The 140,596-nt window shown below is 44.7% G+C and overlaps 1 protein-coding gene across 6 annotated transcripts; it reads right to left on the reverse strand.

Annotated features, from left to right (window-relative positions):
- Positions 1-4,971: 4,971 nt before the first annotated feature.
- LOC114872458 (nuclear hormone receptor E75) lies at positions 4,972-115,492 on the reverse strand. Of its 6 annotated transcripts, none has more exons than XM_029179667.2 (5): positions 113,862-115,492; positions 21,784-21,872; positions 14,008-14,152; positions 10,594-10,835; positions 4,972-10,193 (listed from the first exon to the last, which is right to left on the reverse strand). In XM_029179667.2, the coding sequence occupies exons 1-5, from the start codon at positions 114,049-114,051 to the stop codon at positions 8,193-8,195; spliced, it is 2,667 nt and encodes an 888-aa protein (XP_029035500.1). In that variant the 5' UTR covers positions 114,052-115,492; the 3' UTR covers positions 4,972-8,192. The 6 variants fall into 6 exon arrangements, with proteins under 6 accessions (XP_029035500.1, XP_029035501.1, XP_029035502.2 ...); XM_029179668.2 differs by lacking the exon at positions 113,862-115,492 and adding an exon at positions 66,471-66,808; XM_029179669.2 differs by lacking the exon at positions 113,862-115,492 and adding an exon at positions 51,960-52,146.
- Between the last annotated feature and the right edge of the window lie 25,104 nt (positions 115,493-140,596).

The following is a 140,596-nucleotide window of genomic DNA, read 5'->3' on the forward strand; positions in this document are numbered from 1 at the left end:
TTTTCAAGCAATCGCGGCGAGGAAAAAAGGATAAAGGGGAAGAAGAAAGGTCTGTTGTTAACCCCGCAGATAAAGATTTATCTTAGCTGGCTGATCGCACGATATGCAGGATGACAAATGATCCACGTCGACGAGATCAGCCAACGAAAGTATCTATCAGTCTTATGGTTGATTTCCCGGGAAAATGACGGAAGCCAGGTGTCATTAATCGACTTAAGAACCCGGAAGAAGCGTCGAATCATCGCCACTGCTTCGTAAGATCCATCGAACGAAAGGGAAAATAAACAACGTCCGATAAGGGTGTTTATAGGACTTGTAAAAGTATCTGGCACCCTTCAACCGGCTGAATTTTTGAGACTCGGTTCGGAAATTGAGGGGATTTCGCGAACCACACGAGCCGTGAAAAATTGTACCAGAGAAATTGGTGATTAAGGACGAGTTGTATTAATGGGGGATCCTGTTAGATTGATGGGCTGCGTTGGAGCGAGTGTGTTAGGGTGGAAAACTTCCGACGTTACGTTTTCCTCCCGGATTGATTAAACTTTAATTCATTGATTGTAATTTGTAATTTGGAAAAGGAATAAATAGAAGAAATAAGAAAAGTTTCGTCTTATCATTTCCTGCGTATGCGTTCGTCACGATTTCCAAGCATCCTCCTAAGTTAAAGACGAAAAGATTTTCTCTTATCGTGGTAAAATACGAGGAAAACGGGATGATATCGAACGATAAGAAGACGCGGAAGTTCCTCTTTGAGATTTCATCCCCTTTCGACGAAGTGGATGGCGACGAAAAAATATAGAGGGTGGGGAACGACGCTATTGAAAGCGAACAAGGAGGGTGGAAAAGCTTTCTGGGGTGAATGCCACGTTTTCCTGCTCCCTATTGCGTCGAATAAACTTCAGCTTTCGAATGAAACGCGAAATCTTTTGCCTCGAATTTACCTCTCGGAAACGTGGGATAAATTTGAAATTTTTAGTAACACACTTTACCTAGCAAATTTAGCGTCCGCCGATGGTATAACTTGATCCTACCAGGTTGACTGAAATTTCCTAGAGCAGAAGGATAGTCGATACCTGTAAATGATCTACAATTTAATGTAACAATATAAAGTAATCCATTATCGAGCAGCTGTTTCGTGACGAAACGGTTCGAATATCAAAGTCAATGACGCACGAGCACCCCTTCGAGCTTTCGACGCGCGTGCCTCCACTAGTACGCGTATATACATGTATTATACTCTCGTAAATCCTCCCTTCGACGAGGGGTAGAAAGATCCGAGCAAGGTTGCTTCTCAGAGGGGTCGCGACCTTGCCACGTGGAATTCTGGTCGATGGTGGGTGGCTTCGAAGGACGAGGGAACGTTAACCCGGAAGAACGGCACGGGTCCAATAAAGGGGAAGCGTCTTGGCACCCTTCGATCGACACGTTCCAACCTAAAAGAATAACAAAAAATCAGTCTAAAAACTCCGATCAACCAACCTCGTATCGATCGTGCCAGATCTGAAAGGTTTCGCAGAGAAAAAGGGATAAGGGTGAATTTATTGCTTTCAACATGGAAGCTGGGATGATTTTGTTTCCCTTTTCCAAGATTTTTCTTTTTATATGTTGATAAGATGTATTAATGAGGATTTGCAATTAGTGATAGATGTCTCAAATCTTTGTACACATTTTTGCACCCTTCGATTCTATTATTAATTGATATTTCAAGAGTTCGAATATTTTCAACACTCTTAGAGTTGAAATAAAATTCGAAGCAATTCAGTGACGTCTTATCCACGTGCGTAGGTATTCCGTATGTCGTCAGCTATAGTGATGCAAATGAAGGACCTTGGTCGAAGCACTTTCGTCCAATAACGTGTCCCGCTTAATGTTTGCTCACTGATCCCTTTTGTCACCCTTTTCCTTCCGATCTTCTCCCCTTTACACTCGTGTTCTGTCAATATCGTTGTCACAATTCTTAAAAGTATCTCTTAGCAACCGGACGCTAATGTTTAATCGTTAAACGAGAAACGACTGTAATTATATTCTTCCTAATTTCCATCTTCTTGTGTTTTTAAAATTCTTTTGAAACCCTGGCTGGTAAGAATAATGGAATGAGAATAAGGATAAAAGAATCATCGATTCAAGATAGAATACTGCTGATTCTTGGTAGATCGTGACAGACGTAATCCAGCTTCCAGTAATTTGGCGTTCGTTTTAAGTCCATCGGAACTTTGTTCGTCGTTATCTGGGAATTATCAGGGATTAATGAAGCATCGCGAGGTGTCGTGTTGTCACTTACTGACGTTTGTTTGTTCGAACAGATTATTGGATTTTCGAGGAACATCTCATTAGCGATTCGATTGCACATCATCTGTCGAATCTTTGTTTTCAGCTATCCTGAAGGAACAAACAATCGTGGACGTATTTCAAATAGTGTTCCAATGACTTTAATTACTTTTATCAAAATTAATCGTTGATCCTTGGCGAAATTCATTGAACGGATCCTTTCTGCTCTCGTTTCTCTTCTTGCGCCCGCCGACAGACACAGAAAGGGGAGGAAGGTGAAAAAAAGGAAAAAGCAGAGAGGACAAAGTGCGAGAACCGCGCCACTCGAAGCGGAAAGAGCGAAGAGGCCGATGCGAAGTCTCATTGAGCTCCACATCCGCCGCCTCGTTGTCTCGCGCATTGATAAGGGGGAAGGGTTTCTCTTCACCAAGGGGGGATGCTGTTCGTTCTCGAACTCGTGTCTGCGACCTCGTCCACGGACCTTGAACGAGCTCCTCGGCCAAGCGGTTGCCAGCGAACCGGCTGCTTTAAGGTCGATTCACACATCGATCCTGTGTTTGCTCGATTCGAGAATGGGACTGGTTGAACCCTTGTGTACTTTTCGACGAAGGAATCTATAGTGGTTGCGAGTAGCGATGGGATCAAGTTCGAAACGAAGGAAAGATTAGGGTAAAATCTCAATGGGGTAGACCTTTAATTTCTTCAATTTCTAAGGCATTCGTAGAAGGATTGAATATCTTTTTTTTAATTTTGAGTTTACTTGAAAACATCGTTTCTTTTATTCGAAATATTTGTAGGGAATTCGAATGTAGAAGGTCAATCCTCGAACCTATTTGTACTTGAACCCATCAGTAGTTGCGAGGTGCAAATGAACGCGAGGTCGCCCCGTTTCTTCTTCGTTCCTTTTTTCGGAAAGATGATTCTGTTTCTCGACAGGGATTCCGGGGATTTTCTGAACGAGAACATAGGTTTTCAGTTTATTTCGTGAATCATGGCGATGACATGGTGATAATTATTTTGTCCTTGTGTTTCAGAATTTGGAACACGTTATTCTGAAATTCAGCTCTAAAATGAACTCAATAAATTGTTATACATTTCTAAGAAAATAATTTAAACGAATTCATGAAACACCCGGTATATAAAAAATTGCACTATTTTTTCTCCTAATTCAGTAGAAATTTAAGTCTACCACTTTAAATAAGAAAAGTGATAAAAATTGTGAGATAAAAATGTATTACACGAGAAACCTATCCTACATGTAGCCTGTAGTGGTATTCAAGGGTAGCCTCGAGTCCAGAGCATCCGCTGGAACGAATCCTTTGAGAAGACAATGGCCGACATCGGCCAGCCGATAATTGAATTCCGAGTATGAACGAGGTTCGCGTGCCGCTTTATGCCATTCGTGGCTATCGATCTTTGTTCCAGCTGCTAGGTCGACCCGATCTCTCGATCCTGGATCTAGAAACCGAGAGATTGCACAGGCTCCTTTGAGATACAACACTTGGAATGTGATTTGATCGCTAATTGGTACTTACTCCTGATACGATCTAGTTGTTGGGTGTTGAGTGATATTTCTGGGCTGTGGTTTCGAATGGGAAGGGATATTGGTATCTGCGCTAATTGTGGTTAATACGTTGACTATCGTCGAGTCATCAGTAATCTATAACATTAATTTAAATATCATGAAATAACTAAGAAAAAAAGAAAAAGAGTTAAAAATAATTTCATTTAACTCGTAGTTGGTTTCTTGATTTCAATAAAAAGAAATTAACGAAAAGATCCTCTAATTGCAAATTACTCGTAATAGCGTAAAATAAAATGAGAAAAATGTAGGAAAAGGAAAGGAGAGAAAAAGAAGAAATCCCAGTGAAAACAACCTGACGCGGCAGGATAATTCCATCATTACGAGTCCTGACGTTCTTTCCGCCTACGTTTCAATTTGCAACGAGCGTAAGGTGGGCGCGCGTGCCTTAATACCGAGGGGATGCACCGTATATTGCAACGCTGGCAAAGGGGTATGGTGCAGATGCAAGGGGAAAGTTCAGAATAGGACACAGAGAGAGGTGAGACTGGTTGCGTGGCAACCGACGCCCACGGGGTGCCACGCGCCTCTGTCCGCTACGAGAATTTCCTGTTGTTGCTAACATTGCCCGTTCCTGGAACACGAAGAAGAACAAATCCCCCTTTACCCCTTCCTCGCTTTCTTCCCCCGGCTCAATTATGCAACGTTCGTGCGCTCGTGCAGCAATTAATTAACGTAATTTATCCTCCTAACGCTGGAACATTGATTTTCGACTTCCTGTTTCTTTTTTTTACGGGATGATGGATCGTTTTCTCGTGGATGAGTATAATAAATCGAGAGGAGAAAATCAAAATTGACAGATTGTTCTTTGATAGCGAGGAAAACTTGACTTTGATATCGTAAGGTTGATCGGACGCAGTAGAAATAGTCCTCTTTGGTCAGACAGGTTTCTAATATGAATTGTTAAAGATATTCCAAATCGGTTGTTCAATGTAATTCTTCAATTTTCTATTTCAAATCGTTAATGCTGTCTTGCATGTTTCAAATTGCTCTGCTGTTATTATCTCTCAATTATTTAACGAGCGTTGTAACGTGTCTTGAAACAAACCAACGATCCGTTGAAAAAGTTTGATGAATGATGAGGATTGTAAGAAGGTGACGTTTTAATAAGAGACGAGAAGTTCTGTATAATTCACCAGACAATGTTTATTCAGACGACCTCACAACTCCCAAGCGTACAAAACGACGTGCTCACTGGGCAATATGCGGGGCTGCGTTTGTATTCTTCCATGTAATACAGTACACTTTCGGTATTTCGTTACTTTGTCGCGTACATTATATGTTTTTTACTTTTTTACCACCATTTTTTTTTTTTAATTATTATTATTTATTTTGTTTGCGTTGCATGTTTCTCATCGTTCCACCAGAAACAACAGCTGCTTGCATCCTCCTTCTTAATGGATAGAGAAATATATCATACTTTATGTATCGTTTACTATAATAATCATTATGTGTAGTTTATGTATAACAAGTATTACGAATATCAACGCTAGTTCGCTTGCAGGGACGTGTTAGGGATACGGGAATGTCGGGGGGATTGTGTTGTATAGGAAAGATGGCTGGGATAGGGGGAGAAATTTTTCGGATACGGATCGGTCGGTGTTTTTCGGGGGAGACAATTAGACGGACAATAAGGGTGACAAGAGACTTCGATCTGTAACAGCTGATGCGAAATTGACCCCGATATACGTGACACGTGTGCACTTGCTACAACGTAAACAACGGTTCAAGCTGATCATCTCTAGCTGGGTTATGACTAACTGGCGAAGGAAAAAAAATAGGGGGGTAAGTGAGATTGTATCGAAGGGGTGTGACAGCAACAAGGATCAAACGAGTCGAGGGTGTTCGGAAGGGGTTGTACGGTGATACACAGCGTAAAGGGAATGACTTTTTCTTCATTATCTTCCTCGAGTACAATAAATACACAGAGTGTTTCACTACGAAGCTTTGTTCGGGATGTGTTCGAGGTGATTTGACGGTGCTGCGCTCAAAAAAGTTATAGCGAGACAACGGTTTTTCTGCGTGCCCATCGAGCAGTTTCTCTTTGCCCTACGATTTTTCGCGTTTCTTCCTGTTCTTTTCTTTTCTTTCTCCTGTTACCTATCTTACGGATTCTCGGCTGGTTGGTTTCGTATGATGCTAGCTACGCGTTTCTCTCTCTCTCTCTCTCTCTCTCTCTCTTTCGCTGTTCTTTCCTGTTTTTTATCGTTGACCTATCTGTCTGTCTTTGTTTCTGTGATGTTCCGCGCGTATTTCTCGCAGGCGGGTGTGTATGTTCCTCGTGTGTGTTTCTGTTGTACGTGTATGGTTGCTTTCTTTTTCGCCACTGTTCACGGTTGTTTTCTCTTACTCTCTCTCTCTCTCTCTCTCACTCTCTCCTGCACCGATATTCTCGGCGTCGACTGTACTACGGGGGCAAAAGGGGGGCGGGGCGGGCGTCTCAACAACACGTCGGCGGCGGCCCGCCGCGTATCTTCGCACTTTTCTTTCTTTTTTTCTCGCTCGCTTTTCTTTCTTATCTGTCTTCTCTCGTTCTCACACCGAGCGTTTTGTTCGCGAAAAGCAAAAAACTCGTCCACTCGCGCCTTCTAGGACCTTAGCCATACGAATCTACTATTTACAACTGCGCCGTTTAAATGCCGATTCCACCGGACTTCCATGCGACAACTCCGCTCTTCTCGTCTTCTATCCTCGTCTCTTTATCACTCTCTGTGCTCGCTTTTTATCTTTCTCTCTCTCTCTCTCTCACGCACACAAGCTCTCCCATCGCACGCGTTGACTCTTGTCTCTCGTACCTTCCCACGTTCAACGTCGTCCTTGTCTCCTACAGTCTCTCTCTTTCTCTCTCTCTGTGATACAATACGCGACAACGTCTTTTTATCGCAAGTTCCGTGAACAACCGTTCCTTCAAGATATCGAACGCAACTGAACGTTAAACGAACCGGAGATCAAATTACTGTTGATTTTTTCGCTTCGTTTAATTCAGATACAAGAGAGAGCGAGAGAGAGAGAGAGACGACACGCGTGTTCCGTTCGAAGGTACGGTTGACTGCAAACTCTGGAGGCCGCGGCGGGCCGGGTCAGTCTCATATGTTTAAACGAAACATCTTAAAACGTTTATTCTTTATATATATTTATATATATATATATATATATATATTTTTTTTTTCATTAAAATGCGCGCTTTCCCGACTGCACAGTTGTCACAGTCGACCGAACGAAAAGCAGTTATCCCTCCTTCGATTTTGTTCGTTTCAGTTTCTACTTTTAGTTGCTTTTTTGTTGCGATTTTGCCCCGACTCACTTGCACAAGCACGCTCACGTTCCATTCGTTCGTTTGTCTTCTGGTCGATCTCATACACACGCTTAATCTTCCCTTTCTCTCACTCTCTCTCTCTCTCGCACAATCTCTTGCACTCTAGCTCTCATCTTCTTTTCCCTACGCGTTCATACACAAGATGATAACGTTTTTTTACGATTATTATACCTTAGACATGTTACAATAATATTAATTACTTTTATAATATTCAATAATTATAGTAGAGTAGATGATCGATGAATGAGGTGGAGTACTGTACAGGATGCGCGATTTCCATGATTATCACATGTAGATAGATTATTCATTTCTGTAACATTCAACCTTCTTCTTTCTATTCTTCTTTGCTCCCCACGTCTCGTATGGGAGCACGACGCTATCTTCTAGATTATCTAGACCAGATAGCTTTCCCTATGTTGTTCTTGTTGTTTTTATTATTTTTATCGATAGGTGGTAGGTAGGTAGATGGGTAAGGTAGCTTTCTTTAGGTAGATATAGGGTAAAGTCCTATACACGGCACTGATTGTTGCTCTACGGATCGGCACTTTCGTAAAAAGCGTCCGATACCGTGTACGATCTGTCCGTTTCGTATCACACGACACGTCTTTCTGGGAAATAAAACCGATACTCTGCTCGTCTTCGCACTCGCGCAACTCCCTGTTTGCCTACGTTCCGTCAAGGTACCCGTGCAAAATAGGGTGGTTACGCGTTACGAGTTCCGGATCTTCGAGTTCCATCACCTTCCCACCATTTTTTCCCCCCTTCGTGTCTCGCGCAATTTATCGATATTAATAGTTTAAATTAATAAATTATTTGGTTTATCACGCGCTTCGAGCGTCCTGGCACTTTCATACAACTCGATTTTCGGGATGGGGAGCGACCGACGCGACGTGGCGTATGGACCGCGACACCAACAACTAAATCACTCGTACCGTTCTTTATAGGTGGGCTGCAACACGCGCGTTCCACGTCCCAGAGGAACAATCACGAACAACGACGACACGCTCATACAACGTCGCGAGAGCACTACGCTTCGAGGGACAGAGCTTTGCAAGGTCCTACCAGCGGTCTTGGCGACGGGGACGGCGACTTCTTCGACAGGTTCAACGGTTGCTGGCTGTCCGCGATATCCACCTGTAGTTCCATCATGTTGCTGGGACAACCGGACAGCACTAGCGTCGCCGCCGTACTCGAGGTTGGCCGTGGACTCGTGCTCGTACTACTCGTTGCCGCCGCGGATAAATACCTAGGCGACGAGGCCGGCGAGTTGCCGACCATGAGGTAGTCCGAGGAAGACTGCTGTTGTTGCTGCTGTTGCTGCTGCTGCTGCTGCTGTTGCTGCTGTTGCTGCTGCTGCCGGGCACCCGTGGTCGTCGTGATCACCGACGTGGTGGGCCATCTCGTCGTCGAGTAGCTGCTGGTGGCGCATTGCAACAAACCTTGAGATCCTTGAGGCGAACGCGCGGTGATCGTGGTTGTGGAAGCGCACTGTTCCGCTGGTGATGGCGAGGCCGCCGGTGACCTGGGACTCGCCTCTCCGCGCATTATGTAATTATGAATGATGTCCGTGCGCTTCAGCTGCTCGGCCGTCATTCGTGGTCCTTCCATCAAACTCCTGGCTAAGGTGGAGTGGGTGCTACTCAAGAGGCTCGCGGTTTGCGGACACTGTGCTTGCATTTGGTTCGAGGGACTACGAGCCGGTGGCGAGGTCAAGTGAAGATGCAGCTGAGATTGAGTGTGCTGCACGATCACAGCAGGCTCTGCCTCCGCGCTGTCCTTCTGGCGGAGTGCGCGGAATTTCTTGTGAGGCTTGTACGCCTCGTCCATCAGGGAATTGGTGTCGTAGAGCGGAGGAGCCTGGAGGACCCGCTTCAACACCGGCATGTCTTCCACTTCTTTGTCTTCCGAGCGTGGACTGGAGCAGACAGATGTTGGCGCACTGCTCGCGCTGCTACTCGCAGGTTTATCCGGCTTCTCGGTTCCCGACTCGATTCCGCTATCGCTCGGAGAATCCAGCTTGCGGAACCGCGGGCATTGAGGTGGTTGAGGAGTTTTCGACAAGGATGCACGATGCAACTCGTCGTCTCCCGAGCTGGTGCTACCAGAATTCGCCCGTCTACGATGAGGACAGAGACCTCCGGCGAGAGTAGCGGCCAGAAGAGGTGCACTGGATGCGTGATGACCACTTGCGGGTGCGACGTGGTGGTATTCCGTTAAAGAGGCAACTTCTCCGCTACAAGTGCTTTCCGTACTCGAAACGCTACCCAACGGACTCTTTACGGCTTCGTCGAGGGTTACGTCCGAAGCCGAACCCCAGGACGCGGGTGGTTCCTCCTCCATCGGCCAATGTTGCTGTTGCGGTTGTTGAGCACTGATCACATGTTGCGTCTGCTGCTGTTGTTGTTGCTGGTGTTGTTGAGCCTGCATCTGTTGCTGTTGTTCGGTCATCTTGAAGGCCAGTAGTTTCTCCGAATGAAGAGTGTTCAACGTTCTCAGGTCCGGGATCTTCTTCAACAACTCCCTAAGAATGTCTGGATGTTGAGGATGGTTCTGGGCCAATACGGTCTGAAGAGCGTTTCGCAGTTTATTGTGCATACGCTCGACCAGTTCGGTGTTGCGCAGCCCAGGCCTGTCTGCGGCGATCACTACCACCGAACAGAAGAGTCCCAACTCCGCGTCGGATAGTCGCAGAGAGTTGACCCTTTCGGCAAAGTCGAACATCGAGTCCATGAGGAATCGTGCGTTACTACTATTATGGATGGACTCTCGCTTGAGCACTTGTCCGTTCAGGCAAATCATGCTATTCGTTTGAGCATCGAACATGCATGCCAGTCGCACTAGCAACACCTCGAACACGCCTGCTTTCAGTAGCGTCACCTGGTCGTCCTGAGCGAGCAGGCTAAACCCAGGTATACGTTTCGCGAACTCCACCACGCCGCGTATCGCCGGCGAGAACCTCTTGGAAAAGTCTTGCAGCAACTCTTGCTGGCCCGTCAACGGTTGCGGGTTAGGGTTCAGAGGGCATGCCTGTAACACAAGGAAGATACGATCCAGATGAGTACCGGCAGGATCCTGGAAGGTCGTAAACGTAGTCTAGGAAGAGCGCACCAGACGTCCCTGTTCGCACAACTTTGAACCGTGCGAGGAACGACTGGCTGGCTTCCTCGTTCGCAGTCAGTCGAGGACGACTGGTTCGATTTCCGCGTAGAACGGACATGGATGATCCAAGGCCCGCCACGAGTTGACGTAAGCGACCATAAAAACGAACCGTCGAAAATCTCGCTCGTTTTCTCGAGAGTTGTGTAACATCGAGGCACCGCGTACAAGAAAAAAAGAAGGCGACGAAAGAGAGGAAACGAAAAAGAAATAGAACCGAAGGTAAATGTCAAAAGGAAGGCATATAATATGTTAATTGAAGTATACTCACCAAGGTTGGCGGACACGCGGTGTAGTTGGGAGTCTCTCGTGCCCTGACCAGAATCGGAGCCACTTTGTCCCTGGTGAAGTCGCATGTGTCGAGATGAGCTTGAACGACGGTGGCTAGGAGACGTTGCTCGTCCTCCAGCTCGGCCGCTACTGCCTTCTCTTGAGAACGGCTGTGGGAGCTTTGCTGCATAGCAGCCAGAATCCTGGCCTTCTCGCGTTTGGGCACACGGCCGAATCGCACCGCTATAAGCAAAAACACGGATGGCCAACGGTTAGACGAGAGACGTCAAGTTCGGTCAGTGGTAAAGCAGAGGGAAGGACGCGTCGATGAATAGTTAATGCGATCAATGGATGAATCATGCAACGGACACGGCGTGTCGGTCGGGACGCGACCTTCGAACGCGTCAGTTACTCGCGTGTATCGTTTTCGATCCGCGGGATAAGAGGTGCAAACGACGACGCATCCATCGTCCGAGCATGGTACACCTGAGTTGCGAGATTTATCAGCCCGCACCAGATACACGTTTTTAGTGGTCTAATATTTGTCGGATCTAACTGGCGGTGAGGGTGGGGGGGAAAAAAAAATCGAGAGGGGAAAGCGCACGACTTTCTCGCGCGAGAAATGAAAGTGGCGGCGACTCGCCTCGTGCTACGAATCCTCCTCCGTTAGAAAGTCCTCGGCGAACAAGTGGCGGAGGGCGAGAAGCGAACGCGTCGTACGGGGTATATACACAAAACCGATGCGACAGGCACGCGTTGCCTCTCCACTGGACACCTACGTGCATTGTGATAGTCAACAACTCCGTTGAGGATTCCCTTCAGTATGGGTAACTCGTCACCCATGACGGTCAAGAAAAACGCTTGGTCCTTAATCGTGTCCCCGTGTGCGGCGTTTAGCTTCAGAACGAACTGCACCACGCACAACAATTAGTCTCCCATCGGGCACAATCACTACCGGTCGGTGTTTGGCAAATGATACTATATTCCGTAAGGGACACCATGTACACGCGACAGTCGATGATGTATTTAATATTTAATATCCCGGTCTGATCGAGCCGCTTCGCGGCAAACTTTTTTTTATCCTGGCGATGATGATGATTATTCGCTGGCTGACTATCGGTCGACTCGTTGTCCACGCAAGTCACTCCAACGTGTATATTCGTAACGTAACGCGGCGTGCACGGCGCGCCGCCAAACACATACGGCTGCTTCGTGAATAGAGTTCAAGAATGGAGCGGTACAGTGGAACGCGTGTAAACGCGAGACAGCATCACCGCCGACTGAGTGATGTTCCGCGGGTTGCGTTCAACAGCCCCTCCACTTATTCAGCCATCAACGACTCCCACCACCGGCCACGATTGTGGCCTTTGCCGAGCCTTTGGCCTTGAACTTGGTTTCAGCGACAGCCGCACGAGGCGTACCGCCGACCTATATATACTATATAGCGAGCGAATGTACGCGGGGAACGTAGCCGGTGAGAGAGGGTGTACGTGACTGTGTTGGTCTGTCTGCCTGCGCGTATACCTTCCACTCCTATATATGTATGTGTTTGTGCCTGAATATGACAAAGAATGAAGGAAGAGAGAGCGAGAGAGACATGAGAGAAGGAAAAAGAGAAAGAGCTTTCCGTTGTCAGAGGTGACTCTCACTCGTGTGCGCAGATGCGAACTTCCTTTACCGGGGGTAAGCTACCCTCGGCGACCTTGGCCAACCCCTCGCTCTGGCTATTTGCCCTGTTACCGGCTGCCGTCGTACGACTTATCTGTTCACGGACGATCGATTCCTCTGTCATTCGATGTCATATTCTCTCTTTTTTCCCCTGTTGACAAGATTAACTCCCTTGTCGATTGCTCGGAATTGGATTCTTTCAGTCTGTTTGCGTGTAACCTCGAACGTTTGTCTGGCTGGTTTAACGTAAGGTCGTATATTCGCCAATTACCAAGACTACTACGAGACTTCGTCGCGATCGCGATTCATAACGCGTACGACTTTGGTCACGTACAAGTTCCACCGCTATACCGCGAGGCGTGCTTACCACCCTACTACACGCAGCCTCGACGATCATGACGGTATTCTCGACGGAGATGATCGCGCGAACGTCTAACTGTATTTTTTCCCCTGTTAACGTAGTCGGTTAACTTTCATTTATATCATATTCTCTCATAAAGCAACTCGATCGAATCTCGTTCTAAACGCGTCTGTTAACGCAGATTTCGAACGGTCGACTAGCGAAACGAACGAGTGCAGACGCGGGCAGAACGTTCCACGCGAGTGTCCAGCCGCAAATTGCGAGACGGTTCAGTCGGTTACATCGGTTTGGCGGGACTACTGGAGACGAGCATGCGCCCGACTACCAGGTGGCTCTACTACTTACTGGAGGGGCGGCTTCGACTGGACGTAGAGTGGGGCGTACACACACGATCACGCGAAGGGGACGAAGTTCGCGAGGTCTCCGCATGGAGCGTAGTGCCACGCGACGGCGCGTTGTCGCTACGGTTCGCCTGGGGTAGGGAGAACTTCGAACGAGCGATAGCACAAAGTGGGAGAAGGCGGGAGATGGTCGCGATAATGTAAGTTTACTGTAGGTGGGGAATGGAAGCGTGGAAGGAGGTGGAAGGGTCACCGGGTACGTAGCGGCGAGTAGCGGTACTCTTTCTACGGACGTGGAGCAGCATGCAAGCCGAGCAATGCCCGACTATTGACCCCACAGCGCAGTCCACGTTGCTATCAAACAAACTTGCTTCTCAAACTTCCGTTCTTATTACATGCAAATAGAACATTTTTAATTTTTCGAATATTTTCAATACAAATAAATCGCTATTGTTGATAAACAAAGGTAATACTTTGTACGATGAAAATAACGTATGAAAAATTTGAATAGGAAATCGTAAAGGCAACGCTTGCAGGCGCCGCGTATCGTAGTCGGTTTAGATGCGCCAGTAGTTAGGGTCGCGTATAGATCAGACCGCAGTAGATGCATCGGCGGTAAGTCAGGCAACGATCCCCGGTCGTTGACCTCGGTAAGTCTGCGCGTCGCGTCGCGTCGCCTCGGTCGAATCTACTGGCAAGTAGTTTCGCGCGAAAAGAGGTCAACGGGTGGCGGAATCGGGCGATGTTTCGAAAAGAAAGCAACCTGATCGTGAGAGCTCGATATCGAGGAGTATAATCGCGGTTGCTGCTTTCTCAAACAGCGAACTGGCCACTTTCGCCCATTGCGACACTCTTGCTGTGTCGTGAGGTACGGCGTTACGCAAACGGTCAACGACCCCTTAGTTCGGATTTTAGACGCTACGTTTTCAGAGAAATCCGATGCTGACGAGTTTCGCTCGTTTTTCAATGCTCGCGCGTAGGGTGTAACAAGTGCTAACGGGTAGGGAGTAGCATAAACGTTGCAATAGTAAAGAAAATGACTCACCATCACGGCTCATCCCTACAGCGATGCACTTCTTGAGGCGGCAATACTGGCAGCGATTCCTGTTGATCCGCAGGATACTGCACTGTTGATTCTTCGTACAGGGTCGATACTGAATCTTCTGCTGAATGCTGCGCCGGAAGAATCCCTGCGAATCACCAACGAAACCCTCGTCAGTCTGACCGTCACTGTCCGAGGAGGACCCTGACGAGCAGTTGGTCCCCGTTCGCGGGGTGGCCAGGTCACATTCGCACAAGCACCCCATTAAATTCACCTAGCTGTCAGTGGGTGTGTGTGTCTGTGTCCTTTCTTTTTATCACACGTACCAATCGAAACGACAATCAGTGCCGTTCGCACGCGCACTGATTTCCTCTATCGGCCAACTTCTCTCCTACTGTCACGTATGGCAACGAACGAACCCGTTGGCAACTCGACGAAACCTACGAACCAACGAACTCGCGAGTACCGTGCCGGATGAAAGGGTAAAAACCTTGTCACAGTCTAGGTCCAATTCACTTTAGGACTATAATAAGAGATGGATGATGATGCACGCGGGTCGTCGAACCACCAAACTCACCAACGAATCGAGCGTAACTGTTCGACGGTGCGATATCATGCGAGTCGAGACGCAAGTTTTCGGTAGGGGGAGGAGGGGGTAAAAAGAAGCGACCGTTTGTATCGGAGCTTGGCTGTGGACTGGCTCTTTCTAGCACAGAGAGCATAGAGCCTCGGCACATTGCCTCTGACTCGTTGAGGTGGGGGACACTCTGACCCAATTCCCGGACGTTCACCCGCAGTTCACCGCGTGAAAGTGAGAGTCCCCCTTGCGCGCACTGGCGCTCCTCGTCTCCTCTCTCTCTTTCTATCTCACGCTCCCTTATTCTATCTCTCTCTTTCCTTCTCATCCAGCTTAACCCTCTCTCTCTTCGTCACGATTCCCTGTCCCGTTCGCGCATACTGGCAAACCCTCGGATATCGCGCGGTCTTCGTCGACCGAACAGAACGCGTGACCATAGTGGCTCGCGCGCTTCGAGCGCTCTACTAACGGGTTCCTTCCCTCCTCTCCGTGCCGCGTTCTGCAAGGAACCACCCTCTCGAGCTGTCCCGCCCTACCCTCGCCTCTCTCTCTTTCTCGATACTAGACGACCCTTCCTCTCGACCGACACGAATAAACGCGGGAACCGACAGCCTCCCTCCCCATTTTTCGAGGGTTGCACCTCTATGCACCTATGCTTTTTTCGAGGCTCGTTTGCCGTTTTCCAACTGCCGGCTGACAATTCCTTTTCAAACGTCTCGGGTGAATAACCCCTGCCCCCAGTTGACCAACACTACGTCGATACGAACTCGAATCTAACCGAAGTCCACGATTACGAATGCGTATGATAAACAGCGTAAGAAGACCGAGACAAAAGAGACAGAAGCTTGGCTCGGTGCGAGTTTTTCTTTTTCTTTTCTTTTTTTTCATCGTAGCAGTAAGTAATTGAGAATAGGAAAAGAGGTAGGTCAGGGCGGAGGAAGTTCCCGGCCGCGTATCGGTCAACGACCCCACGGCTCGCAGTTACGTAACGAACGACGCGTGGAACGTCGTCGTCGTCGTCGTCGTCGTCGTCGCCGTCGTGGTGATCGTCGTTGCGTATCTTCTTCAGCACGATGCGAAGCGAGCGCAGGCGCGTTTGTACGCGTATGCACGTACGCGTACGGAATTGGCGACACTCGTCGTCAAGTGATTCTGCCGTGACGTCAGACACGCGACCTCGCCTACCTCAACTTCGTGCACAGGCCGAGAGAACGAGAGAACGATGTACCGTTGCACCTCCTCGCCCGGCCTGTCAATCGGTGCACGCGCGTTCGATGCAAGTCAATGAACTGTCAGCGTTGCCAATGTTAAGCTTCCCAGTTGCCCCCGTACCGGACAGCTTTCCGTTCGAAATCCTTCGCTTACCGCCTAGCCGGGCCAATGAACCCTGCCTCGCCGTTTGTTTTCCACGAAACCCGTTCCATTTCGTCCCCGTTCTGGAAATTCTCCAACGTATCGTTCGCGACGAACATTCGAGAAACGAACGAGGCGACGGAATCTTTTCGCATGCCGCGAGAAAACCGATTACCATTCGATCGCAGACCGGCCGACAAAGCGTTATCGGTCGCGAGCTCGACTCGCGGATCCCCGGACGAGGCCAGCAACCCCTGTTGAACCCTATGCTTGGCGGGAATCCGGCAGAGGTGGGGTTGTGCGAGAATGCGGTGCATCGATCTCTGAAACTGTGCATTCCCCCTGACACGGGTCAGGGAGCGACCACCTTTGCGTACCGCCTTAACTTACGTTCGTTCGCGCACGCGCCTCTATTGTGTTGGCAAAATGCAAACAGATACTACTTGTCGAAAGTCCCGATCTTTCTCGAGCATCTCTATTTTTTAGATATACAAAAGGTAAAAATTCTTAGAAACGATACCAAACCAACCATCCCAAAAATCATCGCCTACTCTGAATTTCAATCACGACCCAATTAACCCTTTACGGTTTTAACCACTTTTATTAGTTTTTCGTTTTAGCTAATTCATATTTATTTGATTAATTTCGAAGAATAGCACGGTGACATCTACGATCGGTTCTAACAATGGTATCTCTTCAAATTGCAAATTGCTCTTAATTAACCTTGGATTACATAAATTCTATAAAAATCTCTGAATCTACGAAAGTGCAATAATTGCGTAGCCTGCATTCCTATGGACCGTCCGAAAACGAGGCTGCCTCGTCTCCAAAACTTTCGCCCCGCTCGTGAAAGTTAATCGTCATTTCCTCGGTTCCTCTGCTGTTGACCGATCATCGACGAAAACGTCGCAAGCGTGTCAGAAATTCCCGAGTCACGTTCACCGGTTCGCTTTTATTTTCCGCGAAAGGAGCGAGCTCGGGTGGATGTGTATCGGTGCACTGGCGCGTATAGATGTAGGTAAGGAGAGTGTGGGATATACACACGACGTGGTCGCGGGTGCAACGACCGGAGCGCGCGACTGCATCGTTCACGAAGGGGGGGCGGAGGAGGGAGGTGGTAGAGTGTTCCTGAGGGTGGTAGGGGAAGGTGAGTGTATCTGCTCCCGCGGGCGAACCGCGGAGAGGATGGAGGAGGGCAAAGATGGAAAAGCAGGAACAAAGAGAGAGGAGAGGAGAGGCGTCAAGAATAAAGAAAGAGAGAGAGAGAGAGAGATGGACGTGCAACCAGTGATACCGAGGTTACGAGGGGAGAAGAGGACAGGACACGAAACGGAGTAACGGTGACGTACATAATGCGCGCGCCCGTGCAAGCGCATGCGCTACGCTCCGCTCGAAACGCCGCGACACTCTCCGTTCGGGCTCGGGGGCATTAACCGCTCATGTGCGCGCGCGCGCTTGCTCCGACGCGCACCTACGACCCCAAGAATTCGCAACGAGCGAGCTGTCCTCTCTCTCGCTCTATCGGAGCGTCGATGGATCGGTGAGGTCAGAGACGTATGCCGATCGGTAGGCCACGTAATCCGAACGAGTCATGGGGAATCGCGAGGAAAATCGACCATTTCTTGAACCTACGGCAGATTTCTTGGAAACTTGAGAACCACGAAGGCGGAGAGATTAATTGTTTCAAATCTGGGATAAGTTTCTCGAAGTTACAGGTCCGGGGGAGTTGGGGTAATTCTTAAATCTGCACCCTATCACCGGAGGATCTTACCGAGCTTTCAAAATTGCATAAACGATAAATCGTTTCGATGATGTTACTTTAGACTTAGAGAACTGGTTGCATTGGCCGAGCAGCTTTTATACTCACGTTTGACCTCGAACAGTTCACTGCTCTATTCCCCGGGCATCGATACCGGGCAAGTCGATCGCCTAGGTCACCACACCAACTATTTTCCGTTTCCACGTAGCTCGAGATAGCTTCATAGATCCTTAATCGAATCCATTAGCACCGTGTCAAATGAACAATAGCAACGCTTCTATATTGTCATCGCGGTATTTCATGAAGTGTACCAATTTTAGCAATCTGATAACTAATAAATTTTTGTCACTACCAACCTATTTAAAGCGTATTCATTTTCATATTCCTTTCGTTTCTGAAGAGACAACCCCTTCCAAGCCTCATACAAATATCTACCACTTTCCCTCTAAGGAAAGCCACTCGCATTATTTTCTAATCAAAATCTAATAAAGCTCCTCCGCCCACCTCGATTCTCGTTACGATCATCGCAATTGCTAGAATTATGACGCCCCATGATTTCACCCCTAAAGTAGCAGTTAGCCCGTACATGCCTGTAGGTGCGCGTGCTGGTCGTGCAAGCGAACGATTTCGAAGAGAATCGAGCTCGGGGTGTCGTGTTTCACGGGGTGGCTTTATCGGGCATAGAAGCGTGACGTTCGATTCCGCACGGCGGGGCAACGTTATCTTGAAGCACTCCCGCTCTGTCCGGCCGGAGATACCGCGTCGAGCGAACACCTACCACGATAATAAGCGGCTGACCCGATTCTAAAGTAGATGCACCGGGGTCAGTAACCCCAACCGAGCACCGAAATACCCGCGCAATCAAATGAAAATGAGATCACGACTCGTTACGACATCAAAAATGACGGTTAGGTAGAGGAGAGGAAGAAGAAGGAGGAGGAGGAGGTGGTGGAGGTGGAGAACGATAGAGGAGAAGAGAAGAGGGGCAGTAAAGAGGAGAAGGAGGTGAAGGAGGAGAGTGGGGAAAACGTCGAGAGGGGAACGCAGGGAAGAGGGAGGAGGGAACCACCGTGTGACGTAACTGGCTCGGGGGTCGACGACCGGAGGGTTAATGCACCGGTCGCCTGGTTTCAACCCTCCGGAAAAAGAGTCAACGCGCACCTCCACCGTTGATTGTCCCGGTACAGAGATTTAAAGAGGAACGTCGACGTAGAAAAAAAAAAAGAAAACGAAAAATCTCTATTTTATCGTGTCGTTCAACGTGACCTGGCTACCCTCTGACACCCTGTGGCTTTCGAGGAGACTGCGACTTCAACGTTCCAGGTCTAACGAGAGCTTTGCGAACGAAATTCGAGGTACCGGAAATGTTGAGGAACAAAAATCTGGGCTGATCTAAATGGCAGTCCAAGTTGAGGGTTTGTAAATCTCTTTGTTCCAGACCGATTACCTTAAACACCGCTTATCAAGACAGATTTGTCTCCCTAATTAGTTGATATAATCGACGTTGAACCGTAGCGTGCAATCGGGATCAGATTCGGATGATCAGTTTCGTGGATTGAACCGCTTATTCGAGTGCCGTGCCTTTTATCGCGTCTCGCGAATCTCTCGTGCGGCAAAACTGAGCCCAGGTCAGTGACGCGTGCACGTAAAAGTGTCATGGAGGGCAACGTCCTGGCGAGATCTGGGCCAGCGCAACCTACCGAACAACGCGGTCCGCCATCTTTCCATCGCTTTTTTTCCCCCATCGTCCCGAAAACACGAGGTTCGCGTGAACTAACCGATTTACTCCAAGATACTTATTTCGCGTGGTTATCGTACGGACGAAGGGGATCCAGGTAATACACGTGTTCCCACGACCCTAACTCCGCGAAATTTCGTTCAATTTGCCGCGATGCCAGGCGAAGGGAGCCGGGGAAAAGTAGCTTGTGGCCAGAGCCACGACGTGCTATGGCGAAATAGTCCAACAGCAGTGCGACCGAGCGACCTAGTCTTAAAGATATCCAACACTCTTCCGCGTTCTCTTCCCTTTCCACGGGTCCCTTTCTGTTCCAGTACCATAAGACGGGTCTCTACCGCTAGCGGCTAGGTCATTCGACGTCGACACATTCGACGTAACGCTCGTTACACGCTGCTGTAATCATAAGTTAGGTGACGGCCACACGAACGATCCTGAATAACGTTACACTCGAGGGCAATGTAGCCTTCCAAAGTGTATCTAATGCAAACCCTCGCACGTAAAGAATAAGCCTAGTTAAGAAAAATGATTAGGTTCTATTTCACACCCGACTGTATATCATTTACCTCCAGCCTCATTCGAGGCGGTCAACTAACCCCAAGGTTCATCTTGGAATTAGAAAATCGACTTAGACGGAAAAAGAAATCTTTGCAGAAGAATGCTGGTCGATCTAGTTTTCGGGATCACCATGGGGATCAGCAGCGAACAGTGTCGTAAACGGAGGACACTTTCTCTTTCCCGTGGTCGGCCGCCATCATCTCTTTGGCTTTTCGGGGATCCCGCAGGGTCCACTCTCTCTTTCTTTTCGTTTGACCAACGACCGCCTCGGAAGAACCACCCCGGGGTGTCTACTGCTTCTACCATTCTTTGGTTCGAGTAAGTTAGGTGAGAAAGTCGTCGTCATGCTGCGTTTGCAAAGTCAACAGGGCTACCCTCGAATTATTGCACAATGGCGCTTGGTTCAGAAATAACCAATTAGTCTGAACAAGATTGGCTCGGAGTGACGATCAGAGGAGTTGTAGCATGCAAAAATAGACCAGAGAGAAGAGAGCGAAGCAAGTCATCGGGTCGACGTACGAAGAAGATCTGAGAGCAGCGAAGCACCGATTTACTACACCTGGCCGAGTAACAGCCCCCCCACCCGGTGTTACCTGGCCAAAGTGGAGGTGGCTGAAGCGACGTTGGTGGTGGTAACGTTCTACCACTTCCTAAAACGAATTCGCGGCCTGTGCTGCCCCCGCCAAACCGCCTCCTTCGAGTCGCACAATGACGAGCATGAGGACGTTGGCCTTCGCGGCACGTAATTATCAGTCTCGAGGAGAATGATTTACATTTGATTTGAAGTTTCACGCGGATTAAAGACTCTTCGAGCCTTTTACCAACTGACAGCTCGCTCTTCTAGCTGAATTTCAACGAAACTTTCTAACAGTTTCTCTTTCGAGAAACGAACCTATCTGTCATGTTATAAAAAATAATTGGATCTGAACACAGGATGCGTGCATCATTGTACGCGTCTATCGGTAAAACTCGACCACGCGAAAAACCACCGACCGAAAATTGTGTTTAAAGAAGACAGGGGTGGTGTCCTACCTGTCTGGACCCTTCTCACGCGTTTCCTTCAATGCTCGACGGTTATCGTTTCCCCAAAGAATTTCGCCACGTTTTCCGCTCCTTTTTGCGTAACCGCCCGCGAAGCTATTGTCCAACTTTTCGACCTTTCTTTAACTCCCCTATTCCGGGAAAATCTGATCGTGAACTGACCGAGTATCCTCTTCCGGCAGACGTTTCGCATCGGCCTCTTTTCCCGGTAGTTTCGTGTGCCAAGAATAAAATTCAAGAGGAACGTTGGTAAACGAAAGTGGAAAATATTTGGAACGTCTTTTCAACGTTTATGGAGAGTAGTACGCGTGTCGAAACCGGCTTCGAAGGAAAAGAGACCTTGGCAAGATTTTTCGTCTACGAGCAAAAGGCTGGCTACGTGGTGTCGAGGAGGAAACTTCAAGGACCAGCTCGAACCGTCTCGCGATTTCCGCGTGCACAAGGTCGAGCCGTGTTCGGTCGATAGCTTCTCCGTAGCCTTGGTCGCATCGTACATTCACATTCAAGATCCGTTCACTTCCTGGCCACATCGCGTCACGGTTCAATATTTTCGATACCTTTTATCCCGCACAAACAGCTAGTTTTTCGTATTCGGAAAATTCAAATTCAAATTCCACAAGTTTCAGGATAAAAGTATCGAAAACACGAGGATAATGTTTCGTAACCTTTCTGGATGAGAATATTTATAAAAATTGAATTGAAAAACAGATCCAAAAAGATTGAACGAATTTAAATGATATTTGTACGTCGACTCACCTTGCATCCCTCGCAGGAGTGTACCCCATAATGAAAACCGGACGCCTTGTCGCCGCAGACACGGCACAATACTGTGGTTCCGTCGAATTCTGTAACGAAAGAGAGAAAAGAATGTCAGAAATTACACTCGACATCACTGTTAAACTTTGTAACAAGCGTTCGTTGCTCTCCACGTGGCGGAGAGCGCGCGTCTGCGAGAGAAAGGTGGGAGAGAAAGAAGAACACTTTCTCCTCTCTCGCGGCGGGTTACAGCATCGCGGTGTTACAACTTTCTGTTTTCACTCGACTGTCACGGCACACGATCGTTTTCCAATTACCCATCGATTCAATGATTACCATTAAAATCATTGAATCGGTGATTTAAATAGATTCCCTAACGCGTTGTTCGGAAAGGAACGATAACGATTTGGCTGGTCTCGATTATTATTTTGGATGACGAAAATACGAATCCCGAATCGTACCTATGTTCAATTCGGGTTCAGGTTTAGCCGATGAAACGGTCGAGTCCATTGTAGGCATGTTCGGGCTGAGATGATGGGGTAGCTGAGCCACGTGATAAGGACTGGACATGCCCTGAGAGACGCAAGACATGCGCGATACGCTGGACGCGCGGGATCCATGGGACACGTTCGAGATCGGTGATTCTGGTGCCGGTGATGTAGCCATCGTGGCGGCTTGTGCGCTGCTGTCCGGCGTTAGAATCATGTTTAACAGGATCGAATCCAAGAATGTCGAAATACAGAAATCCAATCTCTAGGTTCTTCGATGTATCATCCACTTGGCACGGCACTGCACTGAGCCGAGGATCGACATCAGTTCTCACTGTGTTCCCTCGATCACTGGCTAATCACAAACTCACTGATTGGCATCACCGAAAGTAATATGAAATCCTTCTACCTATATGTATATATATATATATCTCTCTCTTTCTCTCTGTTGATCGTTCAGTTCCTCTAGGTAACTCGATAAATGACACAATTGTACGATCACGTGACAATGTAGGAACTCGAACTTGAGATCACTCGGAGGTAAGGACGAGATCCTACCGAAAGGAAGGGCAGGTGCGTTCTGTGGCAATCGATGGACACCTCGTCCGTGTTATACCGAGGGTTGCACACGAGGCGCGAGAGAGGAAGGAACGATCGAAACGAGCGAAAGAGCGCGGATGGAAGGTAGAAGAGAGAGTGAAAGTAAGTGTTCGCTCGAGGGAGGTTCGCGTTGGTCTGACTGGAGTTCGGCGCTGCCGAGTGTTGGTTACCTGGGGGCCGTGCAGCCCTTACTCGGAGCGTAGCCGGTGGAGGGGAGGGATTGATGTGGCTGCCTGCTTGCCAGGCTGCCTCGACCATCTACAATGTCTACGCCCTGGCTACCTAGTATGTAGTAGAGGACACACAGCGCACCGCGTGCGCTCTTACAGAGAGCCCCCCGAGAGAGTTCATCGTATTTTCAATGCTGGAGGTCACTGACAAGCGGCTGCGGGCCCGGGCACCGGCGTCACGGGCCCAACCAATCGGAGAGCCGCACGCTGGGCCGCGTGCCACACCGATTGGTCGCTGGTTATCCCCACCAAAGGTACGGACCTCTACCGGCCGGCTCTCCTTCCTCCCATCGGAGGAAGTTCATCGGCCGAAACCTTGACTGAATTACCCCGCAGCAGCGGCCAAGGCCATGCGCCCTCTCGCTCGAGCCAACCGCGAGACCGTAGCTGTCGTTTCGCCTTCTGCTTTTCATCCTCTCCTTCCAACCTTGCCGGCTTCCTCTCCTTCTCTCTTCTTTCCGCTTCTCGCTCGTCCGTCTTTATCCGTCCCGTTGCCTTCTCTTCATCTTTTCCTTCGATCGCATTTAATCGACACCCGTTCGACGTGTTTTTTTCTTTCTTTCTCATTTAACAGAGTTTTCAACATTTACGATCACGATCGACGCGATCTGGACTGATCGAAGTAGAGGAGGTCAAGTGTAGCCTCGTATCGATAGAGGACGAAAAGGTATCCCGACTCAGGTAGCTTTTTTCCCTATTCTGCTACCGCGTCTAATGGCTTTTCCGTACTTGGACGCGTTCAGGTAGATATACGGTTCTACTGGTTCTCTTATTGACATAATGGCCTTTCAGTTTTTAAATAGGAACGATACCATTTCATTATCGCACTTTGGACATATATTACACAAGTAAAATTTAGTTCCATTTCTTTTTTCAAATTCTTCAAGTATCTATCGATCTATGGATTTATGGTTCTCTAACTGACACAAAATTCAAGAGTACCATCGTTGCGATAAGACGAGCCCAGTTTCGATACGAAGGACAATGGGACACGTGCATGGTTGCAAGCAGAAAACGTGATGGAGGTTCGATGAACTTGCTGGCACGGCTGTTCTTGTTACGCGAAACCATCTCCAGATTTTGGTTGGTATTTGCTGTTCATTTAACACCTTCATGACTAGGCCACCGTTCGCGGAATGCACTTGCATCGATTTACCGCTGATGGAGTAGTAGCAGTGTCGATCGTTTGCCCTACTCGATTTTCTGCACGCGTGCATCGCGAATCAAATTAACGAACGCCTCATCGATTCTTCGATAAATGTTCAGGATTTCTCAAACACAAAAAATTAGATTCCTTTTTTTTTTTGAATCATCCTTATAAGAAGAAAGGGATGAACGAGTATCTTCCGAAGGGACCGGAAGCGTCCTCTCTCTATTGTGTAGTCTAAATATCCCCGCAGGATAGATTAAATTCAGAAACTCGATATTCCCCTGAAAAACGGATCCCCGGACGCGAAAGGGTCGGCCACAATAAACTGGAAACCCAAACACGAGTCCCTTCAACCCTTGCCAGTCGCAACCCTTTGACCATGCCAGGCAGTCGGTCGACCTCCTAAACGTCGCCCAACTTTTTTCTTTTTCTTCTCTTTCTCTTTCTCTCTCTTTCCTTCTTTCACTCTATACCAGGCATCCCATTTATTGCTGCTTCATAAACGCATAAACGTTAACTTTCTCTGTGTGCATAAGTCTCGACTTAACGGTCGTCGCAACGACAAGGTGTCACAAGACCAAGGTTCCAAGTTAACGTCCACCATCATCTACGCAATAATTTATTTTCATGATTTTATGGCAGCGTTATTACGAGCACTGACCCTGTCCCTTGCCTGCAGCGCGTCGACCTTCTTCGCAGAAAGCCGATTGCTTTTTACCTCTCTGTCCTCGCTCGTTTATTCCTTTGTCCTCGTATCGTGTGCCTGTCCGGCCCGTTTTCAATTAGAATACACCGAGGATAGAGGATGCATCGATTTTTCGACCGTACTGCCCGAAGAAATTCAACGATCTCTGCCTTTTACGGGTTGAAACGATGTTTCCATTATTTTTCTATAATTTTTTATTGATCTTTGACACGATTCATCGTACGTTACATAAAACTTGCCAGCGAAGAACGGCAAGGTATCGGACGACAAAACTTGGACAGACCTCGAACGTAATGGCCGGCACGACGGTGACGGAGGTCAGACGAAGCGGTTTCCTTGAAATCGGCTAGCGACCTGCAGCGATACGCATTTATATGCAACGAACACACCACGGCCCTCGTGTGCCGTTTATTTTCAATCGACCAGCGCTAAAGCGATCGCACGTGTCGGTATTGTTGGACATCAACCACGAAGGGTAATCTAGAAGACCAATTAAAAAAAAAAACAAGAAAAAAAACAATTTTATTGTATTTACATCGAGTCTATTACATCGCTGCATTGAATGGTAATCGATTGGTTATGTCGAAGGGGAAAAAGAAAAGATCGATGTCCCAGGACGAACCAGTCGATTAAACGGCAGTTAAAAGAATTAATTACGAAGGATTCACGGTCGAGCACGTTTATGGGAAGGCGGCCGCGTTAGTTTACTCTAACAGAATGTGATATGCATCGAGGAAATTAATTTACCAGGATGATTGATGCGTTTCTTCGAGAAGTTTATGCGTTCCTGTATGAAAACAGAGGATTCAGTCATTATCAGCCGACTTGGAATGAACAAAGCAATGCGATCAACAATGAGCAGTGAACGTCGGCAAGGAATTCGTTTCGCTGGTAGCTAGGCTAGAAGCGTGAAAGCTGTAACAATCGTGCAAAACTCTTTTTCCCGTAGTGTCTGCATTCGCGGGGGCAACGACGCGTGTACCGGCGAAGATAAAAATGTAACGAGCTAGAAGATAATTAGAAGTCGTTTCCACGCGGCAATACGAGGCTTCTATTGTCTACCTTGCCGTGTCCTTGGCACTGAACGACCGGTCGCCGACCGACGTTCTGCCCTCGTCAGCAGCTTCCTAGATCATCGACACCTGGTAACTGGAATGCTCCAGTCATTATACCGATGACTTTGTAAAAATTTATCGAAACTCTACGTCTTGAGTAAATAAATTATATGACTATATCTTTTGTTGAATTTATTTTTCAAAATCCCCTTATCGTATCGAAATGAAATAGGATCAGCTTCTTCAAGGTCGCAAAGAATCATCGAAATTCAAGGTGATCGATGGAAAATGTGAAAAACGATCCGTTAATAGGATAAATCACGGCAGGTCTGGTAATTACAGCAAGGTCCTTCGTGCGAGTCCCTAGCGGGTCTCCATTGTCCCGTGGCCCGTTCTTTCGTGAGAAACAGCCGCGAGAGATTACATATTGCGATAATAAGGTGGTAATCTCGGGAAGGTGCACCGGCCGTGCAGAAAAGAGAACGGTGCCGCGATGTTCTTGCGGTCTGCGAGCTGCACCCGCTGCGTTGCTGCAACGCGCGTATTGCTGCTGTTGCTGCTGCTGCTGCTGTTGCTGCTGCAGGTTCAGTGACATCAACACACGCATGTGCGTGACGCGGCGTGCGCACCGTTATGCCCATAGCCTGCCCTATAGCGCCCACCGCGGAAGTATAACCATATACTTGCCAGCATGCCGTATGCTCGACGATCGACGACGACGATCTACTTGGACAACCACTTCCCCTTCGCTAGTTAACATCCTTTAAACCTAATTTACTTTGTTGCTACATACCAGAATAAATACCCGGTACTATTCTATTTTTCTTCCCTTTTTTTTGTATTAGCTTTATATAAGATTAAAATGATTCATCTCGAGCATAAAAATATTTTCGCAAGTTCTTTGAACGCAAACGAGTCGGTTGCTAAAATGGAGAGAAAAAGAATGAGAAGATAGGGGTAGGAAGAGGGAAGGTTTCAATGGGCGTGGAGGAGCAGCTGCATCGCGACGTGCATGCACCCGCTCCACGTCCATTAGGATTCACGCTGCACACCGTTGGCGTAATTCTTTTCTTGCGACGCGTGTCCCCGATCATATCTCGTCCGAGAACCACAGTGGCCCGGGATCTGTGTCAACGGCACCGAACGGGTTCGGTAAGCTCGTTGCTTGACCTGGACGTGGAATTAAATCATCGAGAGATCCGAAATCAAGAGCTATCGTCTCGCTTTCGCGTTAGCAGCGAAACAGACGGAAGGAACGTTCGTTCGATCGGACATTTTAATGATCCCGTAACTTGGTTGCTCTAGATTTTTCTCGTTTAATATAAGGATCTTTCGATATAGAAAGTGAACGTTGAATCTGTAGCATGGTATCGTTGCTACTGAAATTTTTTTATCTGTTTGGCGAGAGACGTTTTCACGATTCTGGATTGCCAAACGAAACCGTAATGGAGAAACTAGCGGACGAATAGGCGCGAGGTGCAACAAGGTGATCGAACGGCCTCGTTTGCCCGCCTCCACCTCGGTTTGCAGGTCGCGAAGCAAGTCGTTCATCGGACGACCTGCAATCACAGGCGCCAGCAGAGAAATTACTTTTTCCATTTTTCTTTCGCCGTGCTACAGAATTACTTGGGCGATTCGGAAGCCCGATAATGTTAAAAAAACATATTCGATTCATTTTGTTATTGTAAATTTCAAAGATTTGTACAGAATCGCAGCTAAGGACGCAACAGGTGGTGAAAGAATCGATTGCTGGTTAATAAAAGTAGCGAATATCGTTTCTTGGAATAATATCGATAGCAATTATGTTTTCAATCAAGTGGTGCCCGATTGTTAACCTCAATTTGTTTTCATATGAAATACCTTATATAAATCAATTACTCCAACGTAATGAGGTTTCTCAACGAAAGCGTCATTGCTCGAATATCCGAGCGGCAAAAAGAGATTCGAGTTCGAGGCACGGTCAATAGAAAAGGAGAGCACGAGAAAAACTAAGCAGAAATGAAGAAGAAGAGGAAAGAAAGGAACGTGTGTGCCAGTAGCCGCGGCCTCAAAGTGGCCTGTTTCGCGTCGTCGCCAGTTCGAGCGGATTACGGCGAGTACGCTTCGTTTCTTCTTTTCATCGTCTCGCGGACGTCCGCGGTAAACCGCTTTTTCCTGCGTCGATTAAACCCGACGATCGGCCACTCGTTGAAACGCAAACATCCGAAGCTCTAATTACAAAATCATCGCGTTAAGGAAGACTTACAGAATGATTAATTAAAATATCCCTCGACTCAGCGGTCATAAATCTACTCCTTTTCTTACCCGTTCGACCGATTCCTCGACCGACAAATTTACCAACGAGTCCTCCGTGACCGATTGACTTCTTAACCCCTTCCCGACAGTTCCACCACGCCCACGAGGATTCCCGCAATGTAACGAGCCGTTCATTGTCTCCCAATTACGCTGAAATCTCCGTAGAGAGTCCCGCAGGGACTCTACCGGCAGGACAATGCGCCGGTATCCTCGATTCGATCGAAACGATTCCCTTTTCCTCCAGGCTGACCAACACGGACACGTTTGTTTTGGATAATCCCTGCCTCGGAGGCAAACAGACGACGGCTAATCACGTTGGCCCGCTGACAAACAACCTTTTCTAATCGCATTACCGCACCTCCGCAGGTACTACCTGCAACGGACACAATCAAATTTCCCCATTTCCCGAATTCCACGATTCTTCACGCTTTTCTTCTATTATTTTCCAATACGCACCGATGCTTCATAGACGCGGTAAATTGTAATAAACCGTTAAGTGATCTCTTCGCTGAATGGTCTAGGACGTTGGGTTCAGGGCTGATATATGACCGATATAAAAGCAAGGTATATTAATTTTGCCATTGGTTCGACGATTCATTGAAAGAGACAGGCGAGCGGAGAAAAAATGAAGGCTAACGACAACGCGTAGGTAAAGTTCCGAAAGTACATTTGCATTTTAATACCTCGATTGAACGCTGTTAAGCCGCGTAATCGTAGTAATAAAAATTGCAAATCAAGTAAAGGGGTAAACGTCACCTTTAGGTTTCGAAACGATTCAATGGGAGGCCGATTTGTTCTCGTTGAAAGTTACGTCTCACGATTGATTTCAATCGGATGGAAAAAGAATAGCAGATTTCCTGGATATTTTAAGTCGCAACGGGTATTTATAGAGAATCAGTAGGTCCAGCTTGAGGATCAAAAGATTCACGGTGGTCATTAATCTTTTGACAAGGTTGAATCGTTAGGTAATCCAACGAGGGACGATTATACGCGGAAATTGTGGGCGACCTTGTATTTCGGCAACGATCATTCTTAAGGCCGTCTAGACGTACGTGATGAATCGTTATAGCTTCCTCTTCTCTGTCTTTCCTTTTCGAACTAATCGAGTTATCGATAAATATTTGAGAAGAAACATTTTCGTTAACCTTCGTTATTTTTTATGAACATCATCATCGAAGTACGGTACCGTTTGGATTAAAAAAAGAATCTCTTTCTCGCGCGAACGTTTTCGCAAATCGAGCAATCTATTCGAGAAGACATTTCGCATTCATGGTATGCGCATATTTCTGTCCCTGGTTAACATAAAAATGCCTAATTGAAGGCAGAATCTTTCGAGAGCAAGAGGGAGGACAGTGTCGGCTCGATTTCCGCGTTACTTTGATCCGATCCCGAAGAACGAGCATCTCCTTCCGCGGCGCAGGAGAGGGAGCAAAAAAGAGGAAGGAAGAAGAGAGGCGATCCTCTCCGACGGTCATCGATCCCAGAACCGCGAGAAACCCTGAACGAGCCTCGGTCCTTGAGCCAACGACGGAGACAATGAGCGGCAACCGAGTCGCCGTCCTCGGAGCGTTGACCCAGAGAAACGATTAACCAGGCCTTTGCATAACCGGCCTCGAACGATCGATCTTCGATCCACGAGAAATCGTGATACCCCTTTCTCATTCGAAACGTTTCTCAAACAAGTGTCTCCGATCTACTCGCGGTTGGAATTCGGAAACGAGGAAACAGAAGACTTGTAATAATGAAAATCGCTCTATTCGTACGAATTTTCAAGAATAAAGAATGGAAGATTGAATAATAAATCGCGTTAACGCTGCAACGTTAATAGCTCGCTCTTTGTATCTAAGGGCCATTATTCTCGGAGCAGTGGAAACGTGAAATTTGCGTTCAATAGCGGAACACGTTATTTCCACGCGTCTTGTGTTCTGTCAGAGAATGAAGTACGGCGTTAGCATCGAAGTGAAAAAAAAGAGATGAGTTCATTAAGAAAATTTAAAATAAAAATTCATCAAGGATTCTACGAAAAATTCTCAAACGAATGAAAACCGATCAAACTCGAAAGCAACCTCTTCTCAAACCTCCCCTAAAATTCTAAGAGTTTCTAGAAGCTTTCGTATCCCAAAGTTCTGAACGATGGGGTTGACAAAAAGAAAAAAAAAGAACGAGAAGATCTCTCGGCTTGTCGAGGGTGACGAGGAGGGGTAAGGTCGGTCACGGGTGCATCAAAAGCCAGGCAAAACACAAAGCGGGCTGTATGGAACGCGTAAACGAGGGAACGAGTAGAAGCATCGGCGAGAAGGAGTCCTGGGGAGGGATGGAAATAAAGCCAGAGGATCCAAGAGAGAGAGAGAAGAGAGCGAGGCGGAAGGAGGGTAAGAGACACGGCTTCCGCGAATGTTACGGGACTGCATAGCGACGTGGGAGTGTAACGACTGCACCGGCGCGCGTCTTGCACCGACATGCACGCACGTGCACACGCGCCGATCTTGGGAGTGCGCCGACCCCTACCAGCATGGAAAACGGTCACTGACCTGCCCTCCTCCACCTCCCGCCCCTGCTGCACCTTACCCTTTCCGGTGCCACCTGTACCGTCCAAGAGGGTTGCTAGGCTGTGTATGGAAAAATCGCGAACCCTTTCGCGACCACCTCTAACAGTACTTTTTCACGTCACTTCGAATGCTGTCACAATAAGAGGTCATTATGAAAATTACAAAATTCCAAAATTCTAATTACCTTGACAATTATGGAAATTTATTTATTACTCGGATGAAAATGGTTATTATCTGAATAAATACAAATAAATCGCAATGGATTGTCAGTAATATCTTCATCGTGGAAACGTAGAAGAAAGTCACGACGGGTGATTTTTGCTCCTCGATGAAACGTGACGACCGATAGGAGGCTCGGTGACGCGTGAAAGCGTCATTTCCATACGCTTCCCCGAGACGATTCACCGAACGGAGATAAAATATCGCGGGGTTGTCAACCCGTGAAGGGGTCTCTCATCGAAAATAAAACACAGAGTTTATCCACCGTTGCGTTTCTTATCCGAGCGTATGCCTTCCGAGATACTCGAATGAAAGGAAATAATATCGCTAATTAAAGTGCCATATCCTCGTCAAATATTTCTTAATTATATAAACATCTGAGTGTGTTCTAACTAGGGAAGATCGCGTAACTCGAGGTCAATCGCATTTCACGTATCTCTGACAAAAGAACAATCGTCTAGCCGGCGACAGCGGTGGTAGATGGTGCTCTAGGTGCATCCATCGTACCTCGGTCTGTCTCATTAGGTGGACACACGTTTCGCTTCCAGGTGCATAGGAACGTTCGAGACGCGTCGTGGAAGACTCGAAGAAAGAGCCGCGGTGGAAGAAACATCGTGCAACGGGTGGAAGAAAAGGAACGAAAGAAGGCGACAGAAGAGCAGAGAAGAAGAAGAAGAAGAAGAAGAAGAAGAAGAAGAAGAAGAAGAAGAAGAAGAAGAAGTAGAAGAGGGGAACGCATCCTCGGGGCCGTCCTAACGGTAGGGCGGGTCACTGCACGCGGCTACGCGAATGCAACTCTTTGCAGTTGCACCGCGAACGTCGGCCAAAGACTTCGACTGCACCGTCGCACCGGTGCAATGCCCTACCTAGGTGTAACGCTCTCGGCTTACCCTTGCACATCCTCGCGTCCTGCCTCCGCTTGATTCTTCCTCGGCCTCCTCTTCCTCCTTTTCTCGCCCTCTACCCCACCCCAGGCCACCGTGTAACCGAGTCCTTGAACTCGCAGGGAGGCTGACGCCTCGCAGAAGGAGCAGACCTCTTCTCCTTCAGGGTTACTCTCTTTCGCACCTGGTTGTCGCGTGGAGAATCCTTCCAGGCCTTTCATCTCGCCCTCTTCTTTTCTTTTTCAACGTTTTACCAATATCTCGATACCGTATTTTCTTATGGAAATGATGGTACTAGAGAAATTCAGCTGTATCCAAACTTTTATCTCCTGATGCATATGAAAATTGCACTTGCATTGTTTAGGTGCATCGATGCATTGATAAAATTTAAAAAATGTTCTGACCTATGCGCTTCAGCCGCGACGCTATGCTATTGGAAATTCTTCCTGGTAACAAAGTTTCCCAGAAGAAATTCCTCGGGAAATCGCGTACAGAGTCCGACCTACAATCCCGAAGGTGCAAAATTCGTCGTATTCGCGGCGATGCACGGCGCGTAACAGTACTCCTACGTTTCTACGCTTAGAACGCGTGCACACGTTCACACGCTTGCGTAGCGAGAGGTTACGTGCGTGCGTAAGAGCATGAATGACATAACGATCGTAGAGACGTCGGGCGTCGACCCTGGGCCAGTGCACTACCAGTGCACCACGTTCCCGCCACAAGAGCCTTTCTTACCAAAGAGACGCCGTTTCCTACCTCGACAACCTATCTTTCCGCTAAAAGCACGGCTTACGCTCTTGTAAAAGCTGAACAATTCGGCGACCATTTCATTTTTTTCTCCCTTTTCCCTTTTTACCTTTGATTATTTTTATTTATAGTAATAAATAATTGTATTTTTGTGGAATCGATAATTAATAAAACATTTTCAAAAATTTTCTGACTGTTTTTCTTTCTGTATTTTTCCTTTCTTTAGTCAGAAATTTTGAAGAGCTCGAAAAATAGATATTTGATTTCGTAATTTTTTTGAATATTCTTTGATCACTTTTTAATCAGAGCAGAGTTCACGGTGTTTGCATCGACATCGAAGTTTCTCGTTCATAGCTGAAAGAGTCTCTTATAAAATTCCGACGATGAGCGTGCATAACAGTACTCTCGCGTTTCTACGCTTACGCACGCTTGCGTAAGAGTATGAATGACAAAGTCGTCGACCTGGCCCACTACGTCATCGATACGTCGTTCTTTTGAAAACAGCTCATTTGCAATCGTTGTTTTGACTCATGCCTCTCTGTATTCATCCTTTCAACGCCGCTTACCTCGTAATTTAAACAAAAATGCTCCGTTACCCATTTAATCATAAATGTAAAGTATTAGAAACATTTTTGGTCAAAATGCTTCTTCTCTTTCTCGGTTGAAATAACTGTAGACTGACCGAATAATAAATTACCATTTCATACGACAAAAATTTTCATTCCCAACTTGATGCTTGCGTAAATTAAATATTTGTTATTTTACCAAACCACCCCCTGGATCGAAATCGATCAGACTCCGTAGTCATTCTTTCCTTTTAACGTAATTTCCAATTAATCGCAAGTGAATGGCTCGAAAATCTTCGCAGACAATCAGACACGTTTTTCGAGCGTCGGAGTTGCTTTTGTTTTTCTGACCCACATCGTCTAAAGTTCGTTGCCACGGGCCGTATACCTGCGCAGTTTTGCTAGGTGAACGATCTTCGGCTACGCTGACCATATCCTGGCACGTCTAGTTGATGTAATCCTTTTCGAGGACGCTTCCACGTTGACACGTGTACTTTGGAACGTGTCGCGTTACCCGACTTAACTCGGTGTCAATAACACCGACGCGATGACGATTTCAATTAAAATATGCTAACAACCGGCCATTCGATCGCTAATGTTTGGGAAAGTATTAGGTAGTCGAACACGATTATGTATTCTTGTCTTTCGTCGTCTAATGATGTTATTTAACAGGTCGACTGTCGTGGGGGTGATCGGTGACGAGCGTCAGATATTAAGTATAATTAAGAATAATTAAGAAAAGAAACGCGTTGCTATTATAAATAATTTAAGCACCAATAGGTAATTAGTAGACAAGTAGATAAGATCGTTAGTGATCAGACAAGTTTCTTCGATATTTCAAATTGAGATTATTTTTAGTAATTAGGTAGAAAACAAATTTGTGCGTATATTTTAAGATATAATTGATACCGTCTGTATCCTGATTCTTTTAATTCACTTTTGATTCGAGTGGCTGCCTGTTGCTTGATAAGTAGATGATACCCTTCAGTGCTCAGACAATTCTCCTCGAAAGAGAAACATTTTCTTTTTTATTTGTTTACTTATTCGTTAAAATTTCGCTCGGTAACTGGACGAAAATATTCTTATTCGCGTTTTAAGATACTATTAATCCATTTATCGGTATTGAGTTTTTATCGATGAGTAGCTTCAGTAAAGCACTGTCAGTTCGTACTAAAAATATCCTTTCGTTTGAATGAAAGAACGTTAGAAAATATCTGACCAAAACGTGATCTGGTAATTCCATCTGACACATCCGTTCGTCGTGGAAACGACGAGATGGCTGGGTGTCGCGGACGTCGCAGAAATAAATCCTGATACAGAAATAGGCGTTAAAGCGGATCTATCGGCGACGTCGAGCAGGTTACTGAACCGCGATCCCGGGAATCCACTTGTTTTCTATTCGATAAATCTCGAGGGGAAGGCTTTGCACACCTACCACGTGCGTGCGAGCCGATTGCGAGAGCGTGAACCACCAGTCAACGTATCATCCTCTGCGTCACTCGGCCAATCGGACGAGCTAGATTGAGTCAGGCTCGTTACGGGCCTGTGTTCTGAATCATCGGTCATCTTTCGAACTTAACGCAATGCCACGTCGATTCCTTCGATATTTTCTCGACGACCTCTCGATTCTCTATGAAATTCGTAAACAAGACTGGATCCCTTTGAAAAATGAGCGAAGTCATATTTTACAACCCCTTCCTCCGAGGGTCTATGAAATATCGTAAGAAAAATAAGCGAATCGTGAACTTGGAATGCATCGGGCGTCCAGGTTCGCACGCGAAAATTTAAGACTCTCGCAGCATCGTATCCCACAGTCGAAGAATCCCGCAGGAAGCCAATTAAATAGTCGAGGGAGGATTCTCGAGGCGCGAGAAATTCTCATCGCTCGAACGGACGGGAAGAGGCATCGGCGGCAACGATTCCCTGTGTTCTCATGCTCGTTAATCTATTAATAAAACGTGTCCTTAACTGTTCCAGCGGGCGACGAGCGGACGAGCGAGCGAGTCGACCAAGGGAATCTCCTGCGCTGCACCGCTTCGAAATACGAGCAAAACGTGCGAAGAGGAAGAAGAGCGCGATGGCGAGGGCGGGAACGAGCGGGGAGCGGGCGTTCTCCGTTCGTCGCGAGATTAGCCAACCTGGAAGAGGGCCGATGCCAGTGAACTCGGTTGGCCGGTCACTAACCAGGTAACCCACACTAGCAACAACGTCAACGTGCTATGCAGCGCACCACCACCATCCTCAGCAACGGTTACGCTGTACGCAAGCTTTTTCACCGTTCTCGCGATGCTCCCTTGGCACATCGGATAGATGGAACCGCGCGGGTAAATGCTCCTGAGAGAGCATTATTCTTCTTCTTTCTCTTCCCGAAGTATCCACTTTGCCTTTGCTTCGACATCGCCCTTTCTTCCGGCAACGATCGCAACTTATTAGTTTCCCCTCTTCTTATCTACCTACGGTTGAAATCAACCATCTCCGAGACATCCTCTCTGTCAGGATAAGTGAATGTACGAGGTGACCCAATTTCTTCTTATTCGATGAAAAATTGCTTTCGTTAAACCGTGTTGCAATGCGAAATTTCCTCCGCTATTGGAAAATAAATGTACTTCTTTCTGTAATGCTTTTCTAATATCTACGCCTATGGTGTTTGTGTGCGTTGGGAGTACGAGGTGAATTTATAGGCCTGTTCAGATTTTACTTAGAACGCGTACACGTGAGGTCGTTGTACTCCGGGGGTTAAAGGAATTCATCGGTTAATTAGAAACTGTAGCTTCAGTTTTACAATGGTGTGGGTGTCCTTTCATACATAGGCCCATAACTCGACTGATTCATCGGGAATCGGTGCTCGAAGCGAAAAAGCTGGATAATGAAACGGTATCGATTCTCCAGCGTGATCCGTGATAAAACGAAAAGTTCGCCGCGGACACACACTCTTAACCCTGTTTCCCTCCACGCGTATCGGTCAGGATTCTAGCTCACGACGCGGAACGTAATATTAACGGCCTGTTGGAATATGTTGATAACGGTCGCCAAGAGAAACAAGAAGAAGATTCGTCTCCGGTGCGTGTTGCCTTTATCCGGAACTTTCGATCGCGACACCGAATGGGCATCGATGTTTGCTGACCCATTTCATGAGAACTCTTTTTCTTTTTTCTTTCTTTCTTTTCTCGACTGTTCGATCGACGATCGCTTACCGGCTGAAAATCACTCGCGATGACGAGGAAGCTTCGTGTGGTCGTTACAGAACGCAAGAGGAACCGCTATTCCATACGGGCGGTGTTCACGTACGACCTAACACGTGACGAGGATGGTTCGTGTGCCTAAGTAAGAGGAAGAAGACACCAAGGTGGGAGCAATGCTCCAACGAGAAGTCACGTTTCGTCACCGAATTACCTAATCCCGCTTCCCGAATCGTGTCGTTGGGTCAACGTAACCTTGCTGACAGTCAACGAATGCTCGACGCCCATGGAACATCCTTCGATACAATTTTTCGGCTATTCGTAATTAGATTTGGATCGCGAATGAATTTATTTGATTAGGGGGGGGATTATTAAGAAGAATCATGCCAAGTTATTCTAAATAAAATTCCAATCGCCCGAGAGAAAATTAAGAGAATACTGATTATTCTAAAAAGAAAGGTTCCAATTGCATCCCCTTTATGCACCGAAGGCGAAATGCATCGAGGACGATCCCGGGGGAACCTCCTCCGAATTCTTTAACCGAGCTCAACGTCCTCTCTCCAGCAATTCTCCCCGATTGTTCGCCGGCGGGAACGTGTTCAGAAGTTCACGGTCACCTTGAAAAGCATCATGAAGGTGTATTACGAAACGGTGGCGTGGCTCGCGTGTGCACAGACCTTCTCTTCCAGTACAGAGAGCGAGAGAGGGAGAGAGAGAAAATGAGAGAGAGAGAGAGAGAGAGAAGAAAAGGCAGCGGAGAGAAGAGGAAAGACAAAGATGGAACGGCGTTGGTGGGGTCTGCAGTTTGTTGCCCGGTGACCGAGTTCATCGCCTCCTCGTTGTCGATGCCCCGAAATCGAGAATCTTCGAGAAACAACTTACCAGCTCGACGAGACTCGCTTTTTCATCGAAAGCTATCGCCGAGGGAAATGAAGAAAGAGATGAAAAAAAAAAAGTCGAAGAAAGAATTCCTCGTGTACTCTTACAGAATTGTTCGAATTTTAGTCGAACACGGCTGAGCTTGCAGCAGACATTTTGTAACGGTACAGAGTGTTGCACTTTGTGGACACCGTTTTATAAAGGGAATACCTTGCATCGTGGAATTTCAAGCTTCGATTTTAAGAATCTATCAGACTGCTGATATAAAAACTTTGATTAAAGCGAGAATCAATTGAAATCGTTCCTTTTCATTTGACGATTTAAACGATCTCGAGATCGTGATCGAAATCGAGAACCTTCCGAGCTGAATAATTCCACTTAATCGAAACGCCTCGATTTAATGATTCGTAAGCCAATTCAACTAGTCCCATTAAAAAATGATACGGTCGATATTCGATCACCATGAGCCTCCTTTTATTTTTTGCAAGCCTTTATAATTTTTGTCGATCATTTGTTGGACACCTTCGTTTTATAATAGAATAGTCACCGCGAAAATTGGCCTCAAAAATTTTGGTATTCATGCATTGTTCGTTTCAAACGTTTTTAAATTTCTAATTAATAATATGATTTCCTATTAAATTTGTAATGTGGACTATTGGTGATTAGTTGGAAACATAAACGATAGAATAAAGAAATATTGAAACAGATATTCGATATCGGATCGGTAGGCGCGTAGAACAATACTCGGTGAACTGGTTGCGAAAAGTGCATAGAACTCGGCTGCATCTTTCGTTATCGAGATTCCCCGCTAGTTTCATGGGTTCACTGCACCCCGCGCAATGGGCAAGATAACTGAATCTGCATCCCACTTTTCAAACGGCGCAGCACCACGATACTCGAGTAACCGCATTTGGACGGTTGTGCATCCCAGGAAACTTTCTGCTGATGCTATTTTACTGCTCGACCAGTCTTGCCGGTCAACGAGAAATATGAACTGTATCGGTTCTATAGTTCAGTGAACCGAGTCGAACATTAACTTCGAGCCATGGCCGGTTGTTATTGCTGGTAAATCGGGATCTCAGTGTTAAAACGATTTACGTCGATCATAATTAATCGAGTTACTTTTACGATTATCTTTCGTAACAACGGTGCATCGATTTCAATTAAACGTGGAGTTAGAAAAAGATTACAAAGATTTCCAATTAATCATAATCATAATCTCCACATTTCCAACCTCTCCCAAAGACTAAAAACAACATCCCTTAAAGTATGATGAATCAATCAGAAATGAAAATCTCCGGGCACTTGCCCTTAATCTGATTACTCAAGCACGGGTGTACGAACTGCTGCGTTCTGTTGCAAGCAGAAGGCGTCGCGTCGCTTAGCGTCTGTTCGCGTCGCGCTGCGGTTCGCTGCTGCGAGGACAATGCACGGGTTGAGTCGGTACAGCGTCGGTCAGTGGCCGTGTGCCTTGGACGGTTACGTATCACGTATTCACAACGCGAACTTCTCTTTGATCGGTCATCGGCACGACCCTCGGCTACCACGTACACACGTATTTCTACGTGTACGTACGTGCACACATTGCCGTGGCAAGTAGTTAGAGGGGAACGCGTGCGCACGTTTGCGATGCCACGTTGTTCCTTGTGCATTGAACGAGCCTCATTGTGGCAAAGTAGCGTAAACCTGGCCAGGATCGTCGCCTTACGAAACGAGGAAGAGATTGAGCAGGGTTGTTCGAGGAGTTGCTCTTCCGGTTGCAGTTCTATCCCACGGGACAATTTATATGTAGGCCAGAAGAAGACGGAAAAGAAATCAGCCTCGAGGTATTCCCAAGGAGGAAGCATTATATAAACGACTGGAAATGGTGCGGAAAGGAATCCAGCAACAGGTAAGAGAAACGGAAGTCCTTCGCGAGAGATACTACTTGCCTGGCCTAAAAGCGACGCGTCGAATCGAGGTACAGGCATCATCGAGCGAACGTAAATAATGCGAGGCGAGCACCCGGCTGGCCAAGTGGAATGGCCACTGCCGAAAGTAAGTTTCGGCCGAAACTAAAAGTGAAGCGATAAATGCACGGGCCGAACGATCGAGCTGAATCGCGTCGATGTTGGAACAGAAACGGACCTCCCTCATCGGCATTCTTCCGCGAGCGTAATCGTTCGTCCCATTACGTTTAACTGTGAAACGCTAGGCCCCAATTGGGCCAATCGTACGGGCCAACGATCAGAACGGCTGATGGTCCCGATAAGATCGAACATCTCCACGAAACCTGAGGATCCTTCTGACTACTTTCGTTCTTAAGTCAAAGATTGCGCCGATCCTAAAATTTTCAAAAATATTCGATTTCTAAGTGAAACTCTAAGTCAAACTAAGTTAATCTGGAGGAGATTCCTCGAGGTAACTAAAGCAACAGCCTGTAAGTGGCAAAAGCAACGCGTCCACAGCTAGGTGGATCGCTGTCGAGGCTCGACCGCTCCAGATCCGTCGTTCTAAATTCATAAGTACCGATAGTGCAATCGAGTCCAAGCGGTGGATCGAACGAGGCTTGCTGTTAGGCTTGCTCGCGTGCCTCGAGTTCTGCAACGAGCGTGAAAGGGGGAAGAAGAGGAATCGAGCGGTTCGAACGATACGGTGCAACAGGGACGAACGGACAAACTTGGCCGAGGGGAATACAACAACGTTTGCTCAGAGTGGGGCCACGTCAGATACCCTCCTCTGGAAGGAGAGGGAGGTTAGTGAACGCAACTGGACGCCGGTCACTCACCTCTCCGACCATATTGCTCCACATCCACGGAAGATAAAGAGGGGGCGACGGGTGGGCTTGCAGGCAGGCGTGCACCAACTTATGCACCGACTGCGAATCACACGGCTTATGTAATTGCGTGAAATTTCACTGTTCGATCAGCCCTCCTTCCTCGACGCACGTTAAATAATCTCCAGCTGGAGATTGATTAATCGAGCGAACAATCGTGGTCAGATTAATTTAGGCTGACGTTTTGGGGAAGTTTCAAAGAAATATCGTGAATCTTTCTCAACCTCCGTGTCTCTTAATTTGAACGATCTTCCGAACCATGTGGCGATATTGCGCCATTCCTTTTCCCCTTTCGTGATATACTCGTAAAGGTAGCCGTGAGATGTAATACATAGAGCGGCCCGAGGGCAGACAAGAGGGGTCCTCATGCTGCGCCGCTGACCGAATAACCAAATTCACGCTCGCCTACTTTCCTCGTTATGTAACGAGCCGTTTTATTCGACCGTAAGAGACCCATTTTTTTCCGTATACCCTAGTCCAGCCAGTTGGGAAAGAAAGTTGCGAGCTGCCGTTTCTCAATTCTTACGAAATCGATTGCATTACGATTCGAGATCAAAGCGACGCCAATCCTCGACGTATTCGACTTAGGAACAAAGGATCCTTGGTGAAAAAATAAATAAAAGGAATGGAAAATGAACGCAAGAGTATTGAGTAAACACAAGTTGGTCGTCACGCAACGACGATTGACTTTTCCAGATACACACGCACTCGCGGATACTTTCTCCGACATGGTATTGTGTATTGTTTTCGTGACACTCTCACCGGTAGTTAACCGGTGGTATGCAACAATAACCGCGGTGTGTTAGTGGAAACTTGGTCGTCTGACGAAATTTTGGCGGGAACCGTAGCGACCTAGATCCACTTGCGCCGTGTGGGAACACGGTGTGGATCGAGGTGAGAATGCAAACAGCAGGAAATCGCGTTTCGTTTAATTGCGAACGTTAAAATTCTTGCTAGACCAGCGTCTACGTTTGCCATGCTTCTCGAAATCTAGGTCAATACTCTGCGTGAAAACGTTGGAGTATCTCTGTTATAAAAAAAGTTGTTGAAATATAGGAAGTCTGACACTATTTGAAAAGAAAACTCATAAGTTTAAATGTTGTTCCTCGAGGTCTGGTGTACGGTGTTTCGCGTTAGATAAAACTCATTCTACGGAGTGTGGGTTAGGTCAGGTTAGATTAGATTATCTCGAAACACCTTATGCAAAGAAAAGAAAAAAGGAAAACCGCGTAATGGAAGGCAAGGAGGTCGTGATCGGAAACAACGATCGCCGATGTTCTAACGCCCGTAGCGGACGGGCAAGCCACTTTTCATTCTTCGCTCGTTCCCCGCGGCGATGCACCGGGTTCACTGAACCCGACCTGACCCTCGCTATATCGATGCTAATGCGGGACCACGCCAACGCATCGGGGACCAACCGGTGGACTGTTGCTCGTTACCCGCAAACCGGGCCGCGTGCTGAGCATGCTTCCATCAGCGTGTTCACCGGCCTAACTGCCCCGGAAGGAACGCATCCTTTCGTTGGAACGGGAATATATAGCCAGACTGTAAATCTGCGCTTGCTCGCTCGGCCAACCGCTTTTCATCGCGGTTAGAAGCTGTACATACACTCCCGTCCATAAGTCATGGAAATTTGGATGACGTTGAAAATTCAATAATCCATTCATTTCACATAATAATTTAGCGTTTATATGTGATAATAATTTCGAGTACCTTACTAGAATATATAAAAAGAAATGAAAAGTTGAAATTGAGGTGATGGTAATTCTAGTCACTGGACATCTACCCCATTGGAAAAATTCTATGTCACAGGAAGATTTATGAAGAGAAATTTTAAAATTATTTTTAATTGCTATCCTAAAATGGGAGTGCACTGCTAAGTCTTTCATGACTTATGAACGGGGGTGTACATGGGCGCGCACCAAGCTCGCGATTACGCCTCGTTCCGTGGCCGTGCGGGATCTAGACACGGTTTGACTACCACGTTTGACAGTTTGACTGCCACGATGCTCGTGAGAAACTCGCCGCTCGACCCCCAACAGGATCGATATTTTTTTTTTTTTCGCTGGCAACGTGCACGGGTGTTCCGAGCTAACGGAATCTCGATCGGTGAAACATTTCGACCCTCCACACCCTTTTCTCCTCCTCGTCGTCATGGTGTTCCATGGTGAGGATGATTTTTCTAAATCAAGTACGAGGGGAATTTTTCTTCGGATCGTTCAACTGTTAATATTTACTCGGGCCGAGTTCTATTTCCAGATCTAAGTCCTATTGATTTATTTCGGGATAGAATTCTATAAAAATGGTATCCCCGATTGATATAAATTTATAGATATCGAAGAATCTATAACATCCGATTATTAATAATTCCCTGATTATAAAAATTTCGGGAAAATGTTTGCGCTGTTTGTAAATGTTGAAACGAACGAAGGAATTCGTATCGCGACTTGCAACGGTCCTGTGCCGTTTTGCTCGCCTCTAACGATACATCGACCTCTCTCCTTCTCTCTCTCTTTCTCTCGGTTGGTGGTGGCATGTGCATCGGCTAGTGCCCCGACGGATCTACAGTTAGGCGAACCGAATTCGCGACAATGAACGAGGAAGTCAGCCGCGGACTCACCGTCCGACCTATTTTTAGGATGCCCGCGTAAATTTAAACGACCTAGCTTCAACGCTTCTTCCGCGCCCCGGCCAATGATTCATCGACTTTTTGGAACCGGAAATCGACCCTCTATTTTAGCCACTGCCGGGTGAACGCCCTTCTTCGTGTCGCGTGCCAGCATCTCCCGAGCATTCCGATCGAATAGATACATTTTCATTCTATCTCAAGACCCAATAGATTTTTCAAACGCTTCTCGAACGATCTTTCAATTAACTTTTTTTTTAATGAACAAATATTTTCATTCGATTAATTAGTTTAACGATGCGGACACCGTGGAATCTCTGTTCTCACGTTTCCAAAGCGATTTCGTTCAATTCTCATCGATTTATCCCGGTCGAGTGGCCACGAGCGTATTCGATCGGCTTCGTTACGTGCTCTCGATTCCGATTAACCCGCTTCGATCGATCCAGCACGAGCGTTCGATCTCGCCGATCCCACCCACGCGATTTGCTCGACTTCTCCTTTAAAGGGCACCTGCCACCACGATGAAAGCGAATTTACACAGATAACGCGAACGATATCGAACTTGTCCACCGACGACCAATCATTGTATGCAAATCGTGCTCTTTTTTTTTAGAATTGCTCCTCTTACATCGGTGTAAAATCCTTAATTGACACGCGATTAAACGACAAAGTGGACGACTTTGTTAATAAAAAAATTGTCCGACGAAGTGACAGAAATTAATGCTAGCGATGTGGGAGGAACAATGCCACCTTCGTTTGTTTGCGCAAAGTCAAAGGCGTTCATTTTCATGGCGAACTCTAAAGGAAACTTGAACATAACTATTCCATTGGTACACAACTACCGCAACGTCGTTAACTAAGGCCAGGAACGAGGCAAAGTACAGGGGCGCCGTATTGGTCGACCTTCTTCGGTCATCGGCTCGAGTGGTCCCCGTTCTTTCGAAATTTTATGGTGCCAGGCGGAAGCTGTTACAATGTCAGCTACTTCAATAAGATGTCCATCGTCGAATTAATATGAACGGGTAATGAATATTACCTACGGAAGGCTATTCTAAGTCGATTCTGAAGGAGGATCGGTTAACCTTTTAGAACGACGGATCAGCCTTGATTTATTTAGCAATAAATTACTAAATGATTTGGCTCTTTTTAGATAGACAGAAAAACATCATCCACCTTGAAGTTTAATTATTTTTTTTCTGTCATGGAACTACTTTTTCAGAGTTTCAATTATTTCAGCGAAATAATGGCCCCAGAAAATTATTTCTTGATTTTTAATCGTTTTATCGGATCCTTTCGAAGGATGGATCCCAAAAGATGACGCGAATAAGAAGGAAACCGTTTGGCTCTTCCGGTTCACGGCAAGACCTTGAACATCGTCGGCGTTCACAGACACTGGCCCGGTATTTTCGACGCGATACTCATTCCTGAGACACGCGGGGGAACAACAAGCGGGGCCGTTGACCTGAACATGGCCGTCACGGCGTCGTGGACTCGTGCAAAATAATTCGCAAAGGATTCTGCGGAGAGGACAAGTGACGTGGACACGGTGGCACCGTTCCGGCCAACTTTACGATACCACAGCGTCCCGGAAAAAGGGGTCGAAGACCCCGAAGCCACGCTCCTCTACGATTGTAGATCCCGTTTGAGGAAGTTTCAGTGACTTCGAAACGTTCCAAACGAATCCTCTACGATTATTCGAGATACCTTTTCGAGAAGAGCAGCTTACAACTGGACCTCGGACGATTTGCAAATGATTAATCTTAATTCATCCATTTCGTATTCTTTTAAAAAATGAAACTCGAGTAATAATCACTTGCAGTTGATAACTTGGCAGAGTGAAAATGACACAGATAAATGAAAAAAATTTTAACCCTTCGATGACCTGGGCCATGATAGTTGAGGGATGAAGTTGGATCTTGAACTTTGATCAGTTATTTAGATCATCACAGAAATAAATAGGCTTTTTCATCTGGAAAAATGAGTCGAAAACCTATTTATCTAAAAATTCGATCATTCGAATCGGACATGGGGGTCCAGACACACCCAAACAGTCTAGCGGTCAGCCACGACATCCGCTATCGGCGTTGGCGAGCTTTTCGGCGATCCGCGTGGCGATGACAAGCGTAAAGGAGCCCACAAACGGAAGGAAAAAAAGAGCGTCCTCGGTTGAAGGTGTCACTGACTCCCGTACGTAGGTGATCGACCTCCATAGTCCCCACCTTGCACGCTTCGCTGAGAACCTCCGTCCCTTACCTTCTTCTCTTCCTCTTTCTCTGGTTGCCACTGTTGCCCCTCTTTCCTCCAGCCGTCTGCGAACGCGTACACGGCAGTGACGTAACGCCGGTTATTCAACCTGGTTGCTTGGCCAGTGACGAAATGCCAATGCCCACGCTCGCCTCCGAGAAAGTTCCTTTTTTGCTTCCATTAACTGCCACGAAAACGTTCGAACTTCGTTTATCAGGGAAATCGACGGGATTTACGATGTAGATTTGGGGGGGGACCAGGTGCTAGGGAATTTGGGGATGTTTCTAAAATGATGAGAAACCGATGGAAATTTATGTTAATCGAGAGATATGATGATATTTTGTTTAGAAGATGTTGTTAGAAAATTTCGTAATTAGATAATATGACCTGTAGACTTGAGAAAATCTAGGGATCCCTAGATAAATTGATAGATATCCAAGATTAGAGACGAAATCGAGCGTGTTTAGAAATATCTCTGGAAGACTTCAACAACATCGTTTGACGCGTGTATTCTAAGTGTGAGTTAGAAACGGAACTAGTAGGAAACCTTGAACCTCTTCGGGTACAACAACTCCAAATGTCTGTCACGAAGCGCCAGATTTGGGGGGATTTCGTTACGTAAGCTGGTAAGCGAAGGAACGAATCTGCCTCGGGCTTGGTCGGAGAAAGAGAAAAAGTTATGTAGTAGCGGTCGCCGTCTAACGCGAATCTAACGCGTCAGAAATAGAGGGGGCCAGAAGGTAAGGGGGTCAGCCTAAATTCATAGGTCCTAGACCGTGCTGCGAACGAAAGTGTTTACTGTTTACAGTCGTTACTTTCGGGCTTCGCCACCACGTCATCGTGGCCCCGTTAGCAGCCGTTAGAAACTGTTGACCAAAAGTCAGTGGATTAGAAAGAGTTAGAGCCAGTGTATCGTTTCGTAGCCCAAACAATCTCGGCGCCAAATTCTTTCAACTTTCTCTTTTCAGATATCGTATCCTATGCTTTTCTAATTATCTAACGATCAAGGTAATATCAAAGTATTTGCCCGACCGATCAAACGTTCGCGATACTTAACAAAATGGCCGGACGCCTGTCGGAAGTGGAGTGGTAAGCGCTACTGATCCGTCAGCTCATCAAGATTCGGCGAATGACGCAAAGTGACCGCGGAAAGTTCGATCGTTTGCTCGAAGGTCCTGGCACGTGCGTGCCGAGCTGCGATTCCGTTAGCCGACAGGATCCTGGCGTCAAGGATACACGCGCCGGCAAGCGTACGGTTGCACACGCTGAGCGGTGAGTGACCTATGGCTCCTCCGCTGGCTGCCCTCAGCGGACATTCCGTGTCAACGCACTTGGCTTTACACGAGTACCGGTGTCCTCGTGTCGGACCACGTGCACGAGCAACGTATCCGCGAAAATGGGACCGGTTTTTCGAAAATGGCGACCACCGTCAGCGACTTCTTCCGAATCCATCGAGAGAGGGAGTCCCAGTTCGACCGCGTTTCGCACTTTCGACGCGCCGCTCCTAAACGTAATCGTGACGTAACTTTGCCAAATTTCGAGCCGACCCGAAATCGTTCACGGACCTCCGGTTGCCCTTACCGATGGTGAGAAACACCTCGAAGAAGGGGCAACGTAACAGCCGCTAGAGCCGAAGCTCTTTTTTGTTGGCGATTAGCGTAACGGTGAATCCTTAGGCGAGATCGCGGAACGCTGGTGTCCACTATCGAGAAACTATCCGACTGCTGTTTAGGCTGATCCTCAGCTCAGCTTTCCTATATTTCCATCCCTTTTAGACTTTATAGAGCAACAAAGATGAGCATTAGGGATTTGTTCAAAACGACGAAAGGGTTGAAAGCATATCAACTGATGTTGGATAACGTTATTAATTGGATAACGTACGTAAATGAAACGTAACTTGCCAAATAAAACACATTTCTAATCCTCGGATCTTTATGGGTCAACCGTATCAATCAGAAGCACCGGTTGCCAAAACAAGCAGGAAACGGAGACTGTAAAGTGGAACATAAACAAGTTGGGTTCAATGACCCGAGTGCCTCGTCATTAGCCGCCAGAAATTTCATTAAGGGCGCCCAGCTATTGCGCAAGAGATTAGGATCATCAGGGTGTTGTTCACCAGCGTACTCTAGACTGGTGAACAGGACAAGTGTCTACCAGAGTCTATGGAAATTTTTTAACCTGTCTAACCACAGTGCAGAGTCGAACAGCTTCCTTTCTATTCGACTGTGGTTCCGTTTTCGCCTAACGGAACGTTATAGAAGTTTCGAGCAATCTTTAGAAAAAAGAAGAATACCGAAACAAATTTCGAGATAATTAATTATAATTATCTAGGAAAATTCGCAAACCTTTCGAAAAGTGGTCCATATGATTTCAAAGCTTTCTTCGTTCATCTGAATTGTTTACGAAGTCATTAACACTTCGAAACAGAAACTCGAAGAGCGGAAGCGATCAATCAATCCGAGTTGCAGCAATATTCTGCACGTCAGACGATGACCGTAGGACGTTACCATTTGCAGGGAATGGACGATCGCTTATAAAAGTAGAAACTAGGCAGATTCGACCCAAGTGGATAGGTGGACGATCGAAAATAATCCAGGTTTCGCAAGACGTTTCGGTCCAGTGCGGAAAGCAAGGCCATCAGGGTCGTAGGCATCGCTAGATGGCCTATTTGCTGACAGAGAAATAATGCACCGTTTATCATAGGCGCATTATCGTTAATTAAGAAGTAAAAAATAAAGTAGAGGAAAAAAGTTGAGTCACTTGGAACCTTCGGTGAATTTCAATTACTTTGTCGTCGCATTAATACCTACCTCAAGAAAGAATTTGATCTTGATACATTACAAAATATCGGTGGCTTCAAACGGTTTATTAATTTTTTGCTACGAAAGTAGATCGTAAGCATAATTTTATCTTTGAATGAAACTTGAATATTCTGAATTTTGTAATTTATTCCGTTAGACGTGACAGTCACTGCTTCGATGCAGAACGGCCTTCGAGTAGAAACCATTTATCTTGATTTTACTTGACTTACATCGCGTTTTCCACCGCGTCATCGTTTTACAACGATCAGATGTTGCATTTTTTTTTCTCCTTTTCTCTTTTTTTTAAGGAAACCTCGCGTGTACACGGCGAAAGTAACGACGCGCTCGCGAGCAAGACGTTTTACTTTCAATCGAAAGCCTTTCTTCGATGTTCCTGGTGAAACGATCGAGCACTTCTTCCGACTCGCTTTCTTTCTCGACTAGTTTACTCGCAAGTGGTCATTGATTCTCGATTCCCATTAAGGGAGCATTGATGGCAAATGGTAAATTGATGATAGTGCACGATCCAAATGACTTGAAATTTGGATATTATCATAATGAAGGATCTTTAATAAAAGAAATATGCCAAATCTTTCAGGATAACGCAAAACAAATCTGAGATCATCAGCTCGCGATATTTGCTAAAGGAGGACTATGTAGGCTTCAGGATCTCTCTTCGGCAACTTTCAAATGAAATATCTCGAGCGACACCATGATCAAATGGTCCACGTAAAACGTATAGTTTCTGATATGAGCGAGCATACGTGGCGTCTCTAACGCGTGAAAGTAAGAGCCGTCTCCATGTACACCGGCCTTGATTCGACCGGGGTTACCGTCCGACATCCAGGACGGCCGAGGCCCGTTTGACGTTGCTCAACAACAAGGTGGATATCGTTAATGCGGCCACCTCGCGAGCCGTCGTGACGAAATTCCTGTTACCGACTCTTTAACGCCAGCCTTTAGAAGGGGACTCCTCTCTATATTACAGATTCTCTGATATAATAAACTTTATATCCTTCTGATTTTTCATTCGCGATTTCATTGACAATATTGGCTCATTATCTTTTATAACATGATTATAAAAGAATATTACAAATTATTTCTATAACCTTTTGCACAAAGATACAAATTTTTATTTTCCCTGCCGCGAGAAGCTCGATTTCATTATGCGTTTTAAATAAAACGTTGATCGAGCGCGTAATTTGTGGTTACAGAACTTTTTCCAGAAGATTTAATTGACTTCATAAGCGAACACGTAACGCGATCGAGGGAGCATCGTGGATGAAAGAGAAAGAAAAAGCAAAATGTTTAAAGGATATTGTAGTTATTCAGGAATTTATTCCACCTGCGACCGCAAATCGCCTGACCGCAATCCCCGCTGGCTATACCGATCTGTGTATTGATTAAGAAATTGCGAACAAGTTATTCAATCGTTATGGTATGTGAATCACCCGTATGACACACAGATCTATAACAAAGAAGTCAATCTGTTAACAGTGTCTATGGATAAAAAAATCGGGTTAATTAAGGCTGCGTGTGCGTCACAACTTCGAACTAATTTTCCTATGCATAATTAATATCTACAGCCTTCCCCCGCTCGATTTCTCAAAGTTCTGCATAATATATCCATAGAAAAAAACAGTTTCTACATATTCTATTCAAGCGAGGTGCAAATAAGGGCTGTCTGTATTAAGTAATTTAATAATTACATAATACAGAACCTTTCTCCGCTGACCGAAACGTCTGAAGAATCAAGTTCTCAAAGCGACCCACTGAACGATCCCATCCAACCGCGTTGATATGACATAACTCACGGAGGATGAATCAGCAGCGTGGCGAAGAGAATTTCGTGGCGGGAAAAGAAATGTCGCCGTGAAGACGACCAGGTCAGAGCTGCTTTCTCCTCCAGAGGAACGAGCAGCAGAGGAGCAGCAACAGCTAGCAGCTGGTAGCAGTGATCGAGAGTAAAAGCGGAGAAAGAAGAAAGAGAGAGAGAGAGTCGTATCGGTTGGAGAGAGAGAGAACAACGTCAGGGAGAAAGGTGAAAGCACTCTCACCTCGACTCGTAGCCACGAACGATCTTTTCGGTTTTTATGCTGTGCTCCACCGAGAATACGATTCGTCTGTTGCCTCCGGGACACCTCGTCCCAGTTAACTCGTCCACCCGATTTGTCTCTACTTCCTGACGTGATTTATTTAGCCATTTTCTATCAAAATTCCTCGGAATACAATGGAGGATAAATTATAAGGAAATTTTTATTAATTTCCATTGAAGGTTTATCAAGCTTAATACCTTCTGACCCGATATCAGTTTAGAGAAGAGGCTAATTTTTCAGACGAACACTTTTCATACGACGTGATCCCGGAAGTCGGGGTCCAATTTTGGCCAACGTTGAAAGTGATGAAAGGGATAAAGAGACCTCGATAGCGGGCGTAGACCTAGCGAGCGGTTCTGTTGTGCTCGTAGAACAGAACAACGGCCCTGAGAAGCCTTTGTGAAGCGTTGCGAAACGCAACGGGCAGGCAGCCGCTAGTGCACGCTCGTATCTATTATTACGTGAATTTTTCTTTTTCTCTTTCCCGGGACTCAGGGCCGTGGCGAGTGTAGCCTTCCATCGGGATCAGGTGTCCGGCTCGCGCCTACTCACCTGAGCGGCTCGATTAAAATGAGATTAAACGGTGATCGACGTAACGATTTCGATCCGTGTCGCGGGCGTGAACGGGACAAGGAAAGCCTGTGCGAGGCATCCTTGAATCGAGAAAGCATTGATTTTAGTATAGAAGAAAAAATTTCCTATTGCCCTCCGCCAATCAACTGATCAGAATAGCATGGATTTGATGCTTTATGCATCTACCTTTCGTTTCGTTCAAACTAAAGTCCTTCGATTGTAACGAACGTAATTGAAACAGGATGAAGAACCGTTTAACAGGACACAACGCTTGGCTCCTGACAGATAAATGCCTTTATGTAATGCTGCCAGACTTCTAGTCTGGATAAAGAGACGTAAACCGTTGCGCAATGACCCCGTTGCACGTTTCGGCCAGGCCGTGTTGGGAAATCCATCGTGTCGTTAAAAATGTGGGCCATCGGCACATTCTCGATCCACGAAAACAAGCTGCGGTTCGAGAACGAGCACAGCGACTACGTTCTATCCGCTTTTTGATCTGCCCTTTCACGTACAAGAAAGAAATATCAAAATTTAGCCTAAATTGCAGGTAATTACGCTTAATTTCCCGGTGAATCTGATGGTTACTATCGAAATTTCCTTAAATAACTTCAACCCTGAGCTATTTGCATGACGATAGTAGCGCTAAGCATACCATAACTCTATGTAAATTAACATTCAACTCGTTTGTTAAATAAGTACTTAACACATCCCCCTAAGGCTGAACGTACAGGATAGGTTTCATTCTGTACCGAGGATAAACCGCTAACTACAAAACTGTCCATAATCTGACAATACGAAGCTTTCTACGAAAAGCCAGGTAGTTATGTATTCATGAGGTAAGGTGTTAGCAATGAAGCCAGGTCATTTTCCTGAGAAAAGGTGAGGAACTTGGGAAGACCAAGGCAGCCACGCGGACGATCGTAGCGCCATCGAGCAGCGCATCGTGGAAACTCTTTAACAGGTATATATCGGTTCGTGGACGCTAGGTGGCCAGGTAGGCTGACCCTGGTAGCGAGCAATCCCAATGTCAATGAGCACGTGAGCCCCGCTCGAGGAAAAATCGATACGCCTCAGTGTCAAAGCTTTTCCCGGCAAAAGGGAGGTAGCTGCATATGTGAGAACCAGTCCGCGAATACATCAATTGTCAAATGTTTACCTAATACCCCATAGGATACAAATAAGGTCCCAAACCTCTGATAGGCCCGGTACTTTCCCATTATCCTTCATCAGCCACGAAAAGCACCGAAGATTATCAATAAAAAATTAATGGATCATCGAACCTAATGAAAATAACCTACTCCTACATTGTCACACCCTAATTATTCTTCACACTTGCAATGGCCCGCTAAGGAAGCACCCGGAAGCGATAAGCTCTAACCCTAAGAGACACCATATCAAAAGTTCCACCAATTTCATCTCCATATGTCCCAGTGACAGAAAGAAATGATTGGAATGAAAGAATAAAGCAACGAACCTCTGATGCGTTGACGACGCCTCTCAGGATTCTGTGTCTGGTTGGTGTCCTTGCATGCCACTGTTCCGGTACTGTTCCACGAAGTTGATTCCTGACCGATAGGGTTCTCCGTTCTTCCCTTCGCATGCGTGTGCATACGTGCACGCATAATTGGCGAGCAAAGATTAGCCATGCGTTTGTTTATGGAAGACATAGAGGATAGAAGTAACCGCGTATGGGGTTACTCTTTTTAGGGCAGAGCTGTTCTATGGGGTTCGGAGTGACGGATCCCATTTTCGACCGGATCATCGCACGCCACGGTCGCTGACATACCCGCACTAATGACAACGTATCGGATACTGTTGGCGCCGCGTACTCGAGGGTTGATGTCCATGAATGGGGCGGAGGGGTGGCTGACAGGGTGAACCGGCGAACGCGCACGCGTCAGGCGTACCCACGCGATTTCGCCTGTTCTCTAAGCTACCCTTCCTCGACGATTCTTTTTTGAACCCGTTCCTGTGCGTAGGACTGATGACGCACAACTTATGTTTGCTGGGATATTTACGACCCGGCTCCTGTTTTTCGAAATCAGCGAAATTACACCGCGATTTTCTGCTCTTTTAGAAGAACATTTAGAACATACGAAACTGCACGAGGGGCAGAGAGCTGCGAATTTACGGGCTGTTACCCCTTGGACTTTTATCCGGGAAGGGTGAAAGTTTAAGGGATGACGCGTGTGGAAGATAATAGTGGACGTTGGACGTATTTTTAGTCGGGGATGTTTGCACGGAAGTGTTTAATTTTGACATTCTATTTTTTTGGCGATGCACCATTGTACACGTTTAAGTTATGGATTACAATTTACCCAGCTACCACCGTTCCAGGATTGAATACAGAATATTAAAAAAGTCATTAATATTTAAATACAACTTTAGTGATTGTACAGTTCGTATTGTATTAAAATTATAATAATAGCGTTAGACTTTTTGTTGCAAAGACTTTTCTAACACTCTGTATATCGTACCTTTAACCTCGAACTTGACATCGACGCAAAGCAGACTATTTTTACAACGGCTTGTCGCAAGGTAACTTTGCGTGAGGATTCGCGTTGATCGTTTAATCTGCGATTAATTAGCGGATTACTTACGACTGATAAAAGACACGCCAAGAAGATGAACATCGACTTACCTGTAACAAAAAAACAACGTATTAGAAGTGACAAGTTAACGGTCGAAAACAAAGGTTTAGATAACGAAACGATAATGACCGATCTACATGAAAATTTCAATTTTATGGGAAGAGTTTTTTTACTCGGATCATAAATACCTCACCTTTGTTTCGGTATTTTCGTTTCGCTGTCAGCGTTGCACAATTGAGCAACGCGCTTTTATGTTACCTCACGCACAAGTGGGGCACGATCGACCAAGAATAGATATTCCACGCAGAAGAAATTTCAGTGATAACGTGTAACCGCGTGGAAATATTAATTTTACAATGTTTTCACAAAAGGAACGCAAAATTATAGAAGTTACAGATTCCGCCAGGTATTTAAAATAGTAACAAAGTTTCAGTACACTTTAATTAGACAACTTCCAATTATCATAATTATATTTAAGTTTCAGAAACGAATCCTCTATATTTTTCAGCTTTAAAATGATTTTGTACTCGCTATGTAAGGGTTAAATACCATAATACCGTAATAATGAACAAAGTTCCTCGCTGAAACCATAAACCATTCTTAAAATCCAACACCAGAGAATCATACTTCCACCTGGCTTAAAATTTAACCGAGTCCCATCATAAAATCAAGAATAAACCCCTAAACGAGGATCGTTCATCGTTTACGAGGTCGAAATCTTTATTGCACCCTCGCATCTGACCCTTCGCCCAGGTCGAAGGGACCTTCCGGTCGTCGTACCTAGAGCATACTGGGAACTTTAAATTTCCCGCCGAAACGAGGCCGGTCCTTCTGGTATCTATTAAGTGATAACGTTATCAGGAGGAATTTGCACATCCCGATACCGACTCACGAGTCGCGAATTTCCTGTTATACCGACTCGCGGCTCGTAATTCGCGAAAGGATGGTGGCGCCTCCACGCAGAACGCGTCAGAACCGTTTCGCGATTGCGGTCGCATACAAACGCGTCTGTAGGCTTACGAACATTCCCATCGCCCTTTTCTCAATCTTACACATTGTAATCCCTTAAATTTTTATGCAACGTGGCACACTGAGATTCTCCTAGATTCTCCCTGAATTTTTTGGAGGAAAAATTCAAATGAAGCGAAGCTCAACCCCTTCAAAGAGAGCGCATCAAGCGAGGGTCTAAAAATCCTCCCTTATTTTTTAGAGGGGCGCGTTTCTTTTTTTAAATTTATTTTCTCAGCGATGCAAATGGCCATTTTATAATTAAACATCTCCGCTTGAGAGACAATGTATCAACGTATTCTTGGATGGAATAGAATCGAGCCACTACATAGGTGTTGGTGCACCTTGGAAACTCACCTACCTACCGGGTCGTTGACCGGGCGTTAAGGAAAGTGGGACGAAGCAAACAGCACTCGGCGTTAATGCGCGAAGGCCTTGAGAGATCACTGACGCATGCGTCCGTACAGAAAGATCGAGAAAGACCACCCTGTGAAGGAGGAACGATAGAGAAACGTGCAAAGAGGAGAGCAACCGAGTAACTCGTCCTTTCTCTTTGATCGCGCAAGCACAACATCGAAGCCTACGAAGAACGAGGAAAAATCCCGTCGCAGCGTCGTTCGTCCCGACGCGACGCATCTGCCACCCCCTTTCTTTGCTCCCGTTCCTCCGCGTCCTCTCTACGTAATCGGTCTTTTCGATCGCGAAGGGGACAGCCGCGCTAATTTGTAATATCGACAACGTGAAAAGTGGAACGGCGAACGACCTCGATTCATCGTCGCAATTTTTCTTTTTCTCTCATTCTTTCCACGCTTCCCCCTGCCCTGCTGCTTCGCATCTCGACCTCTTTCGGCCGAGCTTTTCATCGAAGCGAAGGATGAAGTTAATTGGTCGAAGAAACGGGGAAAATACGTACGTTCCAGGAAATGTTTCAACCCCTCTTTCGAATTAGCGATCCCAAAAATATTTTTTTCTAGAAAAATGTTTTTCTATAGTGAACGATGGTCTGAATACTAAAAAACGCGACGCAGAAAATGGTGGCAGACGCCCGTACGAATTTCGAACGACGGCGACTAAAGGTGCGTTGACATCGTTACGTCAACGCGATGGTTAAATTGGTCCGAGCGCGTTGCGGAAACTAACGCGCGACTTATGTAAAGTCCGCGAACTTACATACGGTGGGTGTGACGAAACGAGCGATAAATACCTGAATTTGTAATCAAAAGAAAAGTACATTACACTTTTGAATTAGACAAGCTCTATTCAAATATCTGGTAATTAAATAATTCGTTTAATTTTGATAAAATACCGACAACCTTCCCTTGAACGGTTCGGTATAATTCTCCTTGGTTTCTGCTCTCACCCCCATTCGAGTCGGCTGAAACGCATCGAAGCGAGGGGCATACGAGTAGACAAATGAGCCGGTTAATTGAACCGTTTAAGTCGATTTGATTCGCCTGAATTGCATCGAGAGCCAGCCCCGGACGACCAAATAAATTCGATAGATTACGAAACCGGCCGGTTTGCCGGAAGTCGAACGGATCCGCGGAGGTAATCCAGCACGGCGACGACGACAACCTAGCACGCTTGTGTGATGTCAATCGGTGCCTCTCTCGGGAAAGTGAAAGCACAACCGACGGCGTGTTGTAAGCTTCATGGTTACACGATGCCTCGAGCGACGTTTCGACCCGTCTGAAAAACCCTCCTCCACCTCCATAGAGTACATATTTACTCATCTAAATTGTTTCCAATCAATGAAACACCAACGTCGATTCATTTATAACATCATCTGTGCGTAAATTTCCAAAAATTCACCGTGGCCTCCAAAGATGCACCACTTTCCAACAGTCCGGTCACGCACGGCACACGTGTGCCGTGTGTGACGATGAAAATAAGAACCGCGTGCTTTCGCACCGTGCGTTGCCGAAATTTCACTTGGAACCGGTCGAAATTCCTCTAGAAAGTCGATCGCGGATTACATTCTTCGAACGGTGCCATTTAACCGGTGGCCGGTGCATCGTGCGCGCGATGCAGCCTGGTGCAGCACGCAATCGTCCGACGAGTTACGCAAGGGGACGGAAGGCGAAACGAGTGCACGAATCGAGGGTGTGCGAGTTACGCTCGAACGAAATGGCAGATCGATCAACGGATAACACTCGAATAGAGAAAGCAACAAGCCATTACCGTTATTCTTTCCCTCGTTTGCCCCGCTGGTCGACGACCCTAAATGAAATATACTTGCGTAACGCGCTAACCACCGGCTAACTATTGCGTTCGGTCTAATCCCCTGCTAACCGAGTACACTTCTAACCCGATGCATTATGCATTTTTTCGTAATGATCGAGTACCGTAAGAATGCAAATCGCGTAGAAAAATGATAGAATTCCTTGGGGGGTGGTTAGATTCGAAACGGTAGGGATGGAACAACTCCATAGTCGCGCGCAATTTCGGAAATGCCGTTGGTCCGGTTCACGCGTGTTCTAATTCAGGGAAATCGATGTTACGGTAACGCATAAACAGGAACAGAGGGTGGTGGCGGAGCAAGAGAGGGTTGCTACGTGGGATCTGTGTCGCGGTTGACCGGGTTAGGGATCGTGACGCGAGGAGTTCGTTGGCCTCGCGACCCGATACCAGCGACCCCCGGGATTTCTGGGGTCGAACGAGAGAGAGAGGTAGCGAGGAGAAGCTGTCTTTATTACGCTCCAAGACGTATCTGTCTTTTGCAAAGCCGGAAAATTTAATATAAGCCGATTTTCTCTGTTACTTTCATCGCGAACGATCTTCGTCCCGATTGCTTCGCGATCGAAACTAATGGAATTCACCGAGGGAATATTTAGCAGCTTGAAATAATTTAACCGGCTATTTCGAGGGAACGTTTCGTTTATTCAAATGAAATTTTATGAAATGTTTTTCGCTAATCGAATCTACTGTTATTTCTGTGTACGCTCTTGGAAGAGGATTTAGATGGAGGGAGTAGAATCAGGAAATAAGGAAGCGACGGTTGATTCCTCGCAGGTCAACCACGTGTATGAAAGAAAGCAATCAGGTGGGAGAGGGATGGTGGGGTGGAAAGGCACCCCGGGGAAGGCTGACCCTTCGACCTTTGACTAGGGGAGGGAAAACGTGACATCTAAGTTTATTTCGAGAGCGGGGAAAGCGTGATTCGTCACTCGGATCGACATCGAGTGAGTCAGATTTACGTTTAATCCTCGAACGCGACACGTGTCGATTCGGAAATAAACGGGGCACTAAAATAGTGACTAAATCGATAAAAAATTGAGTGAACGACTCGATGAAAGATAAATACTCTCGACGATTGTTCTGCTATTAAACTGCACCAATCACCCGCAATAATTACACAATATTTTCCAATTACCGGAATTCCTCGAGAAGAAGAATGTTAAACAGCGCCACAATCATAAATCTCTTATCTATTCATCGAACAATAAGGGGGGAAAAAAAGGCAAATAATCACCGTGGTGAAGGGGAGTACAAAATCGATCCCGTTATCGGCTCGCTAATTAAAGACGACCGCTCGCTAGATCGCGAGAAAATATGCTGTAACAGGATAAAAAAGATCAAGCTGAACGTGTAGATATTAAAAAAAGAAAAAAAGTCAAACGATCATGCACGACGTGTCTCGCGTTGTCGCCGGCAATTTACTTAGTCACGTCGAGTGATTAACCGTTAGCTTACTAATTTGCATATTGCGCAATCAACACGACCGGACGAGTATTAAACGGGCGCCGGTTAAAAATCGCAACGATTTCTCGGTCGATCGCGAGGAGTTCGTCGCGGATCGACGACCGCGTCCTTCGAAGCCGGAATAATCCAAGGGTTTGTCGACATCGATCGAGGATAATCGTCGTTTATCCATTCTGTTTCTTTCTTTTCTATTTTTTTTCTTCTTTTTTCTCTTCTACTCTACATGTCACCAGATTTTTCCTAGCTCGAATCGACATCTGGGTTGTTGCTTGATTATCGTAATCAACGAGAGCGTTCACCGTGTATCGTGTTAGGAAATAATTGATCGAGTTTATTGCACGAGTTACACCGGTGATCGAGAAATGATCGTGATAATTTTCTTGTAAAATTGCAAGTTTTCTTCATCGAGGATTTGTTAGTAATTGGGGCGTTATTGAATCAATATCAGATTGCAAATTCTGATACACGAATAAAATTACCATTTTTCTGATCTATCCAACGTAATTATGATGGAACAATGGGATTATTCGTGTTCGAGTTACCAATTGTATTATATCAGCTTGCGGAAATGATTTTTAGATAGAGTCAATAACAAAGACACGATTGATACAAATGTGTTATAGAAATAAGGTGAAAGTTACTTGCTTCTTTTGTTGCTGGGAATATCTGGAAATGTTGGTTACCTATTTCTCGCAATACAATCGGTAATAAAATAGATACATAACTGCATTATGTAACTGGTAATATAAATATTAAAAAGTTAGTAATTAAAATTCAGAATTAATTCACAGGAACGAAAGTGGGGTTTTATAATTTACAATCGACAGACGAACTTTTACTAAAACGTTGCAGAACGAAACTCATTGTTTTTATTTAGATTGCTATTTAAGAAATCAGAGTTTCCATAAAGTATGGTAAAGGAAATCTTGGTCGACCTTCTCTTGCGCAATCAACGAAAAGTGGTTCACCGAAGACACAGAAGATTCTCGAACGAACACTGGCAAAGTTTGTCCATTCGGCGAAAAGAAACGCAGACGGTGTAATATATTACTAGTGCACCGACGTAGAAAGTAAATTAACGGCCTCGTCGAATGTGAAAGTTGTGCCATTTCGCACACTTTCCACGAGGCGAACGCGTTCAAGCAGCGACGAGGAGCTTTTGCAACACTCGCAAACTGTCGCGAATCGTTGCGCAAGTCAAAGTGTACCGGATCGTTTCTCTGTTGCACCGATCGCGCTACGAGATTATTATTAATTATAGTTGACTCGCGACTATCCAAGGACGTCCCCTTATTTTCTACACGTGGTTCGTTCACCCCGATATCCCCGTTATCAGGCTGCGATCACCGGTCGCTTTTAACAGCTCGTTATCGTTCGCGCGAGCCACACTTCACGTTTCACTAGCCACGCGAATGGGCAACGGGGACAATTTATAATGATTCCATGTATCTGGCTCTTTATCCACCATTTTCAGACGAGTCTATCTTACAGAAGTAGATACAATTTTCTGGAAAGTCATAGATCGAAGTTTGACGAAGTCTGATTAAGTTTGATGCTCGTTAATTTCAATTGTTCTTATCAGAAAATTTATGCCAGCTGAATATGTTCTTCATGGAACAGAAAAATAGTCTGGAAGCAATCGTCCAACGGTAGAAAACCAGTAAATCACAAGGAACACTAATAAACAGACAACCATATTTTGAACAGGATTTCTTTAAAGGCTGAGCGCTTCCCTTGTACCAGCCTCTGTCGTACAATTTGTCTAGAAACCCCTTTATAAACATTTTTTATTATCCCGCCTGTTTCAGATTTTTTCCGAGCTTCGAGAAGCGATAAAAATTCGCAGAACCGTAAAAAGACGACGGATTCCGAGGATACGCGCAACACAATAGCCTTCCATGTTTTCTGAAAGAAAAATATAGCAAGCTATGTGATTTACAAGTGGAAGGGTTTACAGGGCCCTAGGATATCCTTCCAATAACGGTAGAAAAGAAACAAAACGAATGACAGTCCATCGCCGACCGTAACTGTACCTAATGAAAAGGGAAGGGTTCGTCGTGCGTAGCTACCTAGTAAAAATAAAAAAAAAAGGGGTAAAACATGGGTAACGGGTTTAAAAAGGCCAAGTCGGAAAGTCAATTTCTTTTCTAGCTAATCCTTTCGCAAATAACACGGTCCTGTCCCCTCGTAAACGCGTAAACACTCAAAGGATTAGAAGTCGCGCACCCTTCTTTTTTTTTTTTTATTTCTTTAAAACGCCTCTTTCCGGCCGGTTTATTTCGAATTGTCGACAGGAAAGCGGATTAAGGCGAAGACGGTAAGCATAAAAAGCAGTAAAATGTTTCAATTTTTTAGCCGACTCTGGGTTAACGTTCTTTTCAGACCCGGGAACCTCTTAATTTGGAAGTCACTGGAACGCGTTTTCCTTTCCTACTTTTCTTCTTCTTCTTTGCTCATTTTTTTGGGGATTATTTTTCGCTCGGCTTTGCTTCTGGAACGACCACGCGTTTTTTTTATCGATCCAGTCATTTCGAAAACGTTGCGAGGGGTAGTAAAAGTTAAAAAATCGTTTGGTAAAATATTGCTCTACCCTCGCTGAGATGGTATAAGACCATATCTGACCCAGGTCTCGAGCGACAAAAAAAGAAAGTCATCTCTGTCTAAATTAAGGAAAGGATTCAGATGTGACCCGTCCGTCACGACGCTGTTTTCAGTCACAGGTATGTAGGATTACCTGCGTATATAACAGAGTTTCTTCAAACCGATTTCGTAACGCTTTTTACGCGTTCCTTTCCAGGCGAATTTTTGCAACGTCCGCGAGCCTCGTTCTTAAAAGTGTACCGCATCGATGAAATTTGTTTTCTGTTTGCTGGATATGCTACATGTAAATTGCAGGGTTTTTACATTGTTAGGCAACGATATTGTATAACGCAAAAAGAAATACGAACAAATCGAAAGGATTTATAAAATATAAATCCAGAGCAACTAAAAATATTCCACCTAACTGTTGACCTTAATTCGAAGCTTCATCAATAAATATATTCCACGAGAATCTCCTACACCCCTAAAAGCTTATCGATACATATGAATCATCCAATAGTAATAACGATATGAAAAAATAATCCCAAGCATCATTTCACCCCTATTTGTATCAAACTAACACGCGAACTCGAGAAAAGGCTGAATTATCGAGGTAGGAAACGTGCTCCCGGCGGTCTAATCAGGCCGAGGAAAGCGGGCGCGGAAAGTGACGCTCGTCGGTGGTGGTGAGGGTGGGGGATGGGTGAGGGTGGCCGAGGAGTCGCTCGGATTGCGAGCGTCGAGGTCGCGGGGTCGTTGACCGGCGAGGGTGGCACTCACCCTTAACTAGGTCAACGGTTCTCTCTTTCTCTCATCCCCACCACTGTTACCCTATCCCCTTACTTACTTTATCCCCTACTATTACCAATTCCCCTCTACTTTGATTCTCTTCCTCGCTCGTCCTCGTTCCTTCTCTCTCTAGCATGGTCCACGGTTCTGCTATTTTCGCGGAGGCCACTCGACACGGATATACAGGGTGTTCCACGCAACTGGGACAAGACGTATCTTTGTTAGAGATGGAAAGAATTAAATACCGCCGTCGAATATTAATCCTTTTTATAAGAGATCGGTATAATATACCACTTTTCAATAAATTGAAATTTTCTTTGAAAATTTTTTAGCCATTCCATTGATACTAAAATAGGATTCAGCCGTTAAAGAAAAATTTAATTTTTATGGATGAATCAGTCACGGCTGAAAGATTTGATTTTACCTTAAATTAGAAAATAATAGTCAACTGCAATTAATGCACAAAATATCGCTGAAAGTGCTAGGCAAGAAAAATATCGAATGCTTGAACCAGTAGCTGCAGCGATAAAGTGGTAACAGAACAAAATTACCGAGCTTTCGAGAGGAACAAGAGGTGGCGGTGGAGGGTGGAGAGGAGGTGGCTACGGTGTAGATATAATATCTGTAGCAAGGGGCGACAGGTTGGTGGAAATGCTATACTTAGAAACCGTTCAGGGGAAGGGGTAGCAATACCAGGGCTGGCTGGTGGGTCAGAGGTCGTTGCCCTCGAGGCTGCTACCCTCTGCTCTCCTCCCATCTCCATCCTCACCCACTCAACCGAGTTTCCGGGGGTTGACTGTGCGAGTAGTCGTGAAGCTTGCTCGAATTTCCGTGAAATGCGCGGGATCGTCCGCCATCTGCTTTTCTTTTCTTCCTATTATTCAATTTATTCAATTTTCGCTCGTCGGAACGAACTATTATCATTCAACACTTCTTTCGACGTACAACAACGTTTATCTATTATAATTATAGACTCGAACCGTACATCTCACCGATAACAAACTTATCAGTGTTTACCTATCGCGTTCTCGATTTACCAAGAAAACTGGCTCGATGTGACCGAGATAACCGTCGCAAGAGAAAGTCCGTCTTACCCTCCGTAGAAGAGAAACAAAGAGAAAGTCGTGATCACGTGTGAATCCGCGACGAAATAACCAGAAAGAGAGAAATCATTCCCCGGTGCGAACACTTCCCTTTCATCGGCATCCGGACCGACCGCCTTCATCGCTGCTTAAACTTCCTGGTCAGACCACTCTTACTTTCTTCCCAGTGAACCGTGACTCGATAGGCTCGTACCAACGTTTGGCATCAGGAAAAAAGAACAACTCCAACAATACCATCGCTCTTGCCCAGTTTGCCTGTTGCGTTACCCCTCATGGACGTGATTGGATAGGAACCAGAGATGGTTCGTTTGCAGATACTTCCATAGAAATATTTCCATTTACTAATAGAAGGAGAATTAAGCAACGCTTGACATTTTCGACGAAGCCAGGTGACCTGGCCCAGCCCAGACAAAAATCCCAGTTATGCCAATGGTTACCACCCGGACACCTACTGTTATTCGCGTTCCTGATCACCTCTGATGTAATAGACGAACGCGGCGCATAGTGAAAGCGCGTCGATTACTTCGATGACCGACCTATTGCAACGGTAAAACGAAATTATGCATCTTAGTGTCTGTTTCTCGAATGAGTTTGAAAGTTTCTAGCGACTGGAAACAGGGATTGCGAAGGACACGAGGTTTCAAGCCTGGCTAGCGGGATTTTCGAAACACGCGAATTAGAACGGAATAAAGTATCCGTTGCAGCAACCGCACGAGGTGATAAGAACTGGTAAATGAATTGAATGAATAGAGAATTAGAAGCTGATAGAGTGTCTTGAAACTTGGAACTCTGGCTCGTGGAAATAAATCCGGAATCCTAGTCATCCTTCTGTTAGATCATAGATCATTCTCGTCATTCGCACTTTAGGAAGTTCGAGGTTAACATCTCCCTAGGCTCTCTCTAGGCCCTAATTTTCCCCCAAACTGAATGCAACTAGAGATGCTTCCACACCCCTACACTTATGTTCCAGCAAAAGAGGAATTCCTCCGTCATCCTTGCATATATTGTATTTTAACCTTCCACTTATCAAGGAACTAGATTTTCGCGATCGGTTCAGCGAACCCCGTGGAAGAAGCGCGAACGAGCGGTCGCTCGATAAGGGACCAAGCTTGCGAACGATAAGAGCTTCGACACGGTTCGAGGTTGTTCACCTTGGTATGGCGGTGCGAGAGAGAGAGAGAGAGGGAAAAACGAACACGAAGACGAAGATAGCGGCTCGATCTACGCAACGTGAACCAAGCCAAGAGAAATAAAGGCGGGAAAAAGAGGCGAGAGAGATTAGAGGAAGAGGGGAAGATGGTACTCTCTTATCGGGCTTCTCGTCGGTTCGGCTTGTGGCGTAGGGACGTTGTTGCGAGATTAGAACGACCCCGAGAACAGCTCAGAGAGTCGACGAACCGGCCCCTGATTGGACGGTGTCGAGTCAACGCTCCTCTCAGCTGAAGGGGAGGGGGCAGTTGGGGAACGGAGCCGAAGAGGGAGGTAATCGTGGACTGGGAGAGGACACAGCGCATCAATCGAGGTCACTGGGGACCAGGAGGAGGCCAGGCCATTGCCCGTGTGTCTTGCTTTTGAGGTTAGCCAGTCGTCAGCACGAGCGTAATTAGAAAATGCCCGATGGAGTTCGCGTCGCTGTCGAAACGAGCTTTTTTTTCTCATCCCTCCCGTACCTCCACCTCTATCACTCGACGCATCTTCGCGCTTTTCTGGACACCAGCCTTCCAGCTGCTCCCGATTCGCTAACCCTGAATCGCTGAATCACCGTTGCTGCGCTTTTTCTTTCTTTCAATGGAATATCTGATGTTTCTTTCATGTAACTTCGAGGAAAGTTTTGACCTTCTTTTTGATAATCATCTCTTGTATCATCAGAGCGGTGCTTTGCACTTTCACCGCCAGAGGAGTCAGCCGCGAGTGACTTTCTCGCAAGTCCCCGCGCAACAACTTATATGAATATATAGGACGTCGAGCAACTCGTATAGCGGAGGCGGAAATAAGGTGAGTTCTCGTGCAAAATGTTGAATATGTAAGTAGTGTTGTATAAATGGTAAAAAAAAGCCCAAATAAACCCGCATTGTCATGCGACCAAGATGGTCACGGCTCCTATCCATTATCATTAAAAGAGGGAAACACCTGAACCTGGCATTACACAATAAAAATCTGCTCTCCATCCTGAAATGCCGTCAAATATCCAAAATTGTTGTTGCGAAGGGGGAAACAACCACATTCGACCATACGACATCCCAACCCACCCCCATCCTCGTAATGTAGTAAGCAATAGAGTAGTTATAATACTCATTGACTTTAGGTCAGTGCTCTCCGACAGCAGATGTAACGACAACAAGGAACAGAGAAAAACAGTGAAAGCATTCCAACATGACCGTTGGCGAAAGTGAGATCTACGGGTACAGTCGCAAACCAACGCACGTTGTTTGTGACTTAATGTTGTAAGTACTTTCTCCGCGGGGTAGAGATGATGAGAGCACCGAAGTCCTGGGGAGGACAAAAAAAGAAGAAAGATATCTATGAAAGAAAAGGGGGGAAAGAGAAAACGCCCGGGTAAAGAAGAGGGGAGAGGAGGGAGAGAGGGGTGATGTGAGTAGCCCTCCCGTACGCGTGTAATTCACTATCGTGGAGGTTACGTAACGGGGCCTACGAGATCTTCTCTCTCAGCCGGTTGAACGGACCTGTGTGTGCGTACACAGCCGTGTTTGTACATGTGACGTGTTACGCGTACACGATTTGGTCTCTCTGTCTCTGTTTCTCTCAAGAGAAACGCGTACTCACGCAAGTCTCTTTCTGGATGTAGAAACGGGAGTGCGGTGGAATGCGTTTCAAATGTGTGTGTTCGTACTCTGGTAAGGTCTGCGCGCAAACGGTTTTAAGTACAAAGCAGAGCAAGTAGTTCATAGAAAATTGCAATAGAAAAGAGCTCTACTAATAACTAGGATGACGATGACGCCGAAGGTCTCTTATCTCTCCTCCAAGTGTTGTCTCTAATGCATCATTAGAACCTCATTCAAATCTAATCGAACGTGTGTTATAAAAAACTACGAAGATATGCGTGTATGTGTTGTTTCCTATTCTGAAATAGAGAACACGAGGGTGGGAGAGGACGACGAAGAGAACAAAAGGTGTGGGCGAGAGCGCCGCGCTTATGAACGACTCGCGGGGCGAGTAACTGTATAGGAGAGGCACATCGGAGTCTCTTTTACACGAACAGAACAAGAGGGCGAACGGGCAAGCCGAGTGTGTTGGTGACCTTCGATGATAGCCGTGGGTGGGGGAGGTTGGTAGAGTAGCTAAACTACCACGGACGGGGAATGGACGGCGAGAGACGGGAGCGGGTCGGTAAGGAGACCCAGTTCGAGTTTGTTGAACCGACCCGCCGGCGATTGGCCACACGAGTCGCGGAGTTCACTACTTGCCGAACGGGCGGTAGGAGATGGCGAGAGGAGGCGGTGGGGCGAGGTGGCAGGCCGCTCGGTTAATTTCATCTTGCCCCAGTTACGGGCCAGGCAGGGTGAACGAACTAGCCTCGCGCCAAGGCCCCACCGACCTACTTTCCTGTTCTACGGACCTACACGAGGGAAAGAGACCGAGAGCCTCTCTACACACCGGAGAGTTCACCACGAGTTCAGGCCAGAGAGAGAGAGAGAGAGAGAGAGAATGAGAAAGAGGGAGAGAGAGAGAGAGAGAGACGAAACGGAGTGAAAAGGATAGGATACGTGGAAGCGCTCGAACGGGACAAAGAGGGAGAGGCTAACGCGTGGGGGTAGGTAGGTACACGTAGGGTGGGAGCCACACTAGAGAGGCACACTATCTAGGCTAGAACTGTGCGAGCAAAAAGAAGAGAGGGAAGCAGTATGTGTTTAGGTGGGACAGAGAAAGACGGAGAGGGAGAAAAATTGTCGGAGCGCCGAGTGGAAGGCCGCCGACCGAGGGCAACGAACTAGCCTCGTCCCGGGCCCCGCGACCTACATTCCAACCCTGCTGGAAAGTGAAACCGCCTCTTTCTCTATTCCTTCCTACCTGAATCGTGATCAACGCGCCGTGGCTTAAGAATGTTTTTACGAGCCTGTTAGACTACCACACACGATCCCTGTTGATTTGAAATCGAACGGCCGGGAACGAAAGGGAAAATTATCTATGTACTCTCCCTTTCGTTCGACTGGTCGCCACGCGTCTAGGATACGGTACGTGTAAAACACTTACCGGCCAAAACTCGTCCCAACAGATTTTCGCTATCCTGGGGCGCACCGCGGTAACAAACCTGGGCCGATTGTTCCTTCTCATTGTCCGATGGCTCGTTTGACGGTGATAGAATATCACCGGACGGCTGTTGTTCCTCGGCTGCACTGCCACGGGATTTGAACTCTTGCACCGTCATTTCTCCACCCGACCAGTCTGTTGCACTGACTTTTCTCTCTTAATCTTACCCGCTCTATGCGCGTTTGTCCGATCGTTAACGATCTCTCTCTCCGATAGTCCTACCGATAGTCTCACGCGTAAACAAGTTTAAGGATGGCATAACACGACCCCTGCCCATACGATCGTACGAAAATATCTTCGCCACTTTTCTTCCCAATTAAATCACTATCCTTCCTCCTTTCTTTCTCTATGTCTCCGTTTATGGACTTGTCACGAGACACCGGCGCGAAATTCACAAGTTTGTTTTGGTCGTACGGATCAGTCCTCTGGACCGTTCTCGGGAACAGTATCCCTTTTGAACGGTACACTTTTATTCAGCGCGCACGACAACAGGATCAACGCGATTAAAACGAGCTGTTGCTTTCCTTATGGCGACCGCGTGGTCCTCGCGGTAACTCGAAATCGAAGCTTGCACGTTATTAGTTGGTGTGTTGTGTGTGGCGTGCGATGCGGTGCGCGAGTGAGTTCGCCGCGGCGTGGTGTGTCGCGGCTTCGCCGCGCTTGCGCGCTGCACCGTCGATCATCACTCGTGTACCGCGCCATTTTGGTGCCCCACGCTTTTTTAAATACATACGCGCCTCTCCGATACTTCCAACTTCGTTCAATAACCGTACCATCTACACTATATTAATATTGCTCTCTTGTTTCAACGGAAAATTATTTTTATATTTTACACGAATATTTGAATCTTTAGAAATTGAATAATTACCGTGACGTATAAGGAAGCGCGTAACTCGGAGGATCGATGTTTTTCGTCGGAAAGCAGAACGATAACACTACGAGCTTATCGGTGCGAGATTAAAAGCTACAATGGTATATCCTCGAGGCACAACCGCCTCGTTCCTATGGCCAATTGGCACGGTTGACCCGTCATTAGGATCAAGGATTTTTATCGCTAATACGAAGAGGCTTGGCCTAGCGTTTATCATGCGTGCACGGGTGCGCACGTTCACGCTGAATTTCTATCATCCTGCCCGACTCTCGTGGGACAAAGTAAATTCGTAGTCAAGGATCACCATGAAAATCATCGGTCCTATTTTACGCGGTTTTCAACCTCGCGCCAAATATAACCCACGCTTGCTCAAAATTCCGCCTTGCAACGGCAAAGAAACGCAGGGAATATTAGGGTCAAGATTGTAACTGAACAAACGCTTTGAAAAGTTTCGATCCTCTCGGTGAAACGATTCGTTTAACAAGAATTTAAGGATACGCTCCTGATCGTGTGTGATACACAATCAGAGAATATAGTGCATTCCCCTGCCACGATACTGTGTTGACTCACTAACACTCGAAGAGTGAAAGCCGCTTCACCCCTGGCAGCGCACACATGACAGTACGTGTACATACGTGTCCGCACACCTTGCCTGAAACACGTGGCTCGCGTCTACGGAAAGTACAAGTCGGATCGCAGGTGAACGGGACGAGCACCTAATTCGAGACTCCCTAATCCGGCTGTCTAGCCTAGCTCGGAACTAACCTGCCTCAACTATGGCCCGTTAACTATCGAATCTCTATTCGGCAGAGCGAAACGGAATATTTCTTCACGGCTTCTAACAGTGAAGATAATTTATAATGGTATTTAACACTTTGACGATCACAATCGTTCACCGAGCTGTAAAATTAACGAAAGTACGTATCGATAAGATGGCGTGACGCCAATTGCTTATCGTGATCATCTTAACACGGTTTCTTGACTTTATTTTGAAGGAAAATTTTCGATTATTTCGGTGTTAAATCTATAAATCATTGTTATTCATTTCTTTCTTAGAAAATTATCGAACGTTGTATATCAGCGAATGACGCACAAACTGATCCAAGAGGAAATTATGAGCCTTGCCGAATGGGAATCGTCCCAGTGGAGTGGTCCTCCTACCTCGCGACGGAAGGTTGAATCTAAATTGATGCAAACTGGGCGCAGTCCAAGCCTAACCTGCCCTAACTACGGGCCTTGAATAAATAGTTAGAGTACGTATAGTCAGTTTGACGGACTTGCGTCAGCTAACCGGGAACAATTCTAGCGCCACTTGGATTCCTCTTTGTATCGTAACTCCTCCACTTTCACTCTCGATCTTCTCGAGTTTCTCTGCTTACGGTAGATCGATCACTTCTACTTTATCGATCATCATCGTCTCTTTCACGAATCGCGTTGGAAGAACAAAAATTGCTGAATAATAATTGTTAGCATACATTGAAAGTTACAAAGGAACTGGAGCCCTCTTTGATTGAGATTAAAGTCGAAATTGAGTGATCGATACCACGTTGCTCGAATGTTTATCGGGAGTACTTCCAGATTAAAATTAATCAAAATGGAACATACGTTATCAAAAGGGTTAATTGCCTCGCTGGTAAGGCTGCATAACAAACGATTTACGGATTTTATTGGCTAACTTGGTCACGTCTAGATCATGGTCATCGTGTAGATCCCGTTAAACGATTCGAATTGAATATATTACTAGAGTCTATAGTAGACTGAACGTGACTGTTCTAAATATAATCGATGCTTGACCTACCCTAACTAAAAGTACGTGACTATAAAGACACATGCTACAGTCACGCTGAAACATCTGATTTTTAAGAATCATTTTTTAAAATTAACTCACTTCTGACGCGAAAGGTATCCATGGAGGTATTGAAAGTACCACAGATACGGATTACTTACCTGAAACAGAAAAGAAAACAATTATGTTAGCAAAGAAAAATAATGAGGATCAGTAAAAGATCAATGAAGTGTCGATACATTTGATTAAGGAGAGACAGAGAGATTAGAACTAAAATTTTTGGTTAAAAACACCAAAAGCTAAACAGAGAGGATGTAACCAATCCCGCTGCCTCTACCTGGAACACACCTGTTAGCTAATTTCTTTGTTCTCCGGGTTCGATTGCCATGAGAAACGAAAACGAAGAATTCATCTCGCGACCAGAGCGTGGAAGAAAACTTTTCCCTTCGTGAAAGCGATTAGCTATACTTTGGTCATCCGTAAATTTTGTCAGAGGAGCGAAAAATCATTCTGATAATTTTAATTAAATTAAGGAAAATGCAGTTAATTAGTAGTTCCGTTCGATGCATCGCATCGGTCTGAATAAACTAAAGTGAAACTCAAATTGAACGCGGTTTCGAGATAATTCAAAGCAATTCTCGTGTTCACCGCAATGTTCGGCGGTGGCCGGAAATCCGCAAATGTTCGACACCCCCCAGGGGTGCAGCCGGACACTCCGAGTCGTCAGGTAGAAAATTTAGACACCGACTGGAGTGAAGTGGTTACGGGGTTGCGGGTAAACTTTACGACTGTGGTTTTCGCACTCTCTTCGCGCGATGTTCATAAATTTTGAAGAAAGAATACCCGTGTCGCGTACCCGTAAATCACTCCAACCGATTTTCACCGCCCCTGACAAATCGGCTTGTCCACGGTTGTTCGGGGAAATTTTTCGAAATCTTCTTTCCTTTCAAAAGTTTCGTTTTCAATGAAAATTACGGTATTATTTCCCTCTAGACATTTACGATTGTGAAATGATAAATAAGTGGATAATAATATTTCAGCTACGAATTGCATCACGATACCTACATTGTACTGGATCAGGGTAAAAGTTACGAAAATTTCAAATGAAATTGTTCTAGATCGTTTGTGCCAGGTCCAAAAATTCTATTTTAACAGTTGCACTTATCCACGCGAGAAAATCACACAATAAAAGCACGTGCACATGCACGTACTGCCCACGTGCCAGCTACTAGAGGGGACAATTTTATTGCATTCTGATGCAGACCTACTTGCATCCAGACAATGCTTCTAGGCAGATATGCAACCGGCCAGGACAGATATGTCGGTGCAACGTACTCGCGTGGGACTTCGTCTTCTCTTGGTTGCAACAGCTACGAACCGGCTGGGGAAGAATTTTTCACGGGCAAATTGCACTTTTCTATATTTCTCATGCACTCTGCCTTATTCAATTTTCTGATTCATCGAGTACCCGTGCGATACATAAATGAAGAAATATTTCAGAACAGTAGCGTGCGTCGACGTCTCGTTACAATGAAACTTAACGAATCGATAAATTGAACGTTACTTTCCTTTCGCAAGAATCGTAACTAAAACGCATTGCTCGGCAACGATCAATTTCATACGAAACCTTCGCGTTATAACTTTTAACGAGCATCAATCCCGTTTACGCCTCTAATTTAATATATTCCCACGAGCGTAGAAAAGAGAGCGAACGCAACCCGCGAAGTTGCGGAGGTGTTTCGAAAACGTTGCGTCGTCGTGTAATCGTTGCTCGCACGTTTGCTGCAGAGCAAGATGCAGCCACTGTTGCACATGCAATTGCTCAATGAGCCGCGTTGGTATGTGCACCGGTCACCGACTCTAAATATCTGATTCCGTTCGCCAAATAAACTGTCTCTTTCGTCCGACTGTCGCTTCATGAAATTTCAATTCTCCCCCGGTGAATCGCGATTTATCGATAAATATCAGTTAACGGAATTAAACACATGATATTTTCTCTTTAAAACGAGCAAGGTTTAAAAATACATTCACCGGATTTCCGTATTATTCGACGATGAAAGGAACACACGAATGCTTGCATAGATTGTTATGTTAATTCGTAGACTCGTTAATTATTCGAGGCGTGACACGTGAAATCAGGACGCTGAAAAAAGGAACGCGAGCCTCAAAAGCGGTATCCATAATGCGCGTTAAAACGGCTGTCAACGAAGATCTGAAATTTGCACGTTATCGTAAGATTGATCATCACGAAGGTTATCAACGAGATCCATCCGGACTAACCTATCCATCCTTTCGTTAGTCGGAGTTCGAGTATCTCACCTCGTTTCCAAGTTTGGATGTAGGGTAGACTTTCCCGACTCGATCGTTCCAGTCAACCAACCTCGGCCAGGCCTACACTTCTACAACGTCGTTGCGAAACAGGGACGAGACCCAGTTACCTACATTCTGAGCCAGATATTGGCGGGTAATTAAATAGCCGCCAATTTTCCACCAACCTTTCGCCTCGCAACCCCCGAACCCCGAATCGACGACTCGTCACCGGTAAATGTCATTTATTATTGGTATTTCTGCTTCCGATCGAACAAACGTCTTCGAGGATACGCTGTTTCCTGGACAGATACGGAATAGCGAAAAATAGGAGAAATTTCCGAAGTAGAAATGGAAATTCTGAAAATAGGAATTTCTTGAACTGGAATACTTGGGACACGAAATTCTGGGAATAGAAGTTCGTGGAATGAAAGCTTTCAATAGGGAAGGTAACCAGGTACGAAACTCACGATAGAAATTTTCCGGGAGCGTGTATAGTTTTTCTTTCACCTTTTATTTTTCACACGTTCCACCGACTCAGGAATTATTGAGATTATGAAAAAAGAAAATTTGTTATCCCAGTTGCACGCGACCAAGCTATGTAACAGACGCACTTTCTAATGCTTCGTGAAATTGCATAACCATCGTATAGTTGAAATAAAGCATCTGATTTATTTTTATAACTAACTTTCCTTCGTTTCCTTCTTCCTCGCTAACATCATCAATCTTCATCGCGATGTTTATAGAAGAGAAAACGCAAAACGAATTTTGTTTCAAAATTTCGCTGGAGTGAAAGGACTAATGAATTCGTCGCAACGATTTTCCTCCTTTCGAAATCGCACAAGGTTACGAATTTTTAAAAGAAACGAAAAGAATTTCTCTCGATGCGACGCTCGACGATTGTTGACTTACGTAAAGTGGCGAACGATTACGCAACGTTCGCGCTGTTAGTCCTGGTTGGGTAATGTATGCGTTACAAAAAGAAAGAAAAAATTCGGTCACCAGGTATGGGCGAAGAAAATCGAATGGCCAAGATTTTAGTGGAAACCTTCAAAGAGATCTCAAGACTCTTCGAAACAACCTCGAAAAAATAATTGCAACTTTTCAACAACTTTTACTCTCACCTTTTCCTACTACAAGATAAATCCCGTAATAAAGTTTCGTTAAATTTATCTCCGGTAAATCATAATTGGTTTAAAAAACTTTCGCACTAAATCAATTCACCGCTAGCAACTTTTCACCCTCGCCTCACCCTACGTACATCTACCTGAAAGACTAACTCGCGTATCAATCTCCCTCTAGCAAATCATAATTAACCAAAAAACTTTGACGGTAAATCAATTGCTGGTTGAAGCGATCATCAACGTTTCCGTTTAAATAGCAAGCACAGAGTCCTGCAAGTTGTGGAGTAGCAAACCGCTACGATTACCATCTCTCCGTTCTCGCCCCCATCAGCCACGGTGTACGTACGTGTGTATGTGTGTCTTATATTGGACGTGGTCAAAGTGCAACGTCCTCGGTCGTAGCGGGGTCATCCGCGAGAGGTAGCCTCGAGAATATTTCGAGTCCACGGATTGTCCATCGGATCGGTTTATTTGTATCGCGTTTGGATGGCACGCGACAGCCGCGCACCGGCTTTGAATAAAAACGCGAAAAAGGGTGGCTAAATCGGGAGTAAAGAATTCCCGATCCCGGCCTCCGAGCAACGATTGCCCGCTTTGCCTCGCTCGGTTTCGCTGGCGACTCGGGCCGAGAGTGCGGGTGAACGACCGCTCACTGGGACAACCAGCCAGGCCGTTGCATCGGAATCGCATACGCGATGCATTCGTCACGTACCGTGGCCGTGTGCAGGTGAACGCGATCCGCCCGATTGATTTTTACCTCCCTCTACACGCTACCATACATGTCTTTCTCTTTACACCACCGAGATACTCCATTCAATGGAAATTAACCCCTATTTATTTCTATTTACCAGTTGGTATTTCGATGATAGTTTCGTATATACAGGGTGGTGCAAGTGGAAAGTATGAAATAAAAATTCAAGTTCGGCCTCTCTACATGGTCCGTCGATCGAGAGTCAGATATTCGAAATAACGAATAGATAGATGGTTTTTAACTCGATTATAAAAAATTGAAACATTATCGAAGGAGTTGTATCGGTCAATTGCGTCAACGTGCAAAGTAATTCATGGTTGGCGGCGGTTCTGTTTCCGAGATAAAATCGAGACTCGAAACTCCCCTGCCCGGTTGCGAATGCTTGTCCACGCGACAGACGGCCGTAGATAAAGTATTATGGTTACACACGATATATAACTGTGCGCGCGACAATCATCGTGGGCGCAGCTAGAAAGTCATAGAAATGTAATAACTTTCTACCTCGATTGCACCTAGTTGCGTCACTTCAAAATCCTTCCGTGTAATTCAGCTGGCTAAGTAATCTTATCTACGTTCATGCTTTCCAGCAATAATTTCCACCTTTCTATCCCTATCGTCATTCATAAATATAATTTACATAATCGTTGTTTAATTTCAGGATTAATTTTACTGTAATTATTCTGTATCATTTCATTATATTATATAATAATCGATCAGAAATAATAATAAATACTCGATTGATAAAAATCTACGAAAAATTTTTCTATCCTTTCCATCTGTTATTTAAACACGTTTCAGAGAAGAATTTTACCGCGAATCACGAGGAAGTTCTCGAAGGAGCAACGTTCGAGTTTTTTCCGACCGGCTGCTATCGTGTGCAGCACACACGTGCAACACCGTCCACGCGTGTGGGTGCATCAGCGTGGGTGTAAGCCACTGACCTGCATCACTTCTTCGCCGTGGATATCGGTCTGCTCGGCTACTACCTTCCAGGGAACGCGGTTTATTCCTCTCGATTCCTCTCGAATCGTTCTTTGCTGCACTTTGTTGCACATTCTCTCGGTGATCGATATCAAAAAATTTTAAGAACTGTTTTCTATTTCCTTTCTTCGGAAACTTATCGATAAAACGAATTTTCTTTTACTACTTGGAAAATACGAAGCGATGCGAGTGTTGCGTCTTAAGGAAAAAAAAGAGCACACCTGCTGCAGTGGTTGCAGCAGATCGGTGCAATCGACGATAATAAGCAAGCGAAACGTTAGGTTAAGCGACTAAGGCAGCGACAAATTACGGTAGGTAAGGTAAGGCTACCGTCTGGTAGAAATATCAGACCCGGTTTATGGTGAAATCGGTGCGTTACACGACCAACGTTCTTTAGCGAATAGGTTACAACGATTAATCTCACCGTAGGAGAAACCATCGTTGGAAGCTCGAACCGATTTAATTCACCTTTTGCAGAATTCACAATTTTTTCTTTTTTTTACTGAAATTTCGTGAATCGTATGTTTTTCTCTTATTGCGAACGTTTTAAATTGTAACAGAGTTTGCTTTTAACGTTTCACAGCAAGTCCTTCCACGCGATCGTGGGACAGCAGGATGAATATTTCCCAGTGGTGTCATGTATGCTCGCGTACTTGAGAGCGCGATTCTTTTTCGTCGATACCGATCAAAAGCGTTTTACACGCGCCTTCTCTCAAGCCAGAGAAGAACCTTGAGCCGGTCGGGTGAACGTTGCACTTGGGGAACGAATGTATACCTCGTATACCCCGCGTCATTCGGAATTTTCGATCGTTTACTCGTCTCTTCGAATCGCCATCACCCTTTCCTACCGTTGTTTTCCCCGCCTCTTCACGCTCCGTGCTCGCGATTAACTCGCTATGACGTCAAACACGCCATGGCAACCAGCATTGACCTCTCATCTTACCGAACGCGTTGGTCCAAAGTTTCCCGGCTGATTATTGTTCGTCGTGCGTATACGAAATTCTCACCCATGACATTTCCCTTCTCCAATTAAGCTTCGTAATTAGAATTTTACGAATATAGAAAATGGTACCTTGGAATCTTCCAATTTTCTATTTCAAATTCAGAGGGGTTTCGTATAATTTTTTCTGTCAGCTTCCAATTCCAATTTCGTTTCAAATTTTTCCAACTTCCATTTCGAAAGTGTTAACGATAGTGCAGAATTATTCGTATCATTCAGAACACCCGGTGTATTTAAAACGCGTATGCACAAGCTAGACACGAGAGTGTTCGTAGGCATGCATCTGCAGTGAATGCATCGTTGCACTTGACGCGCGTGATACGCGATTCCGCGGTGCACAGAGTCGTCGTGGGGTCATGGCGGTACGTTGTTCCACTGACAGAAGTATCTCCCTTCACCTCCCTCGTCGCCACGATCGCAAAATCTCCGCTGCCTCCTCTTCATCTCTTCCCTTAATCGTCGCCTTTTTTTCTCTCGCCAATTTAACGTCACAGTACTTCTCTTATATACTTCAAACCGAGAAGAATTCTTTCACCTTTCGCGTCAGGTTAAACCGAAGACGATCAAGACCGATGAATAGCGATTATGGCAATTAGAGAAGCATGAAACGTCTTCTATGCAAACGAGTTATTAACTTCGCGTAACTTCTTTCGATGATCCGGGGTACTTTGTCATTGCGATTCAGAATGATTGATAGTACAAATGGACTATCGAAGTATGCAAAGTTAGCGTTAAACTTAACGCAACGGCGGAATCGGAACGGAAACAAAGGGGTGGATCTTAAATTTTAATTTCCTCCTTCGGAACATTTCTATTTGTCACCTGTGCTCGAGAATCCTCGTTTCTTTTCGCATTACCGTACGTCACAGAGTTTTAATACGGAGTTTAAATGGCCTAGCGACACAAGAGACCGCAATTCACCCGATTTGTGCCGCGTATAACAGCGGTCGGGGCCACGGAAGTCCACGGACCGATATCCTACATTGTCCTAAATATAGGTGAGGGACATCGTCGCAAATGGATCGTCCCGAGACGGTGTCATTGTTTACCGTTCGCATGGAGCGCACGCTAACGGTTACCAGATAGCAGACATATCTGCGAATCGGTGGTGCCGTGTCTCTCGCTATTTCGAGTCTTGGCACGTGTTCCCCTGCTGTCTACGTGCTTTTTTACGATACCTTCTTCTACGTGACCAGGACCACGTAGACACCCTTCGGGTGAAACTGAACCGACGGTGGAAACGTTTCCTCGCCGGGTAACCTTCTCGCGAATACGCCGAAACAATCGAATAATTTTTAACCGGTTCGAACAAATTTGAAGAGCCTCGTTTCTGCTAGAAAATCACCCTTAACCAAGGTGATGATCGGTGACACAGCGTCTGGCAAAGCGTCAAACACAATCGTCTCCCGCTTCATCCCTCTACGGTACCTACTATACCTGCATCCTCCGAACCGAGAACGATACACGTCAATCCCCTAATTCCGGACGGGGTGGCAAGTAGAGCATGGTGCGGCTGTGTAAATCGGCGGTCGAGTGGCCGAGGATAGGCCCCCCTCGGATACCTGGATGACCTAGAGGCCGGCACGGTAGACAACGTATCGGATTTCCGAGGCTGCACACGGCGGCCTCCCACGTTCTGGAGACGTAACCCAACCTAACCTAGAAACGACTAGACGAAAAGCGTACTCGGCGCGGAGAGACCGAGGGTACGACCTCGCCGGGCCGTCGGCCTGGCACACGGTGACCTCCCTCAATCTAGGGCGCTGCAACCGTGCTCTGACGTCATGTTCGACTCGCTAGCTAGCTTGCACACGCTGGCAAACGCGCGCGCGAGAGACCGCTCACTTACTCAACCTGTGCATTCAACCGTACGACCGTTTTCAACCTCGCATGCTTTCTCCACTGTCACCGGCGCGCAACCCTGGACCCGATTTAACGATCATCTCGAATAATTCACCCCTCATTTTCGTCGAACCGCTCGAAACCGTTCCAAGTTCGAGGAACTAGAGTTTTAACGACGACGCGGTATCACGAGAATCCTGGATGTATTTCTATCTTTTCCGTCGATTCGTACCCGAAGATCCTGGTTAAGAGGAAGGTTCATGTATATAACACGTCGATTCGAAGAGCTTCGCGATACTCGAACCGACTACTTTGCACGAAAGGTCAAAGTTCGATGTGCATCTTCGTTCTTCTTTTCACAGGTGAATTATGCAAGAAATCGTTTTGTAATTCGCAAAGGGGCTAAATGTACGTAGATACCAAGTAGCATACCATAAATTCATCCCCCGTGTTGATTTAAAAAATTCAACTGCTTAAAAGCCGAATACAGTCATCAAATTTTCATCCTATATTTCCATCGCGTTCTCGGTCGTAGCTCATTCCTAACAAACAGTCGCGATATTAAATTTTTCATTTAACCGAAGCACATTTATTCCGGCTTCTATTAAACCCGCGAAACAGTTAACCTCGGGCTTAAAAACTCGTATTCCAAAGAATAAATTCTCCGAAAGCTCGAGTACTTCGAGTTAATAACAGCGATTATTATTATACAACGCGATACAGCGTTCCGTGTACGAGATAACAAAAGATATCAACGTTAGTGGTCATTCTATATCGCGGATTTTAGGTTCCACGCAACCGGAAGTGTAAGGTAGTAGCTAGGTGTGTACCAGTCGGTTGAAGAAGAATTAACGCTCCCAGCTAACGATCAGGCCTCACCTACGATCTCATTGCGAAACCGTTCAACTGCAGTTTACTTTCATTTGAATTATGCGACTGTTGTATGCTCGTTGTACGTAGAGCGGCGCATCAGGCACAGCAAGTCACAGCCAAGTGATCTCCCGTCGCGTTAACAATGCACCGACTCGTCCGGCATGAATTATGATAAAGAGGCTGATATGGGTGGATAGGAGCGGCCCAGATACGAAGGACAGGCCGATGAACCATCCGCAACGAAATTCACCAAGAGCTTGTCGGTCGTTGATACTCTCGCAGCTGATACGGTCCGCCTAATGCTTTCTGATAAGCGCGGCGTGTATTTTATTTTTCTCGCCAGCCACGATAACCAGCCTCGACTCGATCGTTTCTCTCTATTCTAGATCGCGATTACGATGTTTACGATATTCCGCGAGTCTCTTTGATAATTTTTCGTTTGAATTTGCTAGGTTTCAGAAATGAGATGATTTCGATAGCTACAGATCACGTTAATTTTAGCGGATGCATCGAATCGCGTGAAAAGAATGTCGGTGAAGAAGGAAAAGGTACGAAACGATTTGCAGTGGAAACGATCGGGCAATAATCGAGCCGCGATTAATCGAAGAGAAACGGCTTCGCTCGCTAGTAGAGACTGACTGTGACCTAAAAGTCGGATATATCTCCGGGGAAAAAGCAGTTCACCCCGTCCTCGATGGTTCAACGTACGAGGGACCTTCGTAATCGGGGACATATGATTTTACGTCGAGAGATGGGGGTTGGAAAGCCGTTTTAACCGAGCCAGCCAAGTGAAATAACCACGAGGTTGGCTGCTGCTGCTTCGAGGGCAGACCACAGAATTTATAACTCCGTGTATCTCGTCTCGTACGAGAGAACGCTTTCTCATAATCCGTTCAAATCGACTAGTTATCTCTGTCACGGTGAAAGTTCATATAGACGGCTCGCAGAAGTTTCTGTTCGCTTTCTCGAACTTCCCTTTCGTTGCAAGGATTTTCAGTTCCTTGGGAAATATTCGAATATTCAGCGAAACGAGCTACAAAGCTTGCATAATTTCTAACCTTTTAACCCTGGAATGGCTGGGTGAACGGTGACCCAGAATCTACCGTAGAATTATAAATCTAAACCACACGTTGTGTGTCAGGAAAATTTTATCTGAAAATCGTACAACAACGCTTCGTTCAACGCGTTTACCGCCACAGTAGAAATATCAGTGTATAGTCAGACATAGGATAATACTGATTATCGTTAAGGATATTAACCCTTTCGAAGCTAAATTCTCCGCTATTTATCTAATATAATAAACGACGATACAGTCTATGCTGAACTAAACAATATTATTCGATAGAAATTTAGATTCGCAACGTTTGATACGTGTTTCTCATGAATTTCTTTTTTCGCGCTGACTCGTTCCTAGGCGTATTCGAAAATTAGAGCTCGTTTCAACGATTGAGGAGGAAGATTTTTCAGCGTTTGTCCGTGCTCACCGAGACGAACGGGGTCGAGAGCACGGATGATTAGCCGAGGCCTCTGCAGTTTCCGTCCGGAGGTCGCGGGAACTTCAAATTCCGCGTAAACGTTTCCGAACAAGAGCGAGGAGTATCTGAGAATGGTCACGAAATTCTTATTAACACTCTCTGTGGTCGATAAAACGTTTCGAGCCAATCTCTATTTAACACGTTGATCGTCACAGTAGAAATAACCGTATATAGTCAGACGCTTCGTTGCGATATGGATCGTCGAAGATATTTAAAAAACAAATCATCCCTAAATTCCAGCGATCAATGTAAAATGGCATTCAGAAGTATATCGGCGTAGCAGTCTTTTTTTATTCAAGAATATCGTTCGTCTTCGTACGTCAGTGATGTCCTTTTCCGCCCCTTAGTCGCAATGTAATACGTGTCCTCGATTCCCGAAGGTCGGTCAGACGACGACGACGACGACGAACTACCCATCGGGAAACGGGCTGATCCGTCCGACGTGCAAACCACACGTGCGCATCTTCAACCACTGCCTGGCTACAACCTTTCCCCCTCTAACAGGATCAATTTGAAGCCGAGGAATCCTGGAAGACTCGTACCAGCTCCTATATCATTCCTCTGCTGTCCAATGCGGGCCCCTCAAAGGAAAGGGGTCGTCCTTCAGCATCATTCGATTACGCAAAGATCTACTTTCGTTTTTATCGAAAGAGACCCAGGGGTTTACCTTCTTAGAGTATATCAGATGGATCTTCAAAATTTTATTTCGAATTGTTAAGTAGCCACGGTTATGAACGCCACTTAAGGCTAGTAATTCCATGCCGAGGGACTCGAAGAGACTCACACCCCGTCCTCGGTGGTGTCGGTGGTACGTCGTCCGCTGTCGACCTTCGGAAATGGGGGCGTTCGTTCACAGCACCCACCACCACCACCACCGACAAACATGGCCGTATCTCGCAGCTACGTGATCGACGAAGATGAAAACATCCAACTGAAGCGAGAGAAAGAGGGAAGAGAAACGAAGGTAACTCCTACCGGTTCGGGATATCTCCGGGACAAGTTTTCGCTAAGTCCTCCAGCTTCTCGGATCCCCGCGGGGATGAGATTGAAAAAGAGGGATGAAAGTCTCCGCGACTTGGATTCAAAGTGAATCTAAGCGAGTCGAAACGGAAATCGATCTGGATCCAAACGGTAGGGGAAGTCGAATGGATTCCGAGGAATTTAAACAATGCAAGCAGCTAGGAATTCGCAGTCTCGCCGGTTAATCTCGAGCTCTATTTAAATTTTGCTGCGATTTCCTGTTCCAGGATAGAGGTACGGCGTGGAACGTGTTCTGGAATTTGACGAGAAGGCGGTGGAATCGCGTAAACATTATCAAAATGATGCAGATATGAAAGCGAAAGTGTTTCGAGTATTTTGTATTAATCTTCATTATTTGAAAATGAAACTGCGTATTTCTTTTCAGCGCACAGTTCTAATTTCAGAAACGGTTTAAACGTGAAATAAATCCCGAAGGAAGAAGTCCTCGAGCGAAACTTGCGAAGGTAAAGTGCAGCTTGTTGACACATTTGCGTCACGCTTGCCACCCCCTCGGCGGTGGTGCGTGCAACCCTGTGTACGAGGGCGCAATGCACTCCGAAGCCTTGCACGTACAGTGATCCTCAACTAACCGCATCCCCTTCGATTAAAATCTGCTCGACAAAAGGTATTTTTACGCGATACGCAACCTTCAGCCCCGCTGTTTATTGACCTAGCAGATACGTGCCACTTAAAGGGGAAGCTGCAAATTTTTATGATTATAATTACAATTACGTCGTCGTTTCATTTTCTGTTCCTAGTCTAGTTGCATAGGTATACATTTTCTAGCTGAGACATCGAGTGTACGAGTGTATTTGATGAATTTCGCACGATTTCTTTCGCTTTCTCTGGCAAACATCATCATCGGTTTACATTCACGCGTTCCTCATAGATGTCTAAACATTTCCGTAACCGTCATCGAGATTCGTTCGACGATCGTTTTCTATGCAGGCTCGCAGGAATTTCGATGTCGTGAAGGGAAAATGGCGGTGCAGAAACGCAACCACCGCTCCCGTTCTCGCTTTCCCGGATGAAGGAGGATAGAATCGCGGTGGCCGTGCGTTCGATCGGCTATTATGAAACGGCGAATTCAAGCCGGAGCGTGGCTCGGACGTCGAACTCTCGGCACCGCTCGGGTCGTTACGAAATCAGGAACTTTCGAGTTGACGTACGTATCTATACGTACATAGGTTTGCCAAACCAGCACGAATTTCTATGAACGCCCGTGATCGGGTTCGAATCGCGCAATAAAATCGTCTACAATTTCATAAATAAGATATTGAAGATCCTACGACGTTCGAATATCGACGTGGAAATTTTTCAAAATTACCAATTGATAAGATATCGATGAATTAAGGGACCGATAATGGCGTACGTGATCGAAGCAACTGTTCGACACGCAACATTGCTGTTCACCCCTTCGAAGATGAATGTAACGGTGGCAGTCGCTCGCGAGGCTCGTTAGAAAGCGCCAAGGATAAGACCGCCCACTCGTGGCCGATGCAGTTCGTACTAGCGATACTCTTACGAAATTCATTAGCGGCTAAATGCAGCCAACGGCAGGCATGCGGACCCGATCACGGGCAGTTCGGTCTCGTTATTAAAGGTGCCACTTACATGGAGGGGGAGGGGACAAGTGCGAAAGGAAACCAGGCTTCGAGGAGGCGAACGGAACCTGGCGCCTTCGGAAACTTGAACGCCATTCAAGAAGAAAGGATCGTGATAGTATTAAATCGTTCCAATAATTGCTGCCATTTTTCGCATTAACACTGAAAGAAAACTATCCAACGTATCTGTGTTACGTTACTTTCTTCTCTTCCTATACCTCTTATTTTTTTATGTAACGTTACGCGTGAAACTTTGTTGGTTTCGCGTCAAAATATTGTGTAACTAGGATCACGAACGCGCCCTAAGAATGTGGATTTTTAAGAACTGTTAGCAACAGGTTTTATTGTTAATCCTTCTGCACGTTTATATTGCGGAACAATGGGCGTTCAGTAATTGAGCAACCCTTTCGCTGGATTCCTGTCATTGCATACTCGCCCTAGTGAATATATCACGGATCGCTTTTCTATTTTATATTCTGAGATTTTCATTGGGCGAATTTATAGGGAAATGTGTTAAAAACAGATGCTGGGCGATACAAAATGAAACCAGCCGTTTCGCGACTCGACGTACGCCAATTGATTATCTTTGTCTATTTATTGGCGATCGCGTGTTATGCAATTCGTTTCTAGCCGTCTGTCTGTCGTTCGACTTAGAATCTATCCGATGTCGATGAACTGTCACCGATCTCTTTTATTCATATTTCTCCACTTTTTCTTTCGATTTTTCGGCCACAATGCTCTCGTAAACATCGAAGTATACTTATCAATTCAACCGGCACCGATAATCTCCTTCATTTTCCGTACTTTTTCCTTCTAACGAACTAGCTCGAGCAGCTATCGCTCGTTGGATAAGCATGTCGATTCACTGGACGTTTCGTACGAACGCGATAGCCGAGATTAGCGAGCCAATGGGAACGCATCTGAATTTAAGCGATACGGATGGAAAATATGTTACGTGAAACTTTACATTTTCATTTCTCGTGTTGTTTGCTCGTTTCAACCAGAGCGTACTGTTCGCTAATCATTTATTCCACTGCGAACGAATATTTCTGTCAGCCCGTTTACCACATTCGAGTTGATTTATCGATTCTTCGAGTTCGGTTGATCGATCCCTGTTCAATGCGAACGCCAGAATCGCTGTATTTCATGCGACGACAGTTTCGTTTTAATCCTTAGACCGATATCAATGAAGGTTATTTGGCAGGGGTTCAAACGATGTTAGCTGCCAGCGTTTCGAGTGAATTTATTCGAAAGTGACGGAAATATTCGTTGGCTGGCGGTAATTTACGGAATTTCACGTCCCTCAGTTCGTCACGGTTTCGTCAATTTGCCCCATGCGGAAATGAAATGTCACTAGAAGAGGATGAAATCGCTGGGTAAATAATTCTCGAACTCATAAAATCATATATTCTAATATTAAAAATCTGAAAAATAAATAAAATATTTCTATCTCGAATTATTCAAATAATTCCACCATAGAAGATGAAATCATATAAAATCGTATATTCTAATATTAAAAATCTGCCAAATATTCAATCCACTCTGAATATTGAAATGGTCGAAATAAAATATTTCTATCTGAAATTATTCAAATAATTCCAAACCCAAAGGAGGATGCACCATAGAAGATGAAATTCACGTGGTCAGCATGAACAGAGTCGGTTATATAATTCGCAAACTTAGTAATTGGGATCGATTAATCGAGGAGAATTCGAGCAGAGAAAGAGAGACAAAGATGAAGAGAGAGGGTATCTCTCGCATGCTTATTGTTGTTCGTGTGCGTGATCCGTGCCAGTAACGCCGAAAGTGTCCCACTAATGCGAGAGTACAACGACCTGGCGTGTCTCTCCTTTCCCTCCATCCAGTGCCTCACTCTCTTTGCGTCATCAAACGCCTCTAATAACGCACTGTCGTTGTCACTTGGTTCGATACGAGCCCGACCTGTTTCACGCCGAGAACCGACAACAAGTTTCGCTATGCGATTGCATTCGTAACAGGCATTCCTGCTGCTGAAGCACGCCGATCCTCTCGCTACCAGAACGGTTTCGCGCTAATTATTACTATCGTTATTATTTATTTTGTTGAAAATTAAATTTCACTTCCACCATGCGATTCGGTGGTATTCGAAAAGGTGGGAATTCGTTTCGTTTATCAGCGACCAACATCGTTAGAGCTCGTCAAAGGGATCCAAATGAAATTTACAAATCGCCGTTCAATCGCGAATACCATTATCCCTTAATTAGCCTGGGATTACTTGTCCCAAACGAATCACGGTTTCATGGATATCAATACAGTCGATGGTTGAACGAACGCGAAAGAACCTTTAATCGTCGCTAGAAAAATGGTGGCCGATTGAAAACGCGTTTATCCCGGCGGATCGGTTCCGCGGCTCATTGCGCGCGCCTATGCATATCCATGCACATTCTCTTTCCCTCTGAAAATTCTAACCTTCTGCCTTCTGCTAGACATTAGCAAATCGTTCTGATTATCGATCATTAAATCTTGCTTGTATATGTCTGCCGTTAAGTAGACACTTTCATAGAATCGCGTCAAGGTTCTCGATTTCGTATTCGATCTACCCCGTTTCTTTTATCCATCGCTACGTACCTCTGCTTCCAACTGTCTTCGATTTATTAATTTTAATCGATTCGTTTAAAAAAAAATAATAAATAAATAAAAAATCGATAAATATTTGCAATTTCGCGATTGGTATCTCTAGATCCTCTGTTTTCTTTCCATTAGCCTTCAACTATGTGCCGTGAAAAGGCGATTCGAAAAGGGGCAAGAAAAAAGTTTCGCTTTTCATATGTTACGTGTGCACACGATCGAGCGTTTTGCGCGCTCGCGCGCTCCTTTCGTACACGCGGTGTGTCAGTGCGCCGGCCTAGATTCCCGCGGGTTCAACACTCGCTATCGAGGTGACTGCTGCTCGCTCTCGGCTTGCTCAACGCAACCCAACGACCGACTAAGCTCTCCCATCGTGCAGCACAGCCACCGTTCGTGGAACACCGTGCCCGTACGGATCTCATCCACCAGGTACATTCATCGATAGTCGTCGGTGACGTCAAGGGGGACAATAACGAAGGAAGAGTAACGAATCTAGGGGTGGTTGCAACGTCGTTACGAAAATGATTCTCTCACTCGGATGATTCGGACCGCTTCGAAGGAGGCCAACAATCGAGAGTGGAAACAGCGAGATTCGGAGCAACAGCCTCGAAAGACAAGTCTCATCAATCGACGCGACGAGAGAGGGGAGCTGTGATCCAGTGACAAAGTGGGATCAACGCGGTGTGTGCTCGAGAAACTTCTGGAAGGCAAAGCGAAACTAAACTACAGTTACCGGACCGGTTGCACAACACGGAGGCCGGGTAACTCCTCGCGGTGCAGCGACCGTTCGAGGACGCGTTTCGAGCAGTTCAGCGCGTGCTGTCCGCCTACTTTTACTTTCGTGCGCGTGCAACACGCTCTGACCGATATTACGGGATCGCAGGGATACCGCTTGATCCTGGATCGACGTTGCCTCTCTCCAATGGAAACGCTCCTGTTTCCTAACGATTGCTTTACCGACATCCTCTGAATCGACCATCGGAAATGATGGTCAAATGCAACAACGAAGCATCCGAAGGACAATCGCGCTTCGAAATCCTAAGACTTTGATGTCAACGTAAAGCTACCTTGTATCGCTTAGTCGGATTTTCGCATTGTTAGGAAGGACAATGGTGTCCGATGACCGTTTACGAGACAGCTGACGTTTATTACATTTCGACGATCTTGATGAACGAAATTAACCTAGGGTTAATGAATTCGTTCCTGAAGAGGGTTAAAGTTGTATGCGAGAGAAGCTTAATGACAATATGAGAATGCAACGTATCCTTGTTTACTTGGCATCATTGAGCTTGACGGAGAAAATAATTGAAATGATTGAAGGATCATAGAAATGATCGGTGTTATTCGCGAAGAGGAAAGCGATGAGAAGCTAGAATTTTAATGACTACATTAGTACCCGAAGAGATGAATGACCAATGATTTATGTCTTTGATGATGTATATCCTTTTAGAGATTCTGTACAAGTTATTCGAAGGAGAATCTTTTTTTAACCCTTCAACGAATTGTGGAAACTTTCATTTAGGAAAGTAAATTTGGAAATTCGAGGAAGGGTTAAAACGAAGCTTTCACAAAAGCTCGAACACGTTTGAAACAAAGCGGGGAACGTTAATTATTCTGGTTCAATTTCACGCCCTGCCCTCTTTCGTACGAAATTTCTGCTAAATATAGTCTGTCGGACGCGGACATTGTTCGAACGAACGTTAGCGCGTGGAAAGCGGCAAGTGGAGGAGGGCACGGTTAAAAGAAACGAGAACGAAAGTAAAAATTCGTCCCGTTGAGAGTCACTGGCTAGTGTGTAATAGTTTCGATCGAAAGGAGGTTACGGAGTGACTGAACTTTCGTTTAGCTTGTGTGCGGGACACACTATGTACGCGTCCAACACACACGTGAACGTGGAACGTATAGACTGTACTTACACAGAAGAACGACGAAACATCATCCCAGAGTACGCGAAAGAACACCGCTTATGCAGGCCGGTGCATTGAAATCACTATAGTTATCATACTGTCCACGCCGTGTCGCTACGCGTCGCGACGAATTCAACCTTTTCAACCCTTCAGACAATTTCAAACCTTTTTTAAATTACGGAAACCTTACATAATTTTTTAAATTATTTAACAAATAATAATCCCAGAAAACAGACTTATCTTAATAAATTTTATTCGATTTATAAAAATTTAATAAATCTGCATTAAATTCGAGGGTCAAGGCGTGTTAAAAAAATAATTTCAGGCCAATTATTTAATTGTTATTTGATTGTAAAGTAGTATTACGGTGTTGTTACGAAATTTGAAAGTGCAAGTCGCGTGTGACCCGAAATCGTAGTATTTAGGACACTTAGATGTACTCAAACGTAAGAAGAAACGAAAGTACTGAAAAACAGCTGACCTTCGTTAATTCGTCATGCTGTGATTTTGTCGATTTAATGCTAATTTTGCCACGTCTCTGTGAAATAGCCGAATGAAATTCATCGTCACCGTTGCCTTCACTTTTAGGTTCATGCAGTCATATTGCCACTTTCGTCATCGTTGATCGCTGATAAGAATTTCAATATCTAAATCGAGAAGTCCTTTATTTCAACCGATTGAAATGCAAAAAAATCTGAACAAATATACAAAGATATATTTTTAATCCTGCATTTCTAAAAGCTGCATGCTCTGACAATTCTTTGTTCGCCCCTCGAGGCTCCTAAAATTTCTCAAACTCCAAGTGATAAGCAAACAAGCTAGCAGACCATAGTAAATTCTACAGAGGGTCACAGACAATTCACTTTCGATTCGGCATAGTTTCACGAGAATTGTCGTCGAGCGGACAGAAAATCCAGACAACGAAACGACAGCTGGCCGCGGTCGAAGTGAAAACTGCATCGCCGACGACTTTCACGTCGTCGAGGCGGGTAGACAAGAATGTTATCGTCGGACATTGAAGAAAGCGAAACCGCCCGTTCTCGGCGTTGCTCTCGCCTCTATAAAGTTGCCGTCGCTTGCAATTGCCACACGATTCGTAGCAATGCAGTTGCGCAACCCACTTTTGCGGTAAGGATACTTAATCTAACCGCCTACCCTCTCACTTCGTCGACAATACGGAAAGCGGACGCGAGCAGAACGTGCATTGACCCCACGCTATTAATCGCTTAATGAAAGGATATTACTTTACAATTAAAAAGTTCAAAAAATCGCAAAAATTCATCCCTTAACTTCGAAAAATACCCTCGGTATTGAATGATTAATTTTTTCTGAATCATCGTAACTACCCCCAATGCTGTGTATTGTAATTCAGTAGCGTATGATAAGTCGTGTTTTCAAGGGTTGAATCAAATAAGTAGATTGCGTTCGTATCGGGCAAGTCTGATCAGCGTGTTCGCCGCAAGTAGTAGGTGGCAGTACAAGTCAGACCGTGACAAGCAGACGGCTCTGATATGGTAGTTTACGACTTTGCCGACAGACAGCGCCAGTGTCGCATCGTGTTCTGACATCTGTTGACCGGACGATGAATCGCGACAACGTTCTCCAATCGCAACAGGTCCTCGCGTGGACCAATTTTCAGTCACGTGGTCGACTTTTCGCGGTCCGCCATCAATTCAATTTGAAGTTCATGCGTATACGAAAGTGCCCGGTAAAGTTCGTAAATTCAATTTTATTTGACAACTTTACTACCACGGCTTGGGTTCGAGTTAATCAATAAAGTAATCGAATTATTAATCAAAAATAAACTTACTTATGGCATAAAAGGCATCCATAGAGGTTCAAACATTACAGGTGTATCTGACTTACCTGAAACAGAAAAAAGTAATTATATTAGCAATGCAAAGCGGCAGGGATTGTAAATTTATATTAATAAATGTAGTATTTAGAATAAATAAATTAGTCTTTAAAAAAAAAATCATTGAGTCATTAGATATTACAATTCAAACTCCCATTTTCTTAATCTAAGAAAATTGTCCCCTCTCATAATCAGTCTAGATCAACTTTTCAACAGTTCCGAAGCAAATTGTGTCTTATCTTCAGAATGAGAGAAAACAATCATTTTACATCATTGAAAACAGCAATGAATTGGAGACGAAGGCGTGTTCACGATCGAGCTAGGGGTGACTGACCGGCCGTCCACCCCGTGCGTTTATATACTTACAGCAGAGAGTGTACGAGCAACTTGAGGCGAGCTGACGAGGACAGCGAGTTGGTAGAAGAAGGATCGCGCGGTCAGCAACGCGACGCTATCATCGTCTTGTGACAAGCGTTCGGTAAAACGACACACAAGTGAAGGAGAAACGAGGGAGAGCGTTCGAATGCACTTGTTCTAGGTTAGGGACGCGGGCATGAATACGAGTTACGTGGTGTCAGTGAAATTGGGAGAATCGAATCAAGGACGACCGCGTGATCCGATGATTCAGGCACAATTTGATGACATAAATGTGTCGTAAAATGTCACGCGTGCTATATTAATTCGAAGCTTAAACTTTCAGGAAAATAACAACATAGAATCTATTAGGAAGAACTGAACGATCTAACGAACACTGAATCGCACTGATCTGATTAAATTTCCTGCGTGTCCTCGAGAGAAACCCTCTTTGGATCGTTAATCAACTCCTTCCAAGGAGTCGAGTGGGACGATTATAAGCCAATGATCCGACAGTATTCTATCCTGATAAATGTCTGATTAAAACAAAGCCTCCTTCAAATATTCCACCCACTCGCCCATTAGAAATGACTGAAAATGAACTTACCAAATGTTGTGTCATTAATCAAGACTGTGTTAATTGAAAGTTCTGTGTTGAAAGTTCCTCGAAATGTTCATTTAATTTATCAGCAATTTATATACAATTTTTAATATTACATTTCTTATTTCTTTTCTAATTCTCTATCTCACTCGACTGTCTCCCTAACAACCCCCTTTTCAACCCCAATTTTAATCCGAATAAGAAGCTCAAAACTGGCCAAGTAACAATAACGGCGGAGAAAAATGGGGAAGATCGAGAAAGAGACAAAATTGGACGCGTGTCTCTTGCTAGACCAATGTATCCAGTAGCAAGTTCGATCCTCTCCTCCGTAAGCATCCCCAGAGCCCCGCCAGGACTTCCAACCCCGGAGACCTTCACCCCATTTAGCCTTCACCGAGCTCGCTCGGTTCCGGGCTTCCGAGTGACTATATATCAGAGACTACCACGGGGTTCTTTGCCCATGAACTCGTGTTTGAAAGCTGGCACGGGCACGGGCAAGGCTCTACCTCGTAGCTAAACTGGAAGCGAAGGTGAAGGACGGCAGCTCGTGCGTCCGGGAAAATTATTTTCAATGCGAATAAATCGTCGCCGTTTGCTCTCTACCGTAATCAAGAAAATATCATCCGAATTAACGGTCGTTACTTGACACGATAGACAAAATTATGAGGGTACTATACAAACACGTTATAATACCCAACTATCAAATTCCTCTATCAACGTCCCTTGGATCTAAGGAAACCACGAACGACTTAGTGAAAGCTAATTACCGAATTACCACCTTAATCCTGTATATACCTCTCGACGAGGATAGCATATGAAGAGGTGGAAGAAGAGAGACGAAAACAATCGAGCGAACGATAAAAGGGAGAAACGAGAACGTTTTCGGATCAGTCGAGCGCGAACTCGCATTATCACCATATGGCCTTTCCAGATTGGCGAAGATACCGGAAGAGAGGGTACTCGGGATTCCGGGGTTGATTGCGCGGGACAAGGTCATCGTTGCCAGGACAACGGAAAGCGGCACGTGCTGCTGCCTACCTTCCTCCTCAACCAGTGACCCCAAAATGCGAGCACGCCGATAGCTTTAGCCCGGTCCTGCTGGGATTTCTGTTATTGTCGTTCAGACGCTTCGATAATAATGCCCGAGATTTTATCGTCCACCGTACATCGCGTAACTCCTTCGATGATACCGTTAAGCAACTACCGTAGGGTTCATAAATTTCGTATCAAATAACTTGAGGAAACCAAAAAATGTTCATATGAAATTTTTGAAAATGTCATCCTTCCCAGAATGCTTCAAATATTTGGTAAGTGTCGGTGACACAATAGGCGTTGGAATTTCGGGGAAATTCTTGGCATTTGATGAAAGAAAGGGAGACATAAGGAAATCGAGAGTCTACCTCCGGCCGAAAGAAACGATATTTCATTGTCGCTGGTTGATGCTCGATTACACGTAATACCGGAAGCGGAGCTTTTCATAAGAATCTGGATTCCGGGAATGATTGCGCGGGACAAGGACGTCGTTACCCTGACAACGGTCACGGCACGTGGAGGAGAAACGATTCCATCCTCCTTTTTGCACGCATCGGTGCCTGAGAAAGAGTCTGCCGCAAATAGGATAAATATATCCTATAAACATTTAAAAAGAAAAGAAAATATATATTTTATCATTTTGGTAATCTTGCATCGAATGTTTCCAGCGTTTCTTCGTGAATTTCTATCAAGAAATATGCTTGAAAATTCTTTTTTGACGCAAGACGTTATTTTCGAATATTTCCCTTCGATTTATCTCAAAATTTTCCACCTTTTTTTTCTCAAAGATTATACAGCCTCATCGTGACGATGTAGATATTCCAACGCACCTCTGTTCCCACCACCCTTCCAGACGAACCGTCGCAACCCCTCGAGCACAGATCGCAGTCCCTCGACCCTGAGGAAAGCAAGGGTCGGTACACTCTCTCGTCGACACCCTCGACGCCTTGCGTCTCCGAACAAAGACGCTTCCTAATTCGATCGCGACGCGCTTTGTTCGTTCAGCCCGGAGACACGTGCGCCGTTATTCGTCTTTAATTTTCAGCACCCCTTTGCCAAAGTCCAGCGCGAATTTTAGGGTACTGCGCCCCTCTTGTTTTTTCTAATGGTTTTAGATTTTTTTCAACTGCTGTTCTTGTTTCTCCCTATTTTTCAATGCTTGTTAAAACTTCCATGTGAAATTTTAAACAATTTTTAGGATTCGAGATTGTTATCCAATATAAACGTTAAATTAACGATACAGCCACCCATACGCGAAGCGTTCACCCTCCGAATCCCCTCCCCTGTAGCTTCGGGATCCTCTGAAATCCCCAATAACAAGGCAGCAATCGTCGCTTCGTGTTTCGAGCGAAGCAGCGGGAGAGCATCCCCCGAGAGTTTCGCTTCGATTTCTCTCTTTTGCCTCGCGCGAGAGAGGGGGTCGGTTGAAGACGAGACACCCTTTTCATCCTTTTTCCCGCGACCACAAGCTGCACGCATAATCCTGTCGCTTCCTGTAAATTACCGTACCGACTTTATTACGGTGATCGCGCTTTAATCGCGTTCCAAGGGGGATGCATCCGGAGGAACAGCGAGGGTGCATGCACTCTCTCTCTCGGTTTGCGTCTGGCTTTGTCCGGAGAACGCAAGGCAAACCTTTGTTCAAGATCAAGATCCACCGTCGGTGGTGAACGATATAGTAGCCTTGAAGGGCTGATTGGGGGGATGCATCGTAAACCCCCTCCCTATAAAAGCTGCATACCGTGAAAGGGCGAGCAAAAGCCGAGGGCCGAACGATGTTTCGTTTCAGGGGTGTTGTAGGTGTAGCCATAGCAACCATAGCTACCCGCGTAATCGATAAAGTGCAACATTCAAACCGTTCTATGACATCGCTCGTCTCTTCAACCGGAGCTTCCGGTATTGTTTTCCAAGCCCTCCGCTAGCCTGAGCCCGCTCGATCGCGAAGGCTAAGGTCAGGAGCCTCCATGGGAGTTGCATCGTCACATCCACGGGACTAATGATAAAATCATGCGTCGAGATACTACCGAGACCCTTCATGGTTTCATTCTGTATGGGTCGCGGGAGATAAGCTCGCGAATAAGCTGCGAGTTCTCGGAAAATGATGACGATATTTGAAGAAATATTTGCAGCTCTAAGTTTTTAATACTATGGCGAATTTTACTGTGTCTAAAATCTAAATTTACTCAAGGAATTTTAAATTGATAATATATAATCAATACTTTGCTACTTTATATAGAATTTTTAAAATTTCTTCTTATGATAAATGTAAATTAAATATTAATTAAAGATGGGAGAATCAATGAGTTAGATGGTTATCAGTGTTCTAAAATAAGAAAGATGGAATAAAAATCGCGGATGGTATCGCAACGAGCATCAAAGTCGAAGGAAAAGATGACGCGAGCAAGTTCAGCGCACCCTCGTCCACAGCTTGCCCTTCGATTCTCATTCAAGGTCCGTAATGAGGGTGCAGTGTACGTCGAGGCTTCGGGGTTTCCATGACGACCGCCACTAAACTACCCTTGCAACGCCCACCGAGGGTTGCGTTTCAACTTTCCACCCTCTGTCTCGTCCGATCGACAAACGTCCCGTCCACGGTTGCACCGCTTCCGAAAGGAATCATTCGAATAGCCTCGGCAAGATTTCTTTCTTCTACGCCTGCCGCAATTTTTCTTTCAAAGGTCATCTGCCATTTCATTTTTTACACATTTTTTGAAGACTATACGATAACTATATCAATTTGTAATATTTTTTAAAAAAATGTATCCTACAGTTACCTTATAATAATTTTCAAAGTATCTTAAGAATGTTAAAAGCAAATCAGTTTGGAAGTTTTGCTCGGTGAAACGGGAAAGTGATTGGAGAAAAAATCGATAAAAGAAAGTGCCATTCGGCTAAAATGAATCCGACGCTCTGTCAGTAATTTCCCCACAGGCCAATTCGGTGAGGGGACCGACGATTAAATTTTAAATAATCGCAGGGAAACAATCGACAATTCTCGGTTTCTCGAAATCATTATCGATACGGACGAAAATATGTAAATAGAACTGTGTTTTCAATCATTTTAATCTGATAAAAGAGAAGAACCATTGGTCGCCAACTTGTTAGTCTTTCTCTCGTTCGAAATATTCCATTTCTTCTTGGAGCGTGTGTGCGCTCGTTGCATTTTCAAAAGCCGTGTCCGAAGGACACGTTCCGCCAGTCTCGGCCGACAATGCGTCCAGTTCAAGTTTGAAAAAGAAAGAAGCCTCGAAGAGATGATGCGACTGCTCGTCGCTTCCCTTCCCTCTTCGTTCATTTTTTGCACCGTACCCTGCGAATACCGTACTCCTTCTCTATTTCGCAGTTCCGAGGACTCCGCGGACGTCCTTTGCCTTCTTCGAGGGATCGACGTCCTGGTCACCGACGTTGGGTGCATTAACCAAGGAGTAGGTTATCCGCGTACCTTCACCGCTTGACACGAGGTCGAAGACCCTACGGTACATTCGAGAACTGATCGATCCACGTCGATCCGCAAGGACATCGCGGAACTTCGATCTTACTGGTTCGATAAGAAGATCGAACCAGCTGACTCTATTGATTCTTTTTGATTGATTCTAAAAGAATTTTGGTGGATAATTGATATAATTGTTAAGGAAAAAATTCTTTGATAATAAATAAATAAATAAATATCCTGATATTTTGAGAAGGAAAGCGAAGATGAAGTAAAAGGGCGTCTTATGCACCCTCGATGGGGTCTCTGCCCTTAACGTCGAAGGTCGAGGACCTTTCAACGACTATGCTGTCTCTTTCCTCTCCTCCATTTTCTCTCTTCATCTTCTGTTTGCGACGCCAGGCCCTTTTTGCGAGCACCTGCCCGATAGACTGTTACCGGACCAGATGCCGAAGGATCGGCCAGCTTATGTTCGATCTTCCATCGATAATTCGATAATATCGAGAAGCATCTTGGTCCCACTTCAATTGTCTCTCAAAATGATCCAAGAAAATTGCTGTCTTTGTGAAAAACATTTGCATACAAATGTTGATGCATTCTTATTTAAACATGTATCGTCATTGTACATAAACATTCTTTAAATAGAATAATTATAAGACTGGCAGTGATAAAACGAATTCTTAATAGTCACATTATTCATACCAACTTTACTCCTCAGATAACTTGTGGGTCATCGAGTATTCATTAATTTCAATTTTTTTAAATAGAAACGGTTAATAAGGGGAAGCATTCGAGTGACTTTTCTCGGATTTGAATCAACTTAGCTAACATTTTCCTTGGTATCACGAGGATTATCATATGAGATACGATCGGATTATTTCTCAACGGTGTTCCTTCAGCAGACGGTGGAACAAATAGTATGTGAACGAAGCTTAAAGCGTCGGCGATGCGGTGGGGAGAAGCGCGGCAGAAGTGCAACGCTCCGGCAAGGTTCACTGTACACTCGGCTCGCGATGCCACTGACCCATTAATACATATAAAGCTCGGCTGCACGGCGTAATTTGCATCGGCCGGTACTCGTCATTTGAATTGCTAAGCCTGCTGATGCAAATATAATACGTCTCGCGCGGTTTCGGTAACGCTTGATTGGCTTGAAAGCGCCAAGCGCGACTTGCAACCCACTCGAGTCTTCTTTTACCCTACACGTCCCTCCCTGAACACCCTCTGTCCATCGAACTCTAACGGTAAAGGAACATCTACTGCTCCATTGCTTTTTCTCTTTCTTCGCGGCACTTATTATCGATCCTCGAACCAGAGAAACCAGGATATTCTTCCACCTGGGACATTTTCATTTTCTTCGGATGAACGTGTCGAAATTTCGGTAAATATTTATTTATATAAAATATGTTACGAGGAGTAACTCGCTCGAAAGCTGTCGAGAAATCGTGCTGAATGGCTAGCCGGGAGAAGGGTTAACGCTTCGAAGCTGGGACAAGGCCGAGAGGGTGCATCGTCCCGTGCACAGAGGTCTTTGCACTAAGAGAGCCCGTGCGATCTGGCGAGGAATCGTGCTGTAAACAACCGGCTATGTGGGCCAAACGATCGTTGAATGAGCGAACTGGCCACCATCTTTTTAAACATTCTTGAAAGAACGTCGTCGTTATGTCGCTCGACGAGCGAGAAACAGCCTCGCAACGGGACCATTATACAACGAGATACCGATCGAATCTCGACTAACGAGCACCATTTTTAGCTTCTTTCTTTTCGCGGAATATCATTTAGAAACCGAAGGTGATACAATATCTTCGGTTTCAAAATTCTCGTTGCATAAGGCCACAGAATGTCGGCTGGCATTCTTCGAAATCCTCTTTTCGGCCACATCTGCGCTCGCTATGCTAACCACGCGAAGAATGAAGACGCAAATGGCTCCACATGCGAACCAGAGAATCGTCGAACGTCTGACAATCGGGTTTTTCTTAATACTTCGAGGACGATGAACTCATATCTCCACTCGTGGAATATTGGATCATCCAAGAGACGGTGGAAATATTACCACTTTGAAATTGCAGATAAATAAATAAGAAATCTGAAATTTGTCATTTCAAGAGTTCGGTTTCTCATTTCGCGAATTAATTTGAAAGTTATAATTTCTCGTGAGGTGTATACGACTTCTTTCCTATTTTTTTATAACTTTGATCGCTGGATGTTGGAGCCAAGTCCAGACTACTTGAGAAAAGAAGAAACTCTAACGATAAACACTGAAAGTGTAGAGCACCGTTGGAATTTACTTTCACGAGCACTTTTCCTTTTGACTCCATAAATTTCACCTTACCCCTCGTTCAGATACGTATCGAGCGAAGCGCCTCCTATTACCATGCAAATTTAATTAGGCCACTTTGGTACGGCCATTCGAAGGAAAAAGAAAATATATAATTCGCCCTCTTGTTATGCAAATCCTGCAGCAAATCTTACATGATCGTTCGAACTATATATTCCATGATTTTGTTACTTTATATGTTGTTAATGCTATAATCTCTGATTATAAATCAGAAAAATACTCCTCTGTCATTTTCTCATCGAACGGACAAGAAATATTTCAAATTCTTTCCAGCTTATTTCAATAGAAAAAGCAGGTTGACACCGGCAATAAAGTATTCTGAATTAGAAAATAATTCTGTCACGCTTAAATCGTTAAAAGAATGGTCCTTGGGAAGGGAAGATCGACTTCCTAGATCTGCTTTCAAGTAACAGACCCAAGAATTACAGCGTGGCATTGCGTGGGCATAAATAACGGGCTATATTTTCGCGTAACTACCAAGTCAGCAATAAATAAGTGGCAGTCGTAAATCAACCCTAAGGGATTCGCATCATTCGAGGCATAAATAGCATTATTGGTTTACAGGGGTCGTCAGTTAGCACGACAAACCAAGGTACTGACCTCGCCTGACGAGAAAACGTCCCCAAGAAAATTGACGGGACACCGTGAAAGAATTCGTCCTTGCTGGCCCAGATCTTCACGCTTCTCGAGCATGGATCTTATGTAACACCCCGTAACCACCGGAAGTGACAGTCGTTTCGATAAAAACCGAGTATAACTATGTACGTTTCCCTGGTCGATCGATTATGATTCTTCAAAATTGGAAAATATTTTTGCCTGATTTTGGATACTTTAGTGGTGAAATTAAATTGTTAATTTATATTAATTCATGACCTGAACAATCAAATTACTCTAACGTAATAAGAATAAGTGAAAGCTACAAAACCATTTCCATGTAAGAGAGTGAAAGTCAGAAAACGTGAAAAACGTTGACTAAATATAAATGTTCATTTCCATCGAATTCTTGCTCACGACTTTAAAATTAGCAGACGTTTCGAAAAATCGAATCATCCCTTTTCAAACACCAGCCCGCTGGCCTGGAAGATCACGGGGATGAAGGATTCCATGAAACGAGGCCACATCGAGTTTCCCATGATCGTCGATCGGTTTAATCGGCACAAAAACCGTCCGTGGGACGATCCGGCTATTGTAATCGCGGGGGACGTTTCAACCCCTTTCGAGTTTTACCCTTTTCCAGAAAAAAAAGGAAGCAGAAATCTCGCGCGGATCTTTCTAACAATGTCGATATGTTATTTCATCTTGATCGAAAAACGGTTGCACGTTCACGTGTTCCTCCCCATATACAGGGTGAATCAATTTCTCTTTCTACGGTGGCAGAACGATACCTTCGATACCCATCTGCCGTTTCTCATATTTTTATATTTTTGTGAATATTCGATACTTTGAGTGTAGGTTTTGAATAATTTAAAATAGTAATAATAATTTTAGATTGGTAATAATAATAAGAATTGTTTTCAAGTTTGCGTATATTATGAAAAATCCTGTAGAATCCAGCTGGCTAGGATACCTGTGGCTGGATTCTGTAAATTCGGAAATCCCTTTTCACCGTGGCGCCTGGGATAATTTCATTCCAAGGCTTCCGGCGGAGTTCTGGGACGATTTTAAACGTTGAAAAGGGTTTCAACCTTGTGTCACGAGGGCCAGGTTGCTCCAGATTGTGAAGCAACCCTCCTTTTACTCTGACAGTCCCGCAGTGCATCGAATTTTTTCCTCGATCCTCGATAATTTACAGTGCTCTCAATTTCTGTCACGACCGTTTCTAACATTGACGAGAACTGGTTCGACGAGAACCCTTTCCGTAAATGTCCCTATTCCCTATTTACATCTTCCTGCTTTCCGTTATCGATGATTTATAGATTTATTGCAGGGACGTGTAATTGTCCTTTCATAACTGGAGACAAACGAGCGAGTTAAATGCAACCGGTTCGCAGCAGTACAACCCTTCACGAGTTGTAAATTAGACGAACGTTGCTCTGTTTACCGTGCCGTGAATGGTACGTTTGTGTTGTGCATTTTAATTGAACATTTTACTTCTGTAAGTGTCAATTCTCTGTATTGATAAATGGGCAGAAATTTGTCGAGAACGAAGACCGGAAATGGGATAAGATGGGAAGTTAGCCCTCTTAGAGGGTGGTTATATGAAAGTAGCCAAGGTCGGGACTGGTTAACAGGACTGTTCCCTTGGTAACCATCCCCCAGGATTCAGAAAGTTTGGGTATACCCTGGAAGAGAAATCTTTGCTTCCAACAACGCATTTCGACGGAAATAAAGTATAACTTTATATTCGAGTTTTTTTTCCAATCTATTGAAATCATGGATGACAAGTTGTTGGAACGAAATTTATGAAACTAAGATTAAAAAAGAAGATTGAAATTTCGTGTAAACGTTCTTTTAACGTTTACTCTGTCCCGTCTTTAGCATTCATTTTTTCCCTTTCAAGCTGTTCTTTATTCACCCCAGGCGCTCATCCCTGTGATGACTCTGCTAGCCTCACGACTTCCACGATTCAATAAAGTCAAACAGAACTGGAGAAAGGAAATCGACAACTTCGGATGCCTTTCTTATCGCTTTTATGTCCCTCCGGCCCCATGTGTTCCCTTCGACGCAAAGTCGAGCCTCCCTTTTTCGCCATTCAATCGAACAGAATTCGCAGAATCAACGAAACATCAATATCTTTTGATAATATTATCCAATCCTCCAATTCTTCTCAGAAAAATTAAAACGATGCCTGTATCATCTGCTTTACGTTCCTTTCGTATTACTAATTTGAATTTTTCAATAGGAACTTACAAAATTACAATTTAAAATCTAATCTATCCCGGCAAATATTGTTTCGAAAGTTGTCTGTGCTATGCAACACGTGAACAGGAATGGAATCGAAAACACAGCTGCACTGAATGAGAACAAACACGACATTAATTCCTAGTGAAACGAGAACGAAAGTCTACAGAGAAAGTAGTCGGAATAGAATTTCAAGCATCGAATCTCGTCAGATCACCGTGATGTTTATCGTCTAACGACTCGCGTTGCAAATAATTTTCACGTCTTCTGGGAACCTATTACATCGTTAATTGCACGTACCTTAATTTTTAGAAGAAGAAAAGAAAATTGAAACTGATTTCTCTTAGTCGGATCGCAATGATCACGATCAAGGAAGCGGTGTTTCCGTTTTACGATCGATCGAACGCAAACACGGTCCAAGGAGAAAGTGAAACGGAAACGTATCGTTGTCGTTGGCGCGCAAGCGTATACGCGTGCAAGAGTAAGGCAATAGGATAAGGAGAGTTCGTTTACCCGTGGTTATCGCAACAGGACTCTCTCGAGCCGTAATCGGTCTCTTGTCTCGCGCGATTCTTTTCGCTCACCTCGGCGTACTTGGCGCGATAACGCGCAGACGATAGCCTGGAGACTTTCCAGCCTAAAATGAATCACCTCCTTCCATGCTTGGCACGCTCGAAATCAAAGGTCCGCGGCGTCGAGCCGGCATAAGTTTTCGAGACGCGTCCTACCCCGCTGTTAATGCCAGAGTCCCGATCGTATCCTGGCGAGGATCTGGCTCGCGTTTGCCAGCCTGCCGCGGCGCTGCTAAAAAGAAAGAGTAATGGCGGAGGAGGAACGAAAATCGAGCGAAACGGCGAGGAAACAAAAGGGGCTCCGACGACCGAGAAGCGAGCAGAAAAAGAGATTCATAGAGAAAAAGAAAGGGGATGAACCTTGTCGGACGGAGGGTAAAGGAGGCCACGGAGACGACGGGAGGGAGGACGCGCGAAACTGAACCAAGAAGAGGAGAAAAAGAAGCAATCGAAGGAAAGACGGGAAAAAGAAAGCGAAACGGAGCGGTAGAAGCCGGAGAAAGAGAGGGTGGCGCGCGAAACACGAAGAAATCGACAGAGAAGTGGGCGACGTAACGGCGAGGAGGAACGAGGGAGAGAGAAAGAAGAGGGTCCGTGACCGAGCAGGATCAATGCACGCCACGGACCTTGAGAGACCCTCTCCCTGTCCTCCTTGTCCATCGGGATACCCCCTCTTGCGAAGCAGCCCTCGCAGAAGCGCGACGAACGTCGCCGTTGGAACGCGAGGCGGATCGACGAGAACCGTGATGAACCAGAAGAGGAGAAAGGGGAAAGTGGAGATTGCATCGTGCACCAGTATTGCCGGCAACACGGACGACACATAACCTCACTAACACGCTTCGTCTCGACTGATATGCAAGCCGATGCACCGACGCGTCGAGGCCCTCCCTCTCGAAACAATGCTCTTCTCCTCGCTCGCTTTGCCCCTCTCTCCTCCTCGAACCATCTTGCCAATTAATCAGCCAATTTTACCCTGATCTAACCCCAATTTCATACGACTCTTGTGTCATTCGAATCGGCTGCTTTTCGTGATAACGTTTACTCGTCACGAACTTCTATCGGTAGCTGATCGATCGTACGCGGTCATGCTTTCTTCGTGGTTCTAGAGAAAACGGCTGAAGGGATCTTGAATTGCTTTTGTACTTTGCTCGCTGATACTTCATAGAAGAGATGTGTATTTGAGATTTGGAGATTTTACAGTCTGGTTAAGATTTTTTAAACTTTCATTTAATGTTTAAGCTCTACACGAAAACAACGCTTTCCGAAAGAAAGATGTTTGCGAATCGATGATGCAAACTTCCGCTCATAAGTGCACCGGAATTGATGGAACAGCTGCGATCGCAACAGGTCAACTCTTTCTAGCGATGCCTTTTGAACCCTTTACAGCTGGTGTTTACGCAAAATCCAGGAAGAATGACCGAATATGCTGTTCGATCGACAGCTGCATCGTGAAGAATGCATGTGCACCTTTATGACCATAGAAAAATGTTTGCATCTGGTTTTGCATCTCGAATCAGGTAGATGATACGAATCATCGAAATCCTTTTGCATTGTGACCACCCCCGTTGGCGACAGAGTTCAGAAAACGCTGCTTTGCAATAATTCTGAGTATCGATTGTGGAACAGCTTTACGCAAAGCGAGTGGACAGATGTGGATTACCGAACACCCTTTGTCGTACTTGGAAACCCCTTTTATGCAATTTTCAGGGCTCGAAAGGGGGAAAGAAACTCTTCCGACGCGATGCAACGAACGGGATGATTTTGCAAAATGATCAGAAATTCCAAAAATTTGTTCTTATGGACTTAAATATCTCTCAATCCGTATTCGAGTAAATATACACGTGCGTGCAACAAGCTGGCAGGTGCAGCGCGCGGAGCTACGCGTGTCGATCAAAGAGACGAGAAAGAAGGAGTAACCGAATGAAAATTCGATCTTCTTTTTGTCTGTTCTTGAAACGCTCATTTTTTCCCTTTCCACAGCCCATCTCCCCTTTTCGCTTCTTTTCCGGTCCCATTACAATGAGAGACGCGTGACGAGATGCAACGCGAACAGAAACAGCTGCATCGTTCAGCGTGCATCCAGACACGCGTCCCGGTATTATGCAACCCCGAAAACCCCTTATTACACATCATGGAGGAGGTACACGGAAGCACGAGACACCCTATGGGGCGGGGGTGCGATGTTCCAGCCACTTTGACGACTTCCGTGTGTCGTTGTGATTTACAATGGGTAGGAATCGACGCATCTTGCAATAAGAATATTTTCAAGTGATCAACGAAACTAAATCTTCAAATCAAATATTAGAAAGACTATATTGAAATATGAATTTTTCGAACGCTTGACAGAGCGATGTATGAACTCACCTTTTTCTTCCCACAGGTGATACCCCTTTTGTAAAATTTTCGGAAAGGAAAAGCCAGATACGTTTGTCTGTTTACCCATTTTCCCGAGTCCATCTGCAAGCCTTAACGCAAACAACCCTTCCACGTCAGTTCCCACGGTGTTCGTTTTAAGAATCATTCCGACCCCTTTCCCAAAAACCCAAGATACCTTTCCTTAAGTATGAATAGAGGAAAGTATGAAAACATTACTTTTATTTAACTCTGTAGAATTAGAAACGTGTAATCAGCATTTTTGAACAAAATTTTGAAAGATTGAAAGTTGCAAAATTTAATACAGGGTTCAATTGATTCAAGTTGAATTCCAACAGAAAAAATATTCAGATTTCGGTAACATCCCTAGTCTCGACAGATTTCACCAACACGTTGAAAGGTATTATACCTCTACACTTTATTGGATTTACGGCCACATCTGGCAAGATCGGTAAGAGGAAACGCAAAACGTGACACGCGCCCCGTAACACGAAACCCTTTTATACAAGAGATGATTTTACGTAACGGATGTAACAACTCAACACGTGGCAGCTCTTCTCCTCGTAACAACGGTAACCGGAAATTGGAGGAAATTCAACAACAATTGTATATACGAAACAGCTAAACTACATCGATGAATCATTAGCACCTAGAACAGTAATAGCGATCCATGGATCATTCCTTAATTAACACAATTATAAATCATACGACATTAAAAAAATTTTGGGATCAATATCAAAGATATACTAAATTAAACTTGTTAGTGCCGAAAAATTTGAATAGAACCAAAGGGCAAGGGAGTAATTATAAAAAGTAAATTTTAGAAACGATGAAAGGCTCGCATCATCCCTTTTTCAAAACCTTTGTCGACATCTGGCGGTATCGAAGGGCTGCAAAGATCCAGGGCCCAATTTGGGCCCTATGAAACGCCACGAAAGAGCCATCTGTGACAAAGCGACGGAATCAATGAAAGGGATCCGAAAAATCGACCGACGGTTCCGGAAATCAATTTTTCGATCGTCGTATCGACTGAAAAATATGTTGGAGCAATTTTTGTATTCGAATGAATAATATAATAGAAGGATGACTCGTTGAAGATTATTGGATTAATAGCGTGCTAATGGGTCAACTCTATTAAGATCAAACTGAATGACTCATAGTAAATGAGAGGCATCCGTTTCTCATTCAGAAGCTCGTATGCTATTCACGCAACCTTAGTCATCGGCATTTATCTCAAGGAAAGTATCGAACACCCACGATGTTCGCGCGTATCGCTACTTAATGAGCCACGGTTAAACTATCACCTCGTCCTGATTAATCTTCCTCGCCCGAGCCGACCAGGGTCGACGATTAACAGGTGCCAAAGTCCCACGGCGTCGATTAACGCGTTCGCTAACAATACTCGGTTCGTTCGTATACCAAAGACAAAATGATATAATTTTAAACGATATATGTCCTTGACATATTACATTATTCTTTACATCTACCTGTTTCAAATCATATGAAAGAAAAAGTTATGGTCTCATGTGTTTGTTTTTATCATCAGCCACCTGTTAGGCGATATTCATCGACAACAGATCTAATTACACAATTATCTTAGAAATTCGAGAAGAAGAATAAGGAAAACTATTGCTACGTCAATCGTTAAATATCTTTTGTTGATCGCCGATATCGTCTTTCTAAGTTCACGAAAAACAACCACTCGATTAATTATAAATGAGCGACAGACGTGGATTAACATTAATGTAATATGTAATAGAACATTAATATAAATAACTGGCAAAGTCCAAACGACGACTTGAATGAATAAATCAGTCCGAGGTAATCTAAAATTTATATCAAATTATTTTTACTTTAACTTATAAACGTGAATATTTATCGAGTCTTGAAAACCATCAAAACAAAGGTAGTCAATTAATTTTATCCAGTCACCTAATCACCTTTTGATCCACCCTTATTCTCTATGATACGACACGAACCGGGTGTCGTTCGCGTCAACTGGTATTGTCCCTCTTTCTATTAATACTTAAATCAACCCCTAAACAATTTCCTTCGATTCTTCTTGTTTCCGTTGATTCTAAAATTATATTTGAAAAATCGAAAGAATTCTGCGAAATAGGTAAAATGGTGACAGTAACTCGTGCCCTCTGTCGGTACACACACGTACCGTGAAGGTATAATAAAAAGAGAAATGTACGGTGCATTGCACCCCCTGTTACTCGTACAGGGTACAAGGGTAGAAGGGGTTGGATCGATTCCGGGCGTTGGCGCCGAGGTCACCGGCTCGCCTTGCTCGGAGTAATGACCCTCACCCAGTGCAGTGCAATGGCATCGTCGTCATCCCCTCCCCTACCCTCCCCGCCGTCACTTTGGCCATCGTTTTCCTCCCTCGCGGAGTGGTGGAAGACTTTGTTCGTGGGGTCGCAGCTGAAGGGGTTAGAGGGTGTCTCGACGCGGCGTATCGGCCCTCTCAGGAAGGCATAAACCAGCCAGAGGGTGGTTAGGGATGGTGGGGGTGAAAGGATGCAGGATATAGAGGGCTATCATAAAATCCTTCCTCTCCGCCCGTTTCTTCCGATTTGCCGAGACCAGGAAAAAGCTTGGCTATTATTTAACCCCTTATTCCGCGGGTTCTACATGAATTCATTTTTGGGAGATAATTTTAGATAACAATCGACAACAAAATAATAATTTCTCTTTCACGATTCGAATGAATTCAATTCATTCGAACGAGTTAATTAAAACGGAATAAAGCTACTTTTAAAATAAACTTTCATCCCCTCCCGAACGACAGACGGTGTTGATGAACCCTGGCATCCAGAGTTCGTCAGGGACCTTAAACTTGGCGGGAGGTCAATGATCGATGCCAGCCAACGTGTGCTCCCACCTTGACTCTTGTCGGCTAATTCTGGTGAATTATTCAGGGTACCAGATAGCGAACGATTGCACCTGCCGCGACCGCTAATTTCTCCGTGTACCTTGCGTGTTGGACGAGCGCGCGGCCCTGAACCAGGGTGCATTGTTTACCCGTTGCGTTTCCTGGCTGCGCGTAGGTGGCGGCGACCGATTGGCTCTCGAGTACTTCAACCCTTTCGCGTGAGCGCGACATTCGTGCCGTAGTACAATCTTTATCAAAACGTATCAGGTCTGATAATACCGTTAGCGAACCAACATTTTTTGTTCAGTAAATGAAAAGGTAGTCTGAAGGAAGTCAGGGGGATGGTACGGAAATTCCAAGAAAAGAGGTACCGTGCCTCCCTCTGGAGGGGGCGTACCACAACGTGGACGTGATGCGAAGGTGAAGCGGGTTGCGAGGCGACAGGAGCGTAGCAGAGGCGATAGCAGCAAGGGGACTAGGTCATTCCCCCTTGCCTTGCACCAACGAGCGAACAGGGGTCATCGCGAGACACTGAACCCTTCGAATGATCACCCTTTCCACCGACGTCGAGCAACCGCCTCTATTCGAGCGGCTCGAGCTGGCGGAATCGCGGTACACCGACCCGACGCGCTTTCCATCAGCCACGCTCTGTTTCTGGCCGAACAACAACGATCCTCTATGGGGATAATGCCTCCCTCCGGGATTTTATGGGTTCGCGGAAAGTGGGTTTTTCGTCCGGACGTTCGAACGCGACCCTGTGCGATAATGTAAAAAATTTTCTCATCCAAGCGGAGATTTTCTTTTCTTTTCGACGGGCTTTTAAACAAACACGAAAATCGTTCTGATTCTGGGTCAGATTTGACCCTGTCGAAGAAAAAATGTATTGGAAATTTTTTGTTTGACGGTGGATTTTGCATTTCATATTTTACGTCAATCAATTTGGTATAAAATCTGATTAAATGATTAGATAATTCAAAATATATCAAAGAGTATTAAGGAAAAATTGCAATTTGAAAATTGATGGTTGATTAATATTTAACCAAAGACCTGAATTAAGAAATATGAATAAGATAAATTTATTTTACAAAGCTATCTCGACGATTAATCAACGAATTAAAAGAGTTTTAATCATTTCTCTTTTAAGAATACCTGATGACTTACTTCCATTTATCTACAAGCTGATCCAAAAGCAAAGATATATACGAGTAAAAATACCAAGAGCGAATGAAAAAATTGGCAAGTATCTTGATCTTCCAAAATAAATTTGTAAAAAATAAACAAGCACTTTGGACGATGCCTACGTGTTAATAAAATAATACCCACAAAGATGTACCTTAAACATTTTCCAAGAATTTCAAGTGTGTCTAAACTCGTGATCTTCATTTCTATCTTTCGTCGAAAACTCGAACAAGATATTTTTAAATTCTGAATAATAACTATACGAATATACTTTGCCAATGAATGGATGGAAAGAAATAAGGCTAAAATCTAAATCCGATGTTTCTACGAATTTGATTTCTCTAATGCTCGTTTCATTGGAAAAACGCTTAATAATTTTTTTATTTCGTACAAATTTGTTCGTTTCGACCAATCGATCGATGAAATTGAACTACACAGAAAATGATGTTTCCTATCACTTAACCTTGACTGATAACAGTGTCGACACGCCTCGAATTCTTCTGTCTCGATTGGTGATTATCGTAACTCAGATGTCCGATGGTCAAAAAATTTTTTTTCATCCTTCGAAATTTAGTTCACTCGTTTCATTTTGACCTTGATAAAACTCGAAGCAAAGGATTCGCAAAACATCCGATAATTTCGTAATTGCCAATAGCAATTGCAACTTCGTTTCTTCAAGATCATTTTCCATTCGACACCGTGTATTTATATTTTTTATAGATTTGCAATCAGTTATTTGTTGCTGGTTGTTTATACGCTATCTCAGAAGCGTAAAATACATGAGATAAAAGGTCGATAAATTAAAAACGATAATACGATTACAAAATTTATTTTCAGAAGGATATCAACGGAGAAACTTTAACGACACCTCTCGATTACAATTTCTTCAGACCATGCAATAATTTATTTTTTCAAATGAATTATCTGTAGTAACATCTAATTTTATTTTACGATAACTCTTCTTCTTTACAAAATACATACATCAAAAATACGAAACTTTGTTTACGAAGAAAAGTGAAACTTATAAACTGCACCGTGTGAACTGCAGTTCAACTACCACATGATAGCGATACGAAAAAGTTGTTCTGAAATGTTGCTGTCAACGGTGCAGCACTTTTAGAAAAATATTACTTTAGACCTCGGACGTTTCTATACGAAACTTCTACCTAGAAATATGAAATCATATTTCAAAAATATTGGCGAAAAAATGAAGAGGTTTAAAAAAGTTCAAGGTATCCATAAAAAAATATATTTTTGAAAAACTACCCTATCGTCTTGACGTGATCACAAATAGTACCAAGCATAGGGTGAATTCATCATCAGAGTCGAGCATTTATTTCCCTTGAATTGGGCCATGAAATCAACAACGATGCAGCAGGGTCAAGGCAGTGCACTTTACAGATGCACTCGAGGTGCATTGCTCCCGGTACCATTCGGTCGCTTTCATTGAACGAACAATGCGGTGACGATTGACGCATTCAGACGGGCCGACGACGGCCGAATTGGTCGGCCCGTTTCAAGAAACGATAATTATACGATGGATTTACGTCGCACTCGAAATATCCGGTTGAGACGAACCCGGAGGGATCGTCGCACGATTTCCGTCGCTTGCAAATGCATCGACGACGAAACTTCGAGACTAATTGTACGGTATAATAATAAACGTACAATTTCCCGATTTCCACGTTCGAGGCTTAAAAGAAATGCCTCTTTTCGTCGTCGACGAAAAGGCAAGAATCTGATTCGCCAGGGGCGGTAATTAAGATCCAGTTAAGGTTTAAAGAAAGCGAGCTGCAGACGTCGCGCACGAAAGGGGTGAAAAATCTTTCATTCCAGACAGACACGCGTCGCGACGAACGAGAAGAAGAGATATCAGAGGGAGAGAAAAAAGGGCAGACAATAATGGTGGAAGATGAAAGCGGGGCCAAATATACTCATACGTGCAATCATTTTTGCGTGGCGTGTATGCGTACAGGGTGTCTCGGCGTGTCGTTTGAAACGGAACAGAACTCTTTGGACAATGGTGAAAGGGAATGGAGGAAAAAAGGGACACTTAAAATCGCTAATTAGTCGAAATGATACCTCGTGCGAGAATAATAAATCCTGTATAAAAGGGCAGAATTGCGTAATCGTTGTTTAATGAAAGCTGTCTGGAAACAATTGAAATCTTTGCTTTTGAATTTATTAATGGAATATGTTATTTGATTGAGAAAATTCGATTAAAATATTTTATAACTATTCTATTCGTAGTAAATGCTCAAAAACAAAAGGTAAAAATCCACGGAAATTTTTCAATTAAAATAAATACCGTTCTCTGATTACAAGAGATTTAATATCAATCCATCAAGATTTAATAACCAAACATTCATTTACAAAATCCGTTCTAAATCTTTTATAATCAGAAGCCAATATTTTCTGCAATCTCAAAATATCGACTATCATTTCGCGGAGGAAAGAAAGAGATAGGAAAGGAATTATAAAACACGAGTAAGCAATCAACGAACAACCTGTCTGGTCGAGAGAGATTGCAGAGATATACGCGACGCAACAAGTAATTAGCTCGATTCATTCTACCCTTGAACCTGAAGTGTTCTATCGGTTGTTCGCGATTTTTTTTTCACCACGGATCACCCTATAGATTATCGTGTGTGTGTGTGTGGGACAGCTATTTGACCGACGAAAAAAAAAAAGGAAATTGACGGTCGAGGAGAGGGTAAAAAGGGGAGGATGGGGTGTCTGAGCGATCGACACGCTTCTCCATGACCCTGCTGCATCCACGTTACACGATGCATTTAATTAATCACCCTCTCATCCTCTTTAGACTAATGAAATTTACGATTTCGATCGGAACTCGCAAATCCTTGATTAATGGTAAATGTTTTAATCAAGTAATTACGAAATGTTTGAAAATGGCCCAAAACTGGCACGGAAATGACATAAATATCCCTATTTTTTACTTGTTAGATGAATTCAATTGAAAGGAAGAACTTTTCGAAAGCGGACAGGTTTTAGGGAGCCTAACAGATAAACACAAAGACCCTAAGAATATTTGCTTTGATTATCAGTTGACATGGTGCAGCCAGTTCCTAACCATCCTTAAAACATTCCAGTTATTCTCTTTTTAGAAATAGAATCTCGAAAATTTCCGTAAGAATTGTTTACGTTTAACGTGCAGAAGCAGAGTCATAAATTCGTGACGATTCAAATAACGAAGGGTGGATGAACTTCTAAAGGAAAAAGTTTGGAAAGCACCGGGTCCGTAGAGTGCATACGAGCGACAAACGGTGCACGCACTTGACGCGCACGTGCTGAATACGTGCAGTCGGAAATGCACGCACACGCGGCCATCTTGAGACGAGGACTGAAGGGTGTCTGCGCCCATGGCACACGCTGCGAAACACGCCGGTTCACACCCTTCGGAATGCTAGCCTGAACTGTCGTTCAACTCTACACGACAATGCGCTTCAAATTATTTTAAACATTCCAATTGAAAGGGGTAAATTGAAATAGAAACGTTACGGCATAAAATAGAGTCGTTTGAATACGAATTAACGAACAACGTTGCAACGCGATAATGAACCATCCCTCGGATGATTCAATTAAAACAGGAAAAACGATTCATACCGTCGCTTTTTTATCCTGCTGTTATATCACGAACGAGCACGACAGATGTAAAATTCCTGTAGGACGGAACGTGAACGAGTCTTTTTTTTGTTTTTCCCTCGCCACGGATGTGCATCGAAGAAGATCTTCGACAGTGGCAGGCCAACGGAGCGGAGAATCGTCGCGCGACTCGTCTCTCCCGAGGCTGAGAACACGCGTCAGCAGGCCTTGGCCTCCAGTCAGACGATAATGCGGAGACGCGATAAGCCAGAGGACTCCGATTTTAAAATACATACCGATTCGACCCGGGCCGAGATCAACAAGACTACCTTCCTTTTCGTTTGCGTTTACCTGACATTTCGCTTACGCCAAAAATAAAAGAAAATTCCTCGTGAAACCGAAATTTGTGGACAAAGAAACGTGCCCAGTACCAAAAGGCCTAATCTAAACTTCGTTTCTTCTAATGGAAGAAAAAGAGAATCGTTTCAACGTTTCAAACGAAACGGGTCATAAAATGGTTGCGAGCGTCTACTAGATGGACGTTTAGGAAGGAAAAGTGTATTTTAAATGGGTCAGACAAGTTGAGTGTCGATACTAAAATACAGGCGTTCTCTCCGTGATACGTGTTTCGGGGTATTTTCCGGAAATTCTCATGGCCAAGGTCGTGCTCTCGCGTCATCCTCCTTGAATTTAAATTTAGAGAACCAACTCGAAGAGTGACTCCTTTTTCTCTGTCGACGAGACGTTAACATAGATCCCTGAAAGCTATTCGACACCTATACACACTATCATCTCTGTTATCCGTGTATTCTTGTGAACAAAACAGATGCAACCGTCTGAAATACCTATACCATGAGCAATTTACTAATGTATCTGACAGAGAATTCACTTTATTAGACAATTTTTGTTGAATCCTGAGAAAATAAAGTTGGTACCATTCGGGCTTTCGTTAGAATTCATTTCGAAATGTGAAATTCAATCACAAGGACGAACATCACGTTTTGCATTCTTTATCTTTGAACGCTGATAACGAAACGATAGCTGCCGAGCAATAAAATGAATTATCATTCAAATGGCTCGAATACCGAAATGTAACGAGAGCTATAGAAATGATATAGTTCAATTGACCAATAATTGTTATTTAACAATTACGAATTCGGAAATGACCAATTTCACCGGGAACAACAATTCGTGACGGATCGACAATAAATAAATTTATCCAAATTATACGAAAAGAAACAAATATCTATCTCTTATCGGTGGAATAAATTAACTTATATGTACTTCGTGGCCTCGTTATAATTTCAAAACTGAAGACAAACTATCAGCATATAAAATTCCATCGAAAGTTTATCGTGAACCGATAGGAAAAACGTTTTCCTGCGTTTTATCGACGGAATTCCACGATTCATCCGAAATCCGGACCTTCGATCGTTCACGAAGCCCACTTCCCTTATCACCGACGTCAACATAGGCTTGATAACGTGTTTCCCGTTCAATGTCATCGAATAGGAACGCTTTATTTTCACAAGTGCGAACGGCTGCTGTTTATCAGATGAAAAATCAAGCGCCACAACCTGTCGCTATAAACGGTGTTACCATTGTAACATGTGTAAACAGGGTGTAGTTTCGTCCCTTAAATTAAGATTTTCTTCAAATCCGAAAGCTATTCGCAGGATTCAAGTACTTTGGCGAAGATCTATAATCTTTAAAAACGTGCACACGATCGAACTATTAAATCGAATCTACGATGCAAAGTGTTAATCATGATCGATCTGTATCGATCACGCGTCGGATAGAACAATGACCCTGACATTCAGCCGCGACAAATGCCGATAACTTTAATTGTATTTCCGTGCCGAGGTCGCCGTTGTAACAAACTAACCGAGCTGCCGAAAACTATTTGTTATTTAAATTTCCTGCGGGGCCGAGATACCTAGGAGATTAATATTTACAAAAGTTTAAAACAGGTTCCCAGCCGGTTTAGATAGTTTCGCGTTCAATTAACGAGTCCGGCATTTAACGAGTCGCCATCAAATTTTCATCGTTTACCTCTTAATTAACATTATTTTTACCGATCCATATTTAAGAGGATCTATTTCGAACGAAATGAATATAGAAATGAACGTCACAATGAAGAACTTGAAAAATAACTGTTTAAAATTGAACAATTCTGCCGAAAGAAATGCTAATTACACGCGTCTGCTGTACGAAATGAACGCATACGAAAACAAGAATGAATATGCTGGTAATATTTGACATTATTATTGCATCTTTATCGAGTCACTAAATCAACAGATTCCATGCGAATCGACATGCAGTATGATATGCAGATTGTTTCGTCGGCTAGCAGTCCTCTCTGCCGATCGATTATCGATTATCAAACCATTCTGGTATTAACTTTCAGAGGACGAAGCCCTGAAGAGCTTCGAACAACGTATCTATTGACCGACTCTATCGATTCACTTTCCTTTTTGACTCCACGGTTCAACGTTTATCTCAGACTGATCATTACAAATTTTAATTAAACAAAACAACATAAAAACTCACGTTACGATACTCGATCGAAGAGAAATTGTATGCAATTATATTTATACTTTGTTGTTGAATGAAAAAATATTCCTTCTCGATTAATTAACATTGCGTTCTCGATAAACGTCGCGAATCGTTGATGACCTACGCAGTACGTAAATTCTAAAGAAAAAGAAAATAAGCCAAGATTATGAAAGACGCTTTATTCGAACAAGGATTTGGTTTAGAGAAAAACAAGATTTTCTGTTTCAATCATTTCACTCTGTTTATGTGTATAATAATAATCCCTTCCATATGTGTGTAATCTTACGCAAACATGGCTGTTTTCAGAAAATGATTATTCTATTGAAAAATATATTTTTCAAATGTAGTTGCGAATGGAGATATAGAGTGACCGTACGTTTCGGAGTAAAAATGTACCGGATAGTCGATTCTTTTTAAAAGTACTGCTCCATCGAACAGATGAATAATTTATTTTTAAACACGAAACGCCCCTGATCGAGGTTCCTACGTCGCGGTGTCAACCTTTTCTCGGTCTTCGTTATACAAACGTTCGGTAGTCACGAAGAGAGCAGACGATAGCGCTTAGCAGAGCTTATCGTTAATGAAACGTACAGACGTAAACACTAAACATAGTACACCGGGTGAATGCAAGGCGTTTCTGCGAACAACGATCCATGGACGACGGCCTCCGTTCTTTTTCCTAGGATTTCCGGGGCGGCCGGTACCGTTAATTACTCGAATAATTAAAAATTTTCGAAAACGAAAATATTGGATAGACGTCTTCGTAATTTTTTCAAAATAATTTTTGTACAAACCGGAAAACGGAGATATGCTTATACGTAAATTGTCTTAACTTTACCTACAAATTTTCCGACACGATGTTTATAGCAAGCCGACGGTTTTGAAAGAACGAATAGAGCACGAGACTTTTTTAAGAAAGAAAAACTAAGCAAGAAAAACTTTTTCTCCAAACCGATAGTCTGTCGCGAATTTTTTAACCGTGCAAAGTTCAAGGTTGCCTTGAAAAGACGATGGATAGAGAATTCGCCTCCTGTTTACACGTTCAGAGGCCAAATCAGCTCGATCGTTAACAACAAATCGTCACCTCATTTAAATCGTTCCGTTTTTTTCCTTTTGCCTGCAAGCGCAGCAATACGACACGAGTATATGTATATTATATTCGCGAGATGAACCGATAAAAAACGCCATTGCGATCTTAAGCCTGCATGTGTATTATCGATTCTTTGAAATTATCGTGATAAGAGGCGCCATGATATTATGAAAATAGGATTAAAATATTAATTGCTAATTTTTTGACCGTTATTTTAATAAGAAAGAGTGGCAATAATATCCAAAGAAAATTTTAAACGTCAATTTGTAAATTTTTAAACATAGCGTTTGTTTACTATTATAAAACAATCATGGTTAAGTGAAAGCTTATCTTAAAATAAGTATCGCAATGTAAAATAATAATAATCGCAATTATTTTTGTCGCATATTAATAATAATAAATGAAATATAGTGCAAAAACTCACCGAGATCAGGAATGGAGCTAGTAGGTTCCTCGTGGTGCCCCTTGCCCTCGTTGGACGCTCTGACGCGAGGGGGTGGTGGCGGCGGTGGCGGTCTCATGCTCGATGTTGAACTGACTACGACGGTAGCTGGCGGTGGTTGATTTGGTCCTCCGTTTCTATGATTTCCTCGCATTTGCGTCTGCGGTGACATCAGAACCGTGTCACCACGGTGCCCCTGGGGCGGCCTGGGGCACCAGCCATGTAGTACCCTGATCGCACTCCTTACTTCCGCCTGAAGTTCGGCGGCTCTGTCCCTAGCCGTATGAGCCACGTTTAATGCGTTTCACCCGCGGCCGCGGGTCACGGGAATTCACTTGAAAATCTCTCGAGAACCCGCGATACGGTCGGCTTCATTCACGAAACACGCGTGCACATCGACGGAACGGACGTCGGATATACAATAATCGCTTACGAAAGAGAAAACACAGCCGAGGGTATAAAGATAATATTCAGGCACAATGTTTAATCCAGTCACTGATTGTTGGCTCACTGGTTTCAACGCTACGTTTCACCGTATCTCCGCGCGAATGCCGAATGTCACGGTCAATGTCTTGCGGCGGCGTGACACCTGCAGCGGAAACCCTCGCGGCGACACTACGAACTAATCACTCACTTTACGCGCGCCACGCGTTTCGAGCTCGTCGCTCACGATCAACAGTCACCACGCTCTGCATCGAAACCGTGATCACCGAAGCGACGATGTAAACTACGAGCGAAACCGGAATCGAACCGAAGAAGAACGACGCGACGAGCACGAACATAAACGAGTCACTGTCCGCTTTTGTTTCCTTTTCACCGAGCCGTTCGAGCGATGTAGATTGTTTTGAAAATTCTCAATATGTAGTACGACACGTGTTGACACCACCGGAGAAACCTTGAACTCGCGAACGTTCGTTATGAAAACCGAAACACGAACGAGTCTATCGAAAGACACGGAAAACCACTCACGCGAGTTCTAGTGTAAAAAACACATTAAAGCCGTGAATCACAACAGTCGATCGGAATACTTCCGTACGTAAAACTCGTCGATAGATGTCACGCGCTCGTTGCTCCTGAATCTCGAGACGCTAGACGACACGTGCGAGACACAATATCAATAGCCTTCAATGGAATGTCGAAGAGTCACTGATTCTTCAATTCACAAATCGTTCTTGTCACACGACGCGACGCAAGGATGCGTACGGAGGAATGCACGTAAGGCCGGTCCGCGTGGACGAGTGTTTCTTAGCAGTTCACCGAAAACAACAGTCCTCGGAATACGAGTAGTCCCTCGCGAGCCACTGCCGACCTTTCCCTCTCTCCCACCACCCACGCAGCGTCCTCCTCCCTTCTGCTTTCTCGCTCCCGCCCTCGTGCCAGAGTAACTCTCTTCCCCTCTCTTCCAGCACTCTCGTTTTTCTTCTCCCTCTTTCTCACCCTTGATACGTGATGAAGACGGAGACAGTGAACGATCCACCTCCACGGTTGACCGCGGTTTATCGTCGCGAAGGCCTCCAAGAGCGTCAACCCCTGCTCGAGTTTCGTCACGAGGTATGTAAATCAAAGCCAATACGTCTCCATCTTTACTCGCGCGATTGCTTGACTAACCCTTCGATAACTCACTTCGATACTCGTCTCGATCTTCCTATTCCCCTCAAGTCTATCGAGAATCGATTTGATCGATCACGTGGTTAACTCTAATACGAGCGGTCATTGTAAGAGCGCGCCCTCTATGCTCCGCTTTCGAAAGATACACTTTCCGCGGTGAAAATCGCGCGGATCAGCGGCGTAACGCGTTACTCACGGTCGAACGGGGAGAAAAAAGTCGGTGGTTGTAACGCAGACGGCAATCAGCCGACGACGACGAGAACCGTCATCGGCGCCGGCGAAAGTGAGAGTGCGGCCGGCCGCGATGGATTCAGCGGTGCATAAGCGCTCTCGTTTCTCTTTTCCTCTATCTAGATATCTCCCTCGCTTCTGATATCTCTCTCTTTTCCTCTCGGTATTATCTTTGTTTCGCTCCCTCCCTCTGTCTATCTCATTCAGTCTCCCTATTCCGTTCTCTATCTAACCCCTACGGGTAGCCTACAGCCTGTGGCGAGCGCTCACCGTTTCAACCTATAGCGTTCGACGTTCCAGCGCGCTATCCGCGCGCACCGACAGCGCACGTATATAAAGCGACTGCTTCGTGATACGACTCCACACTATACCACGCAACACGATCTCCCAATGCGCACACACTACCGCGCCGTTCTCTATCTTCTTCCTTTCTATCTCGTCTACGTGTCCGTATTCCTTTTTGATTTTGTCTAGTGCCCTCTCCTGTCCTACTCTCTTTTCTTTCTCTTCCTTTCCTTCGATGCTGATAACACGCTATTACTTGTCGTCGTTGCTTTTCAAAAAATTATTATTTTAATTTTTTTCTTCCATTCGCTTTAGTTTCTCTTTCTTCTCATCTCGATCAATTGTTATTATTATTAATTTTTCTGTTGTTCGCCTTTCTTTCATGGCCCTGTTAGGGAAGGGTGATGAAATGTCTACGCGTGTATAACTCACATGCTTGCGAACGGAAGCAGATGAGAGGCCAGACCTTCCGTTACACCTATTCTCTTGAGTTTCATTCGCGCGCACGTGCATATAAGGGCGAAACACAGGGCGCATGCGCAACACTATGCGTTTCGAATGGTTATGACCGCGAACTACACCAAGTATGTATTATCGTGTTTGGCCAAGGAATGAACGCTGCGATAAGTGCAGTAAAGCAAACAGCCTAGATGCCAGCTCTTAGATTCTTAAGCTTAAAGATGCACGAAGTAGCGGATGCGATAGGAGCGTAAATGTGTGATATAGTAAGTGTCTCCTACGACAAGTGCAAACGTAGCTGCGCTAGTGAAATAAAAAGGGGGTCGTAAAAGGGAAACCGAGGGAAACTAGCCGCGCCACCCACATGGTTGACCTAGGCTGGTGTGCGTGGCTGGTGCGTGCTGCGTCCTAAATAGGACTTGAAAATTCTTCCTCATGATGCCAACATTAGGAGATTTTATCTCACCCCTTTGTCTTTACGCAAAAGAAACGTCCTCCTGGCGCTCGGAATCATTCTAGCCATCGGTTCGTTAAAAATAGTCATTTTCCTTAAATGGGTGGCTTTCGTGATATTGAATGAAATATTTCTGTCTTCATTTGAACGGGACATGAGCAGGGCCGTGCACAGAGTAGAGACAAACCTGAGGCAAACGACCAGCCGATAGGCAGGGGTGGTTGAGTGCGCAACCGCGGCCGCTATCACATGGCCTTGTCCTTGAATGAGGCTCGTGAACCCGAGTGCCGCTTTTATCGATCAGCCCCCGCATCCCGCTTCGACGCACTCGCTATAACTATCCATCTATCTCGGTGCAATGGCGTACCTAGCCAAGAGTACTCCCGGATCAGCGAGGCTCTTTGACGAGGCCTCTTTGAAATGGTCCCTCGCGCCAGACACTTCCACTCCCTCGATTCACCGACCATTCTATTCAATCTCCATTGTACGTTTCTCACGAAAACGAAACTCTTTTTGTTTTCATTATCTTTCATTCCTGACACTGACTCGAAGAAGCTAGATTTAATGAAAGGGATAGGTTTATTTCAATCCAAAACACCATTGTTTTAGTTTAGTAGATACGAGTTACGATTGACCGAACTCTGCCGTTGGAGGGTTGACATTAGCTGGTATACATACATGTGTACCGACAAGTTTCCCTGGGCTACATAGAAATTCCCAGACGCGATGAAATTAATTTCTCTATTGTACAATAATCAATTCCAACTGGTTTCATAAATCAACTGATCCATTATAAGTAGTTCCGGGCAAGTTATAATAAACAAAGAATTAAAGAGTCCTTCTATTTTGAATCCATGAGAACATCTGTACAATTTGAAGAGGTCCTTTCGAGGCTAGACGAATAGAAGCCACGTACGTCTGGTCTTGACATCAATTCCAGGGAGGGATCCCCTCCGATCGTGTCGAGACGCGGAAGAATGGATTATAATAAGTATAATAGCGTGGACATTAAACCCTTCTGAATTTCGTCCAAGGATCCCCTTAGACTGAACTAAGCGGGCGTTGTAGGTCGTCTAGCGAAGGTCAAGGTCTCCCTTACAGAGGATCCCAGGCTGACATTCGTTCCTCTACCGTTCTCGGTGCACGTCGACTCTGTCTCTCCTAAAACATCGAATTTTCTAGTTTAATAGAATAACCCCCGCCAAGGGATACGGGTCGTTGATTTTCATCACTGTCCCCAGTGTTTCTGTTAGGATAATCTTAGAAGAGAACGTATTTTAACGTTGAATGTTATGGTTGGACCCTGAAGAACCTTGTGGTTTCGTCAGGAAACACTTCCATAGAAGCTATTCCCTGCAAAGATCTTGAAAACTGCAAATCTATGCAGACACTCGAGGTTTCCACCAGGAGGGAAGCATTATGCGCCCCATTCCGTGGCCATTCTCCCAGGGGGTAATCTCATAGATGGCCGCGAGTCTCGCGACCCAACGTATTACGTGTGCCGAGGTCGTAGTTGTTTAGATCTAGATCTAGATGAACCTGAATCATCAAACCGGTCTGAATGTGGCTTGCTGCAGTGGCTCAACGCAACTCTCGTTGTATTAGGTTAGGGACAAGAAGCGTGTTCTATCACGCATGGGTTAGAATAGAGATAAAGAGAGAAGGGTGAAGCCAGTGATCCGAGTTAGTACAGGGTCGACGGAGAGCGAAGAAACTGAACGGAAATAGAGATATGCGATATAGCGAGATGGAAAAGGAAGAAAAGCTTTGATCGTAGATAGATGGGCGAAGGAACGGAGGGAACGATAGATAACGATAAAGAAACGGAGGGAAACGATGAGATAAATATGACATGAGTGAAAATAGCAGTCGGTGAAAATGAGAGAGATATCGGAAAGATTCATCTAATCGTCAGTTGAAGACAAACGGGGGTTCTGTAAGGAACTATATGTAGATTTCAATTGAAGGAGGGAAAATATAGATGAAATTCACCTCGTTGAAAGGACGCAAAACGTTCGAGACAAAGAGGAACAGTTGGTTGAGACAGCAAGGTCGGGTTTGCGCTCGAAGGAGGTCCTCGAATGTTTCGTCTATTTACAGAATACATACTTCTGTGTACCTCCTCCTTTTCAACCAATACAGTTTATCTTTTCGACGTTCTTGTCTCGCTATTTTAATAGAATTCCAACCTCATCCCTGAAGCTTTAGCCTTTTACCTTCCAAATCTATCGGTTTATTTGAGTATACCAAACTTCCTTCCAGCATGTTTAACGAACACAATGGTATTGCTACGTAGAACTTTCAAATTAATCATTTGCGTCGAGAAACTAACATTAGCTTCAACTCGTCCTTTCAATTTCACTCCTAAACTGACCGTCTCTTCAGGATCGGTAGTATGTGTAACGTCTTTACAGTGTACTTTCACTATACCATTTCGAAATTGATCTTAAATAAAAAATTTGTCAATCTATAATTAATCGAACCTACATTTTGTTCAGCTATCCAGCGTACTTGGATCCCACTCTGTATCCCTGAGACTAAGGTCGGGTTACAGGCGAGGGTTACACCCAATTCCTCTCGAATCAAGGCAAATTAACGCCAGCCACGTTGTGTAATTGTCCCGAAAGCATCGAGGCGAAGGAAAGGCGTAAGGAGAGACGGGAGACTGGTTCAAGTTCACGTTGCTTCGGGGGCTGTAGCTGAGGCTCAAGGTCACGGGAGAAAGCCTTCCTTGTCCGTGGTCTCGTTTCCGACATAGTGTTCGGCTACTCGATACCGTGCATACTAGGTTCACTCGGTCAGAATGCCGCAACAGGCTAACCGAAAATTCGCCATACCCTGGGCCTCGGCGATTAAATTAGTTCCGATAATAATTGAAACTGAAATCATTTCAAAATCATCGTAAACAACGTTTACAAAACGGCGGAACTTTCACTGGTACCGCGAAGGAAAGAGAAAATGAGGCGAGGGAATACCGATGGTTCGTCGAACCTAGCTGGGTCAGCCGTGTCGTTGTTCTCCACTTTCGTTGTCCGCGAACGTCGATCGCCCAACGAAAGCGAGTCTCCCCGCGACGAGAGTTTTAGAAACCGGATCGCGATCACCGGGGGTTCTGAAAACCTCGCCGTAAGATACAAGACCGAGCGTGAGAGAGTAGTCGAAGAAAGCGAAACTCTGCGGAGAACAACGACCCAACTTTCCTCGCTATCACCCAACTCGAGGTGAAATCGGTGGAACCGCTGTCCCTCGTGCGAAGAGCAAGTGTTTTTCGTAACGCTAACGTTAGTGTTTTTATACTTGGAATATTTATTATTATAAATGATTCTACGAACGATCGACTTCCATTACCCCTGGTCCGAGAGGATAGAAAATCGAGACCGATGACTCTGGCCGCAGCAATGACCGAAATCTAGGTCGTCCAACACTTTCTCCTACCGTGGAAACGGAGAGTGAATTCTTCAGTATCTCCTTAACCTTGAACCTGTAGTGGAAAGTGCAAGTGGATCGGTTGGCATCGTACCGAATCGAGGCGATGGGCTCGGTGGAAGTAAAGGAAAGGGTATACGGTTCGAAGAGTCCCAAAGTAAAACGGTTTTTGGTCGTGTTCGACGAAAGTGAAACGGCCTTCGAGGAGAACGAGGTTTCAACGTGTACACGGACGCCACTGAACTAGTGACCTTCATACGAGAACCGGTCTTTGTTCGCGGTCCTCGAAGACACCGACCTGGTCTACCCTCGCCATGCTAGCCTCCTTTCTTAGACCGCTCCATTAGCATATTCCGACGCTCGATCTTCGGATTTTATCCGCTTCCTGGACCAATTTCGGGCCCCGTTTTATTGCCTCGATGACGCGGCTGATTAATCGTGGCTGACGCCAACCTGGCCGCGCGTTTTTTTCCTGCTCCCCCACCGATGAATCGGCCGATTCTGGATCACCTGCTGACTCATGCGAATATCTGGTATGCAATTTATGATGTAATTACTAATAGATACTAATTAGCGTAAATTTATATTATACTGCTTTATCAGTTTATTTCTTATGAAATTTAATCTTCTTTTCTTTTTTAATCGTATATTTTGTGAGGAATACAAATATGTTTCTCAATGCGAATTTAAATAGATAAGCTACTTTTCAATAAGCTTACGGTCCAAAGTTTCGAGCATGACGAAATTTTTAATTTACGCCTTACAAAATACTATGTGGAAGGCATAATTTTTGGGGTCTTGGAGGGTATTAAGGTAGATTAAGTCCTTGATAGATTAAAATTTTATTTTCGAAAATAACTCTGCTGTAATACGATACGGAATTTACATTTGAATTTTCATTAAGCAAATGAATTTTATTTCTTATAAATCGTACTCGACGTTCATATAAGTTGTTATAGAAAAATTGAACTATCGAATAATTGAAAATAGGAGCCGTAAAAGAGTCCTGTTTTTATACATATCTGCATGATTTAATGCTCGCCGAATTAGTTCGTCTTTTTTCGTAAATACTGGTTTTATATATCGATAAGCTCTTATCATTTTGTGTTACTGTTACGAATAACAGAACGATATCGATCATCGATTGCTTTCACTTTAAACCGACCGTACTCGTTGCATCAAAGTTAATAACATATGTTTCGTTGATGTAACGTTAGAACAGCGTAAATATTTTTCTTCCCGTTTCACATCAATGATAAAAATAAAAATGTTCCAAGTGAATCGCGAAAGGAATATTTTATTTTCGGTTTCAATTTCAAAGCAGTAAAAACGCCGGATAACAAATTATCGTGCAAATTATTTGCACGCCGTCGGTGCAAAAATTCTGGCACGGATATGCGTCAGTACCCGAATCTTATCGAGCGCAAAGTTTTCGTCGTTATAAAAAATAAAAGAAAAAGAAACGAGCAAGATTCGAGAGGGAGAAAGAGGAAGATAAAAAATCCGATAATTGCGTGCCGCTTATCAGTACGGGTATTGACGGGAATCAAGGGCGAAAATTTCAGACGAACAATGTTGAACGCAAAGAAGCCATGACCTGTCTCAAAGAAACGTGATTTCTCCGTTTCGTGACTCGCAATTCCGTTCCAGAGGGTCGCGTGTTACGCGACTAATCAATCTGACAGCTTTCACTGTTCGTGGCAAGAAAGTTGCAAGCAGGATCCATGAAAAGTGCTTAGTCTGCCGCGATTAATCTCTCATTAACATATAACTGTTTCGAACGCTTTCGCAACAGTCTGATTAGCGACCGTGATATCGTCCCGCGAAATGTTTCTCACTTTTTCGATCGCGATTTCTTTTTCTTCGAGGAAAAATAAACATGAATTTATTAACAATTTAACGGAGTCATTTTCGGATGAAGGAACAATCATTAACATTTTGATGGGTATTAAATTATAGTACAGACTGTTTTCCTTTATATTTTCACTCCTATCATTGTTCAATGCGATCGCAGTTTATTTCATTTTTTTCTTTTTTAGCATGTATATTTACATACGCTCAACTAATAACGACCTCTTATCGCTTACTCTTTTTAGATCTATAGTAAACAGTGAAACTGTTATTCGTGCGTTTATCTTACAGCACCGGTTCAACGAATTCTAAATACGATTTAATCGATAGATTAACTCATTTTTTTTGTTTCACTTAATTTTTAACTTATTCAGTGAAACTTTGAGAGACGTTAATGATATTTAATCAGAATTCGGTACAGAATGTTTGTATAAATAATTTATAAGTCAAGTCCAAGGTTACAGACACTGGTTCAATCTTTATCAACATTTTCCCAATCAGCATAATACCAGTAATATCACGAGTTCCCGTTTGTAGCCAATGATGGACGATCGTTTTATCAATTTCGAACGAAAATTCGATTCGAACCCAATGACATATCAAATAGAACCTGACGGTAATGTTATCACGTTAATCGTCACAGCGAAAGTATTAAAAATAAGATATCCAATTGCTTACTCTAGGAATAACAGCTGCAAATTAACAGATCGTATGCTTAATAATTATCTATGTTATTAACACGTCGATATGCAGGTCACTGTAAAAATATGATTTACTGGAATTAATGGACGCTGGATGAAGGGTACGAGGTTAAGGAGTCAAAAACGTTTTCGTGATAGGAGAGATGCATTCACGTCTGTAGATACGATATCTGAATCAGAGGCCGTCCTCTAATCGACCGTGCTCTGTCTCAATGTTAACACAAATTATCACAGGTGATACCAGCCGGCTTACAAAGTCGTCTGTGCTTCGTGATAATTTCGTAACCGTGGTGTGCCTCTGTTTACTCGTTTTCTCGTCTCGAGTCTGTTCAATTATCCTGTATCCTTGTTCCGCCCTCTACGACATAATCTGTCCGGGTAATAGAATATCAAGGAATTTGGATAATTCAAGTATGATCATCGTTAGGGTCATTTCATTCGCCGATAGACATGTGCCAATTAATTTCTCTGATTTCTCGACTAACAGGTGTCGTCGTTGGATATTTTTATTCGTCTTCCAATTACGATATCGGTATCGATTCACTTTATCAGTAACGTTGAATTTCGATGGAATCTGAAGAGGATGATCGATACCTTGGTAGGGATAACATGAAATCGCATTATTCGCGTGGGTTGCAAAGAAGAAAGGTAACTACAACGTCCCACGTGATTTTCTTCTTTCTTACCCGATGAATAACGTTTGTATTGCGTCGTGAATAGATATTCTTGGGTCACATATTCGACCACCGATTCTCGGAAACGTCGATCTTCAAAATCTTTGTTAAAAGAAACGAGCGAATAAAATAAACAGTGCAATTTGTTTGCAGGAAACACCAGACGCGTCTCAAGGCTTATTTTGGACGACGGTTTTGTTTTTCAAAGAAATAAAAATTCGGGACCACGCCGATGACGCTCGATGACGTTCACAGACGACTATTTTTGGATTCCTGACCTACCGTATGTTCGCGACGTATTTTAATGATCGTGGTTCGAGCTGTTTGTCGAGCTTTTCGAAATCGGCGCGAATCACGAGTGTACACGGTTCTTTTCGTGTGAAACAATTTCGCAAATTCGTGTTAACTTCTCAAAATTAACTGAAAAATGGCTATTAGTAATAATTAAGAATCGGTTATTGCCAATGACAAAATTTAAGTGCGTCAGCAGCGATATTAAAACATTTCAAATCGTCAATTAAATTACCCCCCCTTCTTGGAATAGTCCACTTGAAACGCAGTTTGGTAAATTTACACGCGATGAGAAGCGGGGGGGCCGACAACAAAAAAGATTTTACCAAGAAGAACGTCACATGTTGCAACACCAATGCACCGTGCACCCTTGCAATTCACCTTCGTGTCGCGTTCGAGCATAATATCACCCCTTATACTTCCATTCTACGAACTCCATTTTTAAAAGCTATCGCTCTTGCAAATATCGCAGCATGCAATTTGTCGCCCATTATGCACTTATCCCTTCTCGACGATGTATCACGGCCTTAATCGCATGCCTGCCGAATTTTCCAAGAAAATATGATGGGAGTGTAGGGTGTCGTTTATCACAGTGAAAAAATAGGATGATCACCACCTACGTCAGTATAAAGTACCCTCTGGTTCAAACAGAATACTCGATCAAATCGATAAACACCCGATCAAACTACCGAAATACTTTCAACCCCCCAATTGAAACAACAATTCCATTTAAGTGAGCGCTATTTCAAACAAATTAAGTAGTTTCATTGGTGCCATCTGAAATTTTCAAAATTATTGTAGTTATTGAATCTCTGAAGATAAAACATATTTCTATCAAAGTCCCACCTATAAAAATACCTATTCGCATAAACATCCAGAAACTACTGCTGATCGATAATATTGAGAAAGCATAGTTCTGTTCTTGCAGCAATAATAATTTTGATCGTTCAAAGGTGCGTGAAAATGTTGAGGAACGACATATCCTCGGAATCGGTAGTTTCCCTCTCCCAAAGCTCTGCCCACACACCAGACGATACTGCGCCGTCACTGAGAACCTACAGTCTAGCCTTGACTGGCGCGTAGGGGTTGCTATGGCGATCACCAACCACCCACCGCCGACAAACTACCCCTCTGTCGTCCCGACGACGGCGGTCTACGACCAACAGAGTGTGACCCCGACCTTTCAGGTGGATGACCTCCACTGCATCGTAGATGCGCGCGCATGCGACGTCCCTCACCTAGACCGTCACCCCCCCACGCTCAGGGGGATGCAGCAGCGCGGTGGAGAGGGTCGAAACGGACCGTGGCTTGTCATTACTTGAGACTGAAGATCGTCTGGCTGGTTACAGTGAACTTTTGAGGGGCGGACGTTCGAGGGGTTGTATTTTGATTGCATTGTCGGGGGTGCTTCTTTTTTTCCATCCCCTTCTAGGGACGTCTTCGAACCTCTAATTCGATTAACCGAGGGATCATTATCGACACCACTTTGCGTCACTGCTTATTAAAAACCGAACTTATTAATTTCCCTTCATTTTCATCGATGCGAACCCCTCACCCCCTATACAATGATTCGTATAAATTAAGATTACATGCAAAAATTTTATCTTATCTTATAAATGATAAATTGTCGAATTGCTTAAATTATTACTATTGATTTATTACTGGAAAAGTCATAGAATTTGTCTCGTTCGAGAATCTCGACCAAAATCAGAGATTCGTTAATATTCCAGAGAGAAACCGGGAGAAACTCGAGGAATTTCCGGGCGCACCTGCGTCAGAGGGAATCGACAGGTGTGGAAAAAGTTTATTCTCTCGCTGGGTTTCGCTGACCCGGTCACAGCGAACACCGGCGCTGCATCTACGCCTATGCGCCAGACGCCGACAAGGGGTTGCTCGCCCCTTCCTGTCTGCACGCTCACATGGAAACGTGGTCGAGGCTTCTGCACGAACGTGCTCACCGACTGTTCGACCCTGCCTTCCCTATTTTCTCTCTTCCTACCGGCTCGATTTTCGCGCAAGCCAAAGAAGAATACTTAAAACGCTGCAGTCGGGCATCTTTTCAACCCCCCCTCAAACACACCCTCCTCGTCTCGGGGACATTATTCACTGCACCGCGAACATCGCGTATTTAAAACGGGCCTGCTTTCCAATTTGCATCCCATGCTTTCCTTTCACCTCCTTCGATCCATGCATACCGATTATTATTAGACCCGTGTCGCATGTTAGTTTCCATTTCTTTCTTTTTTTTTTTAATATATTATTTATACGGATGCTTTATTAAAATAATCAGTATTGTTTATATTTTCAGACGATGAGTTTCAATGAAACCTGTCACTGAGTTAAATGAAATCTTAGTATCCGATGGAAGAAATCCGTGAAAAAGAAGAGGGTGAATCGAGGGTTTTCATCCCTGAAGACACGCATTACACGGGATCGTTAGCCGTCTCCTTACGTCGGTTGGCATTCGTGGAAATGGGCTGGACAGAAGGAAACGCGTAGACACGGGGAGAGAAAATGACGGGGATATCAATGCAGTTTTAGTAGCAGAAGTGGCTACGCGAGACGGATTAATTGCGCACTTCATCCTCGCCGAGAAAAACCCCATGGCATCCCCTGCCGCCTCTGAACCTTCGCGTTGATTGCCACGCAACTCGTTAAAAGTACTGCTGCCTCGATTCTCTAATTAGCAAGTAATTGGATTCGTTACCGGGTAAGCGGTATGAAACGGCTCCTTCCAGGAAGGATGATTGTCGCGAACTTGTTGTTTCTATTTATTATTCTTTTTTTTTTTAAATTCTAAAGGTTAACTTTCCTCCCGTTTGAACTTTACGGATCAGAATTTCTAACGAGATAAGGATTCATCGAGTTTCCTTTACTTTGGAATTCTTCGAATTTTATTTATTTCAATTAATTAAAGTCAATTCACTGCTGCAAAATACAGAGAAAATAATAATAACACGAAATTCTTAACGTCTTTAAACTTCTCGCAATTCGATCTATCGTGTTGCACGATCAGAAATTAATTCATAAAACGCCTCTGCTCACGTGCACCCCTCGCCATGTTTTACATCGAGCGTTCGCCATCGCGAAACCAATTCCTTTTTTCTCTCGCAATTTTTCGTATCGCCTTTATATCGACGTAACCGTAAACAGAGTGAAATATGACATGGAATAAACCGAGGATGGAATAACATCGACGAACTTGACGTTTATCGTGACGATGCGAAGACGCACTGAAAAAAGTGCGAGGGATCTGAGCGCAATTAGACACGTTCGGAAACATTTCAGTCTGGCCAATGCCCCTGAAGCTTAATGACCCCGTGACTGTGCACAAGCAACGGGCCAAAGGCCCCTCCTATCGCGTGCACATACACTTTGCATGGTTATCGCGCGAATAATTATATACCCCCTTACCACCGCGGATCCGTCTAATCGAACCTACACCCGAACTGACGGTGAAAAATTTCACGAAGCTCGTTGATTATCTCGGAAACCGACGTTGGCAAACCTGATTCTCGATATTTTGCATAAAATTTAAGATTTATTCATTTTATAGATGATTATTTTCAGAACTCGAATTGTTACGTTTAAAATTGTAAGAAATTAAATCTGTTAGAGTTCGAACGTTTAGATGCAAAATAATAGTTATCTGGAAATATAGAAAATGTCTGGAGAATAAAATGAGAGGTATCTCGCGAAGGTTGCATTCTTCGCAGTACTTTTTCGGCGCATCTGAAAACAATGCCGTCACCCACGCAGTCTACAGGCACTATTCGTTATTGCTTCGTCCCTTTTCACAACTACATCGTCGTCGATTCACGGTCACAGTTTGCACCGAACAACGATCCGTCTAGACAGACAACCCTCCATGGACGAACCTTCCACCTTTTCTTTCTTCTCTTCTTTTCCTCTAGCTTAGCTTCTCTACTTCGATCTTTACATATTCACGACTCTACGAGACTTGAACGATAAAACGCGGCCGCCAAATTATTTTTCAAATCAATTTAAACTGAGATAGTTTCTTTCTCGATGGCAAACAGATGGAAAAATTTATGAATTTCCTTGAAAAACAGGGTGAATCGTTGCGAGGGGATGCGTAGTCAAAGATTAAATTCAATCGTTTACCCCCGTTCGAGGGAGAATCGAGCGGAAGGTAACGGTGATTTTGAAGCCGGTGCATAATTACGATTAATTAAAAATAGCTTTGGTATGCCGACGTTCAACCCTCGTGAAGAGCGTGCATCGATCGTGGAGGGTCGTCGTCCGCTGTGTTGCAACGTATCCTATGCAGACAGGATGCATTCTCCTTTCATGCCCGTTCATGCAAAGGACGCTCTCATCGCGTATGCAGTTTCGAAGGCTCTACTCGAATTGTCAGATTTCTCGTCGCGCCTTTGTTCAAAGCTGAAGCGAATCGACGATGATTGCCGAAGCTGATTCTTTGCAATTCTCAGGTGAAGAGTTTATTGAAAACAATTTTTAAACTATCTCAAAATTAATTCAATGCCTTTTTATAAATTAGATCCTGATCACCGATGACGTAATTGATATGGAGTTCACCTCAGTTCGTTTATTAGGTGTTTGGTCGTTTTCAAATGGAAGAGTATGTTTCTGACGGGACATTCGCAGTATTAAAGACGTCGTAACGCCATAGCAAAATCCCATTTACGCAAAGCCACTCGTCGTAACGGAATTCGGACTTGCAAGGGTGGAAAAGCGAGGGTTCGTCCTCGACTGCCATTGAAATATAGTAATCTGACATGGTATGGCTACGTGGAAAATCGTGCCAACGACTGCCTTTGAGACGCTCTTTTTACGAGTGTCCCTAGATAAAACCTTCCTTTTTCGATAAATGTCTTTGGACCTTCGAGTATCGTTTAAGAAATTTCATTTTTATGGTAATTATTGAATCACCGTCGCTAGACGTTCTTAGAAAAACAATCTGGAAAATCAATGTCTTTTTCCTTTTCAAAAGACACTGTATTATTTATGGTAAAATACTGACGGTTATTTTATTATTGTTTAAATAAATTTAAAAAAAAACGAAGCCAGCTTTCAAGAGGGATAAGAAACGACCCCATTTTGGAAGATTTCCAAAGGACGTCTAGACTCTAGACGACGAGGATGTTCTTTCGACCTTCGCCTTTCCACTTCGATCGAGAAAAACCGTCATAATACGATATTGCAAAAATAATCGTATGACAGGAACTGGGAGAGAAAAAGAATCGACGCAAAATAATCGAAGGGAGAAAGTTTTTTCCTATAGTAAGAATAGATAAATCAAGTGTAATTCTTTTCGACGACGTCAATTAACACGATTTGCGCAAATAAGTAGAAAACAGGAGATATACCCTAAGGGATAACGCGTCAGATAATAATTGCGAGCATTCTGAAAATAATATCGTATTACGTAGGTGTTCGTTAACGTTTTATTTCATTCATGTAAAAATAAACTCGTTACTTCTTTTTTATTTCATTGCAAAAATTTAATGAACTCGCGTGATGAATGGAAAGAAAAATATAGTTCACATTTGATATTTGGTAAAGGAGAAAAAGGAACCGATCACGGTGGTACCTGCATCAGAGGATCTCGATTACGGAAACTGTAACTGGTTTCACTGGTTCGTAGGGCGACGGAGGAAACGGGGTGCAACGGGAGACGTTCGCTGGGTCGCCCGGACACGGGGGTTGGAATTCTGCAGACAGGATGGCGGCACTGGGGCGAACTTTCGCTCTCTCCTGCTGTACAACTACCACTATGCCACTGCCACGCCCCATGACGCAACTGCAACCAGGTGGAGAACTTTGTTACCCCGTGACAAGGCTCTGTCCTCCTTTTAAATGGCCGGCCATTTAATTCTATGATAGCGCTGACGGTGCTTTTAACCCTTTTGATAAACATCATTATTAGTCATACTTTCATGTAGATAAGATAGGTGAAAATGAAGGGCATGTCTGGTTCTTTAGTATTCATAATTTTAATTGAACCTACGGTGTATTAGCCGAAGGTTCGTGTCAATGTCGTGTTATTCATTCGACGCACGATTCGAAGTCGTTGACTTCAGAATGAAACCTTGGATCGGAAATGGGTCGATGTTGGATAAAAAAATATTCCATCGCTTCCCGGTGTTAAACAAACGAATAAATAAGTTTAATTAAAAATTGAAGTTCTAGTACTTTCGGACTTGTGCAGCAATTTGATAAATAGAGGATGTTTGAGAACTGGCTCCAGGTCCGTAGGATTTTTTTAATAGGTCTTTCAGGTTGGCAACCGCCCTGTCTGCGAGCTCGTTCCTCCTTTTTGCTCGTGCGAAAGGGGAGCGACGAAGAGAAGGCCAGGTTGACGAAGCGAGAGGAAAGTTTGCCCCAGTACGTTGCACCTTTCCTCTCTCTTTCGTCGTTCGCCAAGCTGTTTCTCTTTCTCGTTCTACAACGCCGGCGGAACCCCTACCATAGGGGTGTCCCTGCAGGCGTCACAGGCCGCCAACCCTCTCCGACATCCCGGTACTCCCGTATTCCTGTTTCACCGCCCCCGAGTCCGCTGCACCGCCGCCGAATCAATACCGGCAGACATCCTAACTCACTGGAGGTCAATGCCTCGTTCCCGCGAACGGCGTCGACCTCAACCTCCTACCTTTCCCTAGCGTACAACCTCCTCTTCTAGAGAACCCTGAAGCCAGACGAGATGCCACTCCATCTCTATCGCCCTTGCTTCATTCCCTTCCTTACCTTCTTTCACCGCGCTCTATTTTTACCTTTATTTCGTAGCTAACGTCGCGCAGACCCTATTTTTGTTTCTACGCTCCTGTACTCGGATCGGCTTCCTTCGACATCCTAAGGGAAACTAGGAAAACGTCACTGTTTAATCTCCTGTTGGGTAAACTACTCTGGTTGCACCCTTAGGCGGTTTCTTTTTATATACGACGTGTATAGGTACTTTCTCTTAGATTCTGTCATTTGTTATGTATCTAGGGATATTGTCCGTAATATTTCAAATTTCTTGCGTAAATTTGGTTCAAACGGAAATGTGTTAGTAGGAAGGAAATAGAAAGTGGTTCATCGTACAGAGTGTAGATTCTGTTCCACTCTGTTGTATGATCTGTTTTTTGAATAAGAGTAATATCACGTGTTTGGTTCTTCCAGATTCCATTTCCTTCCTTTCGTTTCTGTAATTGAATTCTGCGACTTCTGTTGCTGTTTCACCCCCTGTCTCTTTTGTAACCTCCGCGACGACTCCTTCCCTTCTGTTCACCTCGAGGGGTTGAGAAGTTTGCTTGGCTCCTTGGCTTCGAAAACGATTTTCGTGTGGCTAGGAATACGATTATGGGGTGGTTCGAAACGGAACACGACTTTCACTGCGTCCGCTCGAGTACTCGCCTTTTCGATAAGCAGTCGACGAATCTTTTTAAAATTTCAATGGGAATAAAAATATCTTCACCGTGAATATAAAATTCATCTTTCGACGAACCAGTTGGGGTGGTTGTTCATGATATTCGCAGAGGAAAAGAATGTGAAATAGCAAACGGGAGAAAATGCAAAAGGAGGAGGTACCCTCTGGCTACGCCAGTGGGAACCGTTTCGTGGGATGCAATGGCGCGTCCAAGAGACAAAGACATTGACATTCAAAAGAGAGAGCCTCCTTTCTGGTAGCTCTTCACATCAGACGAACATTAAATCCCTCCTCCCTCGTCCCGTGTTCGATGCTTGTGTTACGTAGTCGCGATCCGCTTCGAACTTGTGCAAGAACAAGTTTCGGAATGCGCCTGCGCCCTGCTCAACCCTCTTCGACTTCACCCCTTTTGCCCTGGTCATTTGCATCTTTTTGCAATTCCTCGAAAGCACGCCAGCAATTCTTGATGGGAGCTTCGCTCGTTGTTCTGGCTTTAAATCGTAGCCAACCGGTAAATCTGCCATTGTAATTTCGATTCAACCTTCTTGGATCGTTTCTTCGATTTTCCTCTACCGTTGAACCTCGTGCAAAAGATAGAAATACATCAACCGTTAATTTCATTGACGATTGTCGATTCATTTAAAATTTTTAATTGTATATCCTCTCTATCAACCAGCAGATACCAATTATTAATACAAAGGGTGTAACATCCCCCGTTCGTTAAATCTTTTTTACAGCAAACAATTTGATCCTGTGAAGAATTCTGAACAGCATCTCGTTCAACCGCAATCAGCTAAACGAAAGAAAAAGAAGGGGAGGGAAGCTTTCCAAGTGAACGAGACGTGCAAAAAGTGTGTCGTCCCAGGGATGCAGCCGAAAGGCGAAAGGATAAGGTATTTGCACTAGACCTAGAGAAAAACAGTGTTCCATGAGGGTGTGCATAAAATTAGACGGTGCATTCAACTCTGCTGAGACGATGCCAAGATGCAAGCCCAAAGATTTGCGTCTTCTTGTTTCTTCTGGATACTGCATCACGTTGCAGCGGCAGCCAGGATGGCACCAATGCCCCCGTTCCAAACTACTCTCTAAAACGCCCTCTACGTTGCTACCCATAACAAATTGCCTTCCAACTGCACGATACGTGATACGCTTACCCTTACGGACAATCCAAGGCAAAAGACCAGAAGAATTTCATTTCTTGCTCTATGTAAGTACTTTTGGCTGATGAACGCGTTCAATGTTGCAGTGGAAATGCACAACTGTACAGTCGAACATGTTTAATGTTTACCATGTAAATGTATTTGCAATTGTATCACAGCAAAGTTATACGTACACATCAGACGAGTGTAATGAAGACAAAGCATCATTGATATCGACTACTTACCGAAGATAATAATGCAAGCATTTATTTAGTTTGTTTCCGATAATGAATATCTTGAACAATGTACGCTGTTAAAAGTGATGGATAAATATATTCAGTTGAATGGATTCATTATCGCGTGTCATTAATACTGAATTGATTGAACATTTTATGACACCGATGCTAAATGGCTAAATCTAGTGCTAATAAAAGGCACCACTTAATTTTGATATGAAATTTCTGCGATAGAATCCTCCTAAACATCGTCATAAACTTGTAGACGAAAAAGATTGAATGTCCAACATGAAAACTCAAGATCATCCTCCCACGTTGGAAATTAAAAACAGAAACTCAAGAAAGTCTCATTGATCCTGGTTCTTTAATTATTTTTAACGAAGCCCGGCGTTCTGGATCCTCGTTAAATCGCTGTTTGAAAAGAGACGAGTCGACCAGGACTCGTCCTAGCCGGGGTGAGTAGACAAAAAGAGAGGGGGCAAGAAAGTCATTCGTCCCTTCCCTTTTCAGCCCCCTTCTGACACGCTCGAATACGCTAACGAGTGTTCTATTTTTCAAGAGCACTATGTTTACCGCTGTCGGTGTCTGCTGTCGCTCATCCTCATCCCCATCTACTATGTGCATTCTGTCCCTTCGAGCGCGTCAGACGAGCCCAATGTATGATGCCGTCGTCGCCGCCGACGACGACGACGACGACCAAGGGAATGGGGCAGACAGGCATTGCACTTTCCCTCACCCTGGCCTAGCCACCCTCGCTACTTTGCCCTCCGACTTTCATATCCTCTGTCTCAACCCCTCCGACGACCATCCTTGCGTCGGGGTCGATCGTGGCGCAGTGGTAGACAACCTGTGTCGCATTAAGAAAGTCAAGTTCAACGTTTGCACCCTGAAATCCTGACTGATGGAAGAAACGACCTAAATGAATCTCTATGAAAATTCAAGCGTCGCTCAAATATGACTTACATAGCATCTTCAACTGACTAATATTCGTTTACAGAAGTCATGAAGAAACGAAGAAAGAAGAACGCAATGCCCCCGTACGATTTCGTAACAACGAATCAGCGAGAGCGCAGAAAAAGAGGAGACAAGGGTGGCACGAGACGAAAGTTGCAGGCCGCATGGCTGACATCACGGCTTCCCAACGTTGTCGTAGTTAGATCTAGGCGAAAGTGGTGCGAGTTAACGCGTCCTCCTCCAGGGTGACTGTCCAGGAATAGCTCAGGACATGGCAGCCGGGTGGTGACTGTGGGATGTTCATCAGTTCAAGGTTAGGAGCGCGGACCCGGCCGTCGCCACCGCATGCTAGCGTCCGCGGACCGAAATACATCCCTCCGTTGATGTATAAATACATAGTTGGCCGTAGCTGTTGGTCCAAGAAGAAGGGAGAAGAGAGAACCGCCTATGCATCCCGGTAACCTTGCTTTAAGCACCGGGTCGACGTGCTGATTTAAATAATTGCGCTGGACAGGCATGCCAAAGAAAGTCTGTACCTTACGATCTGCTTTGATGATAATTTCAATGAAAATACTTATTTCATTGTACTGGTAAATATCACCATCGTCGATATTTAATCGTTCATTTTGTCCGGTATAAATAAAATGGCGCGTTAAAGTGTGCACAGCTAATCAACGCAGATGGAATTATTACACGGTTTCAGAAGAAAGGCATCGAGTTACTGAACCGCCACAATAACATTCTATCACTCCAGATTGACTCGGGTTGAGATAACAAGCCGCAAATACTCGCGACGAGCGTGATGATCGACCACAAACATGGGTCAAAAACGAACGTTCAAGCATCGCGCGGTGTTCAATGACAACGGACCAATATCTTTTTCTTTCGATCGGGAATTTTTATAGAATCAATTTACCGTTTCTTTCTAGACTTTGCCTCTCGATAAGCTCGCGCACAATAGATGCGTTGACCTTTACGATGGATACACCCTGTCGCATGTCGATGACACTGTGTTCTATAAAGATACCACGAAGAGGTAGGGCCTTTTAGCCTTTGTCTCATTCTCATCGGGCAGACGTTGAACCCGATCGTCGAGTACAACACACTTTGAACTATGCATATGAAGTAAATTAGCTGCGGCATCGCGAGATCCTTTGATCGCGGTAAAAAGGACCCCTTGTTTCGAGATTCTATAGCTTATTCTCTAACGACGGAACCTCGTTACGCGATTCCGCTGATCGTGACTTTTAACGAGACATACGATCCCAGTAAAAAGGCATATGGCACGTGATAAGTTTATTTAAAAAAAATAAAAGATATATAAATACGATCGAAATATCGCGTGAAATCGGTAGGAATAAGTTATCTTGCAAAACGATGCACTTTCACTTGAATTAAATCTCTAAACAATTAGAAATCGCAATTACCGTTTTTGCGTATTTCGAAAGTGAATTGCATCGAAGAAAAAAAAGAACGGTAAAAAGAAAAAGAATGATTTACATAAGTCTATTTCTACTTTCAGTGCAAATACACTCAACTACGAATGACAAATTGAATAACACATGACACAAAGAAAATGCATATTAAATTTCTATCATATTGTCTCTCTCTATTCGTGCAAAGAAATAATGTTGAATCGTTTTCGTAACCCGACCACTCGTAATAACAATGAAAGCGAATCGTTCGAAAGATTTTAGAAACGCGTTGATTACCGTATACCGCATTCGTAACGATAGCTATGCAACAATGTGCTCGTTGAAACCGTTCCCGGTGCATCCTGCCTGGTCAATTACCACGATAGCACCATTGTTCTCGGTGTCATCCGACCAGTGTGTGTGTCTGTTTTTCACTGTATCAGTTTCTGTCACGATAGCTCGTTTAGTTGAAAAAAAAAAAAAATAAAAATTATATCTCCGTACAGTGGCATTGGTTACAATGAACTCGCCACTCGCACAATAACCTCGAATGAAATGGCAGACAGGCCTTGAAGATCTAAAGAAGTAGTGCAACAAATAATGAGATTGACAAGAACAACAGGATGATAATTCCGCGGGAATTAACGCGAGAATACTCGATTCTTACTTCGTATGCAACTTCATGGCCACTGTGGTTATCTTGCAGGATAGGCTGACAATCGTTTCGTTTGTGACTTGAAGTAAAAATTTTGATTGGATAATTTTAATGCGTCGATTGCTTCGACGAGTATTTACAAATTAAAATTAATATAGAACCCGACAAGCGTTATTGAACAACGACATCGGCAACGCCTCCGCGCCCTGAACTCTTCAAAAGCTTCGACGCGTCTGGAAATATGTTGCCGAAGAAATGTAAAAGGAAATTTCGATTTGTTATTAACGATTAAGAATTTCGTAAGCTTTTCTGTACAGGCACCGTTTTGACCACGGTCGAGCCCCTCGCAACTCGCCAAGGTGCGATGCACCTACGTGCAGCCGGGTCAAGGTCGTATCCCTCGTGCGCCCCGCTCGGCTGAGTCATTTGTGCAGAATCGTGCATGCTGAAACGCGCGCGAGCGCAAAGTGCATCGAACCCGATGACCGTTGCAGCTGCGGCTCGAGCTAGCCTCGTGCATCCTCGGCTAACTTCGGTTACATTCCGCGTGCATCAACCCGGGAGACCGCCCTCGAGAGAAGCGCCGAGTGCAATGCCCAATGCCGCGCGAACACGCGCCACCACTTCGCGAACAGCTGCATCGAAGCAGAGGCTGACGAACGAACGAACAGAACTTGGACGAGCTCGATTATGCGAATTTTCATTATTGTTTTCTTCTTCTTCGAAAGGGACAGGTACGAAGTAGTTGAAGAACTCAACAATTTGCTTTTACGTATTAGTTTTATTTTGACCCAATTGCACAGGACACCCAGTGTATAACTTCTTCCCTATTAAGATATTTTAGTAATTGATAAATATTTTTCAAATGGATGGTTAATGTTCCATCTACCAATTACAAAACAATTTCTTCCATCCCATTTCCAGGATCGGAATGCAGGATCAAGAATGTACTCTCTTATATGACGCACGCGTCAATACGTTTGAAAAGGATGCTCCCGCGTGTTTTTCTCCCTGTCGATGTCCTTCGGCTTTCGAATTCTTGAGACTTCGATGAAATGGCAAAAAGACGATGCCGAAGCTATGCCAGGCTTCCAAGGATGGCCTACGTGCGGGATTCGCCGTAAACATTTCGGCAAAGCCATGATATCCCACCATTGAAACTGCTAACAACGGTATGTGTTTAAATTTCATTTCCAACAAAATGTCTAACAATTAGAGCAGTATTCGAGAGATTCTGATTTCTAAATTCAATTATCTTTCACTCTGGAATACTTCTAGTCAAAATCAACCCCAATTTCTCTTCGTTTCCAGCACCCTTCGGTACTTCTCCCTAAGGGTACTAAATGTAGGATATTGCTTAGGTTTGAAAAGGACCGACGCATCATGCAGAGTGAACGCTCTCGGCACGCCTAGTTCGCTAACTCGTCTTCTCACTCATTCGCACGTTTTCTCACCCCTTCCTGTTAATAACGGCCACCGAATATGGTCACTTCGTTATTCTGGAATATCTAAACAAAATTAGGAACATTACAGCAGAACTTAGAGATCAGAAGTATAAGTGGACATTTTTATCCCAGGTTTAAAGTGGTGCCTCCATCTTGCTTCTCTTCCCTTAATCCGTCAACTGAACCTTCCTTCTTTCTCCCACCCTTTTCGCCGTTCCGTTGAATTATTTAACAAAACGTTCGGAAATCTTGGCAACTCTTTCGTAACCTTCCATTCTTGCTGAATTTCCTCTCTGGTTCCCGTTTCTATGGATTCCTCTTCCTCGTTCTTTTCCGGCGTGCCCTATTGCGGCCTCGCGAGTCGCATCCTTAGTTCGCATGCGTGCGCGCGAATGCAACGCGTAGTCCGTGCGCATGCGTGACCGGTTCCTCGTCTCGTTGGGCCTAGTTCCGAGTGAAACGACCGGGAGTGGACGTTGCATATGCGCGAAACGGGTGCAGCTCGTTCGAGGAGGGAGAACAGGAGGGTCGTGAGGGGGGTGAGAAGTGCATGGGGCACCGCACGAGGCTCGAACAACGCGTTTCGCATCGCCATAGAGTTCAGTGTCCCGAGCCAAGGCCGTAGGGGCACCGCCCCACTGAACCAATTGTGCCACTTTTATGCTCCTCGACTCATTTTCGCCAAGTTTTACCACTCGCCGACCATCAATCTCTCGGCGTGCGCCCTGTTCGCCCTCCTCTTTCAGCTAGGAAACCCTGGACGCGTTTTAGAACGGCTTTGATGTTGTTGATTTTGGCTGAAGTCGACGGAGTTCTCGGGGTATTTATGGAATGACTCGATCACCGTAACCTTTATGGAAATTTCAGAAGATTTTCGATGGTGGAAAGCTGCGATAATTTCTAAAAATTCGCATAGACCAGAAATTTCATTGGCCACCGATCAGTCGATCGATCGTTTCGATTTCTTCCGAGGAAAGCCTCTTAGAAAGTTATTTTCAACTGGATGGCTATCGCTTAATTAGAGTTAACTTTATAAATAATTCAAATTGGAAATCAAACACCGCCGTAACTGAAAATGGGCACGATAACCGGTGTGAATAAACGAGTCAACGAGCGTGAAGAAAAAAAAAGTGGTTAATTGAAAATAATAAGCGCAACGGTGAAAGCAAGTCAAATGTACCCGGGATTCCAGGCATTCAGTTTAGGAAATGGACGACGCTGGCTGAAGGGCACTGAGCCACGGTGACTCACCGATAGCTATACGACGAATTCGCTGGATCAATGTCAACGAATTCCACGTATCGACCGTTATTTGCTCACCGGAACATCCGGCCTTCTTTCGAAGCCGAAGTACTCTGATATCTACAGTCACGTATTTAGAACTTGCATTATCATAAGTTTATCATTAACTATCGTAATTGAAAAATATAAGATACAGGACATAGAAAAGTCTAGCAAAGAGCCATTTGATTTTTCATTCTTACGTACAATCACATTGTACTTAAAATTATATCAAAAAATCAGCGGACGGAAATTCGATTCAGATAGCAAGTTTCATCGAAACTGTGCCATCGGAGGCAAAGTTTCAGACATCGTTGTCTGGGACACGGTGTGAACGAGCCAGAGATTTGCGAACCCCGGGAAATGCGTTTGGGGTTTGGGAACCCCCCAGACTGGAGGGGATATGCCCCAGACACCCCCTCCAGCAGACGGATCTCCCTCCATCGTGACTATAGCTGCTTCTGTAGAACCCTAGCCAGCGTCAATGGTACGGGGTGCAAAACCCTGTCTGCTTGATAAACCGTTGCACCGCCCACACACGATAAACGTAATATGATGCATTCATTCGCGATGAAAATAAAAAAGAAGGTGAAAGAAAGGGAAAGATAAGCGGTCGTATCAGCTATCAAGTGGGCGTTTTAAAACCTTATTTCTTCTTTTGATGCCGACGATATTTGATTGAACAGGGTTGAAAGAACTTTGTGCGTGTAAAGAGATCAGCAATTTGGACCCACCTCAAGAAACAACTCTCCCACGTAATGTTTTGCAATTAGCCTTTAAACTTTCTCCATTAATTAAGATTAATGGGCATTCGTGTTATTAGAGAGTAGATGATTGTTTAGATTATCTTGAAAGTGATAAATTTTCTCCGAGTTTTCCCTTTCGTTCTAGACGTCATGGTTAATGATTAGTAACAAAACTGAAACACTGGTCACGGTATAGTGATCAGGAGGTCAGTGGTCGTCTAACTATCTTATAATTCTTTCAATTATTATAATACTATCGTTAAATCTGCTTGATTTTTTTCAATCTCTAACTAGCATATAATTAATCTCCATGCACAGTCAGCGTGTACAGAAGGTATTGTACGAAGAAGAGAAACCTGACTATAATTTGCCATTACAGTAGTTTAATCAATAGCCTGATTGATACACGCGAGCTGAATGTAAACAACCGATGTATTTCGGTGTCACAGGCTATACAACATTGCTCCAAAAGCTAGGGTTGCGAACCCCAGCAAGGTAGCCAGCCAGCCAGACAGACCAACATGAAAGGGGGTGACCCAGACACCCCCTCCACTTCGTTGTTTGCAAGCAGCTCCACTACCACAATCGAAGGGTTAAATGCACTAATTAAACAACAATAATTAAATTCGATTATTATAATTGACAATCAAACCTCTGCGCTTAACATTTTAGCATTCGTTGTCATTTATTCGCGAATTTGATGTTTATACGAATTAATTCCCAAAGATGCAATATTTCTGAAACTGGTCAGAATCATCTAACTTCCTAATCGAATTTTGTATCAAAAATAAATTCTCAACTATGAGGGTTAGACAGCTTGTCCCCCGTCGATTTCCCCATTGTTTCCAGTCACCACGGTTCAATTAATCTCTCGAAAACGTCATTCTGAGCCACCAGGCATGGTGTAATCATTAACGACCACTATCGTTTCAAAAGCTTCCCCTATTCAAGAGAGCAGGCGGATAATCCCCGAAGAAATACCGATTCCCCTAAAAAGAAAGAATGCCCCAACCGCGTAATAACTGTTAATAAGAATCTCGATGGGTCGGTGGAAGATGGCGAACCATGGCACGACCGATTCGAGGATAAATAAAGGAGAGAAAAGATGAGAGGAAGGGCTGGTTAGTTGGCTAGCTGTCCGAAGGGGAGTGCTAGGAAGGAAGGACGGGCAAGAGAGTGTAGGAAGGGTAAAGCTGTTGGTGCAGAGAGGAACGGAGAGAGGGGAAAACGGCCGTGGTGTTGCTGACCCGACGACCGCTGTAACCTTGCGTCCCGACGCCGTGCATCCAGATCAAACGATCTCGTGGATTATCTGAAGACCTTCGGATTCTAGACAATCCTCTAGACATTTTTCAAATCTTTCCACGGAGAATTTTTTTTTTTTCTAATGCAATAGTTAATTTTAATTTTATAAATTCGTAGATTTATTCCAACATCATAGCTCAGATTCTTTTATATTCCAGAGAACAGACCCTC

Source organism: Osmia bicornis, chromosome 11 (assembly GCF_907164935.1).
Source record: "Osmia bicornis bicornis chromosome 11, iOsmBic2.1, whole genome shotgun sequence".
NCBI classification, from domain to species: Eukaryota; Metazoa; Arthropoda; class Insecta; order Hymenoptera; family Megachilidae; genus Osmia; species Osmia bicornis.

Excerpts from the sequence above, each read along its gene's own strand:
- LOC114872458 (XM_029179666.2), bottom strand. The coding sequence starts at position 22,488 with ATGATTCTAACGCCGGACAGCAGCGCACAAGCCGCCACGATGGCTACA. Across the intron at positions 21,873-22,244 it reads TGAACCCGAATTGAACATAG|AATTCGACGGAACCACAGTA; the intron begins GTACGATTCGGG and ends CTTTCGTTACAG. Across the intron at positions 14,153-21,783 it reads ACTCCTGCGAGGGATGCAAG|GGATTCTTCCGGCGCAGCAT; the intron begins GTGAGTCGACGT and ends GGTGATTCGCAG.